At 37.2% G+C, this 143,414-nt stretch overlaps 1 protein-coding gene and 3 long non-coding RNA genes across 4 annotated transcripts; 3 read left to right on the top strand and 1 right to left on the bottom strand.

The window, feature by feature from the left end:
• Positions 1–30,620: 30,620 nt before the first annotated feature.
• On the top strand, positions 30,621–35,784 carry LOC126829475 (uncharacterized). Its single transcript, XR_007683416.2, has 4 exons — positions 30,621–30,749; positions 32,396–32,413; positions 34,099–34,266; positions 35,525–35,784. It is a non-coding gene; the product is annotated as an uncharacterized LOC126829475 (long non-coding RNA).
• A 5,251-nt stretch (positions 35,785–41,035) lies between these two features.
• Positions 41,036–43,951, bottom strand: LOC126829474 (uncharacterized). Its single transcript, XR_007683415.2, has 5 exons — positions 43,705–43,951; positions 42,574–42,702; positions 42,004–42,129; positions 41,528–41,661; positions 41,036–41,174 (listed from the first exon to the last, which is right to left on the bottom strand). It is a non-coding gene; the product is annotated as an uncharacterized LOC126829474 (long non-coding RNA).
• A 34,481-nt stretch (positions 43,952–78,432) lies between these two features.
• Positions 78,433–86,695, top strand: LOC126829483 (fibrinogen-like protein 1). Its single transcript, XM_050559389.2, has 3 exons — positions 78,433–78,945; positions 84,248–84,323; positions 84,975–86,695. Exons 1-3 carry the CDS (start codon positions 78,652–78,654, stop codon positions 85,640–85,642), a joined length of 1,038 nt encoding a protein of 345 aa, XP_050415346.1. The 5' UTR covers positions 78,433–78,651; the 3' UTR covers positions 85,643–86,695.
• A 13,986-nt stretch (positions 86,696–100,681) lies between these two features.
• LOC126829786 (uncharacterized) lies at positions 100,682–115,691 on the top strand. Its single transcript, XR_007683528.1, has 3 exons — positions 100,682–100,874; positions 114,336–114,518; positions 115,367–115,691. It is a non-coding gene; the product is annotated as an uncharacterized LOC126829786 (long non-coding RNA).
• The last annotated feature ends 27,723 nt before the right edge of the window (positions 115,692–143,414 follow it).

Raw genomic sequence — 143,414 nt, 5'->3', positions numbered from 1 at the left:
GTCAACTGGCGGGGTTTCGATTCCCCGGTTGTACGTGACAAGGAGTAGGGTCGGTCGCCTGTCCAACCTCGTGGGTTTTCTCCGGGTCCTCCGGTTCCCCCCACTGCTGAAGACCCCTACGCGCAAGCGAATTATAGAAATAAAATTGAACCATTTGTTAGTCCCGAAATGACCTAGTTTGTCTCGAGTGGACGTTAAACCCCATCTCTCTCTCTCTCTCTCTCTCCCCGAGCCGGCAGTATTTTCTAGAACCTTGCTCAGTACACTTAATCTAGAAATGCTAACAAATAAATAATAAACATATTGCCGTATTCTAAATGAAGAAATATGGACTTTGAAAAGCGTCAATGCATTAAGATACGATGTTATTACCCCTCCGGTTGCGACAAGATGGCATTAATTGGGGTCAATTTGTCCCAAATCGGTGCACTTTGAAAGTTCGGTTTATTATTTATTCGATCAGGTGTTCCATTACTCGTGGATTAGTTTTACCCACAGTTTTCACATTACTGATATAAAATGAATCCGTTTCTTAGCAGAGTAATGACTTTCTGCCTTTCCATTTTTTTTAGGACATTTAGATCATATATGTGGGCACATACATCAGTGGGGCGTTAACCCCCGTATCAATCAATATGTAGGTAGCCATAACAAACTCAAGAGATCACAATATACGTCACTACTAGGTGTTCTGATTAAATCAGTGGTTCTCAACCTTTTTTATGCCAACGGCACACCTTGGAACACGTTCAAAAATAGCAGCACACCTGGCTAAATATATACGAAGAATATTTGAATTTTGCAAAATAAAAAGATGATAGGTCAGACGACATACAACCGTAGACATAGACTAGTCATAGACACATATAACGACACAAACTAAAGAAAGAAAACACAGCTATGAACTTTTCAGTAGACACCAGTGAATACTCAATTGGGATCACATGTTTTTTTCCCACATTTCTTAGTGTGCCGTTCAAAATTTCGTAGCACACTGGTTGAAAATCACTGGATAAAATTAAAGCTATATGTGCTCTCTTTTGATGTTATTTAATTACTAATGGAAGTATCAGATCTCCACGTGATTTAGATTTATTGTTGATGTTACTGAAGATATAAACGGGATTTAATGTATCTGGCCCCCGAGTTCACAAAGCATTCGCGGACTTAAGTTAAGAATATACTCAACTTTCAATCACTGTTAATGTGAAATATCTTTGATCCAGAAACACAGAACTTTGTACACAGTTTCTTATTGATGTGTTTAATTAATACATTAGTCATCTTCATTAGCCCAGTTGGAACAGAACAGTAGGACGCTATACTCCATTTTATTTCCGTCCATTTCATTTCATTTAATACACAAGACCAACAAACGTTTTATAAAGGGCTATATTATAATTAAAACAACGTGAATAATTTTGATATAAATTCTTAAATTAACGTCTGAGATGCTTTTTGAACTCGCAGCCTGATCTTCGCATGATTCAGATGAATGTTGATGTTACTGAAGATTTACACGGTTAAAGAATCACATATATATTGTCGCCCACGATTTATAAAGGGGACGACCAGCAAGTCAAAAGGTAGGGCAGTCAGCCTTTAGAATGACGGAATGGTCATATATCATAAGTCATGTCATTGAGTCAAATTTCCTGCGTATACATGGCAAGGAGTTGGGCTGCCCTTCCATCCTTGTGGGTTTTCGCCGGTTCCGTCAGTTTCCCCTCACTGTCGCGCAATAAAATAAAATTGAACCATGTGTTAGACCCACAAGAACCTAGTTTGTGTCGATTGGACGTTAATTCAGTATAAAGCGCACGGGGTTCCGTCGCCAATTCAGTCCTATAATATCGTACTTGGCACCAGAACTCAGTATCAGACGCCTAATCATGTCTGAACTCAACGCCGGAAGTCAGTAAGCAACGCCCCATCATGATGTCTGGAATCAACGCCGGAAGTCAGTATGGGGTGCACGGGGCTCTGTCGCTCATTCAGTTCCATACTTAATACCGTAATTAACTATGGGAGGGTTTATTACAAATGCTGGTGGGATATAATAGTATAATTTTAAGCCCTTACATAACCGGAAAGACATCAACTTCGCCCAATTATCTTGTATATGATCCAGAATCAAAACCCTGAAGAAAACTTTACAAGATCTCCCAGAAATTTCTTTCATCAATAAGCCTATAATTTGCCGGAGTTTTTTTAAGTAAAAGAAATTAAATTATAAGCCACACGCTCATGTGGGTTTAATTATTCTTCAGGTTTCTCCTACGTCCTAAGGCAATCTGACATGACTAAGAAATTAATATCCCTATATTCATATGTCTTCCTGGACCGTTATTTATATAATTTGTCTTAAACAGCGTCTTAGATGGTTTTTGTTCTAGCCATTATCATAAAGAAGGTTAAAAAAAATTTTCTCTCGCTTAAAGGCTATACTAACGTGACATCAAATAGGCCAAATATTTTTGACCATTATTTATATAATTTGTCTGTATTTTCTAGTTTAGAAATACTTTTTGAAATAAAAATATGTCATATGCCACTGGATAGTGTCGGGTGCAGATTTGATCCCTTTCCCAACCTTGTTATTCTCTCCATCGAAGATATCAAAATGTCTTACTTATATACTTAAAGTACACCATAAGTAAATTAAAGATGCGCCATGTACGAGCTAAATCTGCCCATTTCAGGTCTTCTAGATTCAAATGTTATATAAAATGAAACGGGGGTTTAACGTCCTACTGTTCTGCTCCGACTGGGCTAATGAAGACGGGCATACGCCATACAGTGTGCTATGAGGGAAATTTTGTCCCGGCAGCGGCACTATGGTCTACTCTTATATAGAATTCCATTATTTACGTGCACGTGCACGGAACCCCAGTTTGTTTGTCCCAGCTGAATGACTAGACAGTTGTCCTGGTCCGACTCTCCGTCCTGCACCAATGACAAGGGGAAACCTTGCTACGATAATAAAACATCTACGCTACATCTTCAAACAGGCATACCTTCGTTTAGAATAAAGCAATTTGAATGGAATTTTCAATATATTCATTTTTCATTATCAACGTTTTATCTAAATCTTGCATAATGCATCCTTAACTCTCATGGCTTACTTGAGTTTTGTTACGTGGCCTTTAATTGAAGTAAGCTACACGTAATTTCACTCTCTTTCTTCGAGTACACGTTACCCCCCCACCCGTACCTGCACCCCTCCTCCCACACACCCGTAAAATTTAAATAATTTAGTCTTTTGTAACCTATATGTAATTACTCTGTCTGAAAGCCATCAATGTTTACTGGTGTTTAATTTGCTGCGGATTCTAGAATTGCTTTAACCCTCTCTATATTTAACCTAGATAAGCAAGGCCTAATTTACTGCCACTCTTATTCCACGTGTCATCAGATTATTTCAACCAGACCCGGATTAATTGATGGCTAATAGTATACCAAGAATCGTGTTAAAATCAGCCCCTTTCATCATCAAATCTATACCAAGGGTTAACTATGGATCATGAATCTGTCGAAATGCTAAAGACGATGATATATGGCCTGTTTACACTGTCGATATATTGTCAGTAAATCGTCACGATTTGTAGGATCCGCTGATTAAAAAATCGATAGTCTGACAACATTGTACAGCGTAAACAGATACACTTCATCAACGTCGACCATCTAGATGAATTCGGAAATTGGATCTGATTTACTCGGTAGAGTTATTAGTTAACTGCGTTTAAGGACTTAAAACCTGCCCTGTGTCCGACAAGTGGAGTTAATCAACTAAAATAGGTTTCTAGTGTCTTGAATCTGGTTTACCTTGAAGAATTAAATAATCTGATTTACCTTGAAGAATCAAATAATCTGGTTTACCTTGTAGAATTAAATAATCTTAAATACGATCTGCCCTCTTCCGCCAACATGCGATCACTAGGTTCGAGAAAGAGAGAGAGAGAGAGAGAGAGAGAGAGAGAGAGAGAGGTCATTTCGGGACCAACACATGGTTCAATTTTATTTCAATAATTCACTTACGCGTAGGGGGTCTTTAGCAGTGGGAGGAAACCGGAGGACCCGGAGAAAACCCACGAGACACTAGGTTCGACGAGACAAGATAATCAACGATTGGGAAATAATTAGACCAACTAAACAAGGCTCTTGTAGTAATCACCAAGGGAGGAGGGAGACGGGTCAGTATAATTACCGACCATTGTACAAAAACAATTGACCTATAACAGAACAGAGAAATAACCACTAACTACAATGTCATTATACTGAGCAATCTTATATGCCTGGTTAATTGGGATGTAGTCCAGGTCACCACGGGATTCTATTACGAGAAAAGATAAAAGCAATTCAATTATTCAAATGAAGTTCAAGTAGGAGATGGAAAACAAATCAGCATTTATATCGGTTGTTGGAATGAAGAAATAACGAGATGGACGAACTTCCGCATTAAGTCCTTCCTTCTAATCTAAATTCAGTTTTTATCGCTGACGTATATCCGCCATTTGGTTTGCATGGTTTACACTAGACAATAAAATCATACAGGTCAATAACCGGTTTGTACTAACGTAATTGACCAAAAAACAAATCGTTCAGTTCGATAAAACAGAGAGAGCGAGAGATAGAGAGCGAGCGAGAGAGCGAGAGTGAGAGAGAGAGAGAGAGAGAGAGAGAGAGAGATAGAGTGTTACCGTCCACTCGACACAAACTAGGTCATTTCGGGACTAACATGGTTCAATTTTATTTCGATAATACGCTTGCACGTAGGGGCCTTTAGTAGTGGGAGGAAACCGGAGTACATGGAGAAAACCTTATAATACAACGCGCACGCGCACGGGCTAACCATTCCCCCCCCCCATACCTCAGTTTGATAACCAGTTTGTATTAATGTAATTAATCAAAAACAAATTATTCAGTTCGATATTTTTTTTAATAGTGTTATCCACCAAAACAAACTTATTTATAAAATTCAATAAAATCTACAAATTTCATTTTTAAAGTTCTGGGTTGACTAAAAGGTCAGAGAAATGATATTTGATATTTCCTGTTTCTGACCTTCTCCTTTTAGTTTTGTTTCTATTTCTATGCTGTCTTTAAAACACATTCTTGTCGCTAATCAAAAGTCACCACCCAAACATACATTGGTTTCCTATTAGCGATTGGGATTTATTTAGTATTATATCTGAAGGTCAAGATAGACAGATTCTCTCTGGAGGTGGTACAATGTATCGGTGCAAGATGCTGTTGGATGTTTTGGTATCCATGCCCCGAGTCATCAACTCCTGTATATATATACAATACATGGCTACAAACTACACAACGTTATGTTAATGACTCTTTCTTGTTCATCGCCATGAGGCAATTCTGACAACCAACCGATGTTTTGTTTCATTCATGTAGATGGTGTCTCTGGGATTCGTGTGGCTAAGTGGGTAAGACACTGGTTCGCTAGCCTGGAGGTCGGGTGTTCGATTCCTGCATTGGCCGAGAACGTTTATCCAGATTTTCCGGCGTGGTTCTCCCTTGTCAGTGATGCAGGACGGAGTAGGCCGCAGTGCCGCTGTCCGGGCATTTCCTGAATTCGTAAATAGTTTTCTTGTGCGAAAAGTTATGCCTATTACTGTTCTTGGAACCCTTATCCCATTAACCCCGTTGTCCACGTACCCACACCCCTGTTATCTAAGTACCAACACCCTTGTCACTCTGTTATCTACATGTCAATACCCCCGTTATCTTCGTAAAATACCCCTGTTATCTACGTGCCAACACCTCTGTCACCCTGTTATAACTGTTATCTCCAATAGGACCCATGTTAGCTACCTGACGCCATGTTTTTTTTATGTTTATCTTCAGGTGACAACTACCCTACTCTATTTTACATCTATAATAATGACGACTGATATCTTCAGACAACATTTCAATAAGCTTCATAATGAAGCTACATTTTTTTTTCTATGACCGAAAGAAATTATTTCAAAGATGTTATAGCGTAAATAATTAACTGTTCTATAAGGAATGAAAAAAAGTATTCAGATCGTTTTTTATTTTATTATAAAGGTTTTCGTATCTAGCCCGCGGTTTTACATTGAGTGGTACTTAATTAGATATAATGATGGAACAGACCTTATACACAACTCGGAATCAATGGCATGTAATTATTCCCAATGGCCATTCCTGAATTCAAAGAAAAAAAAACAACCATCAAGATAATTAAACTTTTCTCCGCTAATTGGGATAAAAACAAGAGTGAAAAAAAAATCTGGAACCATTTTTTTCTCTACTTGATTTTATCTGGTTTGTAAATTTACGGCGCATATAAATCCATATTAATGTGGTCTTCTCAGTTTTAACGAGGGGGGGGGGGTGGATGGGCGATTGTTAGCTCGTGCGCGCTGTATCATAAGGTCTGTCAATGAGTCAACGGGCGTGGTTTCGATTAGCCGGCTGTACGTGACAAGGAGTAGGGTCGCCTGTCCAACCTCGTGGGTTTCTCCGGTTCCTCCGGTTTCCTCCCACTGCTAAAGACCCCTATGCACAAGCAAATTATTGAAATAAAACTGAACCATGTGTTAGTCCCGAAATGACCTAGTTTGTATCGAGTGGACGTTATACCATCTCTCTCTCTCTCCCCCCTCTCTCTGTCAGTTTTAACGACGAACGAGGCACGGGGGCTCAGTCACTAAGAAATGACATGGGGTTTAACGTCCTATATTAATAAAGACGGGCATACGCCATACAGTGTGCTATGCGGGAAATTTAATTCCTGACAGCGGCGCTACCGCCTACTCTTATATCGAATTTCAACTGCCAAGGGGTCTTGTAGATGCACACCAATGTATCTGAACGACTATAAGCTGTCCATTGCCAAAGGGGGGGGGGGGGAGGACCACGCCAGGAAATTCCGATGAACTCACTACTCTAAGGATTTAGTTCGATAAACAAGAGGTCGAGGGATAGATCGAATCTGACCAAACATGTTTGATATTGGCGAATGGTGTCGGCCCAAGCTCGGTCGAATATCGTAGGTCATATTGGCCTGCGAAAGGTCCGTCCGACTGTTTCGTAGTGTGTCCTTGTCATAAAAAAAATTGATAGCCACGAATCAGATCTACAGACATTCAAATTTCCTACTTACATAAAGTTTAAATGATCTAGGGCATACGTAATTACATTCTCTGAACGCTATCAAATTTCAAAAACTAGAAGAAAGGTAAAATGATCTCCTTTCATCAATAAGCCTATAATTTTCCGGGGTTTTTTAAGTAAAAGAAATTAAATTATAAGACACACGCTTATGTGGGTTGAATTATTCTTTAGGTTTCTCATATCCTTAAGCCAATCTGACATGACTCAGAAATAAATATCTCCATGGATATGTCTTCCTGAACCATTATTTATATAATTTATCTTAAAGAGCGTCTCAAATGTTTTTTGTTCTAGCCATTATCATAAAGACCGCTACTTTCTCTCGCTAAAAAAATATTTTCTCTCGTTCAAAGAGTAAAAACAGCAGGACATGAAAGAGACAACCACGCCAGTGTGGGTGGGATTTGGGAGTGGTATAACGTTTTAAAGACCCCTGCGCGTCGCAAGTTAATTAAAATATAGTCATACCGACATGGTTAGTGCCGAGTGAACGTTATACACTCCCTCCATCGGACAGTAATTCTAAAATAATTAATTGTATTTGTGTGTGTGTGTGTGTGTGTGTGTGTGAGAGAGAGAGAGAGAGAGAGAGAGGGAGAGAGAGAGAGAGACTAACATATGGTTCAATTTTATTTCAATCATTCACTTGCGCGAAACTGTCTTTAGCAGTGGGAGGTAACCGGTGGACAGGCGATTCCATTCCTTGTCAAGTACAACTAGGGAATCAGATGCATTTGTATCGGAGTATTTTCCTTATGAGCAGGAAGGGGGATTAATTTTCTCATCGAACACCCGGGTCGAACAGGGGACCTCTGTCGGGGTTAGCGAGTCAGCATTTTATTCACTGAGATACAGCAGCTCCCGAGAAAAAAACCTCTCTCACATATTCCTGACTCCTTTAAGGTAGCTGATTAAGTGAAAAACCCTAGGTAATCTGTCTGATCTATCTTCATCTTAGATAACCAATCACTTTAAATAGTTTCTCGTTAATTAATATGTAATTATATTAATATGTCCGGAGATAATTTGTTGAACAGGTCCAGTTTGATACAGATGCTGTTGTTGCTGTAGTAATGACGAATGATAGATGTTTAATGTCGATATATAATAGCTTGTTACATGCCAGAAAATTAGGTTTCATATGTATAACCTGATAACTGCCAGCATGGAATAAGCAAGTAATTGTTCCTGTACGTACAGTCTTGCCCGATATGTTCAACTGTATGTTTTAATTATGTGATATATTTATTACTGTTGGGATGACTAATGTACGTACGGCTGGAATGACTAATGTACGTACAGTTGGAGTGACAAGTGTACGTACGGCTGGGATGACTAGTGTACGTACGACTGGAGTGACAAGTGGGCGTACGACTGAGATGACTAGTGTACATACGGCTGGAGTGACAAGTGTACGTACGACTGGGATGACTAGTGTACATACGACTGGAGTGACAAGTGGGCGTACGACTGGAGTGACAAGTGTACATACGGCTGGGATAACTAATGTGCGTACAACTGGGATGGCTAGTGTACGTACGGCCGGGATGTTTAGTGTACGAACTGCTGGACTGATAAGTGGACGTACGACTGGAGTGACAAGTGTACATACGACTGGGATGAATAATGTGCGTACAACTGGGGTGACTATTCTACGTAGAACTGGGATGACTAGCCCCCTTGTAGCGGGGATGACTACTCTACGTACAGCTGGAATGACTAGCGGGGATGACTAGTGTACGCACGGCATGGGTGACTAATCTACATACATACGGTATGATTAGTCTACCAACAACAGTGATGACTAATTTATGTGCAGCTGGGATTACTAATATACGTACTGTTGGGAAGATTCCCAGCATGATGAAAAGCTATTAGTCCCACCAGATTACTGCCCAAACCCGTAAGCCAAACCCAGGGTTTCAATCCCTAGAGAATAGGGTTTAACACCTCCTCAGCATTCTATTTACGTAATGTTTACATGTGAGATGTGAAATTCTGAAATGCGGAATTTCAAATGTTAAGGGAACTTCTCCCTGCACGACCAATAGAACATGGGTCCCAGTTTTACTTCTTCCTGCTCGACCAATAGAAGATGGGTCCCAGTTTTACTTCTTCCTGCAATTGTTGCCTTGATAATCGCGACGATTACTTGCCACGCATATATAAATACTATCCCGGAAGTTATATGACGTAGAATTAGGGAACAAGACTTAAACTTTCTAAAATGGCAGGCACAGTAACTTGATGAGTTAAGCATTGGATCAGTAACAAACAGGTCCCGGGTTTATTACCGGGAATATTCATCACTGATTTCCTTTTGTCAGAGGTGGGGATGGAGTGACGTCCCCTTGTCTGTGGTGCAGGACGGAGTGATATCCCCTTGTCTTTGGTGCAGGATGGAGGACGTACCCTTGTCTTTGGTGCAGGGCAGAGGCACGTCCCCTTGTCTGTAGTGCAGGGCGGAGTGACGTCCCCTTCTCAGAGGTGCAGGATAAAGTGACGTTTCCTTGTTAGAGGTGCAGGATGGAATGTCTGACATTGAAAAAACGTCTAGTCGTTTGGGTGGAACGTAAATACCGATGTTCATTCCTGTATTCATTGGTATGCACGTAAAAATTCGATAATGATAAAGAGGAAACGCCTCTAGTTGGGCAACATTTAACTCATAGCACACATCATAGAATAAGATGAGCGGACGTTAAACTCCATTTCTCTCTCGTGCGCGCTAGATCATATATTCTGTAATTGGGTCAAGTGGCGTGGTTCTCAGCTTGTACGTGACAAATAGTTGGATCGGCTGTCCAACCTCGTGGGTTTTCTATGGGCGCTTCGGTCTCCTCCCACTGATAATGACCCTACGCGCCAGCGAATTACTGAAATAAAACTGAACGATATGTTAGTCCTGACATGACCTAGTTTGTATCGAATGGTTTTAAACCCACCTCCCAGTAACAGGAAATGATTATTGATTCCATAAGATAAGGATATAATCTGTTTGAGAAAATAGAAGCCAAAATGAAATAAAAAAAATAATATGTCAAAAATATCATCGTAATAAAAAAATCCATAGTATGTAGTCGCTTAAATTAGCCTATTCAGAATTCGTGAGAACATATCGGTCGAATAAAAATAGACATATTAGATTGGAATAGGGTTTAACTGATTGTTCATACAATACTTAAATTCAGTCATTGGGAGGCTAACATAAGGCGGTGAATTTGTGTATACGAGTGAACCTGGGTTTATCGATCCATCTGAAGGACTAGGCACACTTTTTAACATTGTCGGCCATTCCATAGCACTGTAGCTACTTTAGCGGCACGGGTACGATCCGCGGTGTCTACATGACAAGAAGTGGGATTGCGTACCTCACCTCGACGGCTTTCTCTGGGTCTAGATCCTCCGGAATCCCACCACTATATGTCCGAAAATACTCTCTCTCTCTCTCTCTATCTCTCTCTCTCTCTCTCTCTCTCTATCTCTCTCATTTATTGGCCCACGAAGTTATAAAAATCGAAAATCGACCAATCCTAACCCAAATTCCCCCAGTAATTAGTAATTTAAAGTGCTTTCATGATGTCATACCAACCTCTCTCTAAAATCTCTTACACTTATTATTTTAGCGTTTTCCGAGATTCTATTTCGGATTATCGCCCTTATTGTTAAAATTGTTTGACGTTCTAACTCATGACGTCAACTGGCAGACTATCGCCATTGAGGAGACGACCACTGTCAAGATTGGTCGCATTATTTCTGTTACGTCTTTTTTGTATTCCTGATTTTTTTCAAATTTGAGTGAAGTCTGTGTCACTACAGGCCCGGGACTGTACAGCGCAGTGGACGCTTACGGCTGGCCCCCGGATCCATTCACTTGATTTGATATTTGTTTATTTGGTGCAATGTCTATTTTCTGTCTTGTCCGCAGGTTTATCTTGTAGATTTTTGTTTTACGTGTAGTGCGGTCCTCCTGCACTTACTATAAGTACGATTGAAGTTAAGTTGACATATATGCTACTCTATTTTACCTATTAAGGACTTACCTGTATATAAATATTGTTTAAATCAGGATGTCTTTTTATATATCCAACCTATTTAAATATACGTAGCACAGGTGTGACCTGATTACAGATTAATTATAGAACTGATCAATATCTAGATATATTATTAATATTCTTGTATAGTGTTTATTAGAGTACAAGACATTAATGCGTGTTATTAAACGGCCATTTGTGAAAATCGTGTTATTATTATTCATATATTAGTTATTGATTATTTCAACAACCCAGTTGTTAAAAATGGTTCAATTATATAAAATAGTAAAAGCGGAAGTAAAAAATGACATACCAGCTGACGCTAATAAAACCTTAAAAAATACCCCTAAGTACTTTATCAGTTAATAATGGAGTCCAGTTCTGGGCCTGTAATGATAGAGGCTTCACCCAAAATGAAAAACAAAATCACGAAACAAATAGAGAAAAACTTAGCAAAGACGAAATAAAACCGATGTGACGGGTTTCTAACGAGGACAGGAAACGAGAGAGAGAGAGAGAGAGAGAGAGAGAGAGAGAGAGAGGCGGGTTTGACGACAAACATGGTTCAATTTTGTTTGAGTAATTCGCCTGCGCGTAGGGATCTTCAGTGGTGGAATGGAAACGCAGGTTCCGAGAAAACCGAAGAGTTTGGACAGGCGACCTTACTTATTGTCCCGTACAAACGGGGAATGGAAACTACGCCAGTTGACTCCATGACAGACCTTATAATCTGACATGCACGTCATTCGGCCACCCAACCCCTCTCATTGAGTAAGACAGTGGTTTGCTAACCTAGAGGTCCCCTGTTCAATCCATGTGTTAACCGACAAAGTTCCACGGGACTTTCCGGCGCACCCCCCCCCCCCTTGTCAATGGTACAACGCATATCGTTCTTCGGATGGGACAAAAAAACGAGTTCCCGTTTACACATTGGTGTGCCCGTAAAAGAACTCTAGGGAGTTGGAATTCCATATACATGTAAAAGTAGGCTAAATTTCCCTCGTACCAAACTGTATGGTGTATGCCCGTCTTCATTAGCCCATTCGGGGCAGAAAAGTAGGAAGTTAAACCCCATTTCATTTCATTTTGTATCCAGTAGACCGACCATATATCCAAGCCGTAAAGAAATCTGAATTAGATTCGGCCTGTTGATCAGGACTAGCTGAATGAGAGTGTTAAGAAGTATCGGAAAGTCTTAATTCCTTTAATCACACGACTCAAACTTGAAGAGTAAAAATCTCTGTCCACATGACGGGTTCTATTGGACGTAAGTAGCACAGAAATACCAGGATGTAACTATAAGAACAACTAATTAGAGAACGCGCCAGACCTTTAGAGTTATTCCCCCATGATGTACTTAACGTTGTTACCAGGGGGGTGATTATTGACGTCTGACATTTATACAGCAGACGCTTCCCTTCCTCTATAAACTTTAATTGTGCCAATTAATTCCACCATTTGTATTTTATATTAAACGTATTCATCGATGTGTGTCTAACACAAGTCTTTAACGGTTAGAGTTGTGATTGAAGGGGCCATGCCAATCTGTTTCACAGACAGACAATTACGAGTCTTCTAATATCTCTGTAAAAGATGACTGCCTTTAACACGTGCCGTCACAGAACGCGGCGTAAATCATTGGCTGAATGGCGCGTGTATAGTTTACATAAGACGTTACTGATTCGGGCAGAATGCTGCCTTTTAGTCATTTTAATACCCATTTACACGAAATAGGAAATAATTTTTACCTACAAATACGACAAACGTCTTTATCTATATTTCTAATACATCAAAAAAATGTTTTAGAATTTAATTTGTCGGTGGAAAAAAGTTAATATGCGAGACTCATTAAGTCGCATTGATGTCATCCTTATCAGTGAGGGGATCACGTGGCTAAGTGGGTAAGACGCTGGCTCGCTAGCATTGGCCGAGAAAGTTCATCCAGATTTTCCGGCGTGGTTCCCCCTTGTCAGTGATGCAGGACGGAGGGCCTGACAAGGACAGCTGTCTAGTCCTTCGGATGAGACGAAAAACCGACGTCCCGTGTTTACATTGGAATGCACGTAAAAGGTCCCTTGGCAGTTGGAATTCGATATAAGAGTAGGCGATAGTGCCGCTGACCGGGCAAAATTTCCCTCATAGCACACTGTATGACGTATGCCCGTCTTCATTAGCCCAGTATAGGAGCAGAACAGTAGGACGTTAAACCCCATTTCATTTCATTTCATTTCCTTATCAGTGATTGTAGCGGCCTAGCGAATATTCACTGCTGATCAGTGTGGGGCCACACTGGTGTTGAAGCGTCGCTAAAGTAAAGTTAGTCTGATACTGGCTCAGTTATGTTCTTGAGATATTAACCCGCGTAATGAAAAATAACAAAAAAAAAAAATATTTCAATAACCCGTTAGCGAATAATTGAAAACATAATTGAACCATATTTTAGTCCTGAAATGACCTAGTTTGTGTCGAGTGGAAATGAAATGAAATGGAGTTTAACGTCCTACTGTTCTGCTCCGAACTGGGCAAATAAAGACGGGCATACGCCATACAGTGTACTATGAATTCCAACTGTCAAGGGGTCTTTTACGTGCACACCAATGTATACACGGGACTTCGGTTTTTTGTCTCACACGAACGACTAGACAGCTGTCCTTGTCAGACCCTCCGTCGTGCATCACTGACAAGGGGGAACCACTGTGTCGAGTGGACGTTAAACCCCATTTCTTCCCCCCCCTCCTCCTCCATGGCTGGATGGAGTGACAAGTACTAATGAGAGACTGGTTAATCTGGAATGATCTGTCACATGGGAGACTGGTTAATCTGGAATGATATGTCAGTTTGTTTATATTAATATGACAACGATGATGATTGATGATGACTGGTTATTAGAAGATGTGTTGATGTGTTGACAGTCACTGTGGAATACAAGACATAAATCACTCTGTGGATCAACTCATATCCAGATTTATTGCTCTAGACTTAACTTGGTTGCTTAAACAGAGAGAGAGAGAGAGAGAGAGAGAGAGGGGGATGTGTTAAAGTCCACTCGACACAAACTAGGTGATTTCGGGACTAAGGTTCAATTTTATTTCAATAATTCGCTTGTGCGTAGTGGGTCTTTAGCAGTGGGAGGAAACCGGAGGACCCGGAGAAAACCCACGAGGTTGGATAGACGACCCTATTCGTTATCACGTACAGCCGGCGAATCGAAACCATGCAGTTTACTCAATGACAGACTTTATGACGCAACGCGCACGCGCTAACCATTCGGCCATTCAACCGCCCTCTGGTTACAAGAAATGGTGAACAACGCAATGACCGCTCATTGGGTGGGCTTGAATCATATCTCTACTGGTAATCAACCTGAACAATTTTGTAGTTTGCAAATGAAACAAAATGAAATGGGGTTTAACGTCCTACTGTTCTGCTCCGACTGGGCTAATGAAGACGGGTATACGCCATACAGTGTGCTATGAGGATATTTTCATCCGGACAGCGGTGTGTGAAATAGCTTTATTTAACGTCCGCTTCTACCGAAGTGATATCGCAGACAATCCGGACAGCGGCACTACGATCTACTCTTATATCGAATTCCAACTGTCAAGGGATCTTTACGTCCACGGCAATGTGTACACGGGACCTCGGGTTTTCGTCCTATCCGAACGGTTAGACACTGTCCTTGTCGTGCCCTCCGTCCTGCATCACTGACAAGAGGAAACCACGCCGGAAATTTTGCAAAGGATCAACAGTCTCTTAAACAAGTTTCAAGGATTTTATATTGTTAAAAGTTTACTACTTCCAATTCTGCTTAACTTTGCGCCCATGATGGAGAGAGAGAGAGAGAGAGAGATTAAATTCAATAGGCCGAAGTGCGTATAAAGAATTTTCATAAAAATATCTTGAATAATTTATGAATTATGTTCCTCAAACAAACCCATGACACATTCGAACAGAGAGTATTTCAATTTTTTCCACAGTAACTTCGTTCGGCCCGGGGGTCTGTCATTGAGTCAACTGCCGTGGTTTCGATTCCCCGGTTGAACTGGCAAGGAGTAGAGTCGCCTATCCATCTTCGTGGGTTTTCTCCGGGTCCTCCGGTTTTCTCTCACTGCTAAAGACCCCTAGTCGCAAGCGAATCATTAAAATAAAATTGAACCATATGTTAGTTTGTGTCGATTGATCTTCGTGGGTTTTCTCAGGGTCCTCCGGATCCCCCTCTCCCAACTGTCCAGACCCCTACGCGAAAGCGATTTATTGAAAAAAAAATTGAATCATTTGTAAGTCCTGGTTTGTGTCGAGTGGATGTTACTAAACCGCATTTTTCGCTCGCGCTCTTGTTCGGCTCGGGGTAATGCCCGTACCGCACTTTACCGCACAGCAATTGCCCGTCTTCATTAGTCTGGTTGTTTAAAAAAGTAGGACGTTAAGCCCCATTTCTCGCTCGCGCTCGCTCTTGTTTGGCTCGGCATTTGATTGATTTTAGTTGATAACTCAAACAAAATAAAATAAAGTCGGGTTTTAACGTCCCACTGTTCTGCTACGTTTATTTTTGGAAAATAAATTTTTTATTCAATGTTTGAAATGAAATGAAATGGGGTTTAACGTCCTGCTGTTCTGCACCGACTGGGCTAATGAAGACGGACATACGCCTTACAGTGTGCTATGAGGGGAATTTTGCCCGGGGTAGCGGCACTATTGCTTACTCTTATATCGAATTCCAAATGCCAAGGGTTATTTTACGTGGCACGCTAATGTGTACACGGGGCCTCAGGTTTTCGTTCCATCCGAAGAACTATACGTTGTCCCCTTGCTAGCCCCCACCCCCCTGTCCTGCACCACTGACAGGGGGAATCAAGCCGGAAAATACAAATGACCTTTCTTGGCTAACGCCGGAATCGACAACGGAACCTGCAGGTTAGCGAGTCACCGTTTTAATTTAGAAACTTGTAAATACCTACCTTATATAAAATCATTCTCCAGTTTTCTTGTCTTTATTAAGGTGCAGTAAAACAAAACTATGTTGAATCAGGTGTGATTTAATGCTGGATTATCATCTATTAAATAGTCTTATATCAATCAGAAATCACTAATCTTCTAAGTACATAAATCTCGGCACACTTTCTTGCTACGTTGTTTTATATAAAATAATATCTGTGCTTTTACCGTGACTACCTAAAACACGAACCGGACAGTTGAACAGCTCAAAATATTTTACGTAGTTCTACAAATTCCATCGCATATCAATCGAGAATTCTTTAAGAAAACCATTCAAATATAAGCCTGTCACTGATAGGATAGAATAAACAATTAACTTACCAATCAGATCAATTGATTTTAATTTTTGCCTTGTATATGTATCGGTAGATAGACCAGTAAGATCTAGTCTTTACAGTGGTAGGGTAGATCGATATCTCGCGCTAGTAGCAGACGACAGTGTAAGTGTCAAGTACAGAAATCGTATCAATAATAGTTTGTAATTGTTTAGTCTCCGTTTCCAAGTCTGTAAAAACATTGTTACAATAACATCGTCTGTCGGGGGAAGGGGACACAATCAACTTGTCAACAACAGAACTTGTTGTTTTCACGTCTTACAAACCTGGGGCCTGTTTCTCGAAATCTTAACTAAAGATAAAATCCAAATTTTAGTAGATACTTAAAATTTGATAGGCTAAGCACTAAAATCAATCTATTATTATCCAATCAAATTATTAAAATTTGGATTTTATCTTAAAGTAGCTAAGTCCGTAACTCAATATCATCCAAAATCTTCGACATTGGAAACACGAATCTTTTTGCAATTTAAATCAGCATTGGTCTTGTGATCTTACCTGGAAAAGATGGGCTTCTGATATCCAATATGTAAGACAAAATAAACATTTTACCATTGGTACACGATTCGTACCATAATACGTTTCAGCGCCATTTGTAACAATGTGCTCAAAGAATGAGGATAGACATATTCCACAAGTCATGTCAAACGGTGATATCATGTTCTTATTTGGAGAGCATGCACAATAAATAATATCGGTGTTGACTGGAATAACCAGACGCTAGAAACTGACTTGCTGTTCAGACTTCTGGCGTATTTCGCCGAACATAACTGATGACAATTCACAGTAAAACGGACACGATTGAATGTAAAACAGTTTATATAAATTCATATTACATTATTATATGTGTTGCGACCCATTAGTGCCAAAATATTAGCGATTTAGCTCCTTTAAGTTAAGATTTCGTGAAACAGGCCCCTGTCTACAAAAGCTCGTCTCCATTTTGGGTTTAGAAAATATAGAAAATAATGGCGTAGCCGTATCGAATAACGCTATGCAGGACACAATTCTAATGGATACAATTACTGTTTATTACGGGTCCTTAGGAAAGGAAAACATGTAGTCGTTCGGATGGGACGAAAACCCGAGGTCCCGTGTACACATTGGCAGTGGAAATTCTATATAAGAATAGGCCGTGGCGCTGCAGGTCCCGTACAGCACACTGCATATAGCGCATGCCCGTCTTCATTAACCCAGTCAGAGACGAAAAGTAGGACGTTAAACCCATTTCATTTCATTTTTCATTGTTTATTACCGTGTGGTGTTTCTTTATAGGATAAAATGTAAGGCCTACTCTTATTTCGAATTACAACTGTCAAGTATTATATTACATGTACGGGAGGTTGGATGATCGAATGGTTAGAGCGTGCGCGTTGTATCAGAAAGTCTGTCATTGAGTCAACTGGCGTGGTTTCGAAAGCGTGGTTGTACGTGACAATTAGTAGGGTCGCCTGTCCAACCTCGTGGGTTTTCCCCGGGTCCTCCGGTGTCAGTCATTATCACATATGTGATAGAACTGGTAAAACACGTTCCAAATATAATTTTAACACACTGATGATTAACCACAGCGTCATATAACAACTTTTGGTCTTCGAAGGAATTATTAGTTATATAGAAGGATAACTCGTGTTTTCCTTTTGCGTTCGTCACTTCCCTTTCTTGAAAGCTTCATTACACATTATCTCTGTGTTGAAATTATATCTGGAACGTGTTTAACCAGTTCTATCACATATGTGATAATGACTGACACCAATATTGTCCTTTAAATCCTATCCCATTTCATTTTCTTTGTCTTATTTATCTGAAGATTTTCACCAAAGCTTGAACCATTAAATGAAGTCGTAGAATGAAATAGGGTAATCTTAGAAGTCAGCTTGAAGGCTAGATCCATCACAAACAACGAGATATCCGTTATAAATTATAAGATGATTATCTCAAACCCATAAGGAAGTATCTAGTGGGTCGGTATGGATGGTGTGTTCTATAAATACGACACCCTGGTAATGCAAGGGAGAGAGAGAGAGAGGGAGAGAGGGGTAACGTCCACTCGACACAGACCTGGTTTAATATGGCTCTATTTAATTTCAAATTACAACAATCCTATGGCACGTAGGGACCTTTACCAGTGGGAGGGGGCCTTTACCAGCGGGAGGGAATCAGATGACAGGAGAGAGAGAGAGAGAGAGAGAGAGAGAGAGAGAGGTTACTGGTTTCGGAATTATTGCAGTGTGTTTGTGTAATTCCCACGACACAGTAACAGGTTGTTTATTACGAGCTGACTATGATATATCTTTATATGGATAAAGTATTTTTAAACTAAAAACTAAAGCATTTGAGACGCTCTTTAAGACTACTGACATAAATAACGGTTCAGGGAGCCACATGAAAGAATATAGAGATATAATATTATTACCTTAGGACGTAAGAGAAAGCTGAAGAATAATTCAACCCACATAAGCGTGTGGCTTATAATTTAATTTCTTTTACATAAAAAAAACTCCACAAATTATAGGCTTGTTGATGAAAGTGGTTCGTGGAGATCATATTTCTTCAAGTTTTTGATTTTAATTATACATAAGACAATTTTAATGGATTTCCGGTCATAATCTACATGATTTAAACTATAAATAAATAAGAAATTTTAACGTCTTCCGTCCTATCTGGTGTGCTTTCGTGAATAGCATGTCATCATCTCGTTCTGTGTGTACAGGGCTTAACGCCCACTTTCATCTAGGGTACTATCGCAGACAATACCCCGTTATATACCCCCGTATCTTGGTACCTCGTACAGGTATATAGGGGGTCGGGACCCGCAACAAGCGTTTAGGAATTCGATGGTCTAAGCCATTTAACATCTGAGTAATTAGAACACATTTCGTCGTCTTATCTAGAGTCGCCCCGTGAAACCCATCTTCATTAGCGCAGTCGAAGCAGAAAAGTCGACGTTAAACCCCATTTCATTTCATTTCGTTCCGTGATTAACATTTAAAGGGTCAATCCCAATTATATTTTGGAGAATATTGTTGTTGTGTTAAAAGCCCTTAAAATCCTCTACCTTACGTTTTCAAACAACTTAAACCCGCCAGGCGTCATCTGGACACGGAGACCGGTGTCCCAAGCTGTATTATACGGTGTCTAGGTGAAACCAGACTTTTATTTTCGTTATCAAATACAGCACGTGAGTCATGCGCTGTATAGACCTGTAAAGGGACGGCAATAGATTATCAGGTCACCCAACGAAAAAAATTGACCCGAAATACTAATGGAGTTACGTGTCCGGATGAGCGGTTTTGACGTTCGCGTCCAAAGGACTCTATCTAGTGAGCTGGAATTTTCAGACAAAGTAAATACACCATTCCTCTATGTCTTGGTGCCTTTAAGATCTGGTACGTTATCCCGTGGCCATATATCACAGTTAAATCTACGGTATGGGGTGAGCGATTAGTTTCGTACTAAATATTTTACAGTGTTATTTCAATAACATTTCTGTCATGGTTCCCCCTTGTCAGTTGCTCAGGGCGGAGGGCTTGCCAATAGACAAGGTATAGTAGTTCGGATAGGACGAAACACTGTTCCAATTTGGTAAAAAATAACATATATCCTCGGTTTTGATTGCGAAAAATGACAGGCAACGATGTTGGACAACACATGGACCGCAACTCGTCCCACTCCTACTGCTAAAGACCCCTACGCGCAAGCGAATTATTAAAATAAAAATGAACCATATGTTAATCCCGAGTGGGACTAGTTTGTGTCGAGTGAGCGTTAAATCCCATCTCTCTCTCCCTCTCTTTCTCTCTCTCTCTACGGTAAAATATCTATAACCTATAGTGATACTAGAAGAAGGAGTCTGTTCCCATCTCTCTCTCTCTCTCTCTCCCCACCTCTCTCTATCTCGCTCTCTCTCTCTCCCCACCCTCTCTATCTCGCTCTCTCTCTCTCCCCACTCTCTCTATCTCGCTCTCTATTGTACGGTAAAATATTTATAACCTATAAGTATACTAGAAGAAGGAGTCTGTTCCCATCTCCCCCCTCTCTCTCTCTCTTGCTCTCTCTCTCTCTCTCTCTCTCTCTCCCCCTCTGTATCTCCCCACCCCTCTCTCTCTCTCTATCTCCTGTACGATAAAATATCTCTAACCTATAAGTATACTAGAAGAAGGGGTCTGTTCCCATTTCTCCAGGCTTATGGTGACTTTAATATATCTTCGTGTTATTATTGGTATTAATAATTTTATTATAAATATCGTCGAGTTTAATAAGGGTGCGTAATATTTCCTGAAGCAGATTCCAACCAAAGTACGGTGAAAATAGAAATTTGTAAATGTCATAATATATTTACGTGCTGAGTATAGACGGACGGATTGACTTGTTGGTGTATAATACTAAACACAACACCCTCCTACAACGTCGTCAAGTGGATGGACGGGTTGACTCGTTCAAAACTAAATACCATCCCACCTACAACGGTAGGATTCCGTTCTGTTAGCACGAAGAGTGTACTATATGAACTTGAAATCTGAACTTTAAATCACAACCGGCCCGGGATTGTACAGCGCAGTGGGCGCTTACGACTAGCCCTCGAGTTATTCACTTAATCTGATATGTACGTTTGTTTGTGATTTCTGCGTATTGTGTCTTGTCTGTAGATTTGTTTTTATGTAAATTATGTGTGGTGCAGTCCCCCTGCACTTACTATTAGAATATGTTCTTCAGTATTCCCGCGCTTTTATACATGACGATATTGTTATCACTATGAACAGGAAACCGTAGAAATACCAGAAATCGGACCATGACGTCATCGCAGACATCTTGGAATTGTTACGTTTTCTCAAAAATCACAAACCTTCAATTGATGCGCAATTGTCCAAAGAAAAAGGAAGTTTCATGTCGATCGCAGGCGAATTGGCGGAGGAAGCTCCAGGCTTTTGTTTTAAGAGCGTCGCACCGTCGTTTGTAATGCGCTGTTAGGAAATACATCGGACACAATTTTCTTTATTAATGTGCGTTTTTCGACTACGATTCTCGGGTTTTTATCCAGCAATGATACAAAATAAAATATAATGTGACAAGAAAAACAACAAAAGAACCTGGGCAATGATGAAAAAAGAGAGCCGTGTCACCAATTAACTTGAAGGTGATCTAGATTAATTAATTAATTAATATAGTGCGTATTTATAATGCGCACATCCCATTCATGATTGCTCATGGCGCAATTGTCAAATAGTTCATCGGATTTTCCGGCGTAGTTTCGCCTTGTCAGTGGTTCACGACGAAGGGCCTGACAAGGACATCTGTCTTGTCCGTCGGACCGGGACGAAAAACCGAGGCCCATGTATACATTGACGTGCATGTAAAAGATTCCTTGGCAGTTGAAATTTTATATAAGAGTAGGACAGAGTGCCGTTTCCCGGGCAAAATTAAAATTTACCTCATAGCACACTGTATGGCGTAAGCCCGTCTTCATTATCCCAGGCGGAGCAGAACAGTAGGACGTTAAACCCCATTTCAATTCATTTCAATTGTCAGCTCTCCACATATACATATATTGGAAGAAGTTTGACAGTATGACGTCAGACATTTGATTAACCATTCAGCGTTGATGTTTCTAGAGGGATACCTACAAATCCGTGCACCGTACACCAAGAACTCGCTATACCAGACCGTTTCATTGGCTAATCCCTCACACCAACTAGAACGAGGGTTAAATAACAACTCTTCAAGACAAGATCCTAGTGTAGTAAAGACAAGTAAAACGACATTTTGAACTATAAAAAAACGAAACGAAATAGTATCTGTGTTTTAATCAGATTGAAACAGCTACTGAGCATGACGAATGTTATAATGCTTGATAATAAATCAAAAGTTTTTGTATATTACACTAACTTTGATCTTTTAGTACTAAAATCAACAATTAACCAAATTTAGACGTTTGTTAATTAGAATAATTCTCTTGTTTCTATACAACTCCATTAACATAGTTCTCGTGTCCCACATCTGACTAGTTTAAGCTGGCCTGAATGTAAATTTTAACAATTAAGAAATCCGGTCTTGTTAGCGGTGGTAATCAAATTACTGTTGGTCGTAGCATTTTAATAATCTTGTATGTCCCAAAGCAGGTTTCTAATTTACAGTCGCGACAATTAATTGCATTTTTCGTCTGAGGTGATCGGATAATTCCCGGATGATAAGAAAGATATAAATTCATTAATCAGGAGTTCCTAGTTTCTACAAGTCGCTGAATTAAATCAGTTCTCAATCAAATTAAACAGAGGTGAACTAGGACTAGGTTATAGCCAGAAATAATTCGCCATTCTAATATCAAGTAATATTACATCCTTCGGCAAAGTCGACTTACGCTTGCATGGGGCCATTGACTGATTATATTACTGGGGCCCTTGGCTGATTATATGACAGGGGGCATTGACTGATTATATTACTGGGGGGGGGGGGGCATATTCTGGTTACTGTCAGTGGGGTTGGGTGGCTGAATGGTTAACACGTGCGCACTGAGTTAAATGACGTGGTTTTGAGTCCCAGCTTGTACGTGACAAGTAATAGGGCAACTCGCGGAGGTTCTCTGGTTTTTTCCTACTGATAAAAACCTCAATTGGAATGAAATTGAATAAATATGTTAATCCCGAAATGACCTAGTTTTGTGTCGATTGGACGTTTAACACAATCTCTCTCTCTCTCCCTCTCTCTCTCTCTCTCTCTCTCTCTCTCTGGTTATTGTCTGGCACCCTTTTGGTGCTTTTCTTTCTTCCATCCGTTCGTTGTTCACTCATTCCTTTTTTGATTCATTTTGAGTGATGCCTGTATCACTACAGGCCGGGACGGAGTGGCACGCACGGCTGTCATCCCGTATCCAATCACTTGATTTGATATTTGTTATTTATTTCTTTCAATGTCTGTGTAGTTTCTCTTGTCCGCAGGTTTGTCTTATCAATTTGTTTACGTGTAGTGTGGTCCTCCTGCGCTTACTATTAATACTATAAATGTTATTTAAGATGAGTTCCCGTTTAATTGTCTATCTGACGACAGATAGAAAATACAATAAAGTCAGGTCAAAATACAGTTTAACCCTCTAAAGAATTTGCTACAAAATGTTTCTCAACTGATTCTGATAGGATTTAGTGTACTTTATAACATAGGACCCCCGGAAACGTTTTTTTTCAAGATGGCGTCAAAGATCATAACTATGTAACTATCAACTCAAATTTGATGATCTTGGTGTCTTTCCCTGGGTTTTGTTGGGCAAAGAACACATTAAGATCATTAAAAATGATGTTGGCCTATTATGTTAAAAATGGCTGCCAACAACTTCAAATGACCGCAAGTCCATCACTATTGACTCAAATTTGATGATCTTGATGTCTATCCCCAGGTTTGGGGAGGAAAAAGAACATATTAAGAGAACTTTGGATATCACTGAGCTGTTGAATCATTATGAAATTGAATTCATGACCTTCAGCTGTCCACTATCATAGAATAAGTTTCAGAGCGTTCAGTTTTGAGTGTGATCCTTCTTCTCAATATCGACCTCTTGAGTGTTGTTTGAATTGTCAGGGATTTACTGAGTTTGCTCCTTCATTACTCCAGAGCAGACAATGAGATTATCTACTTCCGTTCTGACGCAAACAACCAGTGACAAGAACACAAAGTTTATAACATTAACCTGTTGAAAGAAACTCGAGTTGCTCTTTGTGCATGTCTACTCGGGCTGTGATTCAACTTCAAGGCACGTGCGCGCTGTATCATAAGGCATGTCATTGAGTCAAGTGGCGTGGTTTCGAATCCCCGGTTGTAGAGTCGCCTGTCCAACTTCGTGGGTATTCTCCGGGTCCTCCGGTTTCCCCGTACTGTTAAAGACCCCTACGCGCAAGCGAATTATTGAAATAAAAATTAAACAATATGTTAGTCCCGAAATGACCTAGTTTGTGTCGAGTGGACGTTAAACTCCATCTCTCTCTCTCTCTCTCTCTCTCTCTCTCTCTCTCTCTCAACTTCAAGGACTAAACCCTACCAGAATCAGTTGAGAAACGTTTTGTAGCAATTTTGGGGGGTTGAGGGGGTATTTTCCATAGTAGATGTAATAATGATATATACATACGCCATTCATGTTTAAGTGGTTTAAGTTCGTTGGCTGATAAGTGCATTCGAGATATGACCCTGTGTGGCTCTAATAGTACAGCACATCAGTTAACACGTTCTCCAAGGACGACAGTGGCACATTACATATTTTGAGTAAGTAAGTTAGTTTTAGCCTCAAGTAAAATTACACAATATTTGTTTGTGTTCGTAGACAGGTTAATGAACATCTCGCCAGTCAAGTGGTTGCTGTAGAAACCAAACATCACAGTTAATGATCTCTTTCAAGGCCAACAACAAAATATTTTTCCGGGGGGCCTATCCATGTCGGAACCATGTCTGTGTTTTCAATATGACTTCTTAAACTAAAGTCTGGATTATCGTCCCATTTAACTAGACTTTCGCTGTGCAAAATACACATGCGTACTATTTCCCTGTTTCATTGTGATGTTCCGAATTGACAGAATTGCATTCGAATGACGCGGAATTCAGTTTATTTCACAGGGTCACCTGCCGATTTCGTCATAGGTCACGAGATGTAAACAGGGCCAGTGCTAATTCTAACCCTAAGCCTAACCCAAGACCCAGCACTAACCATTTTAAGAAGGGTAAATTGGATCCAAGTTCAATCTATTAAAAAGTGTTAGATGTAAGAATTTGGGGGTAGAGGTTAAGTCTCCACATAAGCACTGACCTAGGACGATGAAAAATTAGTTCGTGATATTTCCTAGTTTTATTAAAAATGATATACATACAATACATTAGATTTATATACAAAGATGATTTCACTGTTTTTTGGTGTTTGTGTCGCTGATGGTCTTCCTTGGATGGTCCTCTTGTATTCTGGTATTTTTGTTTCTGAAGAAAAAAGAATAAATTTGAATCTCTCGGGGGAGAGCCACATTATCTAATTTTTCATCGTCCTAGGTCAGTGCTTATGTGGAGACTTAACCTCTCCCCCAAATTCTTAAACCTAAGCCTAACCCAAGACCTAGCCCTAACCCTTTTAAGAGGGGGTAAAAGGTATATTGGATCCAAGTTCAGTTTACTAAAAAGTGTTAGGGTTAGTATTTCCCAAAATACTCATTTATATAAAGCGACCGCTGTGGACCCCGGAAATTCCCGAACCTCCCAACCGGCCTACAATTAGTATCTCCCAGTTGAATTCCGGAACGTTCAATCGAGTATTTCATCAAACTAGTGTTATATAAGTAATTTATGACGCGGTTTCCGAGTTTGTGTTCGTTTTATATCAGGGGCGGATCCAGAGGGAGGGGTGGGGGGTTGGGGGGTGGTCCAAACCCCACCCTGCTCAGCTACATAAAAAAATAATGTCTTGCATCAATGAAATTAAATCACAATGTTATCCTACATCATTATAAAAATGATTTCTCTCTTTAAAAAGCTTAATTTGTATGTATGCCTATGTAATTTAGAGACGATGATGACAGATTTCCTTAACAGGAACCTGGCAAACCCCATCCTGCAAAAATTCTTGGATCCGCCCCTGTATATGTTAAACACATTTAAATGAAGATTGAGCCACCTGAATCATCTTCCTCACCCGTCTTATTATAACACAACAACATAAATAGTATTATGTAATTATTGTACGAAATCAGACCACCATTACATCTTACAAATGTTCACAGATCTTCCAAATATATATCATGTAGGGGAAATAACTCCATTATACATATAGGATGCAGACCACCATTACATTTCACCATCTCGGTACCCATAAATTGTAGTTCGTCTATTTATAGCAGTTCTCTCTCTGTCTTTATTCTGCCCTTTGCATGCCCATTTTTGTTGATATTTTGGTCTAGAATGGACGAAGAGGGATTGAATTAACATTTTCTGCCAGGTTTTGGTAAATATTTATGATTTTGAGGCGGAAGGATAACGGGATTATCCTAGGTGATATGCACGGCAACTAATTACATGTTTTTAGTATGCTTCTTCAAGTTTGTGTATCTCAAAGTTTTGATGGCCAACCTAATACAAATTTTAGTGCAAAGACTTGACCATTTGTTCCTCTGTTTGTAGTGAAAAGCATTCGGTCAAACGAACATTTGGGTAAAAGTTGGAGTGGGCAGGTGGGCAAAGGGGCCAGAATCAATATTAAAGTCAATGGGGAAATTAATGGTGGTCTGCATCCATAAGGGATCAGACCTATAACCCTCTCCATCCACTCTGATGTTGGATTGAGCCCGTTCCTCATAATAAAATATTTGTGATTCATCGTCGATCATATACATGTAAATTCGAAATGAAATGAATTGAAATGGGCTTTAAGGTACTACTGTTCTGCTTCCGAGCCTGGGCAAATGAAGACGGGCATACGCCATACAGTTTGCTATAAGGGAAATTTTGCCCGGGCGGCGCCACTATGGCCTACTCTTATATCGAATTCTAACTGCCAAGGGATCTTGTACGTTCACGCCAATGTATAGGTGGGACCTCGTTTTTTTTGTCCCATCTGAACGACTAAACAGATGTCATTGTCAAGCTCTCCACCCTGCACAAGTGACAAGGGGAAACCACACAGGAAAGACCCGATGAACGTTCTCGGCCAATGCATATATAATCGAATCACAGTGTTTGTCTCCTTAGACTGAAATCGTGACGGTCGCCCCCTACTCCCAACACAAATATATCAACATTATTATATGTGGCCTGCGTGTATTTCGTCTAAGGTCTAATGTTAATCTACAATTTTACGTTTTCTTGTCAGACTTAACGTCCACTGCCACCTAGGCAGATATCGCAGACTAGTTGATTCGCAAAACAATGGTTTGAATTTTTCAAACTGAGTAAAGGACAGTGGTCTGATTCCATGTGCAGAAGCGTTCGATTATTTACCCCGCCCACCCCCACCATATTATTATATATCGAATTCCCAGTACAAGCCAATATTTACACGGGTATTCGGGTTTTCACACAATCCAAACGACTATACGCTGTCCCTTGCCAGACCCTCTGACTACACCACTGCCAAGGGGGAACCGCGTCGCAAAATCACGATGGGCTTTCTCGGTCATCACCGGGATGGAACACGAGACCTTCAGGTTAGCAAACCGACGTCTACAGGCTTCGACATATATTTAGTGAAATTGTCTATGTTTTTGTGTGCAGGAGCAATTATAACAGCATAATAAAGTATTACACTAATTTTTCAACAGGGCGACCTTTCCCGGTAGAGATCTACCCTCAAAGTAGTACACTAATTTTTCAACAGGGCGACCTTTCACGGCAGAGATCTACCCTTAAAGTAGACAGTTCTACGTGTGCAGAATGGAAACAAAATCCAGATACAAAGGAATTTAATATAATCATCGAACCATTTGAAATATATTGATTAAATCAGAAGCCACGACTAGGTAAAAACTATATGATTTAATTTCGAAGCGTGTAGTCTAAAGCCTCACTCACACGAGTTCACCATTACAATAAGTAAAACCTTTGCCACCTCGCGTAATCACTGAATACCTTGTGACGAAAGAGTACCGCAGGGGTGTCGCAACATGTTCCAAATTTTGCCGAAATCCGCGTTACCGCTAGGGCGACGAAAATAGTAATGTTATGGAAATATATATATATATATATATATATATATATATTTACGTTTCTGTGAGGAACGCAGTGTTGTTAGATGTAACACATGCACTACAGTACTAGCGTCAAGTGTGTGTAGCCCTTAGCAGCCTGTGACGACCAACAATCACATGGGTCTTATTCACAAAAACTTAAATATTTTAAGGTTCAAGTCGGGGGCTGGATGATCTAATGGGCTAACGCATGTCTCTGTCATTGAGCCAAGTGGCGTGATTTCGATTCTCCGCTTAAACGTGACAGGGTGGCGTGTCTTAATCTCTTGGGTTTTCTCCAAGTCCCCCGTTTTCTCCCACTGCTAAAGACTTCTACGCGCAAGAAAATTACTGAAATGACATTGTGACCTAGTTTGTGTCGAGTGACAAGACCACAATCAACTTTCAATGCCATCGCGGATGGCCCCATTTTAAGTAGATTAGAACGGTTAGGCCATTTAATAATTTAAATGAGTCTCGAATAACCAGTGCCGTGGTTACGATAATCTATACTACATCTTGTTAAAACTCCAAAAATTGATAACTTCGCTCAGAATAAAGTAATTTGAATGAAATTTTCAATATATTCATTTTTTATTATCTATTATAGCAAGAACGGACAGTTCTTTATCTAAATCTTATAATGACGTACTTATTGTCCTATACAATATGTACCTTATGTTACGCTGAGTCACTGTGGTGCCCGTCACCTGCATCCGTGTAATGAACGAACGCAGTCGTGTGAACCAGGCTTAATGGAGAATATATTATTTATTGGATATTGGTAGCCTACTCATCCGTTAATAATTGTTAATTAAAAATATGAATTAATACGCTTATTCATATTAAAATCTCAATTACAATTTTATCTGTAATATGTTGTGTTTGATTCATGCATGGTTGCTAATTTATTGACAAATTCAAATCCATGCATAAACATATTATGTTATTTGTTAGATGTAGATAATAATGGTGTTGATAAATATTCCGTGATTTTATAAAGTTTCGCTATTTTTAGCCAAAATTTACAGCATAAGATTTAATTTAGAGAATAAATAAGCCAATTTCGATAACAGTAAAATTTTGTGGCGATTTTCTTGCTGGCTTCATTTTGGTAAAACTTACATTTTATCCTCCGGCTTTTGAAGAGACTATTGTAATGGGTTCTTCAGTCTGTTTTGTTAGAGAGACGCAACTGGTGTATAGATGCATTACATCAATACTTGGACTAAGTTCTATAATGAGCATTTTCTGTTCAGATTAAGTCGAGTGATAAACAATGTTATTACTGGATTAGCAAGGCATTAATGAGTAGAATATATTAATCACTGGAATATATTAATGTGAGTAAGACGCTTTCTCGCTAGTCTGGAGGTCGTGGGTTCGATCCAGGTGTTAGCCGAGCATGTTCATCTGGATTGTCCGGCGTGGTTTCCCCTTGTCAGTAGTGCAGGACCTGACAAGGACAGCTGTCTAGTCGTTCAGATGGGAAGAAAAAACAGGGTCCCGTGTACACATTGGCATGCACGTACAACACCCCTTGCCAGTTGGAATTCGATAGAAGAGTAGACAGTAATGCCGCTGTCCGGGCAAAATTTCCCTCATAGCACACTGTATGGCGTATACCTGTCTTCAATAACCCAGTCGGAGCAGAACAGTAGGACGTTAAACCCCATTTCATTTCATTTCTATTAATGTTGTGTTGAGGCGAGAGAACATCAACCCCTCGGTTATGGAAGGGTATCGCTGCCAATATTAAATGCTCTGCTACAATGTGTTTTCTATTGATTACGTGTAAAAAGTACAATGTACAAAGTCCTAAAACCGGTAATGATGAAGTCAAAATATTGCTAAGGCCAAAGCTAAATGTAAAACGTCAAATGTAATGTGTCAAATGCCACCTGTTTGATTGGAAAAGGCTGTTTTTGGCCTTAGAGGTAATTTGACTTTATCATTAAGACTTATCATTACCGGTATTCAGACTTTGTACATTGTACTTTTTACACGTAATCAATAGAAAACACATTTTAGCAGAGCATTTAATATTGGCAGCGATACCCTTCCATACTCTGTTGGCTTGTTGTGCTGTGTGACTAACACAAAGGGTGGACCTCAAAGTTCACTTGTTACAATACATTTGCCCATTATGTTTTAAACTATCACGGAATACACGATTCACCGGAGAAACTAATCACTCTTTTATGATTACATTTAATATTCAAAAATATTTTCTACAAGAATGACTTTTATGTCCGTTTAGTATTATAAAATTTATTTCAAAACATCGTTTAATAGTCTCGAAAATGAGTTTATGGCTGGTCTGTGTTTAAATATTCGCTAATGTCGTGACGTATCACTCACATATCAATTTCTGTTGTGCCACGTGGCACCATTTTATTGGTGAATCCTTTCTATTTTTTAGGAATATATAAAATTGTCGATTGTTAAGTGGCCATATTGGTCAGCGATATATTTCTGTGTTTATAAATTTTGATCCAAGATCGACACGAAGATGAAGTTATTGATTGTATATGTTCTGTGTTTCGCAGCAGGTGAGAATAAACACGTAGTCCTAAAGTAATGTTCCCATTCTTAAACTGTCTATTTTTTGACGGCGAGTTGTCATCGTCTAAGAATCATTGGCCAGTCTACGTAGAGTTCGATAATAGCGCCACATGACTAAAGAACTATTTAGCGGTTGTACTAATCACTGAGAAGATCGTTTATATTTGTCCAAAACGAGCAAAGTACCGCAAACAGTGACAAGGAAGAATGTTATAGATATGTGTTGACCGAAAAATATCATCGGGAATTTCCGGCATGATTCCCCCTTATCAGTGATACAGGACAGAGGGCCTTGCAAGAAACAACATATAGTCCTTCGTATGGGACGAAAAACCGCGGTCCCCTGTACATACTGGTGTACATGTAAAAGATTCCTTGGCAGTTGGAATTCGATATAAGAGTACACCGTAATGCCGCTGCCCGGGCAAAATTTCCCTCATAGCACACTGTATGACGTATGCCTGGCTTTATTAGCCCAGGTTGGAGCAGAGTATTTCTTTCATTTTCATTTCTTGTTTCTGATTAGTAGGACCACCATTATTTATAGGTTAGACAAAATTCCAAAGCGGGTACACATCTATTCTTTGGAAACTTAAAATATACGAAAATGGGTCTAAAAGCACATATTAAGGTAATATGAATGTATACAAAGTAATTTATATTCAATTTTTAAAACAAAATATTGTAATTTCATATAAATTATTAGTTTGTCGTTCGTGAATCAGCCATTTTTAATTTCATCCTTATTGTCTTGTGAAATATATTGTGTTTTGTGTTTATTACAAAAATGAATTGAAATGAAATGGGGTTTAACATCCTACTGCACCGACTAGACTAATGAAGACGGGCATACGCCATACATTATGCTATGAGGGAAATTTTGCCCGGGCAGCGGCGCTATGACCTACACGCGACCTCCAGACTAGCGAGCCAGCGTATTACCCACTTAGCCACCGTGGCTCCGTGTTCATTACAAATGACACTCGAAAGTTTTCTGTTTATAAAGTACACGACGTCGTGTTCTGATTTTAAAATGTTTATCGTGTCTTTTGATATTATAGCAGTTTGCAAGTAATCATTGATTGATTTTCATTCGACTTCCATTCATTTTACTTTTAGTCCCGGAGTGATTTTCAAAATAATATGACCAACAGTTCGCCCCCCCCACCCCCGCTCCAAATTTTTTTTGTGTGTGTGCATGCATACAAAAATCTATTGGTCAGAACGTACACTGCTGGGGCATATAGCATGGGATTACAAATTCAGTCATAAGTTATATGACTGAAAATTTCTAGAACGTATCCATACCTGGAGTAAATATTTCACAAATCTAAGCAAAATTTCCGGGAATTTCCACGAGTTAGAACACGCCAGATATCTCCTAATAGGGCTACTAATATGATCATTGGTTACACGGCCGATATCTCCTCATAGGGCTACTAATATGATCATTGGTTACACGGCCGATATCTCCTCATAGGGCTACTAATATGATCATTGGTTACACGCCCGATATCAGCTCAAAGGGCTACTAATATGATCAACGGTTACATGGCCGAAGCTTGAAGAGAAACAAACATACCAAACATTACATCTTTATTTCACATTTTAACTCATTTCAAATCTATTTCAGTGACGGTAGTGTTATCTGGTGAGTTTTAATACTTTTATATATTTATTCCTTTAGAGACTTGTTCGTTACCTTGCCGTAGTTAGAGCTTAGGGCGACTCTATAGTGACGCTACAGTCACGCAGCGTTACATCGACGCAACATATACGTCAGGGGTACGGGACAATTCGTCCTCAGACAACTTGTTCCCAGACAACTTGTCCCCTGACAATTCGTTTCCGAACAACTCGTTCGGGCACTATGTCCCCCAGGACTATTCGCCCCCTGATAATTCGCCCCGAGGACATTTTGTCCTTAGACAATCCGTCCTTAGAAATATTCATCCGCTAAGACTATTCATCCTATATGGAGGCCAAATGCAGGAAGAAATTAGTAGTTCCCCCGCGCTCTTCCTGCCTAAATATTACTGATTAATTATGATCAACAGTTAATTCTAAAAAAATTGAAGAAATTGAAACTAATATTGTCTGGTCTACATTGCTGGATGAAAAACTAGCATCAAAATTGAGATTTAGGATAAAAAATAAAGATTAATTAAGTTTTTGATAATGGAACTACCACTATTGTTGTCCCGGGGATGAATTGTCAGTTAGGATGAGTTGTCCTCGAACGAATAGCCCTATGGGACGAACAGTTCTATGGGACTAATAGTCCTCGAACGAACTGCCCGGTGACGAACTGTCCTCAGGGATGAATTGTCTGGAGACGAAATTTTTGGGGACGAATTGTCTTATAGCCATACGTCCGAAAACCGAACCTGGGTCGCCGCAAGTAGTTTTGGCCTTGAGTTGCCACGAAAGGATAGGCCAACCTGACGCAAGTAGTCTTGGCTGTTACATCTAACAACACAGCGTCAGTTTAAAAAAAAAATACAGTTTATATATTTCTATAGCGTTTTTGAAACAAAAAACGACGCGGCTTTTGTGGTACCATTACGTCACATTCATGACACAAAGCGCGGGGCAAGACGATTTACCACCAACCACAACCACGTACTGCCTCATTATTGTGACAAAAACTAAAACGTCAATTGAGTTAATTCATGGAATGGAATACTTGCACAAAATGTACGACACGGGTGATGGTCAATGTCTGACTATTCCAGTTACCTCCCCTGATCACCAATACATTAACCGATATTATCAATAATCACCCCATTTCTGTAAAAAAATGGGTCAATACTACCAAAAATGAGATAAAAGTACATTTTGATAACATGTTTGTTTGTTGAAAATAAATAATTTATTCATTTTTTAGGCATTCCATTTATCACTGATCGCATAAATCGACATTTCAGATAGCGGTACAATCGGATTAAAATACAGATCGTTTCGTTTTTTTATACTTTCGATAGCCTACACTACATGGAGATCTGACCGGTTGTAGTAAAAGGTCGCGGCAGAGGTCGTACGAATGGCCTTTGACCCTATGGCGCCAGATATTGATTAATCAATCTGCGTTGACGTTTCTAGTGGTTTACCCACAGTTCCGTGCATCGCACGTCAAGAACTCACCGTAACAGGTGGTTTCATTGGCTAATCCCTCCCATCAACCAGAACGCATGTTATATAGTAGTGTAGTACAGTAAAATAAATCGAAATTTTAAACAATAAAAATGGAAACGAGATAGGATCTGTGTTTTACCCGGGTTCATTACAATATAAATGTGAAATGACGCTTTTTTTGTTTTTTTTTATTCTATACAGAAGTAGATGCACCGGTCTTTTTGCTAAGCGAATACGAGACGTCTGTAAGTTGCGTCCTCAGAGATGGGCAACCAATACTAACCGTTAGAGCCAGTGGACCTAATGCTGTGGAATATTCACTTACTACTGGACAAGGCCACGATGATAAATTTGAAATACATCCCCGGAGTACGTATCATGGGGGGCTGGATGGCTGAATGGTTAGCGTGCGCGCGCTGTATCACAAAGTCTGTCATTGAGTCGACTGGCGTGGTTTCGAATCCCCGGTTGTACGTGACAAGGAGTAGGGTCGCCTGTCCAACCTCGTGGGTTTTCTCCGGGTCCTCCGGTTTCCTCCCACTGCTAAAGACCCCTACGCGCAAGCGAATTATTAAAATGAAATTAAACCATATGTTAGTCCCGAAATGACCTAGTTTGTGTCGAGTGGACGTTAAACCCCATCTCTCTCTCTCTTGTTTCTTAAAGTCATTGTTGTCTGACGAAAATCTGAATCTAGGTTTATAAACCATTATGATCATAATTTAGACTTTTAACCCATTCCGTTTGTTTCTTCAAGATTTTAAAATAAGAATCCGCGAATCCATGAAATAAAATGAAATGGGGTTTAACGTCCTGCTGGGCTAATGGAACGGGCATGCGCCATACAATGTTCTATGAGGCAAATTTTTCCCGGGCAGCGGCACTATGGCCCACTCTTATATCGAATTTCAACTGCCAGGGGATCTTTACGTGCATGACGATGTACACACGCGATCTCCAGGCTAGCGAGCCGGCGTCTGACCCACTGAGCCACCGTGGCTCCCGCTTTTTTAGTCCCCCTGAGTCGACTAACACATGGTTTAATTTTATTTCAATAATTCGCTTGCGTGTAGGGGGTCTTTAGTTGTGGGAGGACACCGGAGGACCCGGAGAAAACCCACGAGGTTGGACAGGCGACCCTACTCCTTGTCAGTTGACTCAATGACAGACTTTATGATACAGCGGGCACGAGCTAACCATTCGGCCATCGAACCCCCCGACAAATAAACGAGGAGTTGTTATTGTATAAATAGATAGAAAAATGTTGTTTAACGGTTTTATTTCAATTATTTCACATGAGCGACCCTTATTCGTGACACGTATAAGGTTGTTTTCGAAAACAAATCACATGACTCGATACCAGGACATACCTCACTATCTAAACCCAGGAGGTCAGAGGTCAGGAGGTCAGGTGAACAATCCTTGAATTCCAATATTGATCAGCAGCATCGCTCAACGAATCCCGGGTAATCTTTTTAAGAGGTCCCGAACAACTCCCGTCTGCCGGGTCTTTTGTTGGTATACGTGTAGACAGCAGGGATGAACCAAGGAAATAAAATGAAATAGGGGTTTAACACCCCACTGTTCGATCCCTACTGAGGTTATCATATGTTTGTTTATGTTTCAGCGGGAACCATATCTTCAAACGGCGAACGTAACTACTGTTCAAACACAGACATTGATTTTGGTTTGAAGGCCATAGCTACTGACCGAAACACAAAAAATTCATCAACAGTTAATGTCAATGTAATTCTCCGGCCACTGTCGGGGAAAATCGTCATTTCCGAGAACTCCAGCAGTAAATGAAAATCTGTTTTAAATTGAAGAGTAGAAGTATTTTTATCCCTGCACTCTGCAATAATGAAAGAAATGTCTGTTTAAAAACAACCAGTGTTCTACATTTGTATATCAGTTTTAACTATCCATCAGGACAACCCCTGCAACTATCCATCAGGACTCGTCCCCAACTATTCTGCAGGACTCGTCCACCAACTATCCTGAATGACTCGTTCACAATTATCCACCGTCTCTGTTAGCCCTGTTTATGACTAGTTCACAATTATCCACCGTCTCTTTTAGCCTTGTTTATAACTCGTTCAAAACTAGCCACCGCCTCTATTAGTCTTGACCCGTTCACAACTAGCCACCGCCCCTATTAGTCTTGACCCGTTCACAACTAGCCACCGACCCTATTAGTCTTGACCCGTTCACAACTAGCCACCGCCTCTATTAGTCTTGACCCGTTCACAACTAGCCACCGCCCCTATTAGTCTTGACCCGTTCACAACTAGCCACCGACCCTATTAGTCTTGACCCGTTCACAACTAGCCACCGCCTCTATTAGTCTTGACCCGTTCACAACTAGCCACCGCCCCTATTAGTCTTGACCCGTTCACAACTAGCCACCGACCCTATTAGTCTTGACCCGTTCACAACTAGCCACCGCCTCTATTAGTCTTGACCCGTTCACAACTAGCCACCGCCTCTATTAGTCTTGACCCGTTCACATGTAGCCACCGCCCCTATTAGTCTTGACCCGTTCACAACTAGCCACCGCCTCTATTAGTCTTGACCCGTTCCCAACTAGCCACCGCCTCTATTAGTCTTGACCCGTTCACATGTAGCCACCGCCCCTATTAGTCCTGACTCGTTCACAATTAGCCACCGTCCCTATTAGTCCTGTTTATGTAGAAAAGTGGGATGTTAAACCCCATTTCATTTTGCCTGATTTCTATGTGGTCCAACTTGGCATACGAGATTTGGCAATAGCTCGTCACAGCGGTCTATTATTTAACATTTTCTGGGAGAGTCTACCCAGAACCCCCGTCTTGGCTTTCGCGCCTTCGGCGCTAGCGAATTGTCACAAAAACATTTCAATATGCCCTAATGTTTCAGATTCCTTAAAACGCCCGGCATCGTATCGATATGTGGCATTGTGGCATTGTGCTGGACACACAGATTAAATCCTCGACGGATAAATGCCACAAGGACAGCCACCCTCCCAATAAAATCTGTTTTCATCCAACTATATCATACACCCTGGTCTACCAATACCCACAAAACAAAAGTCTGGTTGGAACAGTTTATGTTAAAAAAATATTTGCCAACCATATTGCCGTGTCATCAAAATGTGAATCCGGGTCTTGTTTTGGATAAAGTACATTACATCTTATAGACCGGAGGCTCAATGCGGAGGGGGGGTCCATCAAATGGGCACAAAACCAGACCCAACTTTTCTAGAGTAAAATTTTGCGTAGAATACGATGCCGAGTGGTAATCAGTCCGCCGTTGGGACGTTTTCGAGATATTCGGGGTCAAAGGTGAAATGGGTTCATTTGCACTGAAAGTGAATGCGCAGTCATTCTTGTATCATGAAAATAGGCTGAAAATGATTGAAAGTAATCACACTTTCATTTGTGACCCCAGAGGTCAAAAGGTCACATTTTCCGTTTTAGCACTAGGAAGATTTAAAGCAATAAAATGTCAACGTAAAATATAAAAACTAAAGCGAACCCTGTTCTAATAAATAATAGGAACATTTAAAATTTATCTTTAGGTGGTCTTAGCACCGAACTTTTACTTTGGAACGTCGAAAATGACCTTGCATAATAGAACCAACACACTTTGAAACCTGTTTCAAAAATACGTAAAAAACTGTCAAATCGAACTCTGTCCGATTTATTTTCACAACGATTATTATACATAATGATACTAGTTATCTGAAAAACAATTGAATTGAAACCCGAGATTGTCGGGTGACCAGGCATATGTTGCACATCACCACTGATTACCAACTGTGACATAAATAAATTCGGTGTCAATAGATTCCGTCATTTCGATATAAACCATCCCGATGACAAAAACAACTGTTTTCTGTATACAAATGAAATGGGGTTCGACATCCAACTCCTCTGCACCAACTGGGCCAACGAAGACGGACATATAATGCAGTGTGTTATAAGGGAAATTGTGCCTGGACAACGGCGCTACGGCCTTCTCTTATTTCTAATCCGTATATACATTGCCCCTTGCCATTTGTAAAGAAGCCATGTGTCGATCCATAAGTTACAGGGGAGGTAACTAGTATCAACTTAATGGAGGCAGACCACCATTAATTTCCCCATTGACTTCAATGTTAATTCTGGCCTCTTTGCCCACCTTCAACTTTTCCCCAAATATTCGTTGGGCTGAATGCTTTTCACTACAGACAGAGGAACAAATGGTCATGTCTTTGCACTAAAATTTGTATGAGGTTGACCACCAAAATTTTGAGATACACAAACTTGAAGAAGCATACTAAAAACATGTAACTAGTTGCCGTACATATCACCTTAGCCAACCTGATAACTCCGTTATCCTTCCTCCTCAAAATCATGAATATTTACCAAAACCTGACAGAAAATGTTCATTTAAACTCTCTTCGTCCATTCTAGACCACAAAATCAACAAAAATGGGCATGCAGAAGGGGAGAGAGGAGACAGGGAGAGAATTGCTATAAATAGACGAACTACAATTTGTGGGTACCGAGATGGTGAAATTTAATGGTGGTCTGCCTCCTATAATGGGAACATGGCGTCGATCCAGCTCTATTTACCTGTATTCTTGGTACCATAATCTTATACCTGGCGTACACCTTCCGTACACGCACCTTAGTCTTAAAGAACCCGCAATCACCCTGGGCGTTGCTCAATTTTGTTTAAAGATACTTTCATCACCATGTAACCGTGAAGGTTTGGGTTTGGAAGTTTAAAAATCTATGACACCTTTTCATCTAAATATCGCCCGATATTTGTATTTCATCTTTATTCTCAATAGTTGGATTTTAGGAAAAGTAGCAATAAAAATACAGAGAGCTAGAGAAATGGGGTTTAACACAACACAAACTAGGTCATAGATTACAATAATAGTCATTCTCTACGCTCTCAACTCCACCATTTCGCAGAACGAGTTCACTGACGGTTTGCTGATATCATATAGCTCACCTACTACCTAACGGGATATTCTGAATCCAGACGGTGTCTCTTCAACCTCAACGGTATCTCCCAACATGATATATCTCTCAATGCCTGGAAGGTTGGATGGCCGAATGGATAGCATGTGTGCGCTATATCATAAGGTCTGTCATTGAATCAACTGGTGTGGTTTCGAGTCCCCGGTTGTACGTGGCAAGGAGTAGGGTAGCCTGTCCAACCTCGTGGGTTTTCACCGGGTCCTCCGGTTTCCTCCCACTGCTTAAGACCCCTACGCGCAAGCGAATTATTGAAATCCTTATATATGCCTAGATTTCCGCTACTAATTATTTAATTGGTCAAATATGACGTAATTAACAATAATGAGTGGTTACTAAGCCTAATGACGTCGAAAACCACCCTTATATGGACATTTTCCTATCATAATTGATCTAGACCATAGAATATATCCTTGGCCCTAGACCCCATGTCCTGTTATTCTCACAATATTTTGACAATGGAGGAGACATATAACATATCAAATTATAAATCATGTCCTTTTCCCCAAAATTTATGTTGGACAGTACATTTTCTACTACAGATGGAGCCACTAATGACAACGACTCGATCAAAAGCCTGTATGAGGTTAACCATGACAATCTCGTGATACTAGCATACTAATCCATGTGTAGCGATCTTTTTCACAGAGGATTACGAAAGTCTTCTAATGTCTCTGTAAAAGATGACTACCATTAACACGTGACGTCTCATCACGCTACGTCAATCATTGGCTCGATGGCGCGTGCAAAAGGGTTAGGGGAGTGTATGTACGTGTGACGAGAGGGATAGTTGGGTGAATCGGGGAATTAAATTAGGAAATCAATTTGTAGGATACCATATGAGGTCGATGTATGCGCGTGGGTGGTCGTGCGGGGGGGGGGGGGGGCTATTATTGTTGGTCTGTGTCCAGTAGCAAGTGCAGCGGGACAATGTCACGTGTAAAGAATCACACAAGAGAAATCGACACCCAAACATCAAATTAATGGACCCATTGGCTAGCCGTAAGCGTCCACTGTGCTGTACAGTCCCGGCCCTGTAGTGATACAGACTTCACTCAACATAAAAAAAACCAACTAACATCTTGAGTCTAAATTTTAAACAGCTGTCTTAATAATGATAGTATTTAAGTTATTCCTACGAAAATGAAATTTAAAAAACTCTAATAAACTGCATATCAACTTTATTATAATATATTTCAACGCGTGCGCTTTAGATCATAAGGTCTGTCATTGTGTCAAGTGGAGTGGTTTCGATTCCCAGTTAGTACGTAACAAGGCGTAAGCTCGATCGTCCAGCCTCGCAGGATTTCTTCCGGGTCTCCAGTTTCCCCCTTTGCTAAATAACACTTAATACAATCGAATTAGACATGGGGGGGGGGGGGGATGGCTGAATGGTTAGCGTGCGCGCGCTGTATCATAAAGTCTGTCATTGAGTCGACTGGAGTGGTTTCGAATGCCCGGTTGTACGTGGCAAGGAGTAGGGTCGCCTGTCCAACCTCGTGGGTTTTCTCCGGGTCCTCCGATTTCCTCCCACTGCTAAAGACCCCTACGCGCAAGCGAATTATGTAAATAAAATTAAAACCATATGGGGTGTTGAACCACAATTTATTTCTCTTCTATTAATAAACAGTGTATTCTGTTTTCCAATCTTCATTTCTCAGTGCCAATATTCCTTGGGATAAGACAGAAAAAACAAGGTCCACTGACATGCATGTACAAGAAGCCTTAAAAGTAGTCGGGAAAATCCACTTACCCAACAAATACAAATGGGAGTTTGTCAGGGACAGGCAGGGACGGTGGTAGGGAGGGGGGGAGGGTAAAGTTCACTCGGCACAAAGTGGGTCATTTTGAGATTAACATAATTAATATACAGTAAAGTTGTGGTGTGTAAAGGGGCAATCCCAAGTAATTTGTCGGACAACAAAACCGGCAACGAACCCGTGGTTAGTGTGCTAGCTGGCTCTAACAATTAGATATTATTATGTCAATACATAAATTAAACCGAGTCCCGGTGACCTCAACTTCGCACATAGTCGTTGGGTCGGATAGGGAGTAAACTCAAATTCTGTGTATACATTGACGTGCACGGAAAAGAAACGTTTGAATTTGACATAAGAATTGTAAAATAATTAAACAAGAGACAAACATTAAAATTTATTTATATTATTTCATGATAGTATTGTAAAGTAAATTTGAATTCAGTTTGGCTGCAGAAGCTACGCTAGCTGGTGTTGGTCGTAAAGTTTGTAATTCCGATGTTGTTCAGTTCTGAAAGAGAATAAAATGGTTGTTTAACGTATCCCTCATATCTTATTGGGGTAGCTTAGCACTAGAGTAAGGTGGGGTTATTTCGGTAATCTTAGAAACTCTCAAGGAGTTCAAATAATACCACCATTTTCAAAGATTTTATATTATAAGTAAAAGTGGTTAAAGATAAACAGCCATGTGTATTGTCTCCTATCAATTCGGCACGTCGAGCATCCCCACTGACTTTGTTCTGTCCAGTGACAAGTCTTTTGAGAATATGCTTACTGATCCCTTCTCTGAAACACTATTGTCGAGTCTGCCTGCCTGCTGCCCCCCTCCCCCCTCTCTCTCGCCATGTCACACAGATTACTTACATAACACAGTAAACCTCCTATACCATCACGTTCAGGTAGGCACATTTGACTAGGGGTACAGACGTTGCGACCACATTTACAATCTCCCCCATCACATATTTCGTAGGAATCACAATCGTCGTTGTTTGTACAATCTAAAATATACAAGAAAATTTAAAATTTCACTTATCTGGGTAAATTTCCCCCATGATAAGAAATATTTTATATACACTTTGTACACTGTGATAATTCTCTTGAAACCAAAAACAAGCCTCGTGATTTTCCGGCGGGGTTTCACCTTGTCAGAGTCAAGTGCCGTGGTTTCGATCACACAGTTGTACGTACGTAACAAGGAGTTGAGTCGCCTGTCCAACTTCGTGTGATTTCCCCGGCGTCCACTCATAGCTAAAGATCTCTACGCGCCAGCGAATCATTGAAATATAATTGAACAAATATGTTAGTTCCGAAATGGCCTAGTTTTCACAAACAGTACTTACCGTCTTTACAAAAGGCATCATCAATAGTTTCAGTGCAGGTTTGATCAGCTCCACAGACGGTGCCGTTACATTTGCACTCCCCCTCGTCACACGTTAGGGACCCAGCACAATCTTCGTCTTTACAATCTAAAATATAAAAAGGAAATTCAAAATTTAATTTAACTTGATGAACTTCCACCATGATAGTCACAAAACAAAGAGAGAGAGAGAGAGAGAGAGAGAAATGGGGTTTAACGTCCACTCGACACAAACTAGGTCATTTCGGGACTAACACATGGTTCAATTTTATTTCAATAATTCGCTTGTGCGTAGGGGTCTTTAGCAGTGGGAAGAAACCGGAGGACCCGGCGAAACCCCAGGAAGTTGGACAGGTGACCCTACTCCTTATCACGTACAACCTGGGAATCGAAACCCCGCCAGTCGACACATTGACAGACCGTATGATACAGCGCGCGTGTGCTAGCCATTCGGCCACCCCCCCCCCCCCCCGTCACAAAAGAATCCTTGCACCCGGAACACACTGCTAATTCCGATATGACTTCATCTCCCTCTTTCACACTAAGTACTTACTGTCTATACAACTAGCGCCATCGCTAGTTCCAGTGCAGGTTTGATCCTCACCACAGACATTGCCGTTACAATTACACACTCCCATATCACACGTTAGGGGCGCACAACACTCGACATTTCTACACGGATCTAAAATATAAAAAGAAAATTTAGAATAGCTGGATGAACTTCGATCATGATAGCTACTTAAAGCGAGAATTTCAAATTTTCTAAGAAAGTCAAAACATAATTATTTCTATGTCTTTTGCTCAATAGGTTATCAACTCACTATTATACGATCATGGGCATTATTTCCCACCCTTAAAAATCTATGACACAGGAAATAACAACACAATTACCTCCCCTGTTTTGCAATTGACAACATGGGCCAGCCATTTTCCAACGTTGGAATTTGAAATTAAAAATGATATTTTTGCCAATTTCTCAGCTGGCAATAGCGAATTATAGGATTAATAGGATTATTCTTTAACAAGGTAGGACAGTTTATGGATACCATCTATTTTAAGGCTTTATTTTAATACATTTTAAAAATAACTTGAAAATTTGAAATTGCAACTTTAAATAAATTGGTTTTACCATGACTTTCCAAGATGATACACACCTAATAGGATACTCGATTGAACGTTCAGGAATTGAATTTCAACAATTCCAAAAATAGCGACAATCGAGTGAAACGGGCGATGTCCGGCTACAACGCATGCTTTGACTGTATAAAAAAATATATCAACCAACCATTAAAGTTTATTTGTTTAATTACGTCATGATTCTACCTATACCACGTCAGGGCTGTCACATGACTAAAGTCCACGTCACTCAATTGCAACTCTATTAATTCGGCACGTCGAGCATCCCTATTGACTTTGTACTCTCCAGTGACAAGCCTCTTGAAAACAAAACAACCCTCCTGAAATGTTTTCTCGTGGATAACTCTCATGGATTGTTGACGAAATGAAGACAGACCGCCATTAATTTCCTAAAGGAAACACCGAATCGGTCATGACTCGCCAGAAACCATTGAGGTGTTAAGAATAGTGGGAATCATCTGACCACCTCCAGAAAGTGGCAAGACAACCATAATACTTCAGGACTCTCGTGGTTTTAGTATTATGGATAAAAACAAAAATGTCTTACCACAACATCTCTCACAAACACCCGCATTCATTACTGTTCGACAGCTGACGTTTCTCAACGCTGTTCCTCTGTGTCTCCCATAACGCCGATTATTACGATTATGCCAACGACGACCGTTCCTACCTGCATCAGCAACAATCATAACTACAGCAACCAAGAGAACAACTGTCGGCAAAAATCGCATGTTGGTAAATTATCAGATTCACGACTACACAGAGTACAGAAATCAGAAAGGTAAATAAATAATTCAGAGATATCCATGTCTTTTATACACATTCACAGGTAGACAGCTGTATATAGAAAATTTTACAAGTTTCTGGAATGTAGACACGATGTTTTGAAAATTTCTATCAAAACAATCCACGTCATTCATCGATTGTTTTTACATAGTTTGAGCTTGTGGTGTGTTCTCGTCAGGTCTAACCGGTTTCGTGTGTATTTGAACTTGGTGAGCTATTGAGTTCTTATTTTTTTCACTTGGAAATAATTTGAGAATAAATTAATCCCGTTGCATCACTATTATTTTCTGTGTCCTCATGAATCACGCTGGGGATCTATCGCGTTCTTGTAATCACTTTAACAAATGAACTCTGGACTTTCTGTATAGTTTATTCAATGGTCAACCAGGAATACCGATCAAAAGAGATCGGGTTATCGACCACAGATGTAACCAGATCATGCACTAAAAACTTTGCTGAATCGCTTAAGCATAATTAATTCTATTTAATCAATATTTAATAGTAAACAATATTCTCACCGCTATTCAAGATTAATTATCTAATTTTGTAATGATTATAATTCTAAACGATTATTAAGATCAGCAGGGAAACTATTATTGGATGTACGTGCCTATAATTTGAAATCATTTGGATCCAGAACTTTTCGATATAGCACATCAATTGTTTGGAATGCACTTCCAGAAAATATCCGACAATGTGAATTCGTGTCAGTTTTTAAATCCAAAGTGAAAACTTGGCTATTTGGTCACTATCATTAACACTCCAAAGTGAGAACATATTCTAGCGCCTAGTGCATTCCCTAGTGGATTAAATAGTTGCGCGATACAAATATCATTATTATTATTATTATTAAAAATCATAATTAACAAATGGCTATTATTTTGCTTTTCATTGCTGCTGTTATTGAAATTCAATGCACTTAATAGTTCAAATCCTGCTTTTCCAAATCACTATAGCATCCAGTGTGAATACTACTCACTAATTTAAATAGTCGGTCTTCAGGGGACAATTGATGATTTGCGCAGTTTTTGTTTTAAGGATATTTCGTATTTAAGTGGAATCCCTTACATCAACATGCACATATCAACATTGTTCGTTTATAATACCAATGAAATTTCTTTTTTTTGTATGGTGTTATCCATTAATCACTTTGTGTTAATTTAAGGTAAATTGGTCTGTATTGAATTGGTCTGTACTAGCATTCAACTTTTATAATCCCTAACTAAGTTAGGTCAATCTGGTTAAAACACATATCCTATTTCGTTTCGTTTTTATAGTTCAAAATTTAGTTTTACTTGTCTTTACTACACTAGGATCTTGAAGAGTTGTTATCATTGACGTGTTCTAAATAATGTGAGGGATCAGCCAATGAAACGGTCTGTTACGGCGAGCTTTAGACTTGTTTTTCACGGAACTGTGGGCAATCCATTAGTAACATCAATGCTGATTGGGAAGTCAAATGTCTGACATCATAGGGTCAAAAGCCGCTCGTATGACCTCTGACGCGACCCATCGCTACAACCGGTCAGATCTTCATGTAGTGTGGGCCAGTATAAAGAAAGCGAAACGAAATATAGATCTGGGCCCTGTTTCACGAAATTTTAACTAAAGATAAAATCCAAATTTTAGTAGATACTTAAATTTTGATTGGCTGAGCACTAAAATCAATCTAATATTATCCAATCAAATTACTAAAATTTGGATTTTATCTTAGTTAAAATTTCGTGAAACAGGCCCCTGTATTTTAATCAAATTGAAGTGAGGTCTTCTTTATGTACATGTAATTAAAAAGGTATCTGTGGTTGGTCAACATTAACCAAGTATTGTTATATTTTATATTTTATAATTGTTTGATAATGACTAGAGAAGCCTAGTCGAAACGTTGCCCAGTAATAAGCAGTAATTGTATTCCATAGAATTGTGACCTGTTTATTACAATTACCAGTTAGACTAATCAACTATGATTCCTTATTGTGTTTATAGATTTACATGTTTAATTACAGCTAATGTTTTATCTGTCTTTGTCATTTCACACATTACATTTGACGTTTTACATTTAGTTGTGAGCCCCTCTTTAAATTTGCATTTCCGCGTACAAATCGAGTGATTTAATGAAATATTTGAACTAAAATGTTTTCTTCAATTCCCTCTTAAACATTTTAATCCATGCTACTGGAATCTGCTAGATCTACTGGACGTTTAATTCTCTCAGTGATCTCACATTAGGTTGCCACAGAATGACTTTGATGAACACCTTCACATTTTTGTTTTTTCACGCCCCATGGATGTTATTCAGGGAAGCCAGAACTTGTCTAATAAGATTAGGTATCTAAACTTTCTACATTTACTGCCCTATAAATATTTTCGTGGGAATGTATCTTTAAGAGAATGATAAAATAAAGATAAGTTTTAAGTTTTGTTGGTTTGTTTTGTTGTAGTTCAGTGCAGAGTGAGTATACTTATTTGTTACTGTCTGTTGTAGTTCAGTACAGAGGGACTACAGTGTTGGTGTAACACCTGTTGCAGCTTTATGACAAGAACCAGCCAGCCAAAGATAAACCTGGGAAGAGGCCAAAAGCAAACAACTAACTTTCATACTAGACAAAACATGAATCTTTTGTCTACTTTCACTTTCGGCATACCCGTGAAGGATGTTATAAGAATATATAAGATTCATCGTTTCATATCGTACGATACATTACAGTACTGAACCAAATAAAAAAGAAAGGACGGTCGATCCATCCGAATTACTTGTTAGACATTGAATTTATATGGCTTTCAATATTTCAATCCACAGTTTTTGTCCATGTCATTGTTTATGAGTGAATATAATATCAGCTGTTTGTGTTATAGATTGTAGTCTGTGATTATACATTTGTAAAATCTATTGAGGGGTTTCTCCACTGATTTTATTATAAGTTATACCGCCATATTGTATAAATATATTACTGTCTGAAACTTCAGATTTTATAAACGGATTTCTTCGATTATGAACAAACTATTTAACTTTGGTTATTATAAACTTACCTGTGTGTTTCAAATCAACCCCCGTTAAATAAAATCCATTGCACAATTAAATATTCCAATGAATAAAAAAGTTCTCTCATGATAAATTTGAGGTGTTTACTTATATTTTCTACAAATTGGAAGACAACATGGCTTGGACCAAACCAATCAAGCTGTTGTGGGTGTGTTTAATTTTGACAGAGAATTTGACATGGTTTGGACGAAACCAATCAAGCTGTTGCGGGTGTGTTTAATTTTGACAGAGAGTTTGACAACCACGTGTTGCAATGAAAACATACCGCGGTCGTTTCGATCGTTTGAGCTTGGGCGACGAAAAATATATATTAACTAAAGGCAATTACATAGAAGATTTATGTCAACCAAATTCTATTCACAATAAAAATATCAATGATTGCACGGATATTCGTAAAAATAAAGTCGTATTTAAACTAAACCGTTCCTGTCTTCTTTATATTCTAAATAATTTAACAAACAATATGAAGCTCACGACCGAAGTTTCCGAGTGCATCTTTAATTTTGCAACTTAGGTCTCGGTGCTTCCTTTGAAGCAATATGAATCCCCTTGTAGATAAACATATTGTGAAGATATTTCTCTGATAGGAATGCCGGTTCAAATTTGTTCTGTTTAGTTCAGTATTCAAAAAGATATCTGGAATATCTTTCGTTGAATTAGCTACGTAACAAGACCAGCGTCATTTTATTGTCGAGGGTCACGGTGTCTAAGTGGGTAAGACGCTGGCTCGCTAGACTGGAGATCGGGTGTTCGATCCCTGCATTGCCCGAGAAAGTTCACCCAGATTTTCCGGCGTGGTCCCCCCTTGTCAGTGATGCAGGACGGAGGGCCTGACAATGACAACTGTCTAGTCGTTCGGATAGGACGAACAACCCAGGTCCCGTATACACATTGGCGTGCACGTAAAAGTTCCCTTGATAGTTGGAATTCGATATAAGAGTAGGCCGTAGTGCCGCTGTCCGGGCAAAATTTCCCTCATAGCACACTGTATGGCGTATGCCCGTCTTCATTAGCCCAGTTCGGAGCAGAAAAGTAGGACGTTAAACCCCATTCTATTTCATTTCAAGATATACTAGATCCCGCTGCATGCTCTTTGCATTCTACAGGAAATGGTTGCTGTTTAGAGACGATCCCACGCTTAACTTAAACAGTGCATTTCATACAAGTAGTATGTCGAATAAAAATACATAACAGTTAAACTCTTACTATTAAACAGTCTTGTTATGAAAATCTTTTTAACATTTGGATGGATGACTTGTCGTTAAGAGATTTGATATCAATGTGTCATAAACAAATGTTTCATAAACGGGAATTTTAGTCCAAAAATATCTCGTTTTATACGAAGAACTACAGGAGTCTTTCTTTTCAAGTAAATATCTTGGAAATGTAAGTAAGTATCTTGAAAATTCAAGTTAGTATCTTGAAAATTCAAGTTAGTATCTTGAAAATTCAAGTTAGTATCTTGAAAATTCAAGTTGGTATCTTGAAAATTCAAGTTAGTATCTTGAAAATTTAATATCAAGTTAGTGTCTAGAAAAAAATTCAAGTTAGTGGTTTAAAAGTTTAAGTTAATATCTCAAAAGGTTAAGTTAATATCTTAAAAGTTCAAGTTAATATCTTAAAAGTTCAAGTTAATATCTTAAAAGTTTAAGTTAATATCTTAAAAGTTTAAGTTCATTTAAGTTAATATCAGAGTTTATGTTAATATCTTTAAAGTTTATGTAAATATCTTTAAAGTTTATGTTAATATCAAGTTTAAGTTAATATCTTAAAAGTTTAAGTTCATTTAAGTTAATATCAGATATGTTAATATCTTTAAAGTTTAAGTTAATATCTTTAAAAGTTTAAGTTAATATCTCAAAAGGTTAAGTTAATATCTTAAAAGTTCAAGTTAATATCTTAAAAGTTTAAGTTAATATCTTAAAAGTTTAAGTTCATTTAAGTTAATATCAGATATGTTAATATCTTTAAAGTTTAAGTTTATATCTTTTAAGTTTAAGTTAATATCTTAAATATTTTAAGTTTTTAAAAGTTTAAGTTAATAACTTAAAAATTAAGTTAAAATCTTAAATGTTTAAGTTAGGATGCCTTCCAATGTAACTGTATGATGTGATGTTATTTTTTGACTAAAAGCATATTCAAACTAATTAATCTATCAAAAATGTGTCTCAAATCCCTCTCAAAATATTGTATTTGGAAGGAAGAACCCCAAGACGTAAAAATCTATTTTGTCACGTTACTTGATTGAGGGAGGGTCCATTTCAGAATGTGTTTGTTGTTACTTACTGTCCATTTACCGTACATATTGAAGCCTAAATAAATTCTTCGATTATCCTCTGCCAAATTATTTGAACGTTTATACCCCTCAATGTTCCCAAAAACGACATAACTATTCGATTAAGAAATAATAACCGCTCCCCAAGTTAATCTAGCAGACAATACGCCGTCGGGATGACGGTAAGTAATACCCCGACATCCTTGCCCAGTGCCTGCCCCATCCAGTATTTTTCTAGTATCTAGTAGGATTGGGCGTCTCCACTTTCCATATACATGTATACCAAATTTGCCATAATGTTATTGGAAATAACTACCCTATAAATACTTTCGTGAGACTGTGTCGTGAATATCTTAAAAGATTAAATTCAAGTTGAAATTTGAAAATGTTAGTAGTTTAAAAGCTGAAGTTAATAAGTTAATATCTTAAACGGTTTTATTTTAGGATATTAACTTGAAATTTCATGATGTCAGCTTGACTTTTCAAGATGTCAGCTTGACTTTTCAAGATGTCAACTTGACTTTCAAGATGTCATCTTGACTTTTCAAGATGTCGACTTCTAACTTTAGTCACAATGCGTGTCGCACGATTTTGGATCATTTGAAACTTGGAAATTTGTTCATAAGTTACTCTAGAAAGTATGGCATTGCAGTAGTCAATCCTGGACAGCACGAATGATTGAGCCAGTGCAGTAGTTACACTTTCAGGTATAAGATGACGGATTAATCCTATGTGTTTATGTGAAAGTTAAAACTGAGGTTTGAATCTAATAGTAAGTGCAGGGGGACTGCACCACACAAAATTTACACAAAAACAAATACACGGACAAGACATCATACCCAGGAAACACAAACATACAGACAATTAAAAAAAAAGTGAATGGATCCGGGGGCTAGCCGTAAGCGTCCACTGCGCTGTACAGTCCCGGGTCTGTAGTGACACAGACTTCACTCAAATTTGAAAACAATTAGGAATACAACCCAAAGAACCCATTGTGTAATGCCAGCATGCGTCATGATCTGCTATATGCTACATTTGATATCGGAATATCTGAATTGCCTATTTTGAGAGAATTCACAATGCAAGTATTAAGCCTGTGATCAGGTCAAATAAGGAGAAGCTCAGTTTTGTCGTCGTTAAGCTTTAACATGTTGGCGGACATCCAGTTCTTAATACCATTTAGGCAACTTTCCAACTTGCCAATTGTGGAGAGCTGACTGACAGTGTTGAGGTTAAATTTACCGATCATCTATATAAAAGGGGTCCCAACACCGATCGTTGAGGTACCCATCAGACTAGTAGCACTTGCTTTAACGAAGAGTTATTAATGTCAACATACTGATATCGACTGGTTAGATATGAGCCGAACCACTGTAGAGAAGATTCAGCTATTCCGTAGTGAGTCTTCAGTCGCTCAAGTAGGTTTCTATCTATGGTCGATTCTGTCGAAAGCAGCTGACAAATCTAAAAGGGCTAGCACACTGATACTTTCTGAATTGACGGATGTTTTTAAAGCGTCGATGACACAATCCAAAGTTATTTCAGTGATAAGCTGACTGAAACTCATCAAAGAGCCAGGACTGGTTTAGGTAGTCCGGGCGGTAATTGTTACAACATTTGTGGGCCAAGGGGGGACTTCTTGATTAAAGGCTTAATGACTGCCTATTTCTATATTTCTAAAAACATACATCATATTTTATTCACTGATTTATTACTGCAAATATTTGACCTGGATAAATCTTTTTAACACAACCCCAAATTCGACATGCGATTTTACATTACACAACCTACCGCCAATCAATCTCACACAAATATCATTGTATTACAGACAGCGAAAAATAACAATCGCTGTTATAAAATGAACACTGACGCCACCAAATACAAAATTGATCTTGGAATTATTTCAACTTATAAATCAGTACAACAAAATAATTTTATTACTCATTAATGCACACCGGGGGCAGATTCAGACAAGCAGGAAATGTCATTTGCATTTTCATATATTAGTAATGCATCAATAGATACATTGGCACCTCGGTGTCGGATTTAGATGAAGGGAGGCCCTAGGCTATTCCACTTGTGAGGATCCTCCCAAACCCTGCCCTCACCCTCACGATAACGGAAGATGGCAGTGTGTTTTAGGCAGAATAAAAGTGAGCAAAGCCATGGATGATGACGCGTTTAAAAATAAATGTGTAAGAAAGACGTATTGAAGTGTCAAAAATATTATAATTAACACACCTTGGTTGAAGGACCCTTGGATCTGGCGGAACCCGTGTAGTACCATGGGTCGTCTGTCAGACGTGGAAAGCGGACACACCCTAAAACAGGTCGCCACATCCTGCGTATGACCCATATTTCATATTGCCAGTTATTTAATACAGTTATTCCTTTTCTTAGCTTAGTGAAATCACCTATCACGTGTCCAAAATATAATCTATTATGAGTCCAGTGTTTGGGTGCTCGAGTTTAGATTCATACTTACCTGGTCATACACATTTACATTAAGTGTAGGTCCCCATTATCGAGGATGGTTAATTTAAGTGAATGATACATGGTGCTTCTTATAGTAAGTAACGAATACATGTAGTGATAAATACATATCTTATGACCCAAATAGACGGCATTGATGCAGTGTCGTCGGTTTCTGAATGTCAGTGATGTGTGACATGCGCAAAATCATCCGTATGTGTCCTCTCTTATCATTCTTTAAAAAAGTAGGCGGAAAATATTGATAAAGAACTGAATTTACAATCTGGAATTGTTAAAGTGCACATAAGATGGGCTTGGAAACTTTTGGATATGTGTAGCCAATGGTTACAATATCAACTTTACGGCAAGTTCACGCCAATCTGGTTGAAATTAATTCAGTTATCTTCACTCAAAGTCGTAAAAATAGACCTTCCGTCAAAACGACTTTACCAATTATCGAAAACACTCTTAATCCCCTCAGACGCCAGTGACGTCACAGTGACCGAATGCATATTCGGAATTTTTATTCCTTAATTACCTATATACAGCCGGCGTGTGTACTCATTAACGCCTGACTGGTTCCTTAATCCCCCTTAGTTCCTTAATTAGAGACAACAATTGACTACGGAATAATTTGTTTTGTAATTCATTTTAATTTTAAGATTCAATTTAGAATTTGTTTCTCATGACAGCAATTTTAATGCCCTCTAACATCGTGTGCAGTCCAATTGATTAGAGATAAATTTTCGTCAAAAGAGTATTGTGGTTCTAATTTCCCCGAGTAAAAAAGTACAGGGGTAACAAGATGTGGTCACGCAAATTGTATCATAAATGTCAAACATGAATGAAAAGCGATTTGTAAATGACGATCCGTTATCGTCGTACGGCGGATTTGACTTCATTACTCTGAAAGAGACCGTAAAAATGAAATGCGAAAAAATATCTCAATATACAGTACAAATAAATTTTGTTGGTAACCATCTAAATGGAATAACAGACAGATTGAGAAGTGTCATCTAACTATCTTTGTGTATTGATAATAATAGTCGTGCAGTTAACATCAGTCATTAATTAATCAATCCGACTAAACTTATACCGACTTGGGGGTCATTAATTAATTTACATCTCGGTGTTAGCAGTGATTGTTAGTGGGATTAAGAATGCTGATTAGGTAATTATCTTTTTTACGCCGGCCAGATCAAAGGCATCACTCTAGGTGGAACGTGTGCGTAGTACCTACAAATGAACTAATGGTAGAATCGTACTTTACTTTATTCAATTCTTTAAGTCATGCGACTTATCAGATACAATGAAATAAAAATACAATAAATAAATAATATATATACAAATATATACAGTTATTGTTTATATTGTTATTGAGAAAGACCTAAAATATACATTTCGTTTGTGGTCGGAAAGTGAAGGATATAAATAAAAATTGAACTTTATTTAAAACTGTATAATGACTACACAGACAGCTTATAAACCGAAACAAATTATATATTATAATTCTATTTTGAAAGAGAACAGATGTATTCATGACGTTTTTTATCAGTACACACACATATTTATTGTATAAAATAATTCAGTTTTACTCATCAGTTGTTTATAATTATTATTTAATTTTTGTGTTTTTGTAATCAAGTAGCATCGCATTATTTGTTGACTGGCGTTTAAACAACATTTAATTGACTTGATATGAAATATTCTTTATAATAAAAGTATTTTACAATTGCATTGACAGTTTAATCACTCACCAAACGGCATCAGGAACTCCGCGTATTTGATATTCATGTCCATGAATCCCGTGGAATTTTCGCGCCAAAGTTTAAACTCAGTAACTACGCCCGTAGTGCATGGAACCGTACATGGCAATAAGATTCCCAACGTTGAGAAATGAGGGCGATCTATGCATGCTCATCGGAAAATTCCATATTCGCTGTGAATTTCAAATTGAGTTACGATACAAGTTGTTCTTTGTGTATAGAAATGGTTATTATTATTATGTATAGCTAATAATGAATATATCGACAATTGACTGGCATCATTTGTATTTCTGTACTTAAGTTTGGGATATCAAGTATTACGGGGTTATCCAAATTACCGGTAAATGCGCTAATTGCTTGAGTCATCTTCATTTGATGCGTGGCTTATTTAAACAAAGGCAGCTTAAATTGATCTACGGCATGATACGGCATTTTAAATTCACTCTAAAATATTCCAATCACAAATGTCTAATCTATACCAATGAAAGACGATAATTCGGTGATTATGATTAGGTCAGTCACGTGGTAATTGGACCGTCAATAGACGCTTGTCCTGTTGCCGTGTGTATTGATAGTCCTATATTGTACAGACAGTGAGATATTGTATAGATAATGTATATCCTATGTGTAGTGCTTGTGACGTCACCAGCCAATCAACCGGATTAAGGTCGTAATTGAAAAATCGAAAAGCGTTTTGGCGTGTCGGATACTTAAACGTTAACAGCGGACTCAATTTTAATCAGATTGGTGTGAACTTGCCGTAAAGTTGATATAGTAACCATGGGCTATACGTCCATTAAATTTAGATTTTTGATCTTACGTGGTCTTTAATTATTTCATCGAAATACGATTTCAAACGTCTCCTAATGTCCTCGAAAATGACCATCAATCAACACGTGTGTGTGTGTGTGTGTGTGGGGGGGCATCTGGCCTACATTGTGTGTTGTAACAGTCTTGACATCGCACGATATAACTTTGGCGTATATTTCATCAACTAAAAGCCATGACAAATGTACCAGGTGTTTATTCGGAACTCAATACGTGTTGATGTATTAAATCATTTCATGTCATAAAATAGGAATGAGTTAATCAATACAGTTATGAACAATATGTGTACCTTACATACAAAAGATATTTTATAATCCCTATTTTATTAAAATATAAACCTGTTACATAATCCCCATTTTATTCAGATATAAACCAAATGTCTGTTCTATAATCGATTTGAAAATTATATTGCAATCGAGATTAAACTTATCTAAACTATTCGCACTACTACTGATAAATGTCTTTTAAATCCAAAACACAATAATCAATGTTCGTCTAATATACGACGAATCAAGCTGTGGTTCGGTATTTTGAAAAATAACTCACCTCCGACTTTTCATGTATACCAATAATTATTCATGTAATACTGTTAATGTGCAAAATATTCCCGAACATGGGCGCACGAGCCCAATGTTTTTTACATATGCGTTTTTCTGCTATTCCATGCCAAGTGTACAGTAACTTGAAAGTGGTCCAATAATAGTCTTTTTTTTGGACCAGCAGGAACTGGTCGCTAACCGCTACTCGTCCTCTTCTTGTTCTACGTGTTTGGGTGATGCGCTTCGAAAAAGCCTAAGGCCCCGTCAAATCAAGTCCGATCAACATGAAAACTGGCATGCTTGTTCTTTGAACAATTCGGCATCGATTTGGTCCAATAGATGTTTGAATTTTATCCAACAACATGGTCAGTTCCTGGTCAATAGTAGGATCGTACTTGTTTAAAATATGTGTGCTCTTGTAACCAAATGCCCACCTGATATAAGTGAAATACCTAAACATTTTCGTTTCAAGTCCACAGAGGAGCGGCCTGAGAAGCCAGTGATCAGGGTGTGTCGTCAACGTGGAAAACATTTTAAAATCCCATTTGATTTTCAGGACTATGTGAGGTGTTCGGCGTTTGGCGGTATTCTACAGTTACGCTGTATATTTCGTGTGTGTGATCTGAAAAATGAAATATATGACTTTATGTATCAAGTCTGCAGTTAGTGTTTATTGGACAGCGAGAGTATCAAGTCCTCGGTCAATCGATTCCTACCATACACATCATATATGGTCACGTGGGAGACATAAGTTATTTCGACAACATTTAAACTTAATTGAGCCTACATAATGTGAATTTTATTATTATTATTATCATACCTTTGGCAAAACATCCGATGACCTGTGTAAGATAACCGTTTTCAACCCGTTGTTCGATATTAAAAATCAAGTCATCTAGTCATTATATTACTTCTGACTGAATTGTATTACTTCTGACTGAATTGTATTACTTCTGACAGAATTTTCGATCGTTTTATCTGGCGTAACATAAGAGATTATTGCCGAAATAATAAAGATAAAATAATAAGTAATCAACTATTGAAAGATCAATAAGTCGCACAAGTTCAAGAAGTGACACTTGTTAGAACATGTTAAGCCAGTTGCAATTGTTTTATACTAGTTTGTGAAATATAGTTAGTGATCTGCCATTTTCCAAATTACCAAAGAACTCAGTATGAAAGACTAGGTTTTGTTATTAACATTTTGATCCACACATCATAAGTTATACTAGATCCCCATGTATGCCCTTTGCATTCTACAGGAAATGGCTGCTGGTTAAAGGACACCCCCACGCTTAACTTAAAACCGTGTATTTCATGCAAGTAGTATGTCTTAACTTTTGGATTTATGTCGAATAAACATGCAAAATAGTTAAACTCGTCTTGTGATGAAAATCTTTTTAACATTTAGATTGATGACTTGTCGTTAAGAGTTTTAATATCAATGTTTCATAAACAAATGTTCCATTAAGGGGAATTTTAGTCCAAAAATATCGCGTTTTCATATGCAGGACTACGGTAGCCTATTGATACGTTTACGGATTCATTAATTGTTTTCAATAAAATATCTTGAAAATTCAAGTTAGTATCTTGACAATTCAAGTTAGTATCTTGACAATTCAAGTTAGTATCTTGACAATTCAAGTCGGTATTTGGAAATTCAAGTTAGTAGTTTAAGTTAATATCTTAAAAGTTTAAGTTCGTTTAAGTTAATATCTTAAAAGTTTAAGTTCGTTTAAGTTAATATCTTAAAAGTTTAAGATCTTTTAAGTTAATATCTTAAAATTTTAGGTTAATGTCTTACAAGATTAAGTTGATAACTTAAAAGATTAAGTTAATATTTAAATTGATTACTTGGAAGTTTAAGTTAAAGATGCCGTCCCATGTACAAATAGAGTGATTTGATGATAAATTTGGACTAAAAACATATTCATACTAATTAATCTATCAAAAATGTGCTTCAAATCCTTCTAAAAACATTGTATCACTATCTATTTACCGTACATATTGAAGCCTATGTAAAATTCTTTGATTATCTTCTGCCAGCTTCTTTTTCCGCCGTTTGATTGCAGAGTGTGTTGTACGTTTAAACCCCTCAATATGAACCCGATTAGATTTTATTACATACTTCGAGAAGGTATTTGTTGAGTAATAAAACCTTCTAGTAGTTTATCGAGGGCTGGCCGTCCTTACCGCACGGTACAAATATTATCATCACTAGAAGCAACAAATTCCAGAACAAGCCAGAACTCATACCAAAATGGCCGCTTTATACAAATGAGTATTTAGGGGAATACTAACCCGAACCCTAACCCTAACCCATTTAAGAGAAGTAAAAACTAAATTAGACCCAAGTTCAGTCTTTTAAAAAGGGTTAGGTTTAAGAATTTGGGGGGAGAGGTTAAGTCTCCACATAAGCACTGACCTAGGATGATGAAAAATTAGTTCGTGATATTTCCTAGTTTTATTAAAATACATACAATACATTAGATTTATATACAAAGGCGATTTCACTGTTTATTGGTGTTGGTGGCGCTGATGGTGTTCCTTGGGTGGTGCTTCTGGTATTCTGGTATTATTGTTTCTGAAGAAAAAAGAAAATAAATTTGAGGCTCTCGGGTGAGAGCCACATTAGTGTGTTTCCTACAACGGATTGGATTTTCTAAAAAAATCGTGTTTGTTCCACATCACCGGGTTACGGCTAGGGATTCTTATATCTAATTGATTTTAATTACTAACGGTTAGGCACAGGATTTGATATATGGTTTGTTTTGGGTCAGGGTGGATACTGGTCTTATTTAATCTAATTTACTGTGCACTAGGATGTCGTTCAGATTTTTATTTTTAGAATATGCAATTATAAGTTTCTGTGTGAATATTTTCGGGTGATTTTCTTGGAGATCAGTATAGTGTTTTCTGATGATTTTCGACGCACTTGCTGCTGTTGCGCTAAATGGAACTACAAAATATTATCATCACTAGAAGCAACAAATTCCAGAACAAGCCATAACTCATACCAAAATGGCCGCTTTATACAAATGAGTATTTAGGGGAATACTAACCCGAACCCTAACCCTAACCCTTTTAAGAGAAGTAAAAACTAAATTAGACCCAAGTTCAGTCTTTTAAAAAGGGTTAGGGTTCGGGTTAGTTATCCCCAAAATTCTCATTTATATAAAGCGGCCATTTTGGACTCCGGAAGCACCCGAACCTCGATAAACTACTAGAAGGTTTTATTTGTACCGTGCGGTAAGGACGGCCAGCCCTCGATAAACTACTAGAAGGTTTTATTACTCAACAATTATTTGCAAACTCCAGTGTGTCCGCATTTGTTTGGTAAAAGTCAAATGCATAAACAACGGTGCTTTTCAGCTACATGCAATATTTATCAAGACCACGATTAGGAGGACCCAGTCAAAGTCGTCGATTTACATCATTTACATGTATGTATGTGTGTGTGTGTGTGGGGAGGGGGGGGGCTGCACCACATGTACAGAATGACACAAGACAAACCTACGGACATATTACGATATATCCCGACACCTCAAACACCAAATGAATGGACCAGCGATCTAGTGGTAAGCGTGTACTGTGATGTACAGTCCCGGGCCTCTAATTCCAGGTGGGTTATACTTAAAGGACAATATTGGTGCCAGTCGTTATCACATATGTGATAGAACTGGTTAAACACATTCCAAATATTATTTTATCACAGAGATCATTGTTACGATAGAGGAGTAATCAATGCTTCAACAATCGGAAATGACGAACGCAAAAGGAAAACACGAGTTATCCCTCTATATAACTGACTGAAGTGACGAGTGATAACAGATACATGGGCGAATTACTGCTCACTAATAATTCCTTCGAAGATCAAACGTTGTTATATGAGACTGTAAGAGCATATCTGACAATTCAAAAAAATAATTGAATGTCATTAGATAAGAGAACACGAATAAAATAGAAACAGTCAGTAAATTCACGCGTGTTTATTCATTCTATCCTTACAAAAACATGGTAATGCACAGACTTTTTCTATTTTTCTTTCATGTTCTCTTATCTAGTGTCAGTCAATGTTCTTTTATGAGTTATCAGATATCCTTTCACAGTCTCACACAACAACTTTTGGTCATCGAAGGAATTATTAGCGAGTAGAAATTCACCCATGTACCTGATATCACCCGTCACTTCAATCAGTTATATAGAGGGATAACTCGTGTTTTCCTTTTGCGCTCGTCACTTCCGATTGTTGGAACATTGATTCCACATCTATCATAGCAATGATCTCTGTGATAAAATAATATTTGGAACGTGTTTAACCAGTTCTATCACATATATGATAATGAATGGCACCAATATTGTCCTTTAATGTATCAACACAGGTGAAATAAATGAACAAAATACGTGTGATCCCGTGAGTAAATAGTTTGATTTTTGTACAGAGTTGCAACGTGGGTCTAGGAAACTATTGAAACAGCTATGTCATGTGGATCATAGTCACTGCATATAAAACGCCCCCGTTATTGGGTCCAGTGGCGTGGTTTGTAAGTCACAAGGAGTAGGTTGCCTGTCTAACTTCGTGGGTTTTCTCCAGAACCTCCCTCCGGTTTCCTCCTACTGCTAAATTCCCAAGGCTAATGCGAATTATTGAAATAAAATTCAACTATGTGTGAGTTCTGAAATTAGCTTGTTTGTGTCGAGTGAAAATTTTATGAGAATCGAATAATAATTGACACTTTTTTGGACCAAAAACCTTGAAAAGTGACCTGTTGAAAAAAAGTCTATTTCTCCGCAACTGAACAAGTTAGAAACCATTTTGTGATATCTATATGATCGTTTGGGTTCATTTTATTAGTTGATTCGAATCAAATATCAACATTTTAAACAAATAACAAATACGACTCATTTGAATAAATTACTGGTTCTGAAGGCTATAAATACAATTTTTGCCCAAATTACGTCATTTCCGGTGACATTGAAAATGTTTAATTGGTTTGACCTAGTTAAAATTGAAATTAGGCATCAAATGGGGTCACTTTTATGAAAATCGAAGAATAATTGACTCTTTTACAGGCAAACTACCGTAAAAAGTGACTCATGCAAAATTGACCATTTCTCGGCAACTGCTGATATTACAAACTACTTTTCACATACATTCTCTTCGTATGGATTATTGCCACTAGTTTATGAAAGTTGCGAAGAAATATTTTAAAATATGAAAAGCCTGAATAGGTTGTGAATAGCTCATTTTTTCACCTTTTTTCACCTTTAAATTGAAATGATCCGAAAACGAAATAAAAATTAACAAAACTGAGCGCGTTGATTTCTGCGCCTTAACAGGACAACCCCTTTCAGTCATACCAGATTTGAAAAAAATAATATTTGCTTTCAAAAAGTGGTACCGAACTGTCAAAATTGCAGTTTTTGCTAAATTTACGTCACTTCCGTTGCCGAAAAGAAAATGTACCGGTAGCAAAATAAATGACATTTTGGACCACGGAGCATATGAACTTTGTTTTATACAAATCGAACAATAAATAATTAATCCAGGACTGAAAAACTGAATTAGCCAATGGGGGCCAAGGAAAAATACTGTGACAACAAATGTTGCCATTTTTGGTCAAATCAGATGACTCTCTAACACTAGGTAAAATACCACATAAAAATATTCATTAATAAAAAAGTTTTTCGTAAAAATTTAAATTTTCAAAATTTGGCGCCTAATATCTCCGAAGATTCGTCGAAATTAAAAAATTCTAAAGACTTGTAGCTATGTGCCTTGTCTCCAGCTATGTCAAAATGTATCAAATATTACAATCCGACAATTATTGATAACATTACGGCAAAATTTAGAAAAACGACAACTTCGGTGATTACGGACATTTTGCATTGTCGCAGAACGTTAGAAATAGCGTTAAAATCTAAGTCAAACCCGCTTTCCCAGAAAAACCGAAAAGATCAAATCGATCCGACAAGTAGTTTATGAGATATGCTCAAATGGAAAAATAATAATAATAATTTGTTTAAAACAAAGTTCATATGCTCCTGTTTCCAAAATGTCATTTTTTTTTACCGATAGAGTTATCCGTTGGCACCGGAAGTGATATAATTTTAACAAAAACTATAATTTTGACAGTTCGGTACCACTTTTTGAAAGCAAATATTATTTTTTCAAAATTTGATATTAACAAAAGGATGCGCCATGCAAAGGCGCCTAAAACATCGGACTCTGTTTTTTTTTAATTTCGATTTCGTTTTCGGGCTATTTCGATTAAAAGGTGAAAAAACGGTGTAAACTTAAGCTATTTATAACTCATTCAGTGTCTTCATATTTTAAAATATTTCTTCGTAACTATCATAAACTCGTAGCAATAATCCATACGAAGAGAATGTTTGTGAAAATTGGTCTGTAATATGAGCAGTTGCAGAGAAGTAGGCAATTTTGCATGCGTCCCTTTTCACGTTATTTTGCCTGTAAAGGAGTTAACTATTATTCGACTTTCATGGTTTTTTTTTACTATTTGATGCCTTATGCCAATTTTGACTAGGTCAAACCAATCTAACATTTTCGCTGTCACCGGAAATGACATCATTTGGGCAAAAACTGTATTTTTAGTCTTAAAAAGAGATATTTTATTCAAATGATTATTATTTGTAATGTTTTTAAAATTATGATATTTGATAAAAATCAACAAATAGAAAAGACCTATACGATCATACAGATACCACAAAATGGTTTCTAACTTGAACGGTTGCAGAGAAATAGACGATTTTCTACAAGTCAGTTTTCATGGTTTTTGGCCCATAAAAATGTCAATTATTATCAGATTTTCATAAATTGTCACCATGTGATGCCTTATGCCATTTATGATTTTATAGAACTAATTTAACATTTTCATTATCACCGGAAGTAATGACATTTAGCCTTCAAAACTAATATTTTCTTGAAGTGAGTTATATTTATCATTCCTTTAACATTATGATATTTTATTCCAATGGACGTATAGATTGGATCAATAAGATCATATAGATGTCCAAAAATTGCTTCTAGCATCTTCCCTTGTCGAGAAATTTCCATTAGAAAGTCAGCTAACTTAGCGGTAAGTTAGTAACAAATTTTGTCAGGATCACTTTTTTGACATATGTAACACATGGTAACACATGTATAAATGGAATTGATATTGCTAGATTTGGTTGTTTCTTCGACCATTTTATAACACGTCTGCAATGCTTATGTGGAAATCTGTTTAACGGTTTCATTGGTAACAGAAGTGGCATAAGTTCAAGGGTAACGAGGCACCAGATGTGACATAAGTTCAGGGGTAACGTTGGACCGTTGAAACCCGTCATTACTGCATCGCAGATCTAGTAATGGTTGTTTTTACCAAAAAATCAATCATCCAACACGTTGGCCGTTTTATTTTCCACTTGAGCATATCTCAGAAACTACTTTGGTTATACGGGAAAATTGGCATAGCATAGATATTAAATCTATTTTGAACATTCTGAGACAATGAGAAATGTCCGAAATCACCGAAGTTGTGTTTTTTTTTTTAAATATTGCCGTAATATTTACAAAAATCGACGGATTTTAACATTTGATACATTTTGACATAGCCAGAGACAGGGCAAATAGCTACGGTACTTTAGATTTTTGATTTTCGACGAATTTTCGCTGATATTATGCGCAAAAGTTTGAAAATTTAAATTTTTACAAAAAACTTTGTTATTGATGAATATTTTTAATGGTATTTTACACATGATTAAAGGGTCATCTTACTTGAGCAAAAATGTGAACAATTTTTGTCTCAGTAATTTACGTTAGCCGCCATTGGCTAGTTCAGTTTTTCGGTCCTAGAGTAATTATTTATTGTTCGTTCATAGGGTCCGTTTTCGGAAATGTCATTTTTCATGTTACCGATAAAGTTTCCTGTCGGCAATGGAAGTGACATAATTTTACCAAAAACTACAATTTTGACAGTTCGGTACCACTTTTTGAAAGCAAATTTTAAAGGCGCAAAAAACATCGGACTCAGTTTTTTTAATTTCCATTTTGTTTTCGGGCTATATCGATTAAAAGGTGAAAAAAGGTGTAAAATTAAGCTATTTACAACCCATCCACCGTTTTCATATTTTCAAATATTTCTTGGTAACTTTTATAAACTCGTAGCAATAACCCATACAAAGAGAATGTATGTGAAAATTAGTCTGTAATATCAGCAGTTGTCGAGAAACAGGCCGTTTTGCATGCGTCATTTTTCACATTATTTTGCCTGTAAAATAGTCAATTATTATTCGATTTTCAATTTCGTTTTACTATTTGATGAATAATGCAAAATTTGACTAGATCAAACCAATTTAACATTTTCACTGTCACCGGAAATGACCTCGTTTGAGCAAAAATTGTATTTTATTAAAATGAGTTTTTTGTTTATATGTTTTTAAAATTATGATATTTGATTCCAATGAACAAATAGAATGAACCAATATGATCATGCAGATACCACAAACTGATTTCTAACTTGTACGGTTGCAGAGAAAAGGATGATTTTCTACTAGTAACTTTTCAAGGTTTTTGGTCTATAAAAGTGTCAAGTATTATTCGATTTTTATAAAAGTTTCACCATGTGATGCAATATGACATTTCTGATTTCATAAATCTAATTTTACATTTTCATTCTCACTGGAAGTAATGTCATTTTGGCAAAAAACTGTATTTTCGGCCTGTAAAACAAATATTTTCTTGAAGTGAGTTATATTTAGCATTCGTTTAACATTATGATATTTTATTCAAATGGACATATAGATTGAATCAATTTGATCACATAGATGTCCACAAATTGCTTCTAGCATCTTCTGTTGCCGAGAAATAACCACTTTTGTCAGGATCCTTTTTTTAAAGATTTTTTGCCTTATTAATTTCAGTTTATTGGTTCTAGGTTACTTATTTACTTTCCGATATTTATAATACAAAGTTCATATGTTTCATGGTGCAAATCGCTAACTTTTTTGTTACCGATAATGTTTTTTATGTCGCCACCGGAAGTGACGTAATTTTGCGAAAATTTTCAATTTTGACCGGGATCACTTTTTAACATATGTAACACATGGTAACAGGTAACAAATGTATAAATGGAATTGATGTCCCTGGATTTGGATGATTCTCTGTCTATTTTGTAACACGTGTGCAATGCTTATGTGAAAACATGTTTAACGGTTTCATTGTTACCGGAAGTGACATAACCCTAACCCTAACCCTTTACTTCACTCTGTCGTATTAGCTGGAACACTCAGAGTTATACAAATTGATTATTATTATTATTAAACGTTAGGACAAATAACGTGGGAAGTCGTCTCTTTAAAGAAAACGTATTGCTTAATGTCACTCCTATTGTACGGTGTATGTGAAGCTTGTAATGTATTACCGATTTCAAATCATTTCTAAAAACAATATTTTTTTTAATTACGACGGACCAATAGGCTTAGATGACTTTAACCATGTTTATATAATATGCAGATTTCGTTCTAAGTATAAGATGTTTAACACATAAGTACAAGTAAGTAAGTAGGCTTATCATTAAATATTGCGATCATTAGAAGTGGAATAATTGCCGATAGTTCATCAAACTGCTTCTACTTTGATATATTAACCAGTGTTTGATTCTACGGGGTGATTGGATAAATTACCCCGATTAAACTCTATATTTATTTATGTAAAGAATAAAACATAAAAACATGCGAGAAAATCAATACAGCTGAGCACATGGTAAATTGAAGATTTGGAAAACGTTTCTCACAATCTATTCTCTATCTTTTTTGTAAGTTTATTTTGAGGTTTAAATAAAATATTCACTGATTCAATCAATAGGAAATTTTCCATAATGGCTGACTTAATGCTACATGTGCAAAACAACTGTTTTATTATTGGTTAGAAATGTATTGTTTTCTAGACATCTGTCATACAATAACTTGTTGGATGGTGAAAGAAATGTTGTGTGTTGCTTGTTTGTCATGTTTTTAAAACATTTGGTGTATTGTTTGATGCTCTAGAAATATGTACAAATAAACAAAATCAATTTCAAGCCATGTAAAATTTATTATTAAATGAATCCACGTCAAATGTTTCTACCAAGATAAAAGTTTGAATATTTTTGATGTGTCGTATTTTAAACTATTTTCGAAGAATTCAAATTTTCACCAAATATTCACCAATTCCAGATAAAAAGGTCCTTGGAGCTACCAACAACAATCCAAATCACACAGTCACGGGTAAAACAAGCTATTGGACGTATTATACATACAGTCTCAGGTTAAAGAAGCAGAGAGAGAGAGAGAGAGAAATGGGGTTTAACGTCCACTCGACACAAACTAGGTCATTTTGGGACTAACATATTGTTCAATTTTATTTCTATAATTCGCTTGCGCGTAGGGGTCTTTAGCAGTGGGGGGAAACCGGAGGACCCGGAGAAAGTTAAAGAAGCAATCCAATGTATTATAATAATATACAGTATAATGATCTATACTAAAGGATACGAGGGCAGAATTCACATAGGTTGATCTTTAAATACCTAACATAAGCACATACACGTGCAAAGAACAAAAACGTTATACACACCAGTCCAATACTTTTCTAAAAATGAGAGAGAGAGAGAGAGAGAGAGAGAGAGAGAGAGAGAGGGGGTAACGTCGACTCGACACAAACTAGGTCATTTCGGGACTAATATGGTTCAATTTTATTTCAATAATTCAAGGGGTTGGACAGGCGACGCTACTCCTTATCACGGTACAACCGGGGAATCAAAACCACGCCAGTTGACTCAGTTACAGACCTTATGATACAGCGCGCACGGGTTAACCATTAGGCCATCCACCCCCCTTACTCAAAATGAAAAACAGACATACAATAAGGAATATTTCCCAAATGTTGTATAATAATATTGTAAGTAATAATCGGCTATTTGGCATAGAGCAAGTTCAAAGGTAATGTGGCACCGGTGAAACCCGTCATTACTGCGTCGCAGTTCTAGTTATACATTTGTTGCCATGTGTTACATGAGTCAAAAATGTGATTCTGACAAAAATTGTTACTGACCTGCCGCTAAGTAAGCTGACTTTCTAATGGGAAATTAAAATGCGAAAAAAATCTGAAAAATTGATCCTGACAAAATTGGTTATTTCTCGACAAGGGAAGATGCTAGAAGCAATTTTTAGACAACTATATGATCGTATTGATTCAATCTATATGTCCATTGGAGTCAAATATCATATTGTTAAACAAATAATAAACATAACCCACTACAAAACAAATATTTGTTTTGAAGGCTAAAAATACAGCTTTTGCAAAAATGACATTAATTTCAGTGATAATGAAAATGTTAAATTAGTTCTATAAAATCATAAATGGCCTAAGGTATCACATGGTGAAAATTTTATGAAAGTCGGATAATAATTGACACTTTTATGGACCAAAAACCATGAATGGTGACTTGTAGAAAATCGTCTATTTCTCTGCTACCGTACAAGTTAGAAACCATTTTGTGGTATTTGTATGATCGAATGGGTTTATGCTGTTTGTTTATTTGAATCAAATATAATAATTTTAAAAACATTACAAAAAAAGAATCACTTGAATAAAATATTGCTTTTTAAGGCTAAAAATACAGTTTTTGCCCAAATGATGTCATTTCCGGTGACAGCGAAAATGTTAAATTGGTTTGACCAAGTCAAAATTGGCAAAAGTCATCAAATTGTAACAAAAATGAAAATCGAATAATAATTGACTCCTTTACAGGCAAAATAATGTGAAAAGTGACGCGTACAAAATTGCCTATTTCTCGGCAACTGCTCATATTACAAACTAATTTTCACATACATTCTCTTCGTATGCATTATTGCTACGAGTTTATGAAAGTTACGAAGACATATTTTAAAATATGAAGACGCTGAATGGGTTGTAAATAGCTTAATTTTTCACCGTTTTTGACCTTTTAATCGAAATAGCCGATGTTTTGTGCGCCTTTGCATGGCGCATCCTTTTGGTAATATCAAATTTTGAAAAAATTATATTTGCTTTCAAAAATAGGTACCGAACTGTCAAAATTATAGTTTTTGTTAAAATTATGTCACTTCCGGTGCCGACAGATAACTATATCGGTAACAAAAAAAATGACATTTTGGAAAAAGGAGCATATGAACTTGGTTTTAAACAAATTGAACAATAAAAAATCAATCTACGAGCGAAAAACTGAATTAGCCAATGGACGTCAAGCAAAATTATCTAGACAAAAATTGTTGACATTTTTGCTCAAATCAGACGACCCTTTAGCCTTGGACAAAATACCATAACGAAATATTCTTTAATAAAAAAATTTTTGTAAAAATTTAAATTTTCAAAATTTGGCGCTTAATATCTCAGAAGATTCATCGAAAATAAAAAATCTAAAGAACCGTAGCTATTTGCCTTGTCTCTGGCTATGTCAAAATGTATCAAACCTTAAAATCCGGGAATTATTGTTAATATTACGGCAATATTTAAAAAAAAAGCAACTTCGGTGATTTCGAACATTTCGCATTTTCGCAGAATTTTCGAAATATATTTAATCTCTAAGTCATGCCATCTTTCCTGAAAAACCAAAGATATCGGATCAATCCGAAGGGTAGTTTCTGAGATATGCTCAAGTGGAAAATAAAACGGCCAACGTGTTGGATGATTGTTTTTTTGGTAAAAACAATCATCACTAGAACTGCGATGCAGTAATGACGGGTTTCACCGGTGCCACGTTACCCTAAACATATGTCACTTCCGGTACCAATGAAACCATTAAACAGGTTTCCACCTCATCATTGCACACATCAAATAAAATGGACGCCGAATCAACCAAATCCAGCAATATCAATTCATTTTATATATTTGTTACATGTAAGTGTACAGTACTTCCGGTGATAATGAAAATATTCAATTAGTTTTATGAAAACAGAAATGGCATAAGGCATCACATGGTGAAAATTTTATGTAAATCGAATAATAATTGCCACTTTTATAGACCAAAAACCTTAAAAAGTGACTTGTAGAAAACCGTCAATTGCTCTGCAACCATACAAGTTAGAAACCATTTTCTGGAATCTGTATGATCGTATGGGTTTATTCTATTTGTTGATTCGAATCAAATGTCATAATTTTAAAAACATAACAACTCAGACTCATTTGAATAAAATATCTGTTTTGAAAGCTAAAAATACAGTTTTTGCCAAAATGACGTTACTTCCGGTGATAATGAAAATCTTAAATTACTTGTATGAAATCGTAAATGGCATTAGGTATCACATAGTGAAAATTTCATGAAAATCGAATAATAATTGACACTTTTATGGACAAAAAACCTTGAAAAGTGACCTGTTGAAAATTACCTATTTCTCTACAACTGAACAAGTTAGAAACCATTTTGTGATACCTATATGATCGTATGGGTTCATTCTATTAGTTGATTAGAATCAAATATCAAAATATTAAACAAACAACAAATACGACTCATTTCAACAAATTATTTGTTTCTAAGGCTATAAATACAGTTTTTACCCACATTTCGTCATTTCCGGTGACATGGAAAATGTTAAATTGAGTTGAACTAGTCACAATTGACATTACGCATCAAATGGTGTCACTTTTATGAAAATCCAATAATAATTGACTCTTTTACAGACACAATAGCGTAAAGAGTGACTCATGCAAAATTGACCATTTCTCGGCAACTGCTCATATTACAAACTAATTTTGAGATAGATTCTCTTCGTATGGATTAATGCTACAAGTTTATGAAAGTTGCGAAGAAATATTTTAAAATATGAAAAGCCTGAATGGGTTGTAAATAGCTCATTTTTTCAACTTTTTTCACCTTTAAATCAAAATGACCCGAAAACGAAATCGAAATTAAAAAAACTGAGCCCGATGTTTTCTGCGCCTTTACAGGGCACACACTTTCAGTCATACCAGATTTGAAAAAAATAGTATTTGCTTTCAACAAGTGGTACCGAACTGTCAAAATTGTAGTTTTTGCTAAATTTACGTCACTTCCGTTGCCGAAAGGTAACTTTACCGGTAACAAAAAAAATGACATTTTGGATTACGGAGCATATGAACTTTGTTTTATACAAATCGAGCAATAAATAATTAATCCAGGACTGAAAAACTGAATTAGCCAATGGGGGTCAAGGAAATTTACGATTACAAAAAATGGTGCCATTTTTGGTCAAATCAGATGACTCTTTAACCCTGGGTAAAATACCACATTAAAATATTCATGAATAAAAAAGTTTTTTGTAAAAATTTAAATTTTCAAAATTTGGCGCTTAATATCTCCGACGATTCGTGGAAAATCAAAAATCTAAAGAACCGTGGCTATGTGCCTTGTCTCTGGCTATGTCAAAATGTATCCAATGTTAAAATCCGACGATTATTGTTAATATTACGGCAATATTTCAAAAATCGACAAATTCGACGATTTCGGACATTTCGCATTGTCGCAGAACGTTCGAAATAGCTTTAATCTCTAAGTCACACCCACTTTTCCAGTAAAACCGAAGACATCGAATCAATCCGACAAGTAGTTTCTGAGATACAATCAAATTGGAAAAAAAAAATAATAATAATAAGAAGAACTAGAACTGCGAAGCAGTAATGACGGGTTTCACCGGTGCCACGTTACCCTAGAACTTATGTCACTTCCGGTACAAATGAAACCGTTAAACAGGTTTCCACATAAGCATTGCACACATGAAATAAAATGGACGCAGAAACAACCAAATCCAGCAATCAATTCATTTGCTACATGTCAGTAATCCTGTCAAAATTACATTACTTCCGGTGATAATGAAAATGTTAAATTGGTTTATGAAATCAGAAATAGCATCATAACATGGTGAAAATTTTATGTAAATCCTATAATAATTGCCACCTTTATAGACCAAAAACCTTGAAAAATGACTTGTAGAAAATCGCCTATTTCTCTGCAACCGTACAAGTTAGAAACCATTTTGAGGTATCTGTATGATCGAATGAGTTCATTCTATTTGTTGATTGGAATCAAATATCTTAATTTTAAAAACATTACAAATCTGATTCATTGGAATAAAATATCTGTTTTGAAGGCTAAAAATACAGTTTTTGCCAAAATGACGTTACTTCCGGTGATAATAAAAATCTTAAATTACTTGTATGAAATCGTAAATGGCATTATGTATCACACAGTGAAAATTTCATGAAAATCGAATAATAATTGACACTTTTATTGACAAAAAACCTTAAAAAGTGACCTGTTGAAAATTGCCTATTTCTCCGCAACTGAACAAGTTAGAAACCATTTTGTGATATCAATATGATCTTAAGGGTTCATTGTATTAGTTGATTTGAATCAAATATCAAAATTTTAAACAAATAACAAATATGACTCATTTGAATAAATTACTGGTTTCGAAGGCTATAAATACAATTTTTGCCCAAATTACGTCATTTCCGGTGATATTGAAAATGTTAAATTGGTTTGACCTAGTTAAAATTGACATTACACATCAAATGGTGTCACTTTTATGAAAATCGAATAATAATTAACTCTTTTACAGGCAAACTAGCGTAAAAAGTGACTCATGCAAAATTGCCCATTTCTCGGCAACTGCGCATATTACAAATTAATTTTCACATACATTCTCTCCGTATAGATTATTGCTACGAGTTTATGGAAGTTACGACGTAATATTTTAAAATATGAAAACGCTGGATGGGTTGTAAATAGCTTAATTTTACACCTTTTTTCACCTTTTAATCGAAATAGCCAGAAAACGGAATCGAAATTAAAAAAACTGGTCCCAACATTTTGTGCGCCTTTAAAGGGCGCACAATTTCAGTTATACCAGATTTGAAAAAAATAATATTTGCTTTCGAAAAATGGTACCTAACTGTCAAAATTGTAGTTTTTTGTCAATTTACGCCACTTCCGGTGCCGACAGATAACACTATTGGTAACAAAAAAAATGACAATTGAGACAACGGAGCATATGAACTTTGTTTTAGACAAATCGAACAATAAATAATTAATCTAGGACTGAAAAACTGAATTAGCCAATGGGGGCCAAGGAAAATTACCGAGACAAAAATTTTTCACATTTTTGCCCAAGTCAGAGGACTCGTTATATTTGTGTAAAACACGACTAAAAAATATTCATAAATAAAAAAGTTTTTTGTAAAAATTTAAATTTTCTAAATTTAGCGCCTAATATCTGCAAAGATTTGCCGAAAATCAAAAATCAAAAGTAGCGTAGCTATGTGCCCCGTCTCCGGCTATGCCAAAATGCATCGAAAGTTAAAATCCAATGATTATTGTTAAAATTACTGCAATATTTCTAAAAACGATAGCTTCGGTGATTTCGGACATTTCGCATTGTCGCAGAACGTTCAAAATAGCTTTATCCTCTAAGTCACACACACATTTCCGATAAAACCGAAGAAATCGTAACGATCCGACAATCAGTTGCTGAGATCTACTCAAAACAAAAGAAGACTAGAACTGCGATGCAGTAATGACGGGTTTCACCGGTGCCACTTTACCCTAAACATGTTACTTCCCGTACCAATGAAACCATTAAACAGGTTTCCACATAAGCATTGCACACATCAAATAAAATGGACGCCGAATCAACAAAATCCAGCAATATCAATTCATTTTATACATTTGTTACATGTAAGTGTACTGTACTTCCGGTGATAATGAAAATGTTCAATTACTTTTATGAAATCAGAAATGACATAGGGCATCACATGGTGAAAATTGTATGTAAATCGAATAACAATTGCCACTTTTATAGACCAAAAACCTTGAAAAGTGACTTGTAGAAAATCGCCTATTTCTCTGCAACCGTACAAGTTAGAAACCATTTTCTGGTATCTGTATGATCGTATGGGTTCAATCTATTTGCTGATTGGAATCAAATATCATAATTTTAAAAACAATACAAATAAGACTCATTTGAAAAAAATATCTGTTTTGAAGGCTAAAAATACAGTTTTTGCCAAAATGACGTTACTTCCGGTGATAATGAAAATGTTAAATTAGTTCTATGAAATCATAAATGACACAAGATATCATATGGTGAAAATTTTATGAAAATCGAATAATAACTGACACTTTTATAGACCAAAAACCTTGAAAAGTGACTTAAGGAAAATCGCCCATTTCTCTGCAACCGTACAAGTTAGAAACCATTTTGTGGTATCTGTATGATCGTATGGGTTCAATCGATTTGATCAATAGAATCAAATATCATAATTTGAAAAAAATAACAAATACGAATCATTTGAATAAAATATTGTTTTTTGAAGGCTAAAATTTAAGTTTTGAGCAAATGACGTCATTTCCGGTGGCAGCGCAAGGGGTAAAATGGTTTGACATAGTCCACTATGGCATTAGGCATCCAATGGCGAAAGAAAATTGAAAATCGAATAATAATTGATTCTTTTACAGCCAAAATTACGTGAAAAGTGACTCATGCAAAATTGCCTATTTCTCGGCAACTGCTTATATTACAAACTAATTTTCACATACATTCTCTTCGTATGGATTATAGCTACAAGTTTATAAAAGTTACGTAAAAATATTTTAAAATCTGAAAAGCCTGAATGAGTTGTAAATAGGTCAATTTTACGCCTTTTTTCACCTCTTAATCCAATTTGCTAGAAAATGAAAAAGAAATTAAAAAAACTGCTTCCGACATTTTTTGCGCCTTTAAAGGACACACTCTTTGAGTCATATAATTTTTCAAAAAAATAATATTTGTTTTCAAAAAATGGTACCTAACTGTCAAAATTGTAGTTTTTGGTAAAATTATGCCACTTCCGGTGCCGACAGATAACACTTTTGGTAATAAAAAAAATGACAATTGAGACAACGAAGCATATGAACTTTGTTTTATACAAATCGAACAATAAAAAATTAAGCTAGGACTGAAAAACTGAATTAGCCAATGGAGGCCAAGGAAAATTACTGAGACAAAAAATTTTAACATTTTTGCGCAAGTCAGATGACTCTTTAATTCTGTGCACAACACGAGTAAAAAATATTCATCAATAAAAAAGTTTTTTGTAAAATTTTAAATTTCCGAAATTTGGCGCCTAATATCTTCGAATTTTTGCTGAAAATCAAAAATCGAAAGTAGCGCAGCTATGTGCCCTGTCTCCAGCTATGCCAAAATGTATCGAAAGTTAAAATCCCATGATTATTGTTAAAATTACCGCAATATTTGTAAAAACGATAACTTCGGTGATTTCGGACATTTCGCATTGTCGCAGAACGTTCAAAATAGCTTTATCCTCTAAGTCACACCCACTTTCCCAGTAAAACCGAAGAAATCGTAACGATGCGACAAGTAGTTGCTGAGATCTACTCAAAACAAAAGAAGAATAATAATAATAATAAGAACTAGAACTGCGAAGCAGTAATGACGGGTTTCACCGGTGCCACGTTACCCTTGAACTTATGTCACTTCCGTTACCAATGAAACCGTTAAACAGGTTTCCACATAAGCATTGCACACATGAAATAAAATGGACGCAGAAACAACCAAATCCAGCAATCAATTCATTTGCTACATGTCAGTGATCCTGTCAAAATTACATTACTTCCGGTGATAATGAAAATGTTAAATTGGTTTATGAAATCAGAAATAGCATCATCACATGTTGAAAATTTTATGTAAATCCTATAATAATTGCCACCTTTATAGACCAAAAACCTTGAAAAATGACTTGTAGAAAATCGCCTATTTCTCTGCAACCGTACAAGTTAGAAACCATTTTGAGGTATCTGTATGATCGAATGAGTTCATTCTATTTGTTGATTGGAATCAAATATCATAATTTTAAAAACATTACAAATCTGATTCATTTGAATAAAATATCTGTTTTGAAGGCTAAAAATACAGTTTTTGCCAAAATGTCGTTACTTCCGGTGATAATGAAAATCTTAAATTACTTGTATGATATCGTAAATGGCATTATGTATCACACAGTGAAAATTTCATGAAAATCGAATAATAATTGACACTTTTTTTGACAAAAAAACCTTAAAAAGTGACCTGTTGAAAATTGCCTATTTCTCCGCAACTGAACAAGTTAGAAACCATTTTGTGATATCTATATGATCGTAAGGGTTCATTGTATTAGTTGATTTGAATCAAATATCAAAATTTTAAACAAATAACAAATATGACTCATTTGAATAAATTACTGGTTTCGAAGGCTATAAATACAATTTTTGCCCAAATTACGTCATTTCCGGTGATATTGAAAATGTTAAATTGGTTTGACCTAGTTAAAATTGACATTACACATCAAATGGTGTCACTTTTATGAAAATCGAATAATAATTGACTCTTTTACAGGCAAACTAGCGTAAAAAGTGACTCATGCAAAATTGCCCATTTCTCGGCAACTGCGCATATTACAAATTAATTTTCACATACATTCTCTCCGTATAGATTATTGCTACGAGTTTATGAAAGTTACGAAGTAATATTTTAAAATATGAAAACGCTGAATGGGTTGTAAATAGCTTAATTTTACACCTTTTTTCACCTTTTAATCGAAATAGCCCGAAAACGGAATCGAAATTAAAAAAAATGGTCCCAACATTTTGTGCGCCTTTAAAGGGCGCACAATTTCAGTTATACCAGATTTGAAAAAAATAATATTTGCTTTCGAAAAATGGTACCTAACTGTCAAAATTGTAGTTTTTTGTCAATTTACGCCACTTCCGGTGCCGACAGATAACACTATTGGTAACAAAAAAAATGACAATTGAGACAACGGGGCATATGAACTTTGTTTTATACAAATCGAACAATAAATAATTAATCTAGGACTGAAAAACTGAATTAGCCAATGGGGGCCAAGGAAAATTACCGAGACAAAAAATTTTCACATTTTTGCCCAAGTCAGAGGACTCGTTATATTTGTGTAAAACACGATTAAAAAATATTCATAAATAAAAAAGTTTTTTGTAAAAATTTAAATTTTCTAAATTTAGCGCCTAATATCTGCGAAGATTTGCCGAAAATCAAAAATCAAAAGTAGCGTAGCTATGTGCCCCGTCTCCGGCTATGCCAAAATGCATCGAAAGTTAAAATCCAATGATTATTGTTAAAATTACTGCAATATTTCTAAAAACGATAGCTTCGGTGATTTCGGACATTTCGCATTGTCGCAGAACGTTCAAAATAGCTTTATCCTCTAAGTCACACCCACTTTTCCGATAAAACCGAAGAAATCGTAACGATCCGACAATCAGTTGCTGAGATCTACTCAAAACAAAAGAAGAATAATAATAATAAGAATAATAATTTTAACAAAAACAATAGTGTTTCACACAAGCTACGCAGTGTGAAACCCTAATAATAATTTTAACAAAAACAATAGTGTTTCACACAAGCTTCGCAGTGTGAAACCCTAAATAATAATAATAAGAATAATAATTTTAACAAAAACAATAGTGTTTCACACAAGCTACGCAGTGTGAAACCCTAATAATAATAAGAATAATTTTAACAAAAACAATAGTGTTTCACACAAGCTAAGCAGTGTGAAACCCTAACAATCATTCCATGAGGATCCATATTGGGGTTATCATGATTATAAGTAATATTACAAAAACGATCGTTACAGAGTTTGTTCGGCTTCTCATTCTTCTACCTTTCCAATCGTTTTCAGCCCATTGCAAACTGATGATGATGATGGTAATGTTAATAATGATGCTGCTGATGAATTATATTGTTGCCGGAATGTAAATTTTGGGATCACTTGTTGGATATCCGGGGTCACAGAAATAAGTTTTCCCATGTATTCGATCGTGTGCGAGTCATCGATTGTTCACATACAGACTGTAAGACCTCACTTATATTGGTTTCGACAATTAGAAGTTTAAGTGGTTGCATCAATAAAAAAATATTCTTTCAGTGACCAACTCCTGTGGTCAAAGGGGGCCTGATCTTGGATATAGAATGTTGAACGCATCCAATTTATATTATTGATATACACTTGTAACTTCCTGGAATATGAGTGTGTGTGTACTCGGTTGTTGGTGTTCACCATACACAAAGTCCCCATTTGTCGGTATTAAAACATAATGTGCGTCCTCGGTTGGTCACATTAATAAATAACTGTCCTATCAAGATATTGTCGTTCTTCCCATGTGTGGTCAAAGGAGGGGGGGGGGACAAAAAAGTAGTTATTTACAGGTTAAAGACCACACTAGGTGTCAAGATCAGAGTAAGTTAGTAAAGAGCAAATAAACTCGTTTGGCGGCGTTCCCATTTCCCCAATTATTTGCAAACTCCAGTGTGTCAGCGTTTGTTTGGTAAAAGTTAAATGCATAACATATTTAAATTGAGGTATAATTTATATATCTTCATAATACTTTGATGTAATAGAGTTCATAAATAACGGTGCTTTTCAGCTACATGCAATATGTATCAAGACCACGATTAGGAGGATCCAGTCAAAGTCGTCGATTTACACCATTTACATGTATGTATGTGTGTGTGCGTGGGGAGGGGGGGGGGGCTGCACCACATGTACAGAATGACACAAGACAAACCTACAGCAGATTACGACACCTCAAACACCAAATGAAATGGACCAGCGATCTAGTGGTAAGCGTGTACTGTGATGTACAGTCCCGGGCCTCTAATTCCAGGTGGTTTATACTTAAAGGACAATATTGGTGCCAGTCGTTATCACATATGTGATAGAACTGGTTAAACACATTCCAAATATTATTTTATCACAGAAATCATTGTTACGATAGAGGAGTAATCAATGCTTCAACAATCGGAAATGACGAACGCAAAAGGAAAACACGAGTTATCCCTCTATATAACTGACTGAAGTGACGAGTGATAACAGATACATGGGCGAATTTCTGCTCACTAATAATTCCTTCGAAGATCAAACGGTGTTATATGAGACTGTAAGAGCATATCTGACAATTCAAAAAAATAATTGAATGTCATTAGATAAGAGAACACGAATAAAATAGAAACAGTCAGTAAATTCACGCGTGTTTATTCATTCTATCCTTACAAAAACATGGTAATGCACAGACTTTTTCTATTTTTCTTTCATGTTCTCTTATCTAGTGTCAGTCAATGTTCTTTTATGAGTTATCAGATATCCTTTCACAGTCTCACACAACAACTTTTGGTCATCGAAGGAATTATTAGCGAGTAGAAATTCACCCATGTACCTGATATCACCCGTCACTTCAATCAGTTATATAGAGGGATAACTCGTGTTTTCCTTTTGCGCTCGTCACTTCCGATTGTTGGACCATTGATTCCACATCTATCGTAGCAATGATCTCTGTGATAAAATAATATTTGGAAGGTGTTTAACCAGTTCTATCACATATATGATAATGAATGGCACCAATATTGTCCTTTAATGTATCAGCACAGGTGAAATAAATGAACAAAATACCTGCAAAATGGTGATCCCGTGAGTAAATAGTTTGATTTTTGTACAGAGGTGCAACGTGGGTCTAGGAAACTATTGATCTAAAATTGAAACAGCTATGTCATGTGGACCATAGTCACTGCATATAAAACGCCCCCGCTTTAGATTATAGGACATGTTATTGGGTCCAGTGGCGTGGTTTGTAAGTCACAAGGAGTAGGTTGCCTGTCTAACTTCGTGGGTTTTCTCCAGAACCTCCCTCCGGTTTCCTCCTACTGCTAAATTCCCAAGGCTAATGCGAATTATTGAAATAAAATTCAACTATGTGTGAGTTCTGAAATTAGCTTGTTTGTGTCGAGTGGATGTTAACTCGACACTCTCTCACCCGCTCTCTCTCTCTCTCTCTCTCTCTCTCTCTCTTGCTTGGAGGGGGGGGGATATACTTCCTGTTTTGAATTTATAATGAATGAATGGAATGGGGACTAACGTCCTACTGTTCTGCTCCGAACTGGGCAAATGAAGACGGCCATACGCCATACAGTGTGCTATCAGGGAAATTTTGCTCGGACAGTGGCACTAGGGACTACTCTTATATCGAATTTCAACTGTCAAGGGATCTTTTACGTGCACGCCAATGTGTACACGGGACCTCGGTTTTACGTCCCATCCGAACGACTAAACAGTTGTTCTTGTCAGGCCCTCCGTCCTACATCACTGATACGGGGGAACCCCGCCGGCAAATCTGGATTAACTTTGTCGGCTAATGTAGGGATCAAACACCCGACCTCCAGGCTAGCGAACCAGCGTCTTAACCACTTAGCTACCGTGAACCTATAACGTTAAAATGAATGAGATCTATCTTAAATTATAGGACATTGTTTCTTGTTTAACAAATGAAAGAAACATGCTTGAGAAGTGATTTATCAATATAATCAATACATTATCCACCCATTACCTGGATACAGATTGAATAACAGTGTTAATTTATAGTGATCATTACTGGTAACAACACAAACCGATATTCGGCTTTTAAATCATATCAGGATTGATTTTATTACCATGTAGACCTGTCATTACGATCAATTCTATAACATCAACATGATTGGTAGACGGTGATCAGGTAGTGTCTTGTAACAGTATATGATGGTATATATTCGTGGATGCCAGACTTTGAACATCAGATCCGTGTTCAATTATATCTTAATTAATATAATGCAATTATCAAAGATCACCAGTTAGACTACCTGAACTTTAAAAAAATTTCGCTCGGTGTTAAACTTTAAATTATTTAAAACAATGAAAAATGCGATAGTTTTGTATTTTACCTGTCTTGCGATTTATGACGGAGTTTCAGTCCAGTTAGCGTCATACAGCAAAACCAGTGTTACATTTATTGCTAATCTGTGTATGGACGATTCATTGTTGACTCGAACTGCCAGTAATAGAATACAATGTGGTTTATTATGTAGTGGACATTCTGATTGTAGACGATTTTTATTCTGTCCAGTTTCTTTGGTTTGTACTTTATATCCTGATGGTACAGATTGCCCCACGGAACAAGATACCACAAGCTGTTCTTGCTACATGAAGGTAAGTATACATACGTACCGGAAGTGATATCAGGTCTTATACTTCTTTCCGGGAGTCACAGTGGCTAAGTGGGTAAGATCCCGGCTCGCTAACCTGAGGTCACGTGTTCGATCCCGGCATTGGCCGAGAAAGTTCATCGGAATTGCCGACGTGGTTTCCCCTTGTCAGTGGTGCAGGGCCGAGGGCCTGACAGGGACAACTGTCTAGTCATTCGGGTTGGTCGAAAAACCGAGGTCCCGTGTACACATTGGCGTGCACATAGAAGATCCCTTGGCCGTTGGAATTCCATATAAGAGTTGGCCATAGTGCCGCTGTCCGTGCACGATTTCCCTCATAGCACACTGTATGGTGTATACCTGTCTTTATTAGGCCAGACGGAGCAGAACAGTAGGACGTTAAACCCCATTTCATTTCATTTCTTATACTTCTTGCAGGAAGCCATAGTTAACAGGGATATATGTTATGCGTGTCATACCCAATGGCGTCGGCTTCTGAATTTCAGTCTCGTGCCTATCTTAGCTTTGAGAGATGACAAAACAAAATATATCCGGAAGAAAATAATTAGATCTATTTAATAAAGCCAGCTTCAGGTTTGTTCAAAGGTCATGAGATGTAAACAGGGCTAGCGCTAATCCCAACCCTATCATCATCATCATAATCATCATCCTAGGTCTTTGCTTATGTGGAGACTTAACCTCTCCCCAAATTCTTAAACCTAACCTACAATCTGGCCAACAATGACGTGCTCTATATAACCTTATTTACATCTCAGCGACCTTGACGAAATCTTGAGTTGACCTTAAGAATTAGATCTAGCCAGAAATATGGGCGTATAAAAATACTCTAAATCGGTCTAAAATGGTAGCCATTTTGGAAAATTCAAGTGGCCAAAGGGGTTTTCTTTATACACGACTCTAAACGGACAACCGTGCAAGAGAGTTTGGATGGCCGAATGTATAGCGCGTGAAGGTTGTATCACAAGGTCTGTCATTGAGTCAACTGGCGTGTTTTCGATTCCCCGGTTGTACGTGACAAGGAGTAGGGTCGCCTGTCCAACCTCATGGATTTTCTCCGGGTTCTCCGGTTTCCTCCCACTGCTAAAAAACCCCTACGCGCAAGCGAATTATTGAAATAAAACTGAACCACACTCCTTGAAAACTTCATAATTATCCAAATATTTATCATTCTATTGTCAAATGTTTTTACGCTACTGGACCCAGTCCTGAGGATCGTTGTCATCTCGACACGGTTTCACATTTTACTCTTCTTCGCCTACATACGCCATGCAGTGTGCTTAAGGGACATTTTGTCTAGACACTGGTCGTACCTTTTCGACACCAAGTGATCTTTAACGTGCACAGCAAACTCGAAAGACTAGACGCTTTTCCTGGAACTCGACAACTGTTAATGAACCAGCTCTGTACTCCCCTAACCACCGGTGATGTTTAGTCTCCAGGATCTTAGATTATAAGAGTCGCGGTGGCTCAGTGAATAAGCCATTAGCTCGCTAACCTGCATTGGACCAGAATGTTCATGGGGATTTTCCGGCGTGGTTCCTCCTTATCAGTGGAGCAGGACCAAGGGCCTGGAAGGGAAGCGTATACTTGTTCAGATGGGACGAAGAACAACGACCCCTTGTACACAATTGCGTGCACGTAAAAGATCCCTTGGCAGTTGGAATTCGATATAAGAGTAGGCCGTAGTGTCACTGTCCGGGCAAAATCACCCTCATAGCACACTGTACGGCGTATGCCTGTCTTCATTAGGACGTTAAACTCCATTTCACTTCATATCATTTCTTAGATTATAGTATATATTTATGACTTAAACAATATTTTTTTTTAGTATAATTACATATAAGGATACGTGGAGTAGAGTCTCCAGGATAATCGAAGGTTTTTAAATATCGCTTCCTAAATGTTGTTTAAACCAACGATTTATACAAGACAACAAATACTTGAATATCGCTTCCTGAATGGAATGTTGATTAAACCAACGGTTGCGGTGACATAAAATTATACAAGACAACAAACAAGATTACTTCGATTATCATCGTCTTCGATCAGTAATAGGATTTCAATAGGACTTTTCAAGTTAAATTACTGTGCTTTTATGTACTCAGTGATGTTGAAATAGACTGTCCATTAAAAAACGCCAATTTATAAACAATTGGATGCCATGGTGACATATCAAAATATGTGAAAAGTACAGCCTTTTCTTTGATTGGGGATTAAAACCCAACTTGCTTATAAATCTAATCAAAAGGCGGTATTCTTGAATATGGCCCTAGGCCCCGGATTCATAAAGCATTCTCAGACTTAAGTTAAGAATTAACTCGACTTTCAATCACTGTTTATGAGAAATATCTTTGAACCCGAACCAGAGAATATGCACATAGTTTCTTATTGATGTATTAGATACATTAAAACAACAAAAGTTTTATAACGGGCTATATTTTAGTTATAATAAGGCGAACAATTTTGAATAAATTCTTAACTTAAAGATACATTCCCGCGTACAAACTGAGTGATTTGATGATGTGTTATAAACCTATAACGGTAAATCTCTTTGAACTTTGGGATATATTCTATGCCCGGAATAACTTGCGGTCTGGAAGTCGGCGGCGGCTTGGAATATATACAGGGGAATTTGGGGTTATTCTGAAAAGTTTTTTGTTAAACCTGTAACGTTTAATTTTTCCAGGGTAGGTTTTTTGTCCATAAGGAAACATGATAAAAGTTTTTTCTGGGATATTCTCATTTTACGTACATGTAAACATAAATGGTTTATAAGCAAGATAAATCCTCAACTTCGGTTATGCTGGGGACGAAAGACTTCAGAAAAAAACCCTCCAAAGAAAAACCTCGGTCTGCCGGCCTCAACTTTTTTTTTTCTTGGGTCATTTTCTTTAGTCTTTCTTTCTTTCTTTCCTAGCATAATAGCAGAACAGTAGGATGTTAAACTCCATTTCATTTCATTTCATTTCCTAGCATAACCTCAGTCTAGTGCTTTATCCTAAACTAAATAGAAATACTTGTAAAAACTCGTAGTAAGGCTACCACGCTGTCACAAGACATGAGCCATTTTTTAAGATTCAATACTAGTGGAACATGTTTTATATAATCGTTATTCAAAGAACTTAACGAACGTGTTTTATATAATCGTTATTCAAAGAGCTTAACGAACGTGCAAATAGGCACGTTTACTATCAAGAAGATTTGATATGGATTTGTGGTACCGAAATAACCTAGTTGTTTTTAGGCCGGTATATACATATATAGCTCGCTAGTCTGGAGGTCGGGTGTTCGATCCCGGCATTGGCCAGATTTTACGGCGTGATTTCCCCTTTGTCATTGATGCAGGACGGAGGGCCTGACAAGGACAGCTGTCTAGTCGTTCGGATGGGACAAAAAACCGAGGTCACGTTTACACATTGGTGTGCACGTAAAAGATCGCTTGACAGTTTGAATTCGATAAAAGTGTAGGTCGTAGTGCCACTGTCCGGGCAAAATTTCATTCATAGCACACTGTATGGCGTATGCCCGTCTTCGTCAGCCCAGGTCGGAGCAAAACAGTAGGACGTTAAATCCCATTTCATTTCATTTTGAAAGTGAAAATGCTGTTTTCTTTACAACAACAGGAACTTTAATCGGATAACTCTCGTTGTGTTATATAGACATTAATTATTTTTTATTTATTCTGCCCTTATAGACTATCGGTTACGATATGTCTTAAAGATATTTTCCAACAAAAGTATTTATCGGGTGTTCTTTTTTCCAATAAAAAGTATGGCAATTTGGGTATTTTTTTGAAAGTAGAAACTTCCAATCTTACCAGAAAAATGCTGGATTCCCTGAAAAACACCCATGGGGCGCATACAGGACAAAAAATGTAAGGGTTTCCCTAACTGGCAACCCGACGATTAGGGAAGCCTGTTCGAGTAACGTCAAAGGTTGCACGCGAAGATTGTTTGATTAGTGAGCGCTTGATGTATATGTTGATAAACTTGATGGTGAGCTTAATCGTACAACAATTTTTAGATAAATACCACGGAAAAGGACATGCGCTGTGGATAATCCAACAATTTAATTCGGCTTCGATATTTATGACAAATAAATAGCGATTAAAGACAACATCGTCTTGTATATGCAAGGAACTCTTTCCCGGCTACACACCCGTGACACAAACATGACCTCTTTTATAATAGGGTTATTCCCTCACGAATGCAATGTTTTGAGAAGGATTTGAAGCACAATTTTGATAGATTAATTTGCTGAATATGTTTTTAGTCCAAATATATCACCAAATCACCCAGTTTGTACGCGGTGAGGTATCTTTAATACAACCCATTGCTACATTGTTTACACTCATAAACAATAAGATAACACTCCTGTTTTTCTCGCTATAAGAGTTAGAGAAAGATAATGTAAATGAAATAAAATGAAATGGGGTATAACATCCTACTGTTCTGCTCCGACTGGGCTAATGGAGACGGGCATACGCCATACTGTGTACTATTAGGGAAGTTTTGCCCGGGTAGCGGTGCTATGGACTACTCTTATATCGAATTCCAACTGCCAATATATAAACGGGACCCAGGTTTTCCGTCCGATCCGAACGACTAGACAGCTGTCCTTGTTACACCCTTCTTCCTGCACCCTTGAAAAGGAGAAACCACGTCGGAAAATCGTGATGAACTTTCTCGGCCAATGCAGAGATCAATAATGTAAAGAGAAAAGTCTGATACTTTTAGTTATATTACTTCTTTCTGAGTCGGTGGGTTGGATGGCTAAATGGTTAGCGTGCGCGCGCTGTATCATAAAGTCTGTCATTGAGTCGACTGGCGTGGTTTCGAATCCCCGGGTGTACGTGGCAAGGAGTAGGGTCGCCTGTCCAACCTCGTGGGTTTTCTCCGGGTCCTCCGGTTCCCCCCACTGCTAAAGACCCCTACGCGCAAGCGAATTATGTAAATAAAATTAAACCATATGTTAGTCCCGAAATGACCTAGTTTGTGTCGAGTGGACGTTAAACCCCATTTCTCTCTCTCTCTCTCTTTCTGAGTCGAGGCATCCTCATCTTAATAACACTGTAGCCTCGACTATCATTGTTACCGTTGTTACGATAATAAACAAAATCTGGGTTATCCATTTTTACGGCTCATCATCAACGGTCGTTGAACCGCAGATCGGATTCAAATCTTTTGAAAATAGGACCAATCATATGGCACCGAGAGTGGGTTATGGTCTAATTAATAGTTTATGTAAAGCCTGTATGTTTAACATTACTTATTGTTTCTTTGTAGACTAGTGGTTATGATGGGTCAGACTACACGTGCCCATTTGGTTTCTATGGAAACGGATGTCAACAAGTCGTGACAGGTAATTTATGTTCTTTTTTGAAAGCCACAACCTTGTTAAGGTTGAATAAAGAGTTTAATTTTCACGATATTGTAGAAGGTCGCTCGTCCGGTCTGTGTGCTGGCTGATATACAGTCGGCAAACCTCGGCAGATTCCGTTACTCTACATCTAGCCTCGGCTGTATGACCTTAAGTGATATGTACCTTCTTATACAAATTATCAAAATTGCGTCGTTCGAAGCATGTGAAGAATTTTCAGTGCAAATTAAGTTGTCCTTGTTTGAAGAAAATCGGATAAACTTGAAAGAGCATAACATTACGACATTAACCATTGAGTGTTTTATCCGATCTGCGTACTATTAACGGGCGGTCTATCCGATTTACGTACTATTAACGGGCGGTCGCGGTCTATCCGATCTACGTACTGATAATGGGCGATCTCTCTCATTGGTCTATCCGATCTACGTATTGTTAACGGGCAGTCTATCCGATCTACGTACTGATAATGGGCGGTCTCTCCCACTTGCGTTGCTATAATCAGTGGTCTACCCGATCTACGTACTTTTAACGGACAGTCTATCCGATCTGAGTACTGAAAATAGGGGAGGGGAGGAGGGGGGGGGGGGTGTCTAGCGTACTGTTCATCGACCTTTTTGTTTTGTTTTATTTAAGATTGTGCAGACGGTATTTCTAAAGATGTCTTTACAAATACAGAGGGTAAAGAAAGATTAACCTACATCAAACCAGCTACTGCAGCAAAACCATTTGAGGTTTACTGTGAAACCCAAGATCCAGGTTCTATCATTGTCTTAGAACGTAACATCGACTGTAGTTCCGAATCGTTCAACCGATCACTGGTAGATTACGAACTTGGTTTCGGAATAGTTCGTGAAAACAGCTGGATTGGATTTAACCGACTGCTTGCTGTGCTGAACAGTAGCCCAGACTACAAGTTTGCTTTACGAGTTCGGCTATGGTACAACGAAGGAGAGTGCATCACGGAATATGAGGGATTTAATATTGGCAACAAAGAAACTGGGTACAAGTTGATAATGGAATCCTATACTTCAGTCGCTGGCTCCAGTCCATGTGGGGACTCTCTTATGGATGATCTTGCGGTGGTCGGCTATTCCTTCACCACGTATGACGTTGACTATACCAATACAAATCGATGTGGCCAGAAGATCGGTGCGGGGTGGTGGTTCGCAAGTCACCCAAGTTGTGCCCGAAGTTACCTGACTGGCTCTATGGACGGCACAGAATCTGGTGGGCTGTGGGCAGATAACCTAGAAGGTTATATCCTGAAGCGTGTTGTTGTAACTGTACGGAAAATCGTATAGTAACCAGCTGCCATATTTGGTGTCTCGTTTTGGTATCCCAAGAGACGACTTTCTATGATTTATATTGTAATTGCCTTGACGTATATCCCAGTAACTCAATGTAGATACGTTGCCTCTTGTAATGTTCTATCGACGTCTTACCTGATCATTTTGTAATTCAAGTAGCTAAGTCTCTAACTCAATATCATCCAAAGTCTTACACGTTGAAAATACGAAAATACGAATTATTTGTCAATTCAAATCAACATTGATGTTGTGATCTTACCAGGAAAGGGTAGGCTTCTGATATCCAATATTTAAGACAAAATAAACATTTTACCATTGGTACACGAATCGTGTACCATACTGCGTTTCAGAGTCATTTGTAACAAATGACCAGAAAGAACGAGGCTATACATATTCCACAACTCATGTCAAACGGTGACGCCATATCTGATCTGGAGAGCATGCGCAACAGACTGGAATAACCAGACGCTAGAAATTGCTATTCGGTTGAGACTCCTGCCGTATTTCGCTGTACGTAACTGATTTGAAATTAGAGTCCAAACGGAAACAATTGAATGTAAATCAATTCATATACAATCAGATTACATTATTATATGCATTGCGACCCATTTGGGTCAATTTCTAGGTCCCAAATATTAGCAATTTAGCTCCTTTAAGAACAGATGACCTAGAAGGGTATATCCTTAGTAATTGAAAGCTAAATGAAATGACAAGATTTCTTTACCGTATATAGGCACCACGTTGACCTCGGGCAAACTTCAAACTGCACGTCGCATTGCACATGTCATGTCATCTTCCATGGTGAGTGATATATGAATTTATCATACATCCACTGATACTGTACCCCCCCCCCCCCCTCCACCAACTCTTGTCTGTCATCAAATATTTTTTTTCCAATTAAATTCAACTAATTCAACATTAGATTATAATCAGTTTTCTTCATTTCTAAATCAGCCATGTTTGAATTTATCCTCCTTATATCTTATTTCAACAAATAATTCGTTGACGTTTGAATGTTTGATTAGCCATTATTGTTCCTAACCTCTTCTTCTTGTATTAAACAAATTAAAATGAAATGAAATGGGGTTTAACGTCCTACTATTCTGCTCCTATACTGGGCTAATGAAGACAGGCATACGCCATACAGTGTGCTATGAGGGAAATTTGACCCGGGCAGCAGCATTATGGTCTACTCTTATATCGAATTCCAACTGCCAAGGGATCTTTTACGTGCACGCCAATGTATACAGGGGACCTCACCTCGTCTTTTAGTACCATCCGAACGACTAGACAGCTGTCCTTATCAGGCCCTCCGTCCTGCACCACTGACAAGGGGAAACCTCGCCGGAAAATCGCGATGAACCTTCTCGGCCAATGCAGGGACCGAACAAGCGAGCCAATGTCTTACTCATTGAACCACCGAGCCCCCCCCCCCCTTGAGGCATACAATTATCCAGACATATGAATGGGGTGTTAATGCATTGTATGTCACTAGTTGGTGTGGGGTTTTTCATCTGCACCACAGACCATTACGGTCCCTGTTTCCAGGTATTACAGATTGCATATCAACAGCTATTTATCAACCACAGATGCCTTCCCACGTACAAACTGGGAGTTTTGATCATAAATTTGGCCTAAAAACATATTTAAACTAATTTATCTATCAAAAATTTGCTTCAAATCACTCTCATGTTAAATGAAAGAAAAGTACCCAGAACTTTAAAAATCTATTTCAAGCGTCCTTGTTCGTCACGTGACTTGATTGAGAGGATGATCCATCTTCGTCTGCATTTGTCGTTACTCGCCGTTCGTTAACCATAAATGTAAGTACATTCTTGAATTATCCTCTGCCAACTGCACCACCCTGGTTTGCCAAAATATTGTATGAGTATTATACGTTATATGGACACTATCGAAAGTTATGTATTATAAGTTAGATCAATTTTTCGGTAACATATTGACCAACAATTGAAGTCCAACACCAGGCGGCTGGATCTATTTCTTAAGGCCAACTCAAGATTTCGTCAAGGTCGCTGAGATGTAAATAAGGTTAGGGCACGTGATTGTTGGCGAGATTGTAGGTTAGGGTTGGGTAAGCGTTAGGGGTAGGTCCAGGGTTAGGGTTGGGATTAGCACTAGCCCTGTTTACATCTCGCGACCTTTGACCAAACTTTACGCTGGCTGTATGGAATAGATCTAACCAGTGTATACAGAAAAAAAATACCCGTATCAATGGGAAACTGACGAACTTTAACCTAACCAACCAGAAATCAGCTGACCTACCTGAAGTCATGTGACATTGAGACAAAACGATAGACTTGGAATGGACACAAACACAAACAAATTTTGACAAGCTACCGAACAGTTGACCAGTGAATACAAGGTCAAAATGTATGTTAGCCAGGTCTGTTGTGGAGAAGTTGATATTGTGAAAGCTGTTTAATATATGTATTTGATGGAGAATCAAGAATTACTGTCTTAAATAAAGTATTTGTCACACGACAAGGAATCTGCCTGTCTACAATTTGCTCCGCTTGAGAACAGACATGTGGCTAATTGAACGACATTAATGAAAGACACAAAGAAAACTTCGATAATTTTGAGGAGTGTTTATTCTGCTAACATTTATTAAAATCGAAAATAGATGTTTAGTATTTGTGTGTATGAACGATTTCGAACTGATTAGAACGACATTACACAATAGGCTAGTAATTTGTAGGAAAACTAATCAATGCTAGCTATGCAATTAGAGAGATGATGTCCTTTCAAGAAACAGTTCAGTAAAATTATATATAGGTGAAAATCGAGAATTCGTTAAATATGTGTTTGATCATAAAATTTGTTTTCCAATTCATCAGATTGTAATCAATATCCCGCTCTTCTAAATCAGTCATATTCAAACTCAGTATCATCATATCTTACACGTCTTAACAAATGTCTGACTAGTTTAAATATTGTCTCTATTCGCTTCCGTGTTCTTTCCTTCGTCAACAAAATCTATTATTTAAAGCGGAAATTGCAAATTTTTAAGTTATATTTTTAAAATTTATTAAAATAAATCCTGAAAATAGATGGTATCCATAAACAGTCCTACCTTGTTAAAGAATAATCCTATTAATCCTATAATTCACTATTGCCAGCTGAGAAATTGGCAAAAATATCATGTTCCCCTTCATTTTCAAACGTTTGATAAAAGCTACTCCATGGTGGAGAATAGAAAACAAGGGAGGTAATTGGGAGGTAATTGTGTTATTATTTCCTGTGTAAATGAGTTTTAAGTGTAAGAATGACACCTATGATCGTATAATTGTGAGTTGACAACCTATTGAGCAAAAGACATAGAAATAATTACGTTTTGACTTTCTTAGAAAATTTGCAATTTCCGCTTTAATTAGTTTAGAATTTAGAGGGCGGGGCAGCGGGCTTAATATTCCTCTCCTAATGTTTTTTTTTTGTTCTTATTATTATGTTCCTCAAAGGATTATATACGGTATCAATAACGTCAAAGCGTTGGCGTGATTCACATGAATCTGTCTTGGTACCTAGCCGAAAGTAAAGTTGCTCCATGGTTCGATCGCAAAGTGCTACGTTTAACGTCCCCTCCCTCTTTTTGAGAAAAAGTGCTGGACCCGCCCCTGTTGAGAATGTGGGTTATATGTAAATTGCAAAAAACAATCTTTTGAATATTGCAATAATACTTCTAGTGTTTGTTTTAAAAGTACGGAGAGCCGCCTATCAAATAAACAATTCAATTATTTATTTCTGTCTGAATACTTTAAACGACCATGAAATATTTTTAAAAAAACCCAACCTAGTACGAGCATGATGTTAAAACCAGTAACTTGTTGACCAGGAACGGAGTTGGACTTTATTGTGACGTCAAATCAAAAAATCGAAGTCCATCCATCGATGCACAATTATCCATCGAAAAAGTATACCAAATGCCATTGCGATCGTACTTAGATAAGCGGAGTCTTCGGCCTTTTCCTAATAAGTGTCGACCCCATAAAGAACCTTTAAATGGAATGCAATGGAGTTTAACGTCCTGTTCTGCTTCGACTGGGCTAATGAAAAGGCTGGCATACGCCATACAGTGTGCTATATATGAAGGACATTTTGCCCGGACAACGGCGCTGCAGCTTATTCTTATATCGAATTCCAACTACCAAGGGATCTTTTACGTGCACCCAAATGTTTAAATGAGACCAATGAAGAAAAACGCGGTGAGTAGCGGTGTGCAAAGAACGTAGTTGGAGTGGTAAGTGTTTCCTGGCAAATCAGATTAGAAAAATTTGATTTTTTAATACATAGTTATTTGCTTCATTTCGACGAGAAATCCCACATTTCTGACGAAATTAAGCAAACGTTTGTTGGGAGTAAAAATATAAAAAACTTAAAAAGTTTCAAAGTGAAATATGAGAAAGTTTAAACCTTTTCAGAGAGAGAGAGAGAGAGAGAGAGAGAGCGAGAAAGAGAGAGAGAGAGAAATGGGGTTTAACGTCCATTAGACAAAACTAGGTCATTTCAGGACTAACATATGGTTCAATTTTAATTCAATAATTAGCAGTGGGGAGAAACCGGACGACCCGGAGAAAACCCACGAGATAGGAAAGGCGACCCTACACCTTGTCACCTACAAACGGGGAATCGAAACCATGCCAGTTGACTCAATGATATACCTTATGATGCAGCGTGCACACGCTAACCATTCGGCCATCCACCCCCCCCCCCCGCCTCTTCTTGACGTTACAAAACATTCGACCACCATATACCCTTTCGTGCAGGTATCGAAATCAATTTAATCATTAATATCGGAATCACATTGTGAAATGGGATGGAACATCGTGACCCATGCTACATAATATCTTTTGTTCTAGGTCACACTTGTATTTTAATTATAATGGGTTATCTATGTTTTAAGATGTATTTATTAAATCAATAATTCACGGACAAATACATTATTTATTAAGAATGATGCAGTTTGTTTAAATATTGATAGATGCTAATCAATAAAAACAATCCAAGTATATATAATCGATTAGAGTTCGATAACTTTCAGGTAACACTGGAGGTTATCGACCGTAAAAATTCCAACCAGAAAATATTAACTGGAAATATTGTATTTAGGTCACACAACAAATATTCCAGTTCTCAACTTTCTCTTACCTCTGATCTGATACGGGGTGGGGGGGGGGGGGGGTGTTGTCAAAGGAACACTACCTGGGTTAATTAAAATAATTAAATGACTCCCCATAAACATCATGGGATTTTCCGACGTGGTTTCCCCTTGTCTGTGGTGCAGGATGAAGGGGACGACAAGGACAGCTGTCTAGTCGTTCGGATGAGACGAAGAACCGAAGTCCCCTGTATACATTGGCATTTACGTAAAAGATCCCTTGGCATTTTGAATTCGATATAAGAGTAGGCGATAGTGACGCTGTCCGGGCAAAATTTCCCTCGTAGCACACGTTAAACCTCATTTCATTTCATTTCATTTCAATAAACATGACATTTCAAGGCACTACATTCATCTTAACGTGGTGTTTATAAGAATGTATGATTAACCAGTATCATTTGTCAATAAGATTTATCAGGGTTGCCTACTTGATAAAGAGTCTACGATACATATTTAGACTGATTCGAGTTACTTTTAAGTCTAATAAGAATTTATTTTTTTACGCCCACATTTTCATGTGGATGTATATTGTCCTCGCGCCCCTGTCCGTTCGTTCGTCCACATTTTGTTTGTGGGCACTCTGCAAGTAACTTAAAATATGTTTATATCGCAAAGATTTTGGTTCCTTTTGATAGTGGTGAGAGGACTCGTTACGTAACATTTCAATATAGTTATCTCCCTTTAATTAACGCTGTCGGGTTGTTTTAAAGTGGCTATAGTACGTTGTTTGCCCGACTTAAGAGGTTCGACTTCAGTGCGTCGGGATGGGGGCTCGACGAAACCCTAGATTTCCCCCTTATATATTCGTCTTCATTAATCCGAATGGTGCAGATTAGTAGGACGTTAAACCAAATTTTCATATAAAACAAGCTACACTTTAGACTATTCATAACAAAACCCAACACCTACTTCTATATCCTTTAATAACGACGTTTTGTAACTCATACAAGTCACGTTTTCAACTTTAAAGACGTTTCGTAACACATACAGGTCACGTTTTCAACTTAAAAGAAGTTTCGTAACACATACAGGTCACGTTTTGTAACACATAGAGTTTACGTTTTCAAGTTAACTTGAAAACACGACCTGTACGTGTTACGAAACGTCGTTATTAAATAATAGAGAAGTAGTTATAAGTTATATCCATATATACCCTGTGTTGTGTTTTGTTATGAATAGTTAACCGTGTTACGAAACGTGGTTATTAAATAATAGAGAAGTAGTTATAAGTTATATCCATATATACCCTGTGTTGTGTTTTGTTATTAAATAATAGAGAAGTAGTTATATCCATATATACCCTTGTGTTGTGTTTTGTTATTAAATAATAGAGAAGTAGTTATATCCATATATACCTTGTGTTGTGTTTTGTTATTAAATAATAGAGAAGTAGTTATATCCATATATACCCTGTGTTGTGTTTTGTTATGAATAGTTAACCGTGCATCTAAATGTCATTTAAAGAATTGATTTACACTTAAGTCTATTTGGGGAGATTCGGGGTTGTGTGAGTGACCCGGAATGATTAACAACAGGTGTGCGGTGTATCAGAAGGTCTGTCATTGAATCAAGTGGCGTGTTTTCGATTTCCCGCTTTTACGTGACAAGGGGTAGGGTTTTCTGCCCAACCCCTTGGATCTTCACCAGGTCCTCCGGCCCCCCACTGCCAAAGGCACCTACGCACAAGCGAATTATTGGAATAAAAGTGAACTGTGTGTTAGTCCCGAAATGACCTAGTTTGTGTCGAGTGGACGTTAAACCCATCTCTCTCTCTCTCCCTCTCTCGCTCTCTCCCCTCGCTCTCTCCCCTCTTTCACCCCCCCTCTCTCTCTCTCTCTCTCTCTCACCTTGATTAAGAATCATTATAATCGTAATATCACCGGTTAGTTTGTAATTGAATGTATTACAAACTTGACGGACCTGTTTAGTGTTTACAGTGTTTTAGGTAATCGAGGAAAGAATGTTTTCTTGGATAAACACATATTGATTCCTTTGTGTAAAAAGGTCTCAATTAATTCTGAATGGATAAAATTTATTTTTATTTGTATCAAAACACAAAACATGCCATTTACTGTGTTTACTGTTTGTATTGTTGAAAGTCAATATCATTACAAAGAAAACGGAAATAACGGAGGATTTAAAATCAAATTGATTTTACTTAGGATTTAAAGGAGACTTCTCATCTTTTTTAAAAATATTTTATCAAGCAGTTATTCAAGCCAGTTCAAGACAAGAGGCGTGTCACCGATTATTTTACACGAGGAACAAGATCACATGAGGGCGTAATGTGGAGTCCTCCAAGACAATGTGGGGTGTGTTGGGCATGCTAAGGTCGATGTACTGTGTATCTGAACTACGATAAATGTTTGAGATTTTTTTTTAGCAATATGACTGTATATTGAAATTGGCCCCAGTTTAAGGTCTACACTGAATACGAGAATGTTTTATAAATACAAACATATCTTTAATGACTGATGTAGTCCAGTAGCTAGTTCTGGTTCCGTCATTGACGTGTTGCAAACTTTAATTTAGTGCGCTGTCCGAACCGAGGCTTCTAAATATGTTTTAAAATAACTGACATTACTATCGATCTATTATTAGAATATAGAAATAGATATCGAGCAATAGAATCTACAAGTAGATGGGCGGATCACCCCCTTTAATCATTGATCTATTTTTAGAGTATAGGACTAGATGGATCATCCCCTTTAATTACTGATCTATTTTTAGAATACAGAAATATATGGACCATCGCCTTTAAAGGTTGATAAAGAAATCAATATCTGATTGAAATAGTCTTTGTTATTGGTTTATTTCTGAATGTTTGTTAATACCATAGATTGGTCAAGTAAAATGAATACAAAAGTTTTCCTGTATAATCTGTTAAGATTAACAACTCTATGGTGTCGTGTTACGCAAAAAAAAAACAACAGATAATGGAAACAATGCGTATTTAAAATAAACAAAAGAGTTCAATGGAAAATAATTTCTGTATTTTTAATCGGAGCTACTGTTCTAAAATAATTCTCTTGTCGTTTTCAGTTATAATGTTTTTTAATCGAAGCTACAATGATTCACTTGCCGTTTTCAGCACATTCTTGTCAGCATTAAACACGTCCTGATGTCATCCTTTGATGTTGGCGTACCATTAATGTCTCGCACTCGACAATTAAACTACATACTGTCTTGTTATATTCCATATTTCATCATTGATTAATAAAGTCTAGAGAAGCCTAGTCAAAACGTCGCTCAGTAATAAGCAGTAATTGTATTTCATAGAATTGTGACGTGTATATTTTTCCGGCGTGGTTCTCCCTTGTCAGTGATGCAGGGCGGAGGGCCTGACAAGGACAGCTGTCTAGTCATTCGGATGATACGAAAAACCGAGGTCCTGTTTATACATTGGCGTGCACGTAAAAGATCCCTTGGCAGTTGGAATTCGATATAATAGTACACGGGACCTCGGTTTTTCGCCCCATCTGAACGACTAGACAGATGTCCTTGTCAGGCCCTGCGTTGAGCAGCAAATCAGATTCATATCCAGTGAAAATCCAACACATAAGATGTCATCGAGAGTTGATTGACGTCTTGATGTTAATAAATGTCTAATTAATAGTTTATATAACATTTAAGGCCTAAAGAAAGACCTACAGATGTTTAACTTATAAAACAAATCACAACATCAATAGTCGTTTTACTCTGTAGATAATTACAGTATAGATTGTTCATCAGTGGTTCAGAACGATTGATAGAACAATAATATAAAACTTAAAGGGCCAATCTCGATAATATTTTGGAGAATAAAGCTGCTTAATTTTGTGTTAAAATCCCCTAAAATACTCTACCGTAGGACCGAGCAACTAACGCAATATATGTGACATGTTTTCAAACAAGTTAAACCCGCCAGTCTTCATCTGGAAATCGAGACATGTGTCCCAAACTGTATTATGCCGTGTCTGGATAACACCAGAATTTTATTTTATAAAAATAATGTGTAGGTGAAATTTACCCTTGGTTATCAAGTACGTCACATGGGTCATTCATTGTATAGACCTCTGAACGGGAATCGATTATCATGTCACCCAATGAAACAATTGACCAGAAACTTAAAAGGGTTACGTGTCCGGATAAGCAAACGACTCAATATTTTGAGCTGAAATTTTGAGACAAGATAAATACACCATTCCTCTATATTTTGGCGCTTAAATTTCATGCGTACTCAGACTTTTATTTTTGAGATTCTGTTCTAATCGGGATAGCCCCGTTAACTTTGTGTTAATTTATCAATTATTGGACGTCTTTAAAATGGTCAATCAATTATTGGACGTCTTTAAATTGATCAATCGATTATTAGACGTCTTTAAGTTGGTCAATCAATTCCTATTTGCTTCTTTGTATTCAGTTTTGTTTTTGTTTTTGTGATGGATGGAACATGTGCCCTATATGTATTGAATACTGAAACGTTTCTTGATTGATTTTAGAACATTTAGGTTTAGATTACTTTTTTTAATACATTTGACCGATGTGGTTACTTGTACAGTTGAATTTTACTACATATGCTTACATTCGTATTTCGTGTAGCATATAGCAGATCATGACTCGTGCTGGCATTGCACAATGGTTTCTTTGGGTTGTATTCCTGATTGTTTTCAAATTTGAGTGAAGTCTGTGTCACTACAGACCTGGGACTGTACAGCGCAGTGCACGCTTACGGCTAGCCCCCGGATCCATTCACTTTTTTTGAATTGTCTGTCTGTTTGTGTTTTCCTGGGTATGATGTAATTGTCCGTGTATTTGTTTGTGTGTAAATTTTGTGTGATGCAGTCCCCCTAAACTTACTATTTAATTATTGGATGTCTTTAAGTTGGTCAATCAATTATTGAGTATCTTTAATCGTTGGCCTATCCCAACCCTTTTTTTATTAATTGTCTATACGTTTCCGATAATCTTTGACAATAGAGACTTTTATCACGTGGAATTTTTCCCATCCGTAATACGTTTCGTCAATGTAGTTTTAAAGTTTGGGCAGATTTTCGCGCCGCCTACGTATGATAGCTGAGCTGAGCTCTTTTGCATCATGATGGCAGTTATCTACCAAGACACCAATATCGCCATCAGTACTAGTCAAGTGCCTAGCCTAAAAATTACTGGAGGGAGTGAGGTCGCTCGAAGGTGGCAGAGCTATTAAACAAAATAATGTCGAATCGACTGTACAGCAAGTTTTAGTTTCTCATGTATCATTTCAGAAAGTTTATACCCCTTTACCATAGAATCACACCATTTACATATTTGCAAGGTCTCATCTCTCTAAATTTAGCACGTAGATCAACCATCATGCAGACGTAAAAACTCATGAAATATAATGATCATGGTTAAAATCACATGAAATATACACCCACGTGTTCTAGGATACACATAGATTCATAAAAACGCTATGATACAACAGTTCAGCGTCTAAAAGTACAAACAAAAGACGGTAAAAAAGACGACGATGTTATACGGACCTTTTCCGTATGAAAGCTGTTCGATACTTGCTTCCGTATCCGTGTGCCGTATCACGTATGAGAAATACACACACATTGATGATGTCACACGCAAAATCAATACGGATATGCGATATGGACCAGGAATTTACGCTTGCCAAAAGTCCCTAATCTTGGGTTTATTTTCCTTTGGTCATAACCTTTTGATGTTCATGTGGAACCCTGCATGCTTCGTGGCTCTACCGTACCCACACATAGAGCTGCGAGGAGAACTGTTGTCAGTCCAATTTTGGCAGCACTATTTTAAAAGGCAATCAGCGGTGGCACTGTCATAATAAATTGGAGTATTTTCGATGAAATCCTTGTCAGAAACCAATGTTTCCAAAGAGATCAAGAATGGACCTAAACACGATTAACATATTTTCATTATAGAGGAATAGGGTTTAACGCACACAAGACACAAACTAGATCATTTTGGGACTAACATATGGTTTTAATTTTATTATAATAATTCGCTTGCGCGAAGGGGTCTTTAGCAGTGGGAGGAAACCGGAGGAACCGGAGAAAAACCCACGAGGTTGTACAGGCGACCCAACTCCTTGTCAGGTACAACCGGGAAATCGAAAAAACGGAAGTTGTACAGCCTATCACGTTATTTGGATAAGATTCTTCTGTGCTAAGGCGTGCAAAGCATATACGTGGTCTGTTTTTGAATGGGTCACGGTGGCTAAGTGGGTAAGACGCTGGCTCGCTAGCCTGGAGGTCGGATGTTCGATCCCTGCATTGGCCGAGAAAGTTCATCTGGATTTTCCGGATTGGTTCCGCCTTGTCAGTGATGCAGGGAGGAGGACCTGACAAGGACAGCTGTCTAGTCGTTCGAGTGGGACGAAAAACCGAGGTCCCGTGTACACATTGGCGTGCACGTAAAAGATCCTTTGACAGTTGGAATTCGATATAAGAGTAAGCCGTAGTGCCGCTGTCCGGGCAAAATTGCCCTCATAACACACTGTATGGCGTATGCCCGTCTTCATTAGCCCAGTTCAAAGCATACCAGTAGGACGTTAAACTCCATTTCATTTCTGTTGCCGAATACCCATTACGGTACTCTGCTTGTGTTTCTTCATATTTGTTTTGGTATTCCGACAAAACCTTCAATCTGCTGTTTAGCACAGATGTATACCGCTTACCCATACACTATAACAAGGATAAACACCTATAACTGTTTGCGTCTGATTTTTACTGAGTGGGCGATACTTGCTTTTAAACATGATTCTGGAAACTTACCAGAAATAAAAAGTTAGTCAAATACAATTGTAATGAAGAAGAAAAAATTGTCTGGACAAGATTTGAAAAATCGATGCCAATTAATGCCATCCAGGCCAGGTGAAATATCAGATTGGGAGGTAAGTCTCGTCTCACTTCCGATCGAGTAATGGGTTCATTCAATAATAAATAATCAACACCAGCGCTCTCATCATTTAAATTTGAAGGATAAACATCAATCTGTCACTACTGTGAGATGCATTCATCATTATTGAATAGAGTGTTGAAGTGGCTCACCCTTGAATCCGGACTAATGAGAGAGAAGTCTGGTTTGCTTTGTGTACGTCTTGGCTGTTTAATAACACCCCAGAATTACCCTTTTTCACTTTACAAACATTTCTGTTTTGTACAGAATTATAATTTTCTAGATTAGCTTGTGTTTTATTAATTCTAACTTGGTTTAAAACCTGATATTTCTCATTCTTAAGAAGATGACAGTCATCATCAAACCGGGGAGGGGGGGGGGGGCGGTTGTTTTGTAACCTTATTGTTAGATACAAAGAATTAACATACAAGTAGATAATATGATATATAGTTAGATATTATAAAATGCAATTAGATAATCAAATACAATTAGATTATATAAAAATACAAACAGATAATATAAAATACAATCAGATAATATAAAATACAATCAGATAATATAAAATACAATTAGATAATATCAAATACAATCAGATAATATCAAATACAATTAGACAATCGAAAATACAATTAGACAATCGTAAATACAATTAGACAATATAAAATACAATCAGATAATATCAAATACAATTAGATGATATAAAATACAATTAGAAAATACAAAATACAATTAGATAATCAAATACAATTAGACAATATAAAATACAATTAGACAATATAAAATACAATTAGACAATATAAAATACAATTAGATAATGAAAAATATAATTATATAATATAAAATATAATTATATAATATAAAATATAATTATATAATATAAAATATAATTAAAGAATATAAAATACAATTATATAATATAAAATACAATTATATAATATAAAATACAATTATATAATATATAATACAATTATGTAATATAAATACAATTATATAATATTAAATACAAGTATATAATATCAAATACAATTATATAATATCAAATACAATTAGATAATCGAAAATACAATTATATATTAGAAAATACAATTACATAATAGAAAATACAATTATTGTGCATAATGAACTGTATCCGACGCAGCGGCCCGATTCGCTATAGATTATCACGAATTGTGATTATTTTACACGTGAAATAGAATGAAATAAAATAGAATCAAAGGTCCTACTTTTCTACCTCAACTAGCTTACGGCGGCATAAAACTTCTTTTGACCCCCAAGGTTAAATTCTTTAAACGGCAAATAAATAAATATATATAGATCAGTTCTATCAAAACCAATGACGTTAAGAAGGATATTTATTTTTCACATCAACAATACCTCGACATCCTGCCTTAGAATTGTCTTTGTTTGTTTTATTGAAGAATAGTGGTATTTTGGATATTTTTATAAGCATAGATTTAACGATATGAATTGTGCTTAAAGTTAATCGAAATCAGATTGATACACATAGAAAAACAGACAACGATGCACGGGAAAAAATCAATGATCACGCGGGATCTATTAGTTCCGTCTTTAACACTGGCTTATAGATTCCGTCTAGTTTATGAAATAGTCACACTACACAAGGGATATTTATTTATATGCAGATTTGACATCAAGAAAGAAAGAAATCAGCAGTTGTTTCTAATTAGAGACAAAGAAATAAATTTCTATAGATGAACCATACTGGAAAAATATTACCTGGTATTGCTATGTTTAACAAAGGTAAGCATGCAATCCTTGGAAGAGGTATAAGCCTAACAATTTGATGATTATAAATACACAAGCGCTTTATCATTTACCAAAATTTGAATAACATTTTATTGAATATTTAGTTTGCCAACAGCTAAATCGTGACAAATTTTTTTTATCGAATATTTTGAAATAAATATTCAGTGTGCCTTCTTATGCTTTTATTTCGATACAGTAAAATAATCTAATTGCATTATAACGAAATAACGGTTTAGAATAGTACAGAATGTACAAGGGGTAATATAATGAATAAAGGTTTAGGATAGTACAGAATGTACAAGGGGCAATATAATGAATACAGGTTTAGACTAGTACAGAATGTACAAGGGGTAATATAATGAATAAAGGTTTAGGATAGTACAGAATGTACAAGAGGTAATATAATGAATAAAGGTTTAGGATAGTACAGAATGTACTGGGGTAATTAAATGAATACATGTTTAGAATAGTACAGAATGTACAAGGGGTGTTGTAATGAATAAAGGTTTAGGATAGTACAAAATGTACAAGAGGTAATATAATGAATACAGGTTTAGGATAGTATAGAATGTACAAGAGGTAATATAATGAATACAGGTTTAGTATAGTATAGGATGTACAAGAGATAATTTAATGAATAAATGTTTAGGATAGTACAGAATGTATTTTTAAACTACTAAACAGTATATCGCTCATTTTGAAGTGGACGGAGGGGGTAATACACACATCGGCCCAATATCGAATAACCTGCCAAGCACACGACACTTGCCCATTAACATACACATGTTTGCACGCTACATAATATACACTTTTGTATTTTATATTAGATAGATGCATTATGTGAATACCGCAGAATTAAAAAAACACCACTCGGATGTACACTTTGTGCGGTTAAGACACTGAGAATTAAGGAACACCACTTGGCTTGTACAGATTGAGAACTAAGGAACGCCACTCGGCTGTCCGCTGACAAATATTTGTGATATTTTACCCGCTGAGAATTCAGAGAGTCTCAACCTATAATGTGATATTATCGCTTTTTATGTTTACAGAATGAAAAGTGAAACAACAGGGTATAGGTGAAACTAGAGTATAGGAACAACATGTGGTTAATAGTGGCAATCCTGTTTATCTATCCGGGAGTTTCAGCTAGTAATTTTATAGAACTCCAATGGGGTCTTACTACCGTTCCTGTAAACTATCCTTTATATAAATATGAAACGTCATCGACAACATCTAAAACTAGATGTACGTATATTTGTCAGTTGGATGAAACATGTACAGGTTTTAGCCATCAAGGTGACCAATGTGCTCTGTATAATAGTTATTCTATCAACAATATATCACCGTGGAACGGATCCCCTCCTTCAATGTACATGATCAACGATAAAGGTAAGTGTTACTCATGATGTAGGTTCAGTTGGGTTAAGGGGCCGCGGTCACTCAATATGTATGTTGTCTCTATATGTACGGTGACTTATGGTCGCTCAATGTGTTAGCTGTGACTCAATATGTATGGTAAATCAATGTGTATGGAGATTCAGTGTGTATGGCAACTCAATGTGTATGGTGGTTCAATATGTATGGTGGCTTAATGGTGGCTCAATGTGTATGGTGACTCAATATGTATGGTGCCGATGTCACAGGTTTGACCACAGTATTGGCCGAGATAGTCTTGTCAAAAATGAAATGAAATGGGGTTTAACGTCCTACTGCTCTGCTCCGACTGGGCTAATGAAGACGGGCATACACCATTCGGTGAGATAGGAGGGAAATTTTTGCCTCTCGGACAAAGCAGATATTAAAAGGAAATGTCTTACTCACTAAGCCACCGTTGCCCCTATATAAAGATAAAGGGACATGTGGTTATTACAATTAAGTTAATCACGACTGTCGTACAACGTGATGTTTGCAATCAAGTTACACACGACTGCCGTACTACGTGATGATTACAAATAGGTTTATCACGCCTTAATCTTAAAGGACAATATTGATGCCAGTCATTATCATATATGTGATAGAGCTGGTTAAACACGTTCCAAATATAATTTTATCACAGAGATCAATGCTACGATAGATGCATAATCAATGTTTCAACAATCGGAATTATCATTTCACTGATAATTCCGTTGAAGTTGAAAAGTTATTATATGGGACGGTGAGAGGGTATCGCACAATTCAAAAATAGAATTGGCTGTCACCAGATAAGGAACACGAGAAAAACAGAAAAATCCCGTGCATTCCCCCGTTTTTATTCATTCTGTTCTTAATAAAAAACATGGTAATGCACGGACTTTTTCTAATTTGTTCGTTATCTTTTATCTACTGACAGCCAATTCTTTTTTTGAATTGTCAGATATCCTCTCATCGTCTCATATAACAACTTTTCATCTTCAACTGAATTATCAGTGAAATGAAATTCGATCGTTTGTCTGTTATAGCTCGTTACTTCAGTCAGTTATATAGAAGGACAACTCGTGTTTGTCATGTTTGACGTCACTTCCCGTTTCTTCACGTGCTTATTACACATCTCCCGTAGCAATGATCTCTGTGTTAAAATTATATTTGGGATGTATTTAACGAGCTCTATCACATATTTTATAATGACTGACACCAATATTGTCCTTTAAATTTAACACGACTGTCGTAAAAACGTGATGATTTCAGTTTAATACGACGGTCGTAAAATGTAATAATTACACTTAGGTCTCGCACGCCCCCCCCCCCCAATAAAAAAACAACAAAAAACATCAAATGTATTGAAATATACATAATATGGTTGAATAATCAAAGCTTGGCAAGGGATTTCTTGGAATTCTGATTGGTAGGTTCACCACCTCGCATTACTTAAAGATACATTATGAGGGATTAGATAAAGAGCTGGCAGTTCTCACTATAATAGTTAATAACTAGATAATGTAATGGGAATTTGCTGAAAATTTCAGTCAAATTGATCTTCTCTGAACCGAGATTATAGCGATTGAATTTTCGGCCTAGCCTCAATCATCATTACTAAAGTCGGTACGATAAAAAAAAAACATAGTCTCTATTATTCATTTCATGATTAAATCTTAAATGGAAGTCGAACGGCAAATCGGAACCTAATCTAATAAACACCGCAGGCTAGTGATGGCATCGAGAGTTGATTATGGTCTGGAGAAGTTAATTAATAATTTAGATAACATTTCAGTCCTAACGAAAGATCTGCAATAGGCAGATTTAGCTCTTGCATAATGTATGTTTAACGCGTCCAGTAACGAAGTATTCTAAAACCATAGGTATACTCAGTTGAATGTCAACAGCCAAGGTGGTCCATTACCTGTCCTATTAATCCAATTAAAATTATATTTAGTTGTATTGCGTTTATTTCTCTCCCTGGGTAAAGGTGCCAAGGAGTCCGGCCCTATTATTCAAGTTAAAATTATATTAATCTTGTTGCATTTAAATTACATTTAGGGGTCTTTAGCAGTGAGAGGAAACCAGAGAACCCGGTGAAAACCCATGGGGTTGGACAGGCGACCCTACTCCTTGTCATGTACCATCGGGGAATCGAAGCCACGTCAGTTGAATCAATGACATACTTTATGTTACAACGCGCACGGGCTAATCATTTGGCCATCCAACACCACCTACTCAATTAAACGTTTCGATGTTGAATTCTCTCAAAGCTGGGACAGGCCATGCGCAATCTAATTAATTATAATGATATCTATACCAATCGCCAATCCCTCAGAACGTTTTGAACAGACAGTCGAGAACGCCCCAATACGAACTCGTGTAAACAGCCCCTCAAAAAACGAAGCGAAATGTTGATAGTATTTCAATTAGACGTCATGTATGCATTGTGTGCACAACATGAAGGTGTTTCGAATGATTAACTATAATCAATATGAATAGGAAATGCGATAGAAGCAAATGCACTGTCTTACTACTGTCTACTGTAAATCGTTATGTAAAACAACAATATAATTGGTTGGAATAAACAACAAGTTCATATAAATGTTGGTGATATTCGATTGGCAATGCATATATTGATTGTGTTATGATCGAACAATTTTGATTCACATTGTAACCCAATAGCAAAACACAACAAAAATCGTTTATTGTACACCAATGTAGCGCCATAATTAATTATTACATAATTATCGGATCTGTTATTTATATATATGGTCGATACAGGTCGTCGTGGTCGCGGTGGTCAATGTAAAGAATAGGGTCGCCTCAAGGGATTTCTCCTGATCCCCCGATTTCCTCCCATAACTAAAGACCCAGACACGCAGCAAAGAACTGGAGTATGTTAATCTCAAAATGACCTAGTTTGTGTCGAGTGGATGCTAAACCCCATTTCTCTCTCTTTCAAGATTTGGAACCATCGCTACAAATATCGCCATTATAACATCTTCTATAACTGCTTAAACGGGTATGATTCTGGTGTTGGCCGAGAAAATCCCCAGGGCGTATAGTCTAGTCGTTTGGGTTGGACGAAAACCGAGGTCCCTTGTACACGTTGGCGTGTATGTAAAAGAGCCGTTGACTGTTGGAATTCGACGAGAGGTAGGCGGAAACCCCTCTGTCCGAGGCAAATAGGAGTAGACCCTAACGCCGCTGTCCAGGCAAAATGTCTCTCATAGTACTCTGCATAGGCCCCTTTCCATTAGCCCAATCGGCGCAGAAAAGTAGAACGTTAAACCCCATTCCGTTATATTTCGGTGAGCAAGCACTTAGAGAAATAAACGCAATACACCAAATATAATTTAAACTGGATTAATAGAGCAGGTAATAGACTCCTTGAATGTGGAAATTCGGATCTTTATTAGCCCAGATGATGCTGAAAGTAGTACGCTGAGTCCTCGCCTAACCCCAAAAGTATGTTACGGCTTAGGGGCCCACGGTGGATAAGTGCGTAAGACACTGGCCCACTAGCCGGGAGGTCGCGGGCTCTCTCCCGATGCTGGCCGAAAAGGTTCATCGGGATTTTCCGGCGTGGTTTTCACTTGTCTGTGATGTCTCGTCTTTCGGATGGGACGAGAAACCGGGGTTTCGTGTACACATTGACATGCACGTAAAAGATCTCTTGACAGTTGGAATTCGATATAAGAGTAGGCTGTAAGGCCGCTGTCCGGACAAAATTTCCCTCATAGCACACTGTATGACGCATGCCCGTCCAGTCGGAGCAGAACAGTAGAACGTTAAACCCCATTTCATTTCTGTTCCGACTTTAAAATCTCAAAAATACTTTGCTCTAATGTATTTAAACTTCTCTACCTTGCTCTGGGCCCTTATTCACGAAAACTTAAACTAAGTTATAATCGAAATTTTAAGGAATACTGCAACTTCATTGGATATATGCAAATTGATTTTACTGTTCATTGTATCTTAGTTTAAGTTTTCGTGAATAAGGGCCCAGGTGTCATTTAAATAAAGCATAACAGTTGGAAGTTAAATCCCATTTCATTTCACATCTTTTAAATAATGACAGACCTTATGAATTAGGCGCACGCGCCAGCCACTAAAATAGTGTTACAATTAGTCGACCCGGAACAGAGTACACCATCCTAGACCGCCAATGGAATAAATCCGGGGGCCTGTTTCACGAAATTTCAACTAAGATAAAATCCAAATTTTAGTAATTTGATTGGATAATATTAGATTGATTTTAGTGCTTAGCCAATCAAAATTGAAGAATCTACTAAAATTTGGATTTTATTTTTAGTTAAGATTTCAAGAAACAGGACCCAGGTCGACATGGTAACAGATTGTCTACAACATACTCCGGTAAATTAAAATAAGTAAAGCCTGTTCCACTCCTAATATTGTAACATCACACTAGATTAACCAAATGCAAGACTTTCTTTAACCTAAATCTGATTCTGTCCTTAACACGGTTATTATTGGTCGCTTGAATCAGAAATTTTGTATACGTTGCAGCAGGCTTAATATGGTCGCAATTGTATCTTTATTGTAGAAGCCACCCCGTTGTCATAACAAATGAAATGAAATGAAATGGAGTTTAACGTCCTACTGTTCTGCTCCTAACCTGGGCTAATGAAGACGGGCATACGCCATACAGTGTGCTATGAGGGAAATTTTGCCCGGACAGCAGCACTACGGCCTACTCTTATATCGAATTCCAACTTCCAAGGGATCTTTTACGTGCACGCCAATGTATACACGGGACCTCGGTTTTTCGTCCCATCCGAACAACTAGACAGCTTTCCTTGTCAGCCCCTCCGTCCTGCATCACTGATAAGGGAGAACCACGCCGGAAAATCTGAATGAACTTTCTCGGCCAATGCAGGGATCGAACACCCGACCTCCAGGCTAGCGAGCTAGCGTCTTACCCACTTAGCCACGTGATCCCCCATTTACTAATCTTTATTGTAGAACCCACTCCGTTGTCATAACAAACCCTAACATGGGTATGTTTTACCCTTAACTTTTTATTGGAATCAACGAGTTTTATATCGTCTAAGTTCTAATTAATTTAGTTAAAGCACAGAAGGGAAGAAAAGATCACACCGAAGGATATAGATTATTTATGACGCTATTCTGTTCAAAGATTAAAAAAAAATCCCAATAAATAATAATAATAAAGAAATGTGACGTGTTTGTATATTTGTGTGGCGGCCCAGGAAAACCCGTCGGTTGTCACTCTGGCTCAAACTGAGATATATTATTATGCCAAAATACAATGGCAAACAATATATAGGTCAATTTTCCGTTCTTGACATATTTATATTTATTAAACATTTATCTATGAAACTACAAAGTTGTGAAACAGAAAAATGATTTTAAATACATTTATTTTGAAATAATTCTGAACCGTTTGAGACTTGCAGAACGGTGCCGGTGCCATAACAATGACGGCCTATTTCGTCGGTGTCTTTATAAAGTTGCCTTTTTGCACACTCACACATCATTATAAAGCCTGCAATGAGCAGTACAATACTAGCTATAGTGCGCATAAATACAAAAGAAATAGTTCCCACGCGCATCAAACAAACAAGTCCATTCCCTGGTCTCAATTATTCGACTTTTACGTCCTGTTTTGAGTAGATTTCTCACTATAAGGTGCAATCAAGACTAAATTTTACAAAAACAACATCTATTTAATTGATTTTGATCGAGTTTTAAAACCTTTTCAATAAAAAGAAGTCAGTTATTTACCGAAATACGTTAACACTAGTCGTATTCCATTGTTTACAAATTGTTCAAGATGGCGGCGCCCACGAGGAAATCGGATTTCTCTACATTTAAACCCCCTTCAAGTTTCGAAGACACAGTAACTAAAACACCCAAATATTGTAAATATTTCTTAGCACAAAGATAAATACTGTCTTCTTAATGTAAATAAAAAATAGTGGGACATTGCGTTAAAATGAGTGCTATGTTTAAACTGCATTTTCTCCCCTTTCATTTTTCTTCCGAAAGTGTCATTTTCTTGTATTAAATTATGAATATCTCCACAAGTTATCAACCGATTTTGATCATTTATAGACCATTTTGATCCCCAATTTGTGCTTGATGTACACATACCCAAAACATTTTTTTTTAAATTTTCACCATGTGAAGGGTTTTCCTATGCCGCCACACATTTATCAAATCCTTAACGGTGTCGGCAAATATGAAATCTGATTAAAATACAAATTTATATTTCGCTCTGTGTTTTTATGCTTATAATGGCCTGCACTGAGCCACTGTAGACGAAAATGGGGTCCAAAAGCATATTATATTAATGTAATATGACTGTATATAAAGAAATTTATATATTTTTTTTAAAAATATAAAAATTTCTAACGAATTATGTTCAACGAAATATCGGAACAGTCGTTTACTTATACCTATTCCGTTCTACTATTTGATTACTATTATGTCGTTAGTGAATCAACCCTTATTGAGTTCAAAACAAACTAATCGTTCATAAGCCAAGCCCCCCCCCCCCCCGCCAACTACAAAATATATAAACAGGGAGCAATAAAAATATTTATAAACAAACAAAAATTGAAATGCAGTAGCAGATTAAAGTTGGACAGTTTGAGTTAATAAATCCCTCCCAAACGACATGTTTCCTCAGGTGAGGGTGAGGGTGAGGGTGGGGGTGGGCGGGGTGGTTGACGTTAATACATATTAAATTATATACTCAAAGATGATATTTTCCTGGGCCGGTTGCTCAAAGCTCCGTTATCTTTTAACGATCCGTTAACGTTAACGGATCGTTAACTTTAACGGAGAGAAAGGTTGTTGCTGAAAGTCCCGTTGACTTTAACGTGTAGTTAACTTGGCGTTATATTTAACAGAGGTGTTGGGCTCCGTTATCTGTTTAATGATGGCATTAGTTGGCTGTAGCAAAAAGTCATAGATTACCTATGTAATTTTCTATAGAACATTCTAGAGGGTTTGGCGCATGATGCGGGCCTATTCCATTTTCTATAGGATGAAATTCTATAGTATTCTACAGCAGTGTGAGGGCCTGTAGGAAATAATGCCCCCAAATATTCTGTAGTGCAAATCCCATAATCTTTCCTACAGATTTATGCTAAAATTTCTAAAGGAAACAATAAAGTATTGTATAGTGTTTTCTGTAGTAAATTCTAGTTTGTCTTTAATCAAGTTTTGTGAACAGACTGCACAGTTGCCCCAATGTCTTCAGTTTCTTGTTAATACTAACTTCTATGAAGTTGTTATACATGTACATTGAATTTAAAAATTTAAAATTCAGCCAGTGAACAAACAGTATTCTCTTGGATTAACGTTAATGAATCCGTTAGCTAACGGATAATGAAATTGACTTTCCAGCAACAGAAATTTAACGGACCGTTAACAAACGACACGGATCGTTAAAATAACTTAGTTTTGAGCAACCGGCCCCTGAACGATTTGAAATCGATAATCGATAATCCAATCTAATAAAACAAAGAAAAAGCTATATATATGTATATATTCATGGTGTAATGTTTGTGAACTTGGTTTATGTAAACTCATCCCAAAACCTCATATATTTAAAGGAGCTAAATCGCTAAAATTAGGGACCTAGAAATTGAAACAAATGGGTCGCAACACATATAATAATGTAATATGAATGTATATAATCTGATTTACATTCAATCGTTTCTGTTTTTACTCTAATTTCTAATCAGAAGTCTTAATCTAATGGCAATCTCTAGCGTCTGGTTATTCCTGTCGATACAGTATCTATTGCGCATGCTCACCAGATAAGACCATAGGGTCACCGTTTGATATGACTTGTGGAATATGTCTAGCCTCGTTCTTCGAGTCCTTTGTTATAAATGACACTGAAACGCATTATGGTACGCGGTTCGTGTACCAATGGTAAAATGTATATTTTGTCTTAAATATTGGATATCAGACGGTAAAATCACAACATCAATGTTGATTTAAATTGACAAATAATTCGTATTTTCAATGTCGAAGACTTTAGATAATACGGGGGGCAGTAGTAAAAAAAACATCATACGTCAAGTCGAAAAATATGCACTGGACCTGGGTAGACCACCGATCCATTAAAATCTTGCGTACAAAAATATGCACCATCATTTTTAAGAAAGACCACCCTAAAATCTTGCGTAAAAAAATGTGCTCTTCACAGTTGCTTAATTGACCACCCAAAAATCATGCGCAAGAAAATGTGTTCCTCACAGTTGCTTAATTGACCACCCTAAAATCTTGTGCAAGAAAATGTGTTTCTTGAAATATCTCATTTAAGACCACCCTAAAGTATGTGCAATACCTAACTACTAAAGGCTGAGCAATAGAACAAATGACAAGACGATATGTTATAAATACAGTATTTATATTGAGTTGATGTTCGACAAAATTCTGAGTCTGAATTATTAGCAAAGATAGTCTAAGACTGCCCATATGCAGAGACAGGCTAAAATATATGAACTTAGGCTGGTACCTATTCATTTATTGTGCTTTCCCATATCCACTTAAATCTACTGATCACAGGTTGACCAATTTTGACCAGAGTGTGAAGAAGTAAAAGATTACCCAAATCTCATCTCGGCATGCTGCGGTGTTGTGGGTAAAAAAGATGTTGATGCTCTCCACACGACGTGTTTATTCGGAGTGGGCTGGCAAACCAAATTGACAGGACAACAGTCGATCAAATCACGGGATAAAACTTGAATGAAATGATAAGGCTTTGAAATATTAATGAATATTTATGTAAATAAACATATACAAGAAACAGGAGTTACAGTACAAACATAAACAAGTTGACAGTTTTCTTTGTTGCCAGTTCTAATTCAATAAGTAGAGTTCACGAGTCACGGAAATCACAGTTCACAGAGTTCACGATGTCTATGGAGATCCGCCATGTTAGAAAGCATGGGTTTTAAAGAAATTAAAGTTCACTTTCCCGGAGGAATATAAAGTTAATCACAGTCGTCACCTTACGACACAAAGTTCACCATTCACTTAAGTATCACAATTGTCCTAAAAACATAGTTACCAAACACCACCTCCGAGACAGGGAAAAAAACAGTATCGACACGGCATTGTAACATGCTTAAGCGTGAATCTTGCGTTTTGATTGGTGGATTAGACACTGTCGATTGGACAATATATAACACCCCTCTGTTTTAGCAAGGCGAATAACTGCGTATATAAATATTACAGTGTACTTTATTTTCATTTTGTGCTCAGCCATCTTCCTCAACTCAAATCTTTATTGACAAATATCTTCAAGAAATTCTGCTCAAATGACCATCACACTATTTTCAAACTTCATCCAAACACATCTCTGAAATATATAAAACAGAAGAAAGTCAGTCATAAACAGGCATCATAAATTATTCGTAACTAAGTACTAAAGTAGTGTGGACAATGTTTTGTTTTTTTGCACTCTGCAGTGTTTACTTTAAAGTGGACAATTTAAATCAAAGTTTGACCAAATTCTGAATAACATGATCCGCCTGATAATGAGTCATTAGTCTCAAGAAATTGTTTGAAAATATAGTCACTAGGGGAGGTGAAATAGCAGCTGATTTGGGCCTAGGATAACGGGAAATTATGCTAAAATTGACAATGACAATGATTGACAACACGTCAGAATGATATACATAGCAACCACTTGAATCCTAGGCATCACATAGTTTTATAGGGTATTCTGAGGGGTGTATGCAAGAACTGCTCTTCTCTGAACAAGAACTAGCAATAAAATTGTGTTGACGGTCTGCAAATAAAATAATAAAGGCTAAAAAGTCATCGCTGTGTAGTCTCGGTTAACAGGCCGTAACTAATTCATTAACGACTGGCACTACCGGCCAAAATTGAATTGATCTTCCCTTGGATTCGACCACTAATTCGACACACCTCGGTAAATACGGCAGCACGTCACAACGTTTTCTTACGTCAAAATTATTGCCGAAATTTCTGAACTATTTTTAAAACGAAACTGTCTTTCATGAATAAAAATATTATCTTGATATTTGCTTGATAATCAAAGTATATTTTCCATGATCATTCTCTATCGAAAGAGTAGAGCCGTAGTTTCCAGAACTGCCGTTGTTATTACATATCTAGTCGTATAATACCCAAATGACATAACGTCAACTCATTTGGAGCTCAAAACAGCGCATTTATTGTAATTACTGAGGCAAAAAGTAGGATATAGCTTTTAATTTGATATCCCTATTTTTTGTAGACGTATATGTACGTAAACTATAATTTTGGATACGGTCTAAAATACGATTCTATTTTGATGGAGTTGTTATTGATATGAACTGAAACACTTCGTATCCCGTTTCATGCAATTTTCTTCCAGGGACCCATTAGACCACCCAATTTTCTTACCCAGAAATGCTTTTTTTCTTTCAGAACTCTGTTAGACCACCCAATTTTCTTACCCGGAAATGCTTTTTTTCTTTCAGAACTCTGTTAGACCACCCAATTTTCTTACCCGGAAATGCTTTTTTTCTTGCAGAACTAGTTAGACCACCCAATTTTCTTACCCGGAAATGCTTTTTTTCTGGCAGAACTCAGACCACCCAATTTTCTTACCCGGGAACGCTTTTTTTCTTGCAGAACTCAGTTAGACCACCCAATTTTCTTACCCGGAAATGCACTTTTTCTTGCACTTTTTCCACTGGCAGACCCCACCCACCCCCCAGTTGCTGTTTGCATTTTTTTTTACTGTTGCCCCCTGGATGATATTTAGTTAGAGACTTAGCTACTTTAAAAGTATACAATAATAATTTCTATTGGTACGTCAGAATCGATAATGGACTTTAATAAAACATGTAAATATTATAGATGTGATACGCTATGAACCTGGTTTCTACTCGTTCCTTTGATCGTATGATTTAACATCCAAGTCCACTGATGGTCATATTTGTAGCACCATGAGCCTTCTGTCTGACGTGGAGAGCGTCTATGGGAAACCGGTCGCCACATCCTACATACGACCCATGCATCTTTTCTTACTACATATTTCTGTAGCCTTGTGATCGTCTAGAATTTGTCTCTAGCTGTCTTTACAGTTTCTTAAGACGTTTGTCTTACCAGGAATAATAATGCATAGTTCGCTTCTACATTTTTTTTATAGCATATAACTGAATAAAGGTATACAAGCATAGCACAAATTACAATACTATATAGCTAAAACCACTTCTCCACCCTATCCAGCCTCTCGGCTGTCTAGGAACTCAGATGTACCCTCGATCTCTGGAATCTAATGCAAGTCTAACGAATTCTCACCAGTATGATAGTTTTGTAGCTGTGGGATTTGGACGTTCAATTATCTAATTGGTCAAATATCATGTAAATAAGTATAGAGATTGGTCAAACAAGCTAAATGATGCAATCGTAATTTTCCGTCACATGTTTCTCGACACAATCTATCCTTGAACTCAGACTCTCTTTCCTGTTATTCTCAGCTATTTCATAAACAGTTAATTTGCGTTTTAAATAAACTCATACCTTAATATACTGACAGTAGAGAATAATTTGTAAAGATAAAAAATGTTGTTTAACCCATCTTATTTCTCTATTCCTTGTCTATAAATTTAAAAAAAATGTCGCAACGACGATAGTGCTACATATCGCAGCCTAGTTGGTTTCTGTAAACGGACTAACAATATTGTTATGAATCTAACAGCCATAATGTGATAATATTTACCAGAACGTCTCAATCGATAATTAAAGATTGAATCGATTATTACCACTCGACTGTGTTTTTATTAACAGTGATGTAAAAAAAAAAGATTTCATTGGTGACGCTTTGATCAATTAAAATGAGAGAACTCGTTATGCCATTAAAGCAAAACCATGTCTTTGATTTGTGTAAAAAAATATGCAAAGTCTAGATTGAAAGAGATTGTGAGTTAATTGTCGATAAAACTGACAAGAAATATATCTAATAGCTAGGATAGGACTGTCATTAATTGTTCAGAAATGAAATGAAATGAAATGGAGTTTAACGTCCTACTGTTCTGCTCCTAACCTGGGCTAATGAAGACGGAGTTTTGACGAAAAAAAGGAAGATGTCATTACTGTACTGATCAGCTCCGATCTGGGCTAATGTCAGTGGTGCAGGACGGAGGTCCCGTGTATAAGTTGATATGCACGTAAAAGATCTCTTGGCAGTTGGAATTCGATAATAAGAGAGGGATATAGAGCCGCTGCCCTGGCAAAATGTCCCTTGTAGCATACTGTATGGCGTATGCCTGTATTCATTAGCCCATCCCAAGCAGAACAGTTGGCCGTTAAACCCCATTTCGTATCATTTTCGTTTCATATTTCTGTAAAAATATGTGTTTAAAATGGCTATGTGTTATACATTCCAGTAAAACAATGTTTCAATCAGGGCCATGTGTCTATATTCCAGTAAAACAATGTTTCAATCAGGGCCATGTGTCTATATTCCAGTAAAACAATGTATTGAAAAGGGCTATGTATTATATATTCCAGTAAAACAATGTTTCAATCAGGGCCATGTGTCTATATTCCAGTAAAACAATGTATTGAAAAGGTCTATGTATTATATATTCCAGTAAAACAATGTATTGAAAAGGTCTATGTATTATATATTCCAGTAAAACAATGTATTGAAAAGGTCTATGTATTATATATTCCAGTAAAACAATGTATTGAAAAGGTCTATGTATTATACATTCCAGTAAAACAATGTATTGAAAAGGTCTATGTATTATACATTCCAGTAAAACAATGTATTGAAAAGGTCTATGTATTATATATTCCAGTAAAACAATGTATTGAAAAGGGCTATGTATTATATATTCCAGTAAAACAATGTATTGAAAAGGTCTATGTATTATATATTCCAGTAAAACAATGTATTGAAAAGGTCTATGTATTATACATTCCAGTAAAACAATGTATTGAAAAGGTCTATGTATTATACATTCCAGTAAAACAATGTATTGAAAAGGGCTATGTATTATATATTCCAGTAAAACAATGTATTGAAAAGGTCTATGTATTATATATTCCAGTAAAACAATGTATTGAAAAGGGCTATGTATTATACATTCCAGTAAAACAATGTTTCAATCAGGGCCATGTGTCTATATTCCAGTAAAACAATGTATTGAAAAGGTCTATGTATTATACATTCCAGTAAAACAATGTTTCAATCAGGGCCATGTGTTTATACATTCCAGTAAAACAATGTTTCAATCAGGGCCATGTGTCTATATTCCAGTAAAACAATGTTTCAATCAGGGCCATGTGTCTATATTCCAGTAAAACAATGTATTGAAAAGGGCTATGTATTATATATTCCAGTAAAACAATGTATTGAAAAGGGCTATGTATTATATATTCCAGTAAAACAATGTATTGAAAAGGGCTATGTATTATATATTCCAGTAAAACAATGTATTGAAAAGGGCTATATCTACTATAGAGAAATAAATCTGTGTATCAGAAAGAGTACTGTCAGAAAAACCTGGGCCGCCGGTCAAATAGAGTGTAAAGGTGAAGGTGGAGACCTGATGATCATATCTACACCAGGAAAACTGAATGTATTCCAACAGCAAGATTTTCATGACGGTAAAGTCATTTATTTTCGCTAAAGGTTCGATGCGTCATGCAGCGCTATATGAATTCCTTGTAAACTAAAACCTATGGATATCAGTCTAACCTCGTGGGTTTTCTCCGGGTCCTTCGATTTCCTCACACTGGCCCTACGCGCAAGCGAATTTTTGAAATAAAATTAAACCATATGTTAGTCCCAAAATGACCTAGTTTGTATCGAGTGGACGTTAACCCGTATGTTTGTTTAACTTAGAAATCATACATTTTATTTTAAATGATAAATCATATATTTTGTTTAAATGAGAAATCATTTATTTTGTGTCCTATATTTTGTTTTGAATAATGAACAACGTTAGTCCAGGAATTACCTACTCTCTCTCTCTCGCTCTCTCTCTCTCTCTCTCTCTCTTCAATAATGGTTGATAATTGCCGTGTAGTATTTACAATGTTATGCTGTTCGCTGTTAATAGTATGAACAAAACGCCGCCATATTTTATTGGGTCTAGTTTAAAACTGATTAAATCCAAACCGGGAGATTATCTAGATTAAAACACGCGACACAAACTGGGTCATTTCGGGACTAACATGGTTTAATTTTATTTCAATAATTCACTTGCGTGTAGGGGTCTTTAGCAGTGGGAGGAAACCGGAGGACCAGGAGAAGCAACCTTACATGTCACGTACCACCGGGAAATCGAAACCACGCCAGTTGACTCAATGACAGATCTTATGATACAGCGCACACGCGCTAACCATTCGGCCATAGAGCCACCCCCACTTCTGTCATAAAAGTAACCCTAGAAAAGGAACGTATTACTCTCAAAGTAATTTAAATTTATTTATTTATTTATTTATTTATACAGCAGCAACAAGGTGGTTTGTTGGGGCCACTGATAATGTAGGCGGTGTTTGGAAATGGATCGACGGTTCGGCAATAGGGGCGTTTATATGGGCAGTAGACGAACCTAATAATACTGGTGGAAACGAACATTGTATGGTTGTTAACAAAATGGCTCCATCTGTTGTATATTATGGAACGGATAAAGGGTGTGATTCTGGTGGACTAAATTTTGTTTGTGAATTAGAATTAGTTTAACAATCTGTCATGTCACAGGTAGTGTAGTAGTGAGATTGTGTTACACCTGAATCTATTCTTTAGAACCTTAAAATAAACGAAAATGCATCGAAAGGAACATATTAAAGGATCTAAATCGCTAATATTTGTGACCTAGAAATTTACGCAAATGGGTCGCAACGCATATAATAATGTAATATGAATGTATATAAACTGATTTATATTCAATCGTTTCTGTTTTTACTGTAATTTCTAATCAGTTATGTTCGACTTCCGGTGGCGCTGCGATGCAAGTTGCACGCGCTTAAAAGCGTCTCAAGACACACTGGTGAAAAATGAAAAATCGAGATAATAGAATGGACTGATCTGTAAAGATTCAAAGATGTAAATGGGAATTATAAACATATGTATGGAGGAATAAATAGCGCAAAAGAAGAAAACAAACAAACTTGGATCTATTCTATCCGTGAAGAAACGGTGGTGAGTGAAGTTTTTTCCCACGTGCGCTGGCAGACGAAGACGCCATCTTATCTCGGGTCGGAGAAGAAACTGGCCTGCTGGGCATTGCAAGTGACTCATGCCTCCTCGTCTTAAAAAAACCAATGCAGAATCAATTAAATCGTACATGACAAGAAGCTCTGCGACGAAAAAGGCCATTGTTGAAAAGAGCAGTCAGACTAAAGAAAAAGAAGACATGTCTGTGTTGGAAAATGAAAACAGAAACGACAGTAAAACTTACGTAACTTCAACAGAAATGGGACAAATCACAGAAACTATTCTAAGCAAATTCAAAAACGTAGAAGACCTCATAGAAAATAGAGTTTGCTCGAAAATTGAAGAACTTAAAACTGAAATGAAAGTAGAAATTAGAGGTATTCAAAACGAAATATTACAGATAAAAGAAACTGTGAAAGAAAATGAGAAGAAAATCATTGGAAATGAAGAAAAAATAAAATGTATCGAAGAAACCCTACCACAAAATCAAAATAATCTACTAAAGAAAATAAAGTTATTAGAAGAAGAAATATTGGTGAAAGAAATTCATGATAGAAAGAGAAATCTGCTAATTTATGGAGTTAAAGAAGAAAAAGAAGAAAATATCCAAGAAGTGGTCACACATTTCTTACTAACCAGCTTAGAACTCTCAAAGGAGGAAGTGATGAAAATAAAACTATGTGCCGCTCATAGGCTGAGAAAACCAGTTTATCAAAACCCAAGAACAGAAAATGCCCCAAGGGCTATCATCATTGTGTTGATAGAACAATGCCATAGAGACCGCATATTAAATGTGGCCCAGGAGAAACTTAACGGTAGAAGTAAAATGTCTGTAAGAAGTGACCTACCAGCTACCCTGAAAAAGAAAAGAGCACAGTTAGTACAGAAAGCATTCGAAATCAGAAAAAATGAACATTTAAAAACAAGAATAAGAGTGGTTAAAGCTGACGTGTGGCTAGAAGTGAAAGGCAAATCCGACATAGACTGGAATAGACGATATAATTAGAAGCATAATCCGACGTGGATAAGATTTACTTAAAATGATGTTTTCCTCGATAAACCCTGAAATCCCAAAAAGAAGTTATACATAGACTTTTTCTAAAGTTCATAAACAGTATACATGTAACAACTTCTTAAAGTTTGTAAACATTATACATGTAACAACTCCCTTTTGTAACAATATTCATGTTGAAAATTTGATATATGGTAAAAAAAAAAAAATTGCTGCTATTGTAACGTTAATGAAGGTCTACATCTCCACTATGCCCCATACCAATAAGCAAATGAATATGTAATTTATGCTCTCTTTAGAGGCGTGATAGTCCGCAGGATTTGATGGGTTAATGGCTAGTTAGAGAATTTGTGGTTACTTTATTTATAGGCCTACTCTATATATCTTAAGTATCGCCTTCAGTGGTTAAGTATCTCAATGGATTGAGGCTGCAGTCGGTAACCAGGATACTTATCCTTATAAATTAATAACATAGGAAAGTATAGATTTGATATCAAACCAAAGAACAATATTGCTTGTGTTACGCTATGTAATGCGCATTAAGGCTATATAAACTATAGACCAGTAGTGCAGTACGGGCCAATCTGATAAAAATAATGGGCGTTGGGAGGCACCGGCAATCTTAGAGGTAGAGCAAAATAATTCTTATAGTTGATATGACAGAAAATGTCCCACGGCACTAACTTAATAAGTAGCCAGAAAATGTGTCTGAATAGGAAGTTGGAAATACTATTTTTATTATAATCCTTTGCAGTTTCGTAATCTTGGACATTAAAGTGTCCCAGATGTCAACGATAGGAAAAGGAAATGTACCTTTTTATTTTATTGTATTGTATTTTTGTTATTTATCTTTGTTCCATACAATTGTTTATATATCTGTTACATTATGCTATGCAATTCATGAGCCCCCCTTCATGCTTTCCCCTTCGGACCCTGCACTTCATCGAGAGTTTTCACAAAAGAGCCCTTATCTAAGTAAAACTGACTATGGCTAACAATTTAAGAATACTCTCGGTTAACTGTCAGGGACTTGGAGACAGTAGGAAGAGGCGCGATGTATTTAACATGCTCAAACAGCAGAATGCAGACATTATTTGTTTACAAGATACGCATTTGGAACAAAAATTAGAAAAATATATAGCAGCGGAATGGGGAAATTCTGATATCGAAATGTGTGGTAATTCGTCTAAACAGAGAGGAGTGACTATATTGTTCGGAAATAAATTAGAATACAAAAAACATAAAGTCAGAAAAGACTGGACCAATAGCAACTACATTTTTGTAGAATTAGAAATAAATGACATAAAATTTATACTTGGCAATATTTATGGGCCTAATTCTGATAGTCCTGGCTTTTACCAAGAACTCAATACGAATTTAAAGCTGTTTGACAATGATAGATACATCCTCTGTGGGGATTGGAATTTAACTTTAAATCAATGTATGGATACATATAACTACAAACATGTAAATAACCCTAAGGCAAAAATGGAGCTGACAGATATGTGTCAGAAATATGAATTAATCGATGTCTGGCGCTCATTCAACAAAAACGAAAAAAAATATACATGGAGTAGGTGTAATCCAATTAAAAGAGCGCGGCTAGACTTTTTCTTGACTTCAGAAAATCTCCTGACACATATTACGAAAGCCGATATCCTACATGGATATAGAACCGATCATTCTGCCATCTCCATTGCCTTGACTATTAATAAACATGAAAGAGCAAAAGGCTATTGGAAATTCAACAATTCCTTACTGTATGACGAGCTGTTTGTTACAATGATCAAAGAAAATATCAACTACATCAAAGAGTTCTATGCGGCGTCGCCATACAGTCTCGAATTTGTTGAAGCTTCCACAATTAATGACATTGAATATACAATTGATGACCAATTGCTCTTTGAAATGTTACTTTTACATTTAAGAGGGAAAATCATATCATTTGCCTCATATAAGAAAAGGAAGAGTTCTGAGATTGAAAAAAAATTGATGCTAGAAATACAAGAAATTGAAAACAAAACTGAAATATATCCTAACCACGGTGAATTCTATGATCAATTGCAAAACTTGAATTCAAAATTAGAGGAACATAGGAAAAAGAAAATTGAAGGAATCATTGTTAGATCTAGGGCCAAATGGACTGAGGAAGGGGAGAGAAACACCTCATATTTCCTCAATTTAGAAAAGAGAAATTATACAAACAAAAATATCCAAGAAATTGATACTGAACTATTAGGCAAAGTTTCGGATCAGAGAGAAATATTGAAACAAGTTAAACTCTTCTATGAACAATTATACAAAAGTAATCCAAATGTTGATTTAGAAAAAACTAACATAAATTTGGAAAACGTCTTAGAAAAAAAATTATCAAAAGAAATTAGTGAGTCACTTGAAGGCCCAATCTCTATAAGTGAATTGTCTACTATTGTGAAAAATCAGAAACGAAACAAAAGTCCAGGCATCGACGGCTATACCTCAGAATTTTTCCAGTTCTTTTGGCGAGATTTATCTAAGATTATGCTGAGATCTATTAACAATGCACTACATAAAGGTGAACTATCACTGACCCAAAAACAAGGCGTGATTACATGTATTCCGAAAACGGGAAAAAATCGAACACTTCTAAAAAACTGGAGGCCCATTACGCTGTTGAATTCTTGCTATAAAGCCATATCAGGCTGCATTGCCAATCGTGTTAAATCTGTTTTACCCAAATTAATTCATGAGGACCAGAAAGGGTTCCTTTCTGGCAGATACATAGGCGAATGTACAAGGTTGACCTACGACATCCTGTTTGAAACAAAGAGACAGGATGTCCCGGCCATGCTACTACTTATAGACTTTGAAAAAGCGTTTGACAGTGTGTCATGGAAATTTATCGAAAATGTTGTCCGCGCATTCAATTTCGGGCCCTCCATGCAAAACTGGATAAAAATACTTTACAAAAATGCGCAGTCATGTGTTACACAAAATGGTCATCTGTCGAAATTCTTTAAGCTGGAAAGAGGCTGTAGACAAGGCGACCCGCTCTCGCCGTATATATTTCTACTATGCGCAGATGTTCTTGGGTCAATGATTAGGAAAAACGATAGAATTAAAGGTGTATATATATTTGATAGGCAATTTAAAATAGCACAATATGCGGATGACACATCACTTTTCTTGGATGGTTCAGAGGAATCACTGCGAGAAACTATGAATACTCTGGAATTATTCTTTAAAATGTCCGGATTAAGAGTGAATATAGATAAAACAAACGCTATCTGGATGGGCCGATATGCAGGTTCAAAAACAAAAATTTGTAATGAATTTAAATTTAATTGGCCTGAAAATCAGTTTACATCTCTTGGCATTAATTTCAGTATAAATTTAGACGAAATTATAGATCTCAACTTTAATGTGAAATTGGATGATCTTGAGAAATTAACACATATCTGGAGTAAACGTAAACTGACTCTAATTGGAAGAGTCACCATTCTTAAGAGTTTAATCTTACCTAAAATCAATCACTTGTTCTCGGCACTACCCAACCCAGAATGTTCTGACCTCAAAAGGCTTGAACAAATATGTTTCAGATTTATATGGAACCATGGGAATGACCGAATTAAACGCTCAAGAGTCATAAAATCAATTGAAAATGGTGGTCTAAATTTTACTGATATCAATGCATTTAATAAGAGTATGAAAATATCTTGGATCAGAAGATTACATGTTCAAAACAGTAATTGGAGTCCATTTGTGGACCATTATTTGAAAATACTCCCCTTTGAAATCTCAGCAGTAGGTTCTGATTTAAATTCCAAAATACTTGGGGTGATAGAAAACCCATTCTGGAGGGACACCTATACAGCATGGGTTGAGTTTGTTGGGAATGTACTTGAAAAGGATAACAAAGATATGAACATGGAAAATATTTTATTACAACCCATCTGGTACAATAAAATATTCAGATTTAGGTTTATTAAGGACTGGTTCCAAAAGGGAGTCAGAACTATTAATGACCTCATAAATGATAGAGGTAAGCTCAAAACATTTGACAATATGAAAAGTGAATTTGGACTGAAAGGCACATTTCTTCACTATAACGGATTGATAACATCTCTCCCTAAAAGGTGGAAAAATGTGATATCAGACAATGTACATTCTCATTTACAAAAACCATACATACCAAGACCCATCCAGATCGTACTAAGCGAAGCTAAAGGCTGTAAACATATATATAAGTTCTTAATCAAAAATGAATCAAAGGAAAAAGAATGCAAAAATGAAATAAAATGGATGAATATACTTAACCTAAATTTGTCTCCAGAACAGTGGAGAAAAATATATGCTATACCGAAAAAAGTGACATTGGACACAAAGTTAATAGAGTTTCAATTCAAATTTCTACACAGAATTGTTACCACAAAAAAATATCTTTACACTATCAAATTAAGCAATGAGAAACAGTGCTCAATCTGTGGGGAAAAAGATGAAACTCTTGAACATTTGTACTACGAATGCCCTGAAACTCAAAATATTTGGACGAATATGTCTAATGTTCTTGAAAAATACGGAATGTGTGATACTCATTTCACATGTAATGATATAATGCTTGGAAAACAGGAGACATCCCCTGTTGTCAATTTTATTATCATATGTAGTAAATACTACATTTTCAGAAGTAGTATAACAGGTAACTCCCTTAATTTCCAAGCCTTATTGAAATTTATTCATTTTTATTACAGAATTGAAAAGTACATATATAAGAAAAATGGAAACATGCATATCTTTAATAGAAAATGGAACATGATTGCTAAGCTGTTTGATGACATGTAAATAATAGAGTATGCAAAGAATAGAATAGTGCTAAGCTGTCTGAGATTATGTAAAGAATAGAATATTGTGAGATTTGCATATTGCAGTTTGATGATATATTGATATAATGTACTTTTGTATGGAATAACAATAAAAAAAAAATAAAAAAAAAAAAAAAAAAAAATGTTCGGCGAAATACGTCACAAGTCTCTATCGAATGGCAATCTCTAGCGTCTGATTATTCCAGTCTACACCGATAGTATTTATTGCGCATCTTCTACACATAAGAATATGTCGTCACCATTTGACATGATTAGTGAAATATGTCTAGCCTCGTTCTTTGAGTCCATTGTTACAAATGGCGCAGAAACGCATAATGGTATAAGATTCGTGTACCAATGGAAAAATGTTTATTTTGTCTTGAATATTGGATATCCGAAGCCCATTTTTCTCGGCAAGATAACAACATCAGTATTGATTTAAATTGACAAATAATTCGTGTTTTCAATGTCGAAGATTTTGGATGATATTGAGTTAGAGACTTAGTAGCCTCAGTCACCCAGAACCTCCTAGTCTTCAACGTACGGAGGGTCTGGGGCCGTTGTCAATATTTGACGTAAAGTCCATTGTTCATGCGTAACCGGGAGTTTGGTATTTAATGTGGTTGATTATCCAGTATCTTTAGCCAAGTCAAGTAAGGGTTGCGCCCCTTCCCGCAAAAAATATCATAATACTTGTATTAATATAAACAAAAATAGATATGGCCCATAAAGAGAGAAGTTTTTAAATAAAATAAATAAAGAGTGTTGGATATTGAACTGACATTCAATCAAATGGATTATTTGAAATGGCATTCTTAAATTAATTTCATGGGCGTCATCATCTTGATTTAGGACGAGTTACATCCCTTAGATGTTGTTAATGATAATGTAAAAGACCGGATAATCTAGCCAATGACGTATTATTCTCAAATGTTGACAACGCACCCAGACTAATATTCTAATATTTTTCTGGATGATAGAGACCAGAGACTTAGCTACTTTAATATAAAATGAATGTGTATATATATAACACCTGATTTATATTGAATTGTAAAACATGAATTGTAATTAATTTCGTGAACAAAAAATACGTGAAATGTCCAATTTGAACGACCGTCGTTTACGCCTGCTCAATCCGTTCTACACGTTGTTATTATTGTTTTTTTTGTCGTTTATGAATCAGCCATTATTAATTACGTCCGGGTTATCTTGTAGAATATGGTTTTTATTTGTTCATTACAATTAGCACCCAAACCATATTGGATATTGGGGTCTATTATTTTCACGACAAGAAAACATCAATATTGATTGAAATAAACCAATATTTAATTATAATTCGTGTTGTATCTTTAAATATTATGGGAAATATTGAGTTAGATGTTTTGTTCCTTTAATGCATCAGCATTCTGGACAGTTGTCCGGGTTCCACCATGAGTAGAGGGGTCCCATGCTGCTGGACAGGACAGTTGTCCAGGTTCCCCCATGAGTAGAGGGGTCCCTTGCAAATCTACGTATGCTTTCACCATCTTGTTGGAAGAGCTAATATAATAAATATATGTTTTTCTTTATCGACCATTTACATTTATATTCATGTAAGTGTCTGTGTTGGTAGGATCACCAGTGCACTGCTTGGCTAGGGTATGCCGACCCTATTTTGTTGGGGGTGGGGGAGGGGGTGCGGCGGTGTGGGGGGGGGGGGTGAAAGAAGGGGGAGGGGGAAGTAACCGTAAACATAGGTAATTTTGTCCTTGAACCCTTGACCCTATAGAAAAATGTGTATATAAAAATATTTTCGTGAATTAAATTTCAACTTTTAAACAAGACATCTACGTTATATATAGTAATGATAATAAATTGATTATTGAAGTTGTAAAGCTGTTCTGTGATGCTTGTAAAGCTGTTCTCTGATGCTTGTAAAGCTGTTCTCTGATGCATGATATAACATAGAATATACGCTTAAAACATACAAAATTGTATTTCTTATTTCACTAGATGGTGTTTGTGTATTTTGAATAAACTGATTTTGTATAAATATACAAATTCATGTTTTGCTAGCATTCTTTTTGTTTTACAAAACCCAAACAATCTAGGCTTTTCTGAAACTCGTTCACCATACGGCGGAGTAATTTCTAAACATTATACTCAAAATGGTGCCGGTACAAAACTATCTCTCATAAACTAAATGACAGTTAGCTGCTCAGAATGGGCCAGGGCCAGTCTCGGTTTACCCCACTCTAACGCGCTGCTTCTTAGAACAAGTAATACCTAAACTAGCCAGGGTGATGGTAATCAGGTACTATATTTAAGGAACAGATTTAGTCTATGTAAAACCGCCCTCTCTCTCTCTCTCTCTACTGACCTACTGCCATCCTCGCCCCTGTCCGGCCTACACAATAGGTCCCAAATGATATTCATTAAAGAATTTGAAAATTAATGGGGCACGACAGACATGTTTGACCAGCGTTGCCTGTCTTCGATCACACGTGCCCAGCTCGGTGAGTAACTCTTGTGGTATAGAATATGGATCAGACCACCAAATATCAACCGAGGTTGTTTGGTTCGTCGGGCTTAACGTCCGCTATCACCTATAGTGATATCTCAGGCAAGTGTTCCTTAAAGGTGTTTTCCTAATCCTTATAACACATATAGAAATAGATTATATTAAAATTAACACAGTTATATGGATATACTACTTTTAAATTTTATTAACATGCTACGTTTCGATACACATACATTATTTGCTTGATAGCGATACCTGTATGTGTAATGAAACGTAGCATGTTAATTAATTCAGAAGTAGTATATCCATATATATAAGTGTGTTAATTTTGGTGTTTTTCCTTATAGTTATAGCTTCTCTCGCCCCCCCCCCCTTCACATTTGAATGACGACATTTGTTGACATTTTGGTGCGGTTTCGGCCAGGTTTAGGAGAATGTATATGATTTTAAATTGTACTGGAAATGAAATTTTTAATTTGTACAGACCTTTTACATCCCTTACAATACATTATAGAACTATAAGGCGTCCCTCGATCCCTGCATTGGCCGAGAAAGTTCATCCCGATTTTCCGGCGTGGTTCTCCCTTGTCAGTGCTGCAGGACGGAGGGGCTGACAAGGACAGCTGTCTAGTTGTTCGGGTGGGACGAAAAACCGAGGTCCCGTGTACTCATTGGCGTGCACGTAAAAGATCCCTTGACAGTTGGAATTCGATATAAGAGTAGGCCGTAGTGCCGCTGTCCGGGCAAAAGTTCCCTCATAGCACACTGTATGGCGTATGCCCGTCTTCATTAGCCCACTTCGGAGCAAAACAGTAGGACGTTAAACCCCATTTCATTTCATTTCATTTCATTATAAGGCGTCCCGGAAGTTAGTGGTTGCTATGGATAAGCTTCTGGCGTAAACAAAGCTAAGTGTCAGTTTTAGTATTGCCATTAGTAAAAGACGTATTTCAACTACTTCCTGCTTTTCAACTTGTTATCTACTATTGTAGTTACTAGTCGGAATCTAGAAAAAAACTTGATTCAAAATTCCACTTGTAAATAAATATTTGCGGAATGAATCAGCCAAGAAGCAAAGCTTTCCCCAAGTGCCTAGTTACGAGTACGAGTAATTTAGGATTGCTCTAAATGATTTGAATTAATTTTTGACTGTGTTTAGTTGAAGTTTTAAAATGAATAGTTTGTCAATTCAGATTTGTGTGTGGTGGTGGTGGTGGTGATGGTGGTGGTGGTGGTGTGTGTGTGTGTGGGGGGGTACCATTTTGTATGTCACATGATCGACATCTTACGTGGCCTATATACACCTTATGATTGGTGGATGGCTTGAAATATTGTACACATTTGTTCTGAAGATATAACAACTTAGACAACATCATACAAGTAATCGTGTCTTTCTTGTGGCATGTGCTATCATCACCTCAAAGGGAAGCAACTCTTCGGTCACTAACGCTACGCAACTCCTTATCGGCGTACTTGGTTATTTCGTGACATATATTCCCTACTGTCGCGTATGATCCCGTGCTGCCCACGTCCCCAGTCCACCTCTGCGAAACTAGTAAAGACCTTCACATTTGAATTTGAAGATTAATTAGAGGAAAGACAACTGACCATGTAAAAAGTTTATTCCAGGCAATCCACATTTTCGGGGGTTGGGTGACCGAATGGTTAACGCTTGCGCGCTGCATCATAAGGTCTGTCATTGAGTCAACTGGCGTGGTTTCGATTCCCCGGTTGTACGTGACAAGGAGTAGGGTCGCCTGGCCAACGTCGTGGGTTTTCTCCGGGTCCTCCGGTTTCCCCCCACTTCTATCGACCCTACGCGCAAGCCAATTTTTGGAATTAAACTGAACCATGTGTTTGGCCCGAAATGACCTAGTTTGTGTCGAGTGGACGTTAAACCCCATTTTTCCCTCTCTTAATCCCCATTTTAAAACTATATAACCACTTTAGTATTCCATGACATCTTGACGTGACTCTATCACTGGATCATCGTGAGCAATGGACGCGAAATTGTGAACAATATATATATATATATATATATATATATATATATATATATATATATGTCTTACTTGCTTTAAATACGCATATAAGCGGAACACAGAAACGTCTCACATATCAAAGTTATGTCCCAGTTATACCTCAACACAAACCATTATGTCGCAGTTACATCTCAATGCAAATCGTTATGTCGCATTTATATCTAATCACAAAACGCTTTGTTGTCGGTATATGCCAACCCCTCCCCCCCCCCCGTTATGTCGCAGTTATATCGCAATATAAACCGTTATGTCCCAGTTATATATCTAAACACAAACCATTTAAACTCAACACAAAACATTATGTCGCAGTTATATCGCAATATAAACCGTTATGTCCTAGTTGTATCGCAATATAAACCGTTATATCCCAGTTATATATCAAAACAAACAGTTATGTCGAAGGTATACCTCAACCCAACCGTTATGTCACCGCTCTACCTGTTATATCGCAGTTATATCTCAAACACACCGCCATGTCGTAGTTATACAGAAAGCGTTATATTTATGATTGAAATAAACCAATATTGAATTCTAATTCGTATTGTATCTTTAAATATTATGGGAGATATTGAGTTAGATGCTTTCCTTTAATGCATCAGCATTCTGGACAGTTGTCCAGGTTCCGCCATGAGTAGAGGGGTCCCTTGCTGGACAGGACATTTGTCCGGGTTCCCCCATGAGGAGGGGAATTCATAAATGTTTATTTCACAGAATAAACTACTAGACTGCAAAATTTCAGAAGCCTCCTTTGCTGTTTTGTCGACATATATTACCATAGACTATTAGGGTGACCCGAGCCGAAAAAAATCTCGAAAACTATTTACAGTTATGGCACTATATTTATATAAATAACAACCCTAGATGATCCTTTATTATAAACTGCCAAGAAACTGTACCTGCGTGCTATATTTCACAAGATATATCCATTCGACTGCATTGTAAAATACACTGCTTTTGTGCACCATCCGCGGACATATTTATTTTGGGTTTTCAATGTTGACGGAGTTATGTTCTCTTGGTTATTTCAAATTATTGATTTATTTTCCGATAAGAATGAACCATCACTACCATTCGGGACTATTCGTTTAATTCGTAATTTGCTATCTGATGAAATTGGCCCCATGCTTCGATTGAATTTAAGATTTTCGAGCATGCGCAACGCAGCTCAGTTTTGGATCGGCCATTCCCGTGTGCTTAATTTTGATGTGTGCAGTCCAATTTAAATTTTTGTAGATATATTAGACCAATCTATTTATATTTTCTGTATACCCATAGAAACATAGGTCTATTTATATTGGTATTTATATGTGAATGTGCCTTTGTAAATTAATATTTGATATCCCATTTAAGAAATAATGTTCGGAAAGTATGTATATTGACGAAAAGTTTCATGGAGTAATTAGAGTATTAAATAAATAATGACAGACTATTTTAATCAATCTAAATGAAAAATATGCAATAGCTGATCAAGTTATGTACAGATTTGAGATGTACATTGACATTTTCTAGTTGGGTTTGAATACGATACAAACTAGAAGATACATAATTAAGAACAAATTCAAATTCGGGAGGACGTTCCTTCTTGTATGATAGCTTTTACACAAGAATAAATATGCTGATTATTTTAATATGTATTTCCTATAACTTTATAGGGACTGAAAGCGATCGATAACATTAACAAAAACACATCTCATCGTGACCAACGCCCTCTGAATCAACATGCCTGTATGTTAGATCTTCTTTCATATAACGGTATGTCGTCTATTACAACACTCTTACATACATTTATATGTACAGTATAACATCTGTCTTAGCAGATATTTTTTATAAAACAGTCAATATTATCTTGTCAGCTATTATACGAAAGAAATACAGGTTTTCCCAAAGATAAATAGGTTAAAAATTAAGGTAATCAGCGCAGGTGTACTCACTTTATCAAACAAAGCGTAACTCAAATCTTACCCCAAAACACGATCTGTTACGACAATTCACAAATCGATTGATAATAGATAATACATAGTCATTATTTACCAAACACAGATATGTAATTTAGAACTAATCTGTAATAAACATATATTCCAAATTGTCCCCCTTGGGACAAAATAAAAAGTTAAGTTTTACTTAGAGTATCTCAAGGGCAACTTTTCAAACACGATATCAAAGCAGATCTACAGTAGTAGGCGTATTTTGTAACATAAATTGCTATCTGAAAATTAACCGATTGGTTTAAAGAAAACAGTTATTAAATAATGAATTGTTAAAATACTGTGAGAAGTGTCGGAATGTCGGTCTGCTGGGACGTCTGGATTGACAAATAAAATGGTTTTAGAAACGAAGAATGAAGAAATTGTATTTTTTTATAACCGCTAAAAAGGGGCATTGAAAGTTTCTTCCGGTTAGGTAGGATCAGCCAGGTCAATTAATTTTTGTAAATTTTCTTTTAAAACTGAAATCGAGTGTTCCTTACCGGCGACAGAAAAATAAAATATAGACTTATTGGAAACTTGCTGATTTAAAACATACCTACGAAACCGGAGCTGTGCCTTCAGTGCCTCTTTTATTTCCCTATCTGTAAGTTGTAAAAGCCCATTTTCCATACCCTCTTTACTTTTCCAAAGACCCACCTCGATAATTTCTGTTGTTAGGCGCTCTTTTTTCCTAATCTCACGTTTCCCCTTTTGTACTAATTCATTCTTTTTTGCCAAAAGAACCGCTAGCTTTTTTTTTCGATTTCTTCCCGTCTTTGCCTAAATTTAAAAAGTTGATTTTTAGTTATCGTTTGAGCATCCATTAAGACCAAATTACGTTTATCAGGTGAAAGATTTTTTAGCCATTCATCAGATTTATTCATTTTACATAAAATGGACGCTTCGTTGCCAAAAATATTAGACGAGGGCGCGATTAATCTATCGAGATGACTGAACACGGTTTCCGGTAATTTGTTGTGAGGCATGGCAGAACTCGAACACGAAGGATTAAAGTCATCTCGATACTCAAGTAAAATTTTTGCAATGTACTTTCTAAACTCGGCAAAGAGGACTTCCAAAATATGGATCAGGGTTGAATTAAAAGTTAAATCAGAATCAAATTTCGTCAGGTTAGCAAGGACCGAATCATTTTCAATTTTAATTAGAGATTCAAATGGGTGTGATTTACCTTCAACAAAGTTTTCAATATTAGGGTTTTCCAAAAAATCATGTAATTCCTGATAAATAGTTTTCATGTCAAGTGCATTAATGCCGCTTTCTAGTATGCGCCACAGTGGAGCTGTAATTAATTTATCTATCAAGCCCAAAGCCTGGCACTCAATATGAAATAACGGAATTTTAATATCCAAAAATATGCTTTGGGTCAATCTATTTTCTGTTCCAAAATCACCAAGAAAATTTGTTATATGCTTGGCCATATAATTTACAATTGCGACAATGTGGAAAATAATATTAAACCGGTTATCATGAAATGGCGTTAGCGGTAATTTTGAAATCCCAAGGGACTTAAGATACAACTTAAAAGGCAAATAACAACCCGACTTTTCGTCCCCACCCTTTGTAAAGGCTTTCGGTTGGTCCGAACCAATCGAACACACCCAGGTTCGTTTGGCAAAAATGAAGAAGCGGTTTTAAACGTTTGGGCCGAATACATTTTAAAATACATTTCCTCAAATTTCTTCAATTCAGACGCACTTTTATCGGCCAAACCAGTTAATAGATGAAGACCGCAAAAGAAATGAATTATATTTAGGTGAATATTTCGCTCTGAATCTGATAAATCAGACCAGTTTTCTACTAATTTAGAACAAATATTGCCTCTGTACTGTGTAAATAAATTGTTAAAAAGCTTTTCGGTGCTGGCTCTGTCGGACATCGTATTTCTAATTTCGAAAATTACGGATTTACTAATGGGCCCAGCTATATCATCAAGATCTGCCAAAATTTCATTTAAAGTTGCAAGAGTAGTTTGCGCAGATTTATCAGCCATATTCCGAAGACCAATAATAATTGGCGTATGAGTCGAGTCAGCGGTTAGTGCATATGTACCGAATTAGGAGCCAAATTATAAAGTGGTGTTTTTTGCTGACTTTAAGGTTTCCGAAACATGCTTTAAAGATACACCTCGCGCTCACATGATATTCTTTGAACTCTAGTTCTTTTTGGGGCATAATTAGATTTCAGTCCCGCGACAGCCAAACATGCGGTTATAACCGCGTTGACGTTCCTATCGGAAACGTTGAGGTTTTTTAGTTACATGACCAAATTATGGCATTCTGGAGTGTATCTTTGATTTTTGACATACAAAATTACTTCTTCGCCACGAGGTTGGGACTTACAACCAGTTTTTTTATTTGCCAAAACTTTATTATTATTAGCCTTCGCGCGAATCAATTCTTTTGAGGTCTTCCTTAGTCGATTTTTTAAACGGAAATTTTTTTTTGTACGTATTGACCCTTCTTAATAAATTCTTATTTTTCCTATTTAATTTGGTCAAAGTCGCAGCATCGACAGATGTCTGTGTCTCTCTATTTATTAAATGTACCGTGCTGGTATCTGCCGATGGTGTCTTGTCCACTAACCCGGGGAAAAAAGGACTGTCGAGATAATCGTCATATAATTTTAAAGCGTTATTAGAATTATTTTTATTTTTACCCAGCTTTCTAGTCTTTGTCTTCAGTCTGGCCAGCCTACTTTGAATACCTTTGTTATCAAACGTCACGCAGTCGTCATGTAAAGCAGTACTTATAGACCGGTGCTCCGTATTGGTCGGAAATTTATTAATAATGCCTAGTACTAGCCTATTTGTAATTCTTGCGAAGGGAAGATTAGTTATTGTACTGAGATCTTAGTCATCGCCCAAACCAATGCTGGATAGTAATTCATCGTTGGACGTCATGCTTGCTAATTGAATGGGTTGACAACAAATTAAAACAAGTCAGTCGGTCAATTCCTAAACAAATTAAAAAGATTTGTTTCCCTTTAACCATAAAAGCCAATAGTCTCGAACAGTAAATATAGTCAACCGAGACTATTGTGCGTTTCGATTAATTCCCGGTAGCAAATTTAAGATACGAAACAATTTGTTTATTTTCTAACTTGACACCAGCCGTCTTAGCGATTCCACGAAGATTTTAGGAACCTTTAAAAAATTAAAAGATAACTACGGCTTTTTTTCTTATCCCGTCTAAAACAAGTTCTACGGAGATGTGAAATCGCCGAAACTAAATGACAACACTCTGTAGATAAATAGCGAATTGAAAAATAAAAACGACAATAATTTTTAGAATTTTGAACGTAGTTTGCGATCAAATAATTTCTAAAGACAAACGCGTGATGAAATAAATTTTAACTTGTCTTTATCTACCATCTGATGTTGTGACAATACCACGTGCATGGCCATATATAGTGGATATTTGCTGCGATGAATTACTCGCACGTGCTCCCAGCGGACCCGGCGGTGTTTTGTCATCATTCAGAAATTCGTCGTTGGACAGTCAACAACTCTCCAGGTAAGACCGAATTTCTTAGCGGATAATTATTGTTGCATGGGTCACCCTACCATAGACATACCACAAATATGGGAAAATCGGGTTATTTTACGCTCACTGCGCACATAATAACTTCTGCTATCTTTAGTGGATTATGACCCTATTTACTGCATAACTTTCCTTCCCGAATAAATCAATAAATGGATAATCGAGACTATGCTTTTTATTGTCTCGACTTTAGTAATGATGATCGGGGCTAGGCGGAAATTTCAATGGCTTAGTTCTCGGTTCGTAGTGGATCAATCTGACTGAAAATTTCAGCAAATTGCTTTTATATTATCTTGTCTGGAACTATTATAGTGAGAACTGCCAACTCGTTATCTAATCTCCCATAATGCTCCGAAATCTTCTGTTTTACTGAAATCTTTTCTATGTGACGAATTATGTGACTCCAATCATTCTATAAACCACGAAGAACAATGTTGGTGTCCATAGAATTGGTTAAACGCATCCAAAGATATAATTTCAACACAGATGTCCCGTGTCCGGAATCGAAATGAAGTGGGAGTTAGGGTGGCTCAGTGAGTAGGACGTTTGCTCTCTAACATCATTAACGTTCGGAGCCATGGTGGCTAAGTGGGTAAGACGCTATCTTACTAAACTGGAGGTCACGTGTTCAATCCCTGCATTGGCCGAGAAAGTTCATCGGGGTTGTCCGACGAGGTTTCCCCTTGTCAGTGGTACAGGGCGGAGGGCTTAGCAAGGACAGCTGTCTAGTTGTTCGGATGGGACGAAAAACCGAGGCTATCAATTCGCATGCACGTAATTGGCAGTTTGAATTCGATATAAGCAGAGGCCTTGGTGCCGCTGCTCGGGCACAATTTTCCTTATAGCACACTGTATGGCGTATGTCCGTCTTCATTAGCCCAATCGGAGCAGAACAGTAGGGCGTTAAACCCTATTTCATTTCATTTCATCAAAGTTCATCGGACATTTTCAGGCGAGGTACCCCCTTGTCAGTCGTGTAGGACGGAAGGCATAGGGACAGCATGTCGTTCGGATGGGATGAAAAACCGAGGTCCCGTGTACACATTGGCGTGGTGGTGGTGGTGGTGTGTGTGTGTGTGTGTGTGTGGGGGGGGGGGGCTCTGTTTCCATCCACCGCTTATATGTGACATGGAGTAGGGTCGTCTGTCCATCCTTGTGGGTTTTCTTCAGGTTCCCCCCCCCCTAAAAAACTGTTAATTGCTTGATTTGTCGAGTGGACGTTCACCCCCCCCCCCCCACCCCCGCCCCCTCATTTCATTTTCATTTCGAACGTCAACAAAAACCGATAATAATTGTTTCCTTTGTATTAGAAAATAACGTTTTAAACACATTAATACATAATATAAGTACTAGACCAAAAATAACCACATTAAGTCATTACTGTACACACATTATAAAATGTCGCACACTAGACTAAGTGAGCACGCAGAAAAGGGTACCTGCATCAAAAAATATTCAAACCAGCTTTGGTGGCAGCATGCTTAATATTTCACAGAATAAACTACTAGACTGCAAACTTTCAGAAGCCTCCTTTGCTGTTTTGTCGACATATATTAATTACCATAGACATACCACAAATATGGGAAAATCGGGTTATTTTACGCTCACTGCGCACATAATAACTTCTACTATCTTTAGTGGATCATGACCCTATTTACTGCATAACTTTCCTTCACGATTAAATGAATAAATGGATAATCGAGACTATGCTTTTTATTGTCTCGACTTTAGTAATGATGATCGGGGCTAGGCGGAAATTTCAATGGCTTAGTTCTCGGTTCGTAGTGGATCAATTTGACTGAAATTTTCAGCAAATTGCTTTTATATTATCTTGTCTGGAACTATTATAGTGAGAACTGCCAACTGAAATCTTTTCTCTGTGACGAATTATGTGACTCCAATCATTCTATAAACCATGAAGAACAATGTTGGTGTCCATAGAATTGGTTAAACATATCCAAAGATATAATTTCAACACAGAGATGTTTGTTACATTTGAACTTAGACAAAGATTTGGGGAATCCGGTATTAACGTGAAATACTCCCGTAAACCTTTAACTAAATTCCGGGATTCTTCGTGAACACCTGTTGATTTCATTACTACTTCCGGAAACTTAAAGTATATAAATAGACAGGGTATGCGATGTTAGAAGGGTTTCATATATTCAGTGAATTTAATAGGAGTCAATCAAAATATTAATTCAACATACTCTGAGAGAGAGGGGGTTTAACGTCCACTAGACAAAAACTCGACCATTTCGGGACTAACATATGGTTCAATTTTAATTCAATGATTAGCAGTAGGAAGAAACCGGACGACCCGGAGAAAACCCACAAGATTGGAAAAGCGACCCTACACCTTGTCACCTACAACCGGGGAATCGAAACCATGCCAGTTGACTTAAAGATAGACATTATGATTCAGCGCGCACACGCTAACAATTCGCCCCCCCCCCGTCCTGGCGTTACAAAATATTCGACCACCATATACCTTTTCGTGCAGGTATCGAAATCAATTTAATCATTAATATCGGAATCACATTGTGAAATGGGATGGAACATCGTGACCGATCCTACATTATGTCTTTTGTTCTAGGTCACACTTCTATTTTAATTATAATGGGTTATCTATGTTTTAAGATGTATTTATTAAATCAATAAGCATTTAATCAATAAGGATTTAAAGTCTGTTGTGTGCTCAAAGAGCATTCCTCAGGAACTATAGGTGTAATAACTAGAGCTTCGCTTCGACCCTGGAGACGGATATCCCAGTGGGAACAACTGACCCAGGGTACTAGTGCTGGGTAACACGTTCGCCTTGCCGTCTCGACAGGATGACATCGATTTTGAGAATTCATTCCCAGCTCATGCGAAATTATACGCTCCTTATGTAAACAAAGTATACATTGCCAACAATATAAATGCAACATTATTTAACGGATGGACATAATATGATTTATGATTAAGTTGATATACAAAAGTATCATTTAGTTACGTTTAATAAGTTATAGGATTTGCATATAAATTATAATTGAATGCTATATATTCAAATTCAGCTATTTAAGTAAAGGGGAGATAATAATATTAGACCATGTATTATGGTACATTTCCAACAAAATAGTTTATATAATAAGGATATAAACTCACTAATAGTATGCTAAATAACAAGACATGGGCTTCTCTTAAATTATAAAATTAAACATAATATATGGCAGATAGCAATATTATTATAAAACTTAGAAAGAGTCTGTCAACATACTATTCACAGAGTTATCAAATATCCTTTCCCTCACTATATATAACTACAGTGACCTATATCTAAATATAGCTGTTGTTAGTCTCGACTATTTAGGCGTCTACAGACTATAAATAAAACAATACTAACAAAATGAAACTAGCTTTGCCACGTACATATCTGGACTCAGACTAGCAATTGTTTGCCCATTGACTTCAATGTTAAATGGCTGTAACATCACAGGCTGTAGCTCTTTGCTCAACATTCCGTTGGTTCTAATCTTTATAGGCACAATGGGGACCACATTTGGCAATCTCCTCATCATAATTTTGTAGGGGGTTGACCGTTTAGATTTTTTGCTACACGGATTTGAAGTTGACTGGGGTGAAAATCTTACTTCCGACACAATGATTGCTCTGCAGAAAGACACTTTACACCCCCTATCCCTCCGCTCTAATATCATCAGTATTACCCAAAACTGCGATGAAATTGCAAATTTGATCCCTTTTCTCCAATTCTAGACCAAAAAGTCAACCAAAAAATGCAGGAAGAGGGGAGAAAAAAATTAAGGGAAAAATTGTCTATTTATAACTCGCACTACATTCGTTACTAGTCTTAGTCCATCTAGACTGATTCGAGTTACTTTTACTGTTGAACGTTTTCTACCACAGGTGCAGACACGGATTGCAACTTTCGTAACGAGTCCTCTCGTCACTATCAAAAGGAACCAAGATCTTTTGGATATAAATATATATTTTAAGTTACTTGTAGGGTGCCCACAAACGAATTGTGGACGAACGAATGGACAGGGGCTCGAGAACAATATACATCCACATGAAAATGTGGGCGTAAAAAAAATTCTTATTAAAATATAGTTATCCCCCTTTAATATATATTCAATTAACACTGCTATTGTACGTTGTCTCGCGGACTTCCAGTGCGTCGGGATGAGGACTCGACGGAAACCCTAGATTCCCCCCATATATACTTCATTAACTGTATGTGTTACGAAACGTGACCTGCATGTGTTACGAAACGTCTTTAAAGTTGAAACATGACCCGTATGTGTGACGAAACGTTGTTATTAAATAATAGAGAAGTAGTCAACCTTGTGTTGTGTTTTGTTATGAATAGTTAACCGTGCTTCTAGATGCCGTTTAAAGAATTGATTTACATTTTAGTCTTTTAGTTTTTGAGGGGGGGGGGGGGTGTCGGGGTTGTGTGAGTGGCCGGAATGGTTAACAACAGGTGTGCGTTGTATCAGAAAGGCTGTCATTGATTCAAGTGGCCTGTTTTCGATCCCTGGCTTGTACGTGACAAGGAGTAGTTTTTTCTGTCCAACCCCGTGGATTTTCTCCAGGTCCTCCAGTTTCCCCATACTGATAAACTTCGCGCGAGCGAATTATTGAAATAAAATTAAACCTTATGTTAGTGCCGAAATGAACCAGTTTGTATCGAGTGTATGTTAAACGCTCTCGCTGTCTCTCTCTCTCTCTGTCTCTCGCCTATTTTACTATTTTATATTATTAGGCCCGTGGATTAAGAATCATTTTTATAATTGAATGCCTTACAAACTTTAACGGGCGTGTTTAGTGTTTATAGTGTTTTAGGTAATCGAGGAGAGAAGGTTTTCTTCGATAAACATATATTGATTCCTTTGTGTTAAAATGTCTCAATTAATTCTGAATTGATGAAATTTATTTCTTTTTTGTATCAAAACACAAAACGTGCCATTTACTGTGTTTACTGTTTGTTGTGTTGAAAGTCAATGTCATTACAAAGAAAACGGAAATAATGGAGTATTTAAGAGCCATTCCACGAGAAAACCATGAAGAAGGTTCGAATAAGATAAATAAATAAGATATGTTTACAGGATCATTTTGTTATACGAAAAACTAAATGATGCGTTTTCCATGGCGCTCAGTATATTTACAGGGTTTGGTCGACCCATCGAGCCTACTCCCCTGCCAAAACCGCCGATTTTAGAAATCAACCGTTTCTGAGATACAGCCCGATTACGTTTTTCGGCTGATTTTCGTCATTTTCAGGTCAAATTTCGACCATTTTTGTAGCATTGCTATAGCTGTTAATCGACCAATGGCGAACTAAGTTTTGGTTGGTGATTATAGTCCAGGTCTCACCCTGCCATATTATAATGGTCACCCAATGCAACCTCTCTTTCCGTAGGTGTCATGGCACTACACAACATACGTGTCTGCAGACACCTGAATTATACTCTTTCTTCAAATTGCGATAACTCCACTGGAGCAGGGTTTGCGATGAAAATGAAAATCGTTTTATTTGCAGCTTGACCTGTTCTAACAACAGAAAAAATAAAATCGTTGTCAATTAACCTTCAACAGCATGAAAATTTGTGTCTAAAGTTACGAAATTCGCCACTTTTCGCGTCGAATTTCAGTTTCTTAAGTGTGGGAATTTCGCCCGTATATTCCGGACATGTCCTACGCTTTTATCCAAATGTCCGAACAGGATATGATGAATAATATTCAGAATTTCAAAATTAATATAGTAAACTAAGTGTATAGGTAATTATGTGATCAGCGTATTTATCGTATTATACCGTCTATACACTTACGTTGTTTACCTGCTTAACCTGTCTTGCTTGACTGACTTATTACTTTGTCGGGAAAGTCATCAATCTAATCTTGAACAGAAGTCATTGCTTCTTTTTTGTCGGGCTTTTCATCAATCCAATAAGGGTGAGTATCAACCTTATCTACGGGACTACCTCGGTGGTTTCTCCATTGTCGGAAAATTTAATCTCATTGATATCAACCGACAGCACGTAGAAACTAGTCCTTGATGTCACATATTATCCTAATAGTATATAACACCCCAAATCAATGGACAGTCATTATAAATGTCAAAACCTCTGTCTATTGTTAGCTATTAAACCTTTAACTTTTTTCCGTAATGAAACTACTTCTCTTAAGACACCATATATAAATCCCCATCTACAGTGGCACTTTCCCGCGTTCTCGATTATCGAACGAAAATCGCTTACTATGTAAGGCAGTACTTACTACGAAACTACTGTATGTGTTGTTAACGGCCACGTACACCACACGCCGAAGTTATGTATGCCTTTTACAAGAGATTTAACAATCAATGTAATTTTAAATTACCATTTTGAGAAAATGATGTGACATCACCACAAATAATTCTTATTTCGGACGCCTTTCTTCATGATGTATAAACGAAGACTCGTAATTTTTGGGGAATATTACTGGCGTGAATTTGATTGAAACGGGCACGGATCCGTAAATCTCATTCTATCGTATTACGAAAACACGTAATTTTGTAGGAATATTACTGGCATAATTTGAATACTATACGGGAATTAAATATGAATAAGCGGTTGCCATGCACGATAAACCCACATTTTGCAAGAGATGGACAGAGAACACGCTAAAATAAAAAGCGAATTTTCGTACAACCAGGGGCCATCACCCAGTATGTTACAGTCCGACATGCGACAATGTCAAAAGGAACCAAGATCTTTGGGATATAAAAGTATATAATATAAAAGTTTCGTCAAGTCGAATAAAAATTGTGACATTAAGAGGGACTACAAGATTAAAACGTGTTTTTTCGTATATTCAGGGATCATATTTCAGGAAGCTTCGATGTGATATCGAAAAGAACCGAGATCTTTGGGATATAAACATACATTTTAAGTTTAATCAAAATCGGATAAAAATTGTGTTTCTAGAGTGTCCACAATATTGGAATTACATACCTTTACACTATTTGCGTATGAGGAGCGGCCATTTTGTCCGGCAGTTTCGCTCCGATTTTCATGAAATTCAAACTTAGTTGTCATTAGGGCGTAACTGTGATATATTGAAACGATTTTTAAAATCGGATAAGAATTGTGACCTCAAGAGGAACTTCAAGCCAAAAACGCGATTTTTCGTAAAATCGGGGGTCATATTCCACGAAGTTACGGTCCGATATGCGCGAATATCAGGTATGTCTCGAAATTACATACTTTTACACTATTTGCGTACGAGGAGCGGCCATTTTGTCCGGCAGTTTCGATCCGATTTTCACGAAATTCGAACTCCGCCATCATTAGCGTGTAACGGTGATATATTAAAACGTTTTTAAAAATCGAATAAAAATTGTGACCTCTTGAGGGGCTACAAGCTAAAAACGCGACTTTTTGTACAATCATGGGCCATAATCCAGGAAGTTAAGATCAGATATGCGAGAATATCGAAAGGAACCGAGTTCCTTGGGTTATAAACATACCTTTTAAGTTTCATCAAAATTGTAACCTCCAGTGTCCACAAGCTAATAACGTGATTTTTCGTAAATTCAGGGACCATAGTCCAGAAGTTCGGTTCGATACATGACATCGACAGGAGCCGAATTCTTAGGGACATAAACCTATATTTCAAGTTTTGTTGAAAATGGATAAAAATTGTGACCTGTAGAGTGTCCATAAAGAAATTGTTGACGGACGAGCGGACGGGGGCGACGACAATATACGTCCACATGAGAATGTGCGCGTACAAAAATGGCAAGGTGTTTCTATTTTTATTACGTGCGGATTTGAATATTTTGTTGACACGTGATTTTTAATCCCTGGTGACCTCGCGATTGAAGGTCACGGTGAAGGCTAAATAGGCGATTTTCATGGAAATTGGGTCTGTTCTGCATAATTGTCGCCTTTTATCTGCTCTAACTCGACTGTTTTTCAAAATTTTGAATTTGAATTTCTCATTTTTTATAGAAAAAAAATGTTTAAATAATCAGGATCGACATTTTAGATCGAGAATTTGCGAAAATCCATATTCACTGGGAGATGCCATCTTGGATTTGTAGACTGGATACCGAGACTGACTATTTTGGCAAAGCGGGTTGAAGGGGAGTCGGGGTTGATATATTGACCCTTTAAATAACAATATTGGCGATTGGGTACCTGAATAATCCGCCGATGTATCCCAATCACAACTAAAGTTTTTGGTAACTTTCGACACGAATTTTCATACTTTTGCAATTTAGCTGACAACGATTTTATTTCTTATGTTGTTAGAACTGGTCAAGCTGCAAATAAATTGATTTTAATTTTTATCGCAAACCCTGCTCCAGTGGAGTTATCGCGATCTGAAGATAGGGTACATTTCAGGTATCTCCAGACACGTATCTTGTGTAGTCTCCTGACACATATGGAAAATTAACTTTAACCGGGTGACCATGATAATGTGATAGGGTAAGACCCCGTCTATCACGAATAACCGAAACCTAGTTCGCCAGGGCCATGCATCAGCGGTCGTAGTGCGACAAAAATAGCTAAAATTTGGCCTAAAAATGACAAAAATCAACCGAAAAACGTAATCGGCATGTATCTCGGAAGCGGTTGATTTCTGAAATCGGCGATTTTGGCTGGGGAGTAGACTCGATGGGTCGACCAAACCCTGTGAGTGTGAACTCAATCGGTCGACCCCCACCTTTGAACATCTGCCTGATTTGCATGGTTTTCTCGTGGTATGGCTCTTAAAATCAAATTGATTTTACTTAGGATTTAAAGGAGACTTCTCATCTTTCTTGATATTTTATCAAACAGTTATTGAAGCCAATTGCAGGCCAGGGGCGTGGTGACAGATTATTTTACGTGAAAAACACGATCACATGGGGGCCTAATAACCTAATATTTAAATCTTTATCTGGTTTATGGGGTCCTCCAAGATATTTTGGGAGGTGTGGGACATGCTAAAGTCGACTTGCAGTGTATCTGAACTACGATAAATGTTTGAAATTTGTTTAGCAATATGACTGTATATTGAAAGAGGCCCAAGTTCAAGGTCTAGCCGAATAAAAGAATACAAAGATGTCTTTAACGACTGATGTAGTCCAGTAGCTAGTTCTGGTTCCGTCATTGACGTGTTGCAATCTTTAATTTAGTGCGCTGTCCGAACCGAGGCGTCTAAAAATGTTTTAAAATAACTGGCATCACTATCGATCTATTATTAGAATATAGAATTAGATATCTATTAATAGAATCTACAAGTAGATGGGTCAGAATATAGAGATGGGTGGATCATCCCCTTTAATCATTGATTTATTTTTAGAATATAGAACTAGATGGATCATCCCCTTTAATTACTGATCTATTTTTAGAATACAGAAATATATGGACCATCGTCTTTAAAGGTTGATAAAGAAATCAATATCTGATTGAAATAGTCTTTGTTATTGGTTTATTTCTGAATGTTTGTTAATACCATAGATTGGTCAAGCAAAATGAATACAGAGGTTTTCCTATATAATCCGTTAAGATTAACAACTCTATGGTGTCGTGATACACAAAAGAAAACAGATAATGGAAACAATGCGTATTTAAAATAAACATAAGAGTTCAATGGAAAACAATATCTGTTCTACAATAATTCTCTTGTCGTTTTCAGTTATAATGTTTTTTAATTCAAGCTACAATGATCCACTCGTCGTTTTTCAGCACAATCTTGTCAGCATTAAACACGTCCTGATGTCATCCTTTGATGTTGGCGTACCATTAATGTCTCGCACTCGACCGTTAAACTACATATTGTCTTGTTATCTATACTAATATTTGTGACTGTCGTTTGTCTGTCTGTCTGTCTGTGTGTTCGGGGTTGGCGGCTACACTAGGTCTGCCCCGAGTCTGAAATTTGGGGTATAGGGGTAGCTCGGACCGGGGAGTAACATAGGCCAGGTGGCGTTAGTCTACCACTTCCGGTTTCGGAGTTATGACCCCCGAGCGAAGCCGGGTATTCTGCTAGTATTCCATATTTCCTCATTGATTAATAATGTCTAGAGAAGCCTAGTCGAAACGTCGTTCAGTAATAAGCAGTAATTGTATTCGATAGAATTGTCACCTGTATATAAACACTACACACGTTTTTAGCATGAAATACAATAAGAAATGTCATAATTCATAGTTGATATATATACTATGTAGATTGAACAGAATTGAAATGAAATGGGGTTTTAACTTCCTACTGTTCTGCTCCGAACTGGGCTAATGAAGACGGGCATACGCCATACAGTGTGCTATGAGGAAAATTGTGTCCGGACAGCTGCACTACGGCCTGCTCTTATATCGAATTCCAACTGTCAAGAGATCTTTTACGTGCACGCTAATGCGTACACGGGACCTCGTTTTTTCGTACTATCCGAAAGACTAGACAGCTGTCCTTGTCAGGCCCTCCGTACTGCATCACTGACAAAGGGGAACAACGCCGGAAAATCTTGATGAACTTTCTCGGCCAATGCAAGAATCGAACATCCGATCTCCAGACTAGCGAACCAGCGTTTTTCTCACTTAGCCAGCGTGCCCCCCCCCACACACACCTGTATATAAGTATGGCTACTTTTCTACAATCACCTGTATTAAGTATAATTGTATACAAGTAGCCCCGATTAAAATACAGTAATTGTTTTCCATAGTTCATAGTTGATATAACAACAGGGGCAAGATGGTGAAATGGCGCTGAACGTCCGGCTTTTCTGTAAAAAAAACCCAAAAGAATTACAGAGACAAGAATTTATTCAAACGACGAACTCTTCAAATGAACATTATTTATTATGGAAGCGATTTTGCTTAAGCAAATAAAATGAAATGAAATGGGGTTAAACTTCCTACTGTTCTGATCCGGTTGTGCTAATGAAGACCAGCATACGCCATACAGAGAAACTTTGCCCGGGCAGCGGTACTACGACCTAATCTTATTTCGAATTTTGACCGTCAGTGGATTTTTTATGTACACGCCAATGCGTTCATAAGACCTCGGTCTTTAGAATATCAATCTGATTAGAATACAGATCTATATTTCGTTTCGTTTTTTATACTTTCGATAGCCTAGACTACATAAAGATCTGACAAGTTATAGCGATAGGTCGTGTCAGAGGTCATAGGAGCGGCAAGTGAGCCTATGACGTCAGACATTTGATTAACCAATCAGCATTAGTGTTACTAGTAGCTTACCCACATTTCCGTGCAAAAAACGCCTAAAGCTCGCCGTAACAGACCGTTTCATTGGCTAATACCTCACACTATTCAGAACACGTCAATGATAATAACTCTTCCAGATCCTACTGTAGTAAAGACAATTAAAACGAAATTTTGAACTATAAAATAAACGAAACGAAATAGAATCTGTGTTTTAATCAAATTGT

The sequence above is a fragment of the Patella vulgata genome, chromosome 8 (genome assembly GCF_932274485.2).
Source record: "Patella vulgata chromosome 8, xgPatVulg1.2, whole genome shotgun sequence".
NCBI lineage: Eukaryota > Metazoa > Mollusca > Gastropoda > Patellidae > Patella > Patella vulgata.
This window is presented reverse-complemented; position numbering and strand designations above follow the sequence as displayed.

What these genes read in the sequence shown, in the direction of transcription:
- LOC126829483 (XM_050559389.2), top strand. Translation starts at nt 78,652, where the DNA reads ATGAAAAATGCGATAGTTTTGTATTTTACCTGTCTTGCGATTTATGAC. An exon ending in GCTGTTCTTGCTACATGAAG is followed by an intron (nt 78,946 to 84,247) that starts GTAAGTATACAT and finishes GTTTCTTTGTAG; the next exon opens with ACTAGTGGTTATGATGGGTC. An exon ending in ATGTCAACAAGTCGTGACAG is followed by an intron (nt 84,324 to 84,974) that starts GTAATTTATGTT and finishes GTTTTATTTAAG; the next exon opens with ATTGTGCAGACGGTATTTCT.